Source organism: Amblyraja radiata, chromosome 5, assembly GCF_010909765.2.
Source record: "Amblyraja radiata isolate CabotCenter1 chromosome 5, sAmbRad1.1.pri, whole genome shotgun sequence".
Classification (NCBI taxonomy): Eukaryota; Metazoa; Chordata; class Chondrichthyes; order Rajiformes; family Rajidae; genus Amblyraja; species Amblyraja radiata.
Window position 1 is genome coordinate 102,077,715 of NC_045960.1, and position 121,826 is coordinate 102,199,540.

Genomic DNA, 121,826 nt, shown 5'->3' on the forward strand with positions numbered 1-121,826 from the left:
GAGCTCAAATTGGCCTATTACCCAAGTGACTTTCAGAATAGGGCAATAATTCTAGATGAAAAATAATCTTTCATAAATGCAAATATTTTGTTGTGGAAATTTCTATAACGTTTTGTGCAACTGTAACAATAGGCCTTTAAAATGTGCTTAAATACATCAGTCATAAAAGGAACCCAAATTTAACCAAGGTACAAAAACTTGGACTATTCACACCACATCCGGCATTCCAGTGCACCAACAAAGTCTGAATAAGGCTCCCACCAAAACTAAATATCCATGTTTTCCCAGAGATACTACCTTAATCGCTGATTTATTTCGGCACTTCATGTCCTTTCAGAAACCACAGAGTAGCCTCCTGAAGAAGCCACGATAAAGCCAATCTATCGGCCCAGGCGGTTTCCCTCTTTGCTCCATGGTAGAATTCTGAAGTTTTTCACTTATCCACATTAAACTGGTAATCAGCGCATCATTTAGTCTTAGAATAGAAGAATTAGGCTGGTGCCGAGGAACTTTTTCGTTCAAGTTTGTGACCCAACTCACGGAACTACCTGAATTTTGTACATATTGTGTAAAATTATATATAAATCATGCCTGAAACTCATCAAGATCAATCCCGCGCCTTTTTTTATGGTCGCTAGGCAGCGAGGGCCCTGGGATCATGGCTGCCTTCTCATTACATCAATAGCAATAGCAAGGTTTCCAAGGAATAAAGGTAATGCTAACCTTGCTGATAATTTTGTTTTTCAATTGATTTATCTTTATAAAGTTATGATGTGAACTGTTAAATAAAAATGATAAATAACAAATGTAGGATTAGGGTCAGGATCAGGGTCAGGGTCAGTCGATCGGTCTGTCAGTCGGTCAGTCTGTCTGTCGGTCGTGCTTGTCGGTAGTCCGAAGGATGATTTGGAGGATCGGTCGGGCTGTCGGTTGGCTGAAGGATGCTGTGGAGGATCTGTCGGGCCGCCCGTGGATGGTGAGAGTGGTTGGTCCGCCGGTGGGTGTTGCGACTGGTCGGACGGCCGGTGGGTGCTGCGAGGGGTCAGTCAGACTGTCGGACGGCCGGTGTTGCAGAGTGCGAGCGGGCGGTCTGATGGAGCCGGCGTTATAGTGGTGCTGAAGGCATCCCGGGTGGCGTGCAGGGCAGTGCTGCTCCCCACCATCATCACCAAGATGATCGAGAAGGGCATGTTGGCCGAGGTGGACGCACTGAGTGGCCACACTTACGGAGCCCGCAGCCTGACCCAAAGCGGCTCCAGCTCCTGCCATGGGCAGCTCTGGAAGGGGGGAGAGTTAAGGTTAGGCATTTTCCTGTCAGTGGAAGATGCCTTAGCCTTCCCCCAGCCTGGCACTGCCCCAGTCCCACTATGGCCGTGACCCCCACTCTGCACACTGGCAATCAGTGGCGTTCAGTAAACAGGGGAACCCACAGGAACTGCCCTCACCTATTAATTAGGCTGGTTCAGGAGCCGGACCTCTGCGGCAGTCTCATTCAAAATACACACAATTATATTAATTATATTATTTTTATATAATATAATTATACATAATTATATATGATTACAGTCATATTCACGTCATTTATTTATATATATATGTATGTGTGTGTATATACATATATATACATATATATATACAAATATATATATGGGTCACGAAAGTTGATTTCTAGACTCATTTTTGATGCTGGGCCCGCAGCCTAAATGGGTGACGATGCGGCCGGTCCCGCTGAGTTACTCCAGCATTTTGTGGCTATCTTCGATTTAAACCAGCTTCTGCAGTTCTTTCCTACACATTTAGTCTTAGACATCATTCTCCTTAATTAGTTTGCTAATTATTTTGTAGTCATTCAATCTCACTGTCTTGCGTTGTATTTCTAAACTAAACTAAACTAAATTAGGTAGCTGAAGTCCACATTTTGCGAAGGAGAAATTAAAGAGGAAGTATTGACTGCACTGTTGAATGGCATATTTCAAATCTTAGACAATGTTTCCCATTCTTTACTCACAGCAAGGTAAACAATTTCTAGGTGAGATACTTTGAAGTTTGATGCATGTTTTTAATACTGTATAAAATTATGTTGTTGTCATTCAATATCGCTGTCTCCATTGTACTTTACTGTCATTCTGCTGATTCCTTAAAATCTCTGATTACTTCACTAGGACATCAAAATTCCATTTGAAGAAATATCAAAATTTATAAGACAAGAGATTCACAGAATTTTTGAAGGTAAGGAAGTTGAAGATTGAAATTGAAAAGCAAGAAACTACAGCTAGAAGCTGTGTTAGCTTGCATGACCTTCTAATAGAACTAAGCAAAGTCACAAAAGAAGCATGTTTTAAGTTGCAGAAAATTTGGGGGTATGGGGTGGTGTTCAGAGAGGTCAAAGAGAAGTCTATAAGAAGTTTCAACCCAAAACGTCACCTATTCCTTCTCGTCATAGATGCTGCTTGTCCCGCTGAGTTACTCCAGCTTTTTGTGTCTATCTTCGGTCAAAGAGAATGTTGGTAATAAGGTAGAGATCATGTGTTTCTGATGTAAATGGGAGAGGAGAGGGGGGTGGGGGTGACTGACTCCTTGATTGGACCCAAAAGGTCTACAGCAGAGCCAATCTCAATGGTGACCAGCGTGAAACATACTAAATCTTGAAATATACTTCAATGGTTGTCAGTGTCCCCTGCAAGGCGCCATCCAATTCTGAAGCTATGGTTATGCTCTGCCTGCTCAGAAGAGCAGGCTATGTCATTTGCACGCCAACATTAGAGTCCATATAACATTTAATGTTTCCTGAGCTCTTTCACGGTAGGAGATCAACAAGTGCCCAGAGGAGATAGTGCATTCTGGGAACTAGTCGCGGCCTCAGTATGATCACCACAAATTTTTCAACACATTGAAAATTGGTCGCCATGGAGAAAATCAATAATCCTGTAGTCGTAGGTGCAGGTGTAGTGGGGTCACCATGTAGTTATGGGTAGTCGTAGGTAGTCTTAGTTAATCTCCTTTGCTGATCGGTCATTTTCATTGGCTCATTGGGGGGAAAAAACGTAAGCAGGAGTTTTCAGAACCAAGGATAACCGACCGGTAATGTTAAATGCCCGCCGAACTTCACAGCTGCGTATCTCTGGCTTATTAAAAGTTGTCTGGCTTCTTAAAAGTTGTCTCCACTCCTTCCCTCCCCTTCTAACCCCTCCTCCCCCCCCCCCCCCCGTTTAGAGGACTTACCGTACACTGTGCTAGCCGTCTTAATTATGGCACCAACCTTCCTGTTCATCGCGGTGTGTGTCTGTATCACCTTGGCTTTGCACGGTGTGAATTTCAGACAGCGCTTCCCCCCCCGCTTGCCCTGACCCCGTCTTTGCGATGTGTTTGTGTGTGTGTGTGTGCATCACTCTGACAGTTGCCGTTCCAGTTCCCAGATTTTCACGCGACTGCTGGTAACTTGACAGTCTACCGAAAAATCGCCTGTGTAATAGGCCCATAACTAGCCTGATTTTGATTGAAGCGCATCAACTTGAAATGTTACCTAGTTTCTCTCTCCAGAGTTGTTGTATCTCCAACATTCTCTGTTCTTGGTATTGTGGATTGGATTGGTGTTTGTTTCTCATTTCATCCGCCATATATGCTAATTCTCCTGCTTGTCAGCTGTCTCTCAAGAATTTGTTTATATTGTCAAAATCTGACCTCAACCTAGCCAAAGTCGGAGGACGAACGATAGTAGTCTTGGCCAGAAATAGTTCGTAAAAATGTAGTAACAAAAAACTGCAAATGCTGATTCACAACAAAATACACAAAGGGCTGGAGTAACTCAGCGGGTCAGGCAGCATCACTGGAGAGCATGGATAGGTGACTTTTTTGGTCGGGACCCTTCATCAGATTGTTTGTAGGGCAGAGATAGGAAGCTGGATGAGAAGAGGGGCAGGACAAAGCCTGGCAGTAGTAGGTGGATGCATGTGAGGGGAGGGGGCAGATGGTTGGACAAAGGCCAGAGATGAAAGACGGGAGATATAAGACAAAAGGGTTGAAGAGTTGCAAATTGTGGAGCTAGAGAAAGGAATGTAGAGAGAGGGAGAGGGAAGAAATAATCTAGGTGGGGCACAGGGGAGATGGGGGAGGGGGGAAGAAGGGGGTGAGGGGGATTTAAGTTACCTAAAATTAGAGAATTCAGTCTTCATACTGTTGGATTGTAAAATACCCAAGCGACATATGAGATGCGGTTCCTCCAGTTTGTATGTGGCCTCACTCTGGCTGTGGAGGAGGCTCCAGGGAGCAGTGCAACTAGGGAGAAGGTAGGATCACTCAAGGATAAAGGAGGGAATTTATACAAAGAGGATGTATGAAGGTACCAAATGGGTAACTGTGTTCACCAAGGAGAAGGAGGATGGTGAGATGAGTGTAGTGATTACAAAGATGCTACGCCATTTTGAGATCAAGAAGGAGATGGTGTTAGATCTCTTGAAAAGCATTAAGGTGGATAAATCCCCAGGGCTGATGGGATCTAACCCAGGTTATTGAGAGAGGCAAGAGAGAAGATTGCAGGGACTTTAGACATACAGCATGAAAACAGGCCCTTCAGCCCACTGGGTCTACACTGACCAGCGGTAACCTCGTACACTAGCACTATCCTATACACCAGGGACAAATAACCTATAAACTTGTATGACCTTGGAGTGTGGGAAGAAACCGGTAAACCCAGAGAAAATTAATGTGGTCATAAGGAGAACATACAAACTCTGTACAGAGAGCACCAATAGCCAGGATTGAACCAGGAGATCTGGCACTGTAATGGGCCTGTCTCACTTAGGCGACATTTTCGGCGACTGCAGGGGACTATGCAATCGCCACATGTTCGCGAGTGGTTGCCAGGGAGCCGCCTTCATGGTCGTGAGGAGTTCCCACATTATGGTCGCCAAGAATTTTTCAACATGTTGAAAAATTAGCGGCGACTGGAATGAAGCCGCCATGGAGAGTAGCGAAAATTCTCGAGCCGTAAGTGGGTCAGCAGGAGGTCCTAATGGGTTGCCAGGAGGTCGAAGGTTCTCGTAGGTTGGAGCCGGTGCTGACCGGTGAATTTCATTGGCTCATTGGGCAAAAAAAAAGGTAAGCAGTAGTTTTCAGAACCAAGGATAACCGACCGGTAATGTTAAATGTCCGCCGAGCTTCACAGCCGTGTTTCTCTGACTGCTTAAAAGTTGTCTCCACTCCTTCTCCCCCCTTCTCTCCCTCTCCTCCCCTCTTTTAAAGAACTTACTGTACACTGTGCTTTAGCCGTCTTTTTACAGCGCCAACCTTCCCGTTCAACAAGGTGTGTGTCTGTTTCACCTTGGCTTTGCACTGTGTGAATTTTTTAAACAGGGCAAGCGGGGGGTGCGCTATCTAAAAAATTCACACAGGCTGGTGAAGGAAGCGATGTGTTTGTGTGTGTGTGTTCCACTCGCCGTTCCAGTTGCCGGTTTTTCAGGCGACTGCCGGCCACTTGATAGTCGCCGGCAGTCTGCTGAGAAATCGCCAAGTGGGAGAGGCCCATTAGTCACCACAGGCAGCATCTCTGGAGAGAAGGAACGGGTGACGCTTTGTGTCAAGACCATTCTTCAGACTGAGAGTCGGGGAAAAGGGAAACGAGAAATATAGATGGTGATGTAGACAGATATAGAACAAATGAATGAAAGATATGCAAAGATACACTCTTATACATCGGCGAGACCAAACATAGACTGGGCGATCTTTTCGCTGAACACCTTCGCTCTGTCCGCCTGGACCTACCTGATCTCCTGGTGGCCAAACATTTTAATTCCCCTTCCATTCCCACACTGACCTTTCTGTCCTCGGTCTCCTCCATTGTCAGAGTGAGGCTAAACGCAAATTAGAGCAACAGCATCTCATATTTCGCTTGGGCAGCTTACAACTCAGTGGTATGATTTTGATTTCTCTATAACTTCAAGTAACCCCTGCATTCCCTCTCTCTCTCCATCCCTCCCCCACTCATGTCGCACCAGCTTCTCATTATCACCTAGCAAACAGTTAACAATGGCCTGTTTCCTTTATCCTTTTTTTGCATATCTTTCATTAATTTGTTCTATATCTCTCTACATCACTGTCTATATCTCTGGTTTCTTTGTCCCCTGACTCTCAGTCTGAAGAATGGTCTTGACCCGAAACGTCACCCATTCCTTCTTTCCAGAGATGCTGCCTGTCCCGCTAAGTTACTCCGGTTCTATCCTCGGTTTAAACCAGCATTTGCAGTTCCTTCCTACGCTGTAAGACAACAATTCTACCACTGCGCCAATGGGCCACCCAAACATATTTGTCACCTCTCTAGCCACAGGTGAGTTCCTTGAGGACTGGAGAGTAATCCATGCAGTTCCTTGCAATACTCCAGGTGTGGTCTCACCAGGGTCTTGGTGAGACCACACCTGGAGTATTGCGTACAGTTTTGGTCTCCAAATCTGAGGAAGGACATTATTGCCATAGAGGGAGTGCAGAGAAGGTTCACCAGACTGATTCCTGGGATGTCAGGACTGTCTTATGAAGAAAGACTGGATAGACTTGGTTTATACTCTCTAGAATTTAGGAGATTGAGAGGGGATCTTATAGAAACTTATAAAATTCTTAAGGGGTTGGACAGGTTAGATGCAGGAAGATTGCTCCCGATGTTGGGGAAGTCCAGGACAAGGGGTCACAGCTTAAGGATAAGGGGGAAATCCTTTAAAACCGAGATGAGAAGAACTTTTTTCACACAGAGAGTGGTGAATCTCTGGAACTCTCTGCCACAGAGGGTAGTCGAGGCCAGTTCATTGGCTATATTTAAGAGGGAGTTAGATGTGGCCCTTGTGGCTAAGGGGATCAGAGGGTATGGAGAGAAGGCAGGTACGGGATACTGAGTTGGATGATCAGCCATGATCATATTGAATGGCGGTGCAGGCTCGAAGGGCCGAATGGCCTACTCCTGCAGCTAATTTCTATGTTTCTATGTTTGTATAAAAAGGGAAGTAGAAATAATCCAGGATATTGCAGACTGTTGATCCTTACAATGGTGGTAGCGAAGCTATTAGGCAAGATTCTTTGGGAAAGAATTTACTCGCATTTAGAAGGGAATGTATTAATTAGTGATAGCATTTCCTACAGCAGATCATGTCTTGCTAACTTGATTGAGTTTTTATAGGAAATGACAAAAGTCTTCAATAAGGGCAGTAGATATTGTCTATATGGATTTTAGTGAGGCATTTGAAAAAGTTCCTCAGGGCAGGCTGATCCAGAAGATTAAGATGCATGGAATTCATGGTAACTTGGTATTTCCTATTCACGCCACTCTTGCTATTTGCTGCGCAGCAGTGGGATTTTCTGTTTCACTCTCCTAGGTGTTATTGTAAGATTATTTATTCCTTGTTGGGACATGGTGGACAAGAGTGGGTTGCTGTTCAGTGCACTGCCCCACAAGGCTGGAATTAAGGTGCCTCTACCTTATAGATTTCATAAAGCAACATTGCGAGATACTTTCATCACTAATTATGTTTGTGATTAAATGAGAAAACTAAAACAATAGGGAGAAATTTTTCTCAAATTTGCTGTTCCCTTTTGGTGAATTTATTTTAGGGAATTTGAAGGGCTTTGAATCTAACTAGAGAGAAGGATTCTTATTGATAGGAAACCATTTATCGACGTTGCTGCTCCTCCAGCGTTCTGCTGATCTTTATTTACAGTACTCTTTTACATGGTTAGAGTGTTTTTATTTCCTTGATGCTATAATTCTAATTGGGTTTTTTATATGGCATAAAACAATAGATTGCAACATCAGTTTCTTCCACACTAAATGTTGATCCATTTTTCAGGACAGTGGTGTTCAATATTATCTTTGCATGTTAAACTAATCAGATTGCTGATGCTTTGAAAAATGCATATTGAATGAAGTCTGAAAGGAGTAATCTAATCAAAGGGTTTGGATGGTTTACAAAGAACAGTGAATCCCCAGAGAGATTATGAGGCAGTAATCTAATCAAGGAATTTCAGTAGTTTATAATGGATTTATAACTCAAAATGATTCAAAGATGTTAATCCATTTTAGCTTTAATAAACTGCATTAACAGATCCTGCAATTGTTTTCCCTGAAGGATGATGGAAAATCAAAAATAATGTAAATACTGCAACTTTATTGAGGAAAATAAAACACGATTCACTTCAGTAAAAGGCAGTTTCCAATAACCATCATGTTAGTCAAACTTTCAACCACCCTTCAATCTCTCACAGTGGCTTGATTGCCATTTCTAAGTGTACTTTTCCATTTTGGCTCATAGATTGGCCTTCCTTCGTAGATTATCCTGAAATGTTCTACATGCTTCACTCAAGAGGTAATGGGAATCTCAGAACCTCTCTTTAAGTGAGGCTGACAACTTTTGACAGAAAAGGATACAAAAAAAGGAAGATTGGATATATTTAAACAGTTTGAACACAATTTAAAAGACCAGGCGAGGATCAAACTATGCAGATAAGTGGCAGTTTTGATTCAGTGGGGAATAATAGTTTTCTGTTCTCTTCTGTCTTTCCAGAAAAATTTGCGCACTACGAACTGAAGTTCCCTGCTGCAATGTTGGCTGCTCAAGTCAAATCAGGCCTTCAAGGGCCACCAGGAAATGATGGACTACTAGGACCTCAAGGAGAGACTGGACCAGATGGACCTAGAGGCAAGATTCATCTAAATCTAATAATAAGCATGAGATCATTGACACATTCATCTCATTCCTATTCTGAATGAGAACAACATTTATTATAGCAACAAAAAATACTTTTGGCATGCACAAGCTTCCATTGCAGACCATTTGAAATTGATTTCACAATCTGGCCAGCTTATTGCAGAGGGCACAGGTGTCTCAATGAAAGGGATGAGAACAGGTAGGAAGAATTTTACAGGAAATAATTAATAACTAATCAATTAAATTGCAGGAACAGTTTCATCACTCAACCTGTTCCATTTAGTCAGGTCTCATTATGCATACAATGTATAACCAACAAAAGGCAAAGTCTGATTTCAAAGCGGCACAGGAAACTCATGAGGAATGCTATGAAGGTCTTAGGATTGTAGTGAATGGATTGTGGAGAGTTCGTGGTTTTATATGGAGCATATGATGCAGTCATTTAAATATGAGAAAATTACATTTTCATATTATTCTAGATATAACCGAAGGGACTATATTGTCATACACATTTTATTCATGATTTCAAATTCATTATTTCAAAAGTACAAATCAACAATGAAAATAATCAAAGACACAGATGAGTGGATAATGATGGAGGACCACTTTTATGCCATGAAACATCAGGTTGTTGCGATAAATATTAGCAAGAAAATGCTAACAAAAGAGTTAATAGATAAAGGAGTTGATAAGTCACTTGAGACACCATATCACTCACCCGGGCTGTAGAGGGGCTTAGAGAGTTGTATGGGTGATGGAAATGAGATAGGAACACCCTGCAGGTTTGATAGAGACAAACCTGGTCCACTGGAGTCAAATGAGAAACAACAAGGAAGTCTATTATTTGCAAGAATGGATATTTAAGCAGGCTACTATAAGAATCTTATGATAAGAACAGTACATGTGAGGCAGGGGTGAGGAGGAATTGAAAGTGAGACTGCCAATCTAGAAACTAAACTGATCAGACATAAATTCAACACAATACCCAATTGAAACCAAAGCACCTTTTCTGCACTTGAAGAAAGCAAGAAGTGATGGCCCAGGGGCTTCAATGGATCCAACCTCTGGAAGATAAACTCAATTGTGAAACGTGTGAAATCTAGACAGGAGTAAAGAAAGTATGGTTGTTCCAAATTTGATATTATCCCGAAAAACAGCAGCATCTTCTTTCTGGATACTGCTGTTCAACGCAAAAAGAATGGAGAGTTAAAGCTCAAAGTCCAAATGGTAATAATAGCATTGGTATTGCAGAGCAATTTAGTGATTGGAGTTAATTGAAGGCAACACTATAAAGGTGTTGGTCGTCCTATTTGTATTTTGATTTCCAATTATCAATGAAATTTGTACATTACGAAAACTATGGTTATTGCTGATCTGAACCTTCATCTTCTCTTACCTCCCAAGCATCAAATAATAGTGCAAAAATATAACCCATCCACAGCAACTTTGAAAATAGATAAAGCAATTTCTCTGTATAATTCTAGTTCCCTTCTTCACAAGTTTTTAAATTAAACTTTGCATTGATGTTAGCTTTCTGTCTGCTCCTCTGCGCATGAAAAAACATTTTTATTTCAATTTCAGGAAAGAAAGGCAAAATGAAAAAGAAGAACGATGAGGCGTGTCCTTGACACGCTTTATATATTATGTCAGGGAACTGCTATAGTACAAAGTCGACCTTCCAATTCAATACTCCTGGAAATACAATTGTGCTCCTCTACCTGGACAACCCAAGACAGAAGAGCAGTATTCAAGACTCTTGATAACTGGCTGCATGATTTATTGATGTCTCAATTACAATTCTACCTCTTGGGATTTGTTTATCCCATATATTAAAAGAACCTGCTTTCCCCCTGGTGGGGAATCTCCATGCCACATATTTGGCATCCACACTACCTGATTGTTACACCAGAATATACCTCAAGAAGAGACTCTAAGAATTATTGCTAATGCTCTGGATATCTCAAGATAGTCAGTTTTACATAACGTCAGAAACTTTGCTGTATATTTTTGGATTTTTTTCTGTAGTAAATGGCATGAATTTTTCCACATTGGCTCTTTGTCCGTTTCTTATGGAGTCATTCAGCTCACATGTCTCCACAACCAACGATAGCTTCAAAATCAGGCAGGAGTTAACAATCCACTAGCATGACTGGATGATCAACTTGCCCATACATTCCCATGCAAAACCTTGTCTTGTTGACTTAAAGGTATTGTTTTACAAGATTTACAGAGCTAACTTCTCCCATGCATAAAAGTCGAAAACTATTTCATTCAACGGATCAACCTGGAATGCATGCATGAAATTATTATAGTTGGACAATATTTCACAAGTACTCTGCATAAAATCTGCTCAGTTCTCTTATGCAGTAAGGAGATTACCCTTCTGCTCACCATGCTCTTGCCAGCCATCATACCATCCATATGCTACTTGTAAACCACTTTGATGGCATTTAAACAGCAAGCCATTCCATTTTCTCATAAAGAAAAGTAGGAAAGTGTACAAGGTAACATGGAAGCATGACCTGCCTTGTATTCTAACCCACTGTAGCTTGGCAGTGAGTCATCACAGAAGGGCAAAGATATCAAGAGAGCTTAAATATCAAAAACTTAATAAAAAATAAGTTATAGCCAGGAGTGAAGGAAACAGTCCAGAATTCAACACAGTGAGGATATCAGAATGGGTTATTTATAAAAGAGATCCAAATCAGCAATGGTCATTTTAATTGCAGTAAAGGTTGAGTGAGAGCAGGGATTCTCAGACTGAGGAAAGGATAACCCATTAAGTGATAATTATATTGCTACACCGCAGACAATGGCTCCAGAAATGAGCCGGAACTCATCTTAAAACAATCTGATTGAATTCAGATTTCTTCAACTTTGCTTCTTTGCCAGTTACTTATGGAGTCATTCAACTCTCATTTCTCTGCAAACAAGAGTTGCTTCGAGATCAGGCAGGAATGAACAGTTCTCATCATCATCCGATGATTAACTTATCCATATATTCTTGTCCTAAATGTTTGACGGAGAATAGATTCACACAGCTAACTTTTCCGCTTCAGAAATTAGGGGTTATTGAGGACAACTAGTTTAGGAGGAAAAAAACTAGCCCAGGCATTTCCAGCAGTCACCCAGTAGTGTCTGTATTTGATTACTGGAACACCAACAAGAACTTGTCTTCTTCCATGGTATCCTAATGGAAATTCAGTCTACCATGCTAGCATGCTGCCACAAGCCTGCAATAGATTCATAAACAGCTATGATTTAATAGATCAATGCACGGGTGTTTACTGAACTCAAGCCGATCAACATTTGAATACGTATGAAGGGGAATACGTATGAATGCTTTTTACAATGTTTAAAGGGCTTTTGGATAGGTGCATAATTAGATCAGAAAGGAATAGAGGGTTACGGGCCTAATGTGGGCAAATGGGTTTAGCGTAGATAACTTACCACTGTCAGAATGGTGGGGCAATAGGACTTGTTACTGTGCCATATGCTATTGTGATTCTGTGATTCCAATTAAAGCTAAATACAGAATAAAGAGAAGCTAAGGATTATCCCTAAACTCCAAAGTAAATTTGCCTAGTCACGTGATTAATTATACATAGGGATGTACACAATCTATTGATCTTAAGTTCTGTGTTTATTCTGGACAGGTTACAGAGGTCAGAAAGGTGAAAGAGGCGAACCTGGTATCGAACTTCCTGGTGAGAGCGGTCCGCGTGGCCCCCCAGGTATACAGCAGCACTTTAAACCTTCCTTGGCTGTTATCTCTCTGCTCCTCCTAAAAGTGCTGACACTTACTCAGGGTGGTTATTTAAAGGACATTTTAGAACAGTGTTTCCACACATTAGGGTTAGGGTTACATTGTTACACAGTTACATTGTGCCATATGTTTAGTCTCTTATTTAAATGGAAAAATCAGGTTTCATTTCTTCCCTACTCCTGGTGAATAATGAATTGACATTTTGCAAAACGCTGGCTGCATGTTTCTAGACAAACCCATTCCAGAAAACAATCTATAAGCAAAGTACTGCAGATGTTAGAAAGCCAAAATAAAAGAGAAATGCCGCAAACACTCAGAAGATCAAGCAGCATCTGTGAAGAGAGAACTTTCTGTTTCAGGGCGATGACATAGCAGCTTGCTCCACGAACTGCCAAATGTGATTTTGTTGTCAAGAGAACCTCCCACATTCTAGTTCATCATTGACAATGAAACAGGAATGAACAGATCAATGTTTCAGTTTATTAATTAACCAGATGCATTACATACAGTGCCCTCCATAATGTTTGGGACAAAGACCCATCATTTATTTATTTGCCTCAGTACTCCACAATTTGAGATTTGTAATAGAAAAAAGATCACATGTGGTTAAAGTGCACATTGTCAGATTTTAATAAAGGCCATTTTTCTACATTTTGGTTTCACCATGTTGAAATTACAGCAGTGTTTGTACATAGTCCCCCCATTTCAGGGCACCATAATGTTTGAGACACAGCAATGTCATTTAAATGAAAGTAGTCATGTTTAGTATTTTGGTGTATATCCTTTGCATGCAATGACTGCTTGAAGTCTGCGATTCATGGACATCACCAGTTGCTGGGTGTCTTCTCTGGTGATGCTCTGCCATGCCTGTATTGCAGCCATCTTTAGCTTATGTTTGTTTTGGGGGCTAATCCCCTTCAGTTTTCTCTTCAGCGTATAAAAGGCATGCTCAATTGGGTTCAGATCAGGTGATTGACTTGGCCAATCAAGAATTTACCATTTTTTAGCTTTAAAAAACTCCTTTGTTGCTTTAGCAGTATGTTTGGGACCAGTGTCCTGCTGTAGGATGAACCGTCGGCCAATGAGTTTTGAGGTATTTGTTTGAACTTGAGCAGATAGGATGTGTCTATACACTTCAGAATTCATTATGCTACTACCATCAGCAGTTGTATCGTCAATGAAGATCAGTAAGCCAGTAACTTCAGCAGCCATACATGCCCAGGCCAGAACACCCGCACCACCGTGTTTCACAGATGAGGTGGTATGCTTTGGATCTTGGGCAGTTCCTTCTCTCCTCCATACTTTGCTCCTGCCATCACTCTGATATAAGTTCATCTTTGTCTCATCTTTCCACAAGACCTTTTTCCAGAACTGTGGTTGCTTGTTTAAGTACTTCTTGGCAAACTGTAACCTGGCCATCCTTTCTTTGCGGCTAACCAGTGGTTTGCATCTTGCAGTGTAGCCTCTGTATTTCTGTTCATGAAGTCTTCTGCGCCACTGTGATCATTGACAAATCCACACCTGACTCCTGAAGGGTGTTTCTGATCTGTCGGACACGTGTTTAAGGATTTATCTTTATTATAGAGAGAATTATTCTGTCATCAGCTGTGGAGGTCTTCCTTGGCCTGCCTGTCCCTTAGCGATTAGTAAACTCACCAATGCTCTTTTTCTTCTTCATGATGTTCCAAGCCGTTCATTTTGGTAAGCCTAAGGTTTGAATGATGTCTCTAACAGTTTTATTCTTGGTTCTCAGTCACATAATAGCTTCTTTGACTTTCATTGGCACAAGTTTGGTCCTTATGTTGATAAACAGCAATACAAGTTTCTAAAGGTGATGGAAAGATTGGAGGAAAGACTAGGTGCTGAGAGCTCTCTTGTACCTGCATTAAGGAGGCATTTAAACACACCTGAGCAATTACAAACACCCGCGAAGCCATGTGTCCCAAACATTATGGTGCCCTGAAATGGGGGGGACTATGTATAAACACTGCTGTAATTTCTACATGGTGAAACCAAAATGTTTAAAAATTGCCTTTAATAAAATCTGACAATGTGCACTTTAACCACATGTGATTTTTTTTCTATTACAAAACTCAAAGTGAGGAGTACAGAGGCAAATAAATAAATGATGGATCTTTGTCCCAAACATTATGGAGGGCACTGTACATAATAATGGGCAGAATACTATACCTCATGGGTGAGCCTATGCTAGGTATGCTGGACATTTGCCCATTTGGCAAAACATAGAGTACGATTAGAGATCTGCGGGTTACCGTGCCATGATTCCTTAAGTCAGGAGACATGGTGTGTTTTCTGGGGTTTATTGACTATCTGACCAAGTTCCTGCCCTGTCTGAGTGAGATGTGGTAAACCTTGGACATTTAGCCAAGGAGGATGTGGTGTGGTGTTGATTGTTGCTCATGAACAAGAGCTTGAACGCCTCAGGGAGACGGTCCCAGCAGACACCTTTGTGAGGTTCTCAAAAGGAACGGGAATTGAATCACTGGGCCACATGATTCCTTTCCCAATCTCTCTCCACAACTGAAGCCCTCCAATTCAGGCAATATTCTAATGGATCTCCTTTGCACTGTCTCTAGTGAACTAAATCCTTCCTATAAAGTGCCGACCAGAACTGCACATATTACTCCAAGAGTCCCCTAACCGGTGTTTTGTTAAGTTGCAGCATAACACCCTGATTTTTATATTCTCTGTCACGACCTATGTCACATGCCTTCTTCACCATCCTATCTACTTACATGGCTACTTTCAGGTAAGCATAGACTTGAACGATCCCTCTGATCACCGATATTCATTAACTGCATAACATTTACTGTATGTATCCTATACTGGTTTGTTTTCCAAAAATGCACCACCTTGTACTTGTTGGGTTAAATTTAATCTTTACACTCTGCCCAACTTTCCATGTGATCTGTATCCTGCCGTAGCCTTAGTTGATCTTCCTCACTATCCACAACTCCCCCAACTTCCATGTTATCTGCAAACTTACTAATCATACCTTCCACATTTTGACCTTTTCACCGTTTGACCTGTTTTTACAAAATGTTAAATGGTCAGCTCGACATAGATTACAAGACCTACACCAAACCCAAACCAATTAGGAACAGACGAGGGCATTCGATGCAATTTGTGATCCCAGCTACAAAGACAGATGTGTACAGCAATTTGTTCTTTACCCGCACAATTAAAGCATGGAATAATCTCCACCCTACTATAGTTACCCAACCAGATGCAACTAAATTTAAAGTAGCTCTTTCTTCCCAATAACCCTTTCTGGCTTATTCCAGTTTAAATTCCATTTGGAATATTTTGGAGGACCAAGAAACCAATAAACCACATCTGTGGAATTCTCTGCGGGTTACCGAGAATTCTCTGTGGGTTCTCTGGATACTTTCAAGAGAGGGCTAGATAGGGTTCTTAAAGATAGCAGAGTCGGGGAAATGGGGAGAAGGCAGGAACTGGGTACTGATTGGGGATGATCAGCCATGATCACATTGAATGGCGATGCTGGCTCGAAGGGCCGAATGGCCTACTCCTGCACCTATTGTCTATTGTCTAGTCACATCCAAGTTGTTAATATATATCACAAACAATAGGGATCCCAGTACCAAGCCCCGCAGCACAGCATTTGTCAGACTCCCAATCAGAAAAGCATCCTTCCACCACAAGCCTCTGCCTCTGTTACCAAATCCTGGATTCCATGTGCCTTGACTTTCTCAACCAGCTTACCATCCAGAATCTTGTCAAATGTCTTACTCAGGTGCTTACAGCCAATGTCAACAACCCTGCTTCCTTCAAACTTAGTTCCACCTTGGAAAAAGCCTGTCAAATTATTGAGGCAGTATTTCCCCCTCACAATGCCATCCTAATTATCTCTAATTAGACCAGCCTTTCTAAATATATAAAAATCCTATCCCTCAGGATTTTCTCCAATAATTTTCCTACTTTGATGTGAGATTCAAAGGCTTTTCATGACTATTGCATACTGGAAATGTGTTTGAATAAGGCCGGCAATGTCACAGCGGTAGAGTTACTGCCGTTCTGAGCCTGAGACCTGGGTTTGATTCGGATTACAGGTGCTGTCTGTATGGACTATGCATGTTTTCCCTGTGATGATTTGGGTTTTTACCGGGTGCTCTGTCTTCCTTTCACTCTCCAAAGATGTGTAGGTTTGTTAGTTTGTTACCTTCTATAAACTGTTCCTAGTGTGTAGGATTAAAACTAGTGTATGGGTGATCGCTTGTTGACGCAGAATCACTGGGCCAAAGGGCCTGTTTCCATGCTGTATCTCTAAACTAAACTAAACATTCACCAGCCTGGAGTTATCTAGCCCATCTCTGCTGCCCTTGAAAACAGAGGAACATTAATTATATTCAAATCTCTTGACACCTCATCAGTGGCAAACAAAGATACAAAAATAGGGTAAGATTTTTAATCCTATAATATCTAACACCTCTTCCTTCTTAATACTGAACTGCTCTAGATTATCCACATACCCCTTCCTGAACTCATTTTCTTGTCCTTCTCCTTGGCAACTATAGCTGAGAAGTATTCATTTAGAACCTTGCCCACATTGCCTGGCTCCACATATAGATTAACCCTTTAGTCCTAAAGGGGCCTACCCTTTCTCTGGCTACCCTCTTGATCCTGATACACATGTTGGGCTTCTCCTTAATCTTGTTTGTCAAGGATATTTCATAGCCTCCTATTGCCTACCTAATTTATTTCTTTAGTTCTCTCCTCGGCATTCCACAAGAGACTCCTTGATCCCAATTTCCTATATCTACCATGTTTTCTTTTTTCCCCAATTAAATCTCTAGTATCTCTGTCATCTAAGGTACGTTAATTGGCTTCATCCTTGCTGGTACATGCTGGTCCTCAACTCTTACTAACACTCTTAAGACTTTGATTTGTCAGCTGTCATTTTACCCACAAGCATCTGCTCCCAATCTACTTATGTCAGATGTTAAATATCAGTCTCACACTCAGTTCAAGACATTAGTTTGAGGACTGACCTTATCCATTTCCATAATTATCTAAAAACTTAGAGAATTATGGTCACTATTGCCCCCAATTACATTTCCACTGCCTGCCTGGTTTAATTTCCTAATAAATAAGGTTGAATACTGCTCAATCTGTAGTAGAACTCTCCACATATAGTCTAAAGATATATTCTTTGATATACTTAACAAATTCCACCTGATCTAAATCCCTTTGCAACCTAAAACAATCTGAGTCAATACTGGGAAAGTTAAAATCCCTCATTGCTATAACCCTATTGCTTTTATACCTTTGTGCAATTTATTTGCATATCTCTTCTTCTCATTCCTCTTACCATTGGTAAATGCAGAGGAGCTTTGATTCATCAGCTACGGGTGGGCGGATGGTGGGCAGTGGGAGGTTTTCTTGCTTGGGTTTGAGATGACATTGTAACGCTTGTCTGGAATCCAGATGATTCTCATTCTTACACCACTGTCTGTCATCTCTCCTGGTGCTGTCTTGTTAGAGGGTCAACCACATGGCTGTTGATTTGGAATCATATAAAGATTAGACCAGAATAAGGGTGGCACGTTCTCTTATCTGAACGATAATGGTGGACCAAATAGTCTTTACAACAATCTGTCAGTTTAATGGTCAATGAGTCTCACTTTTTTTCGAGCAGATTATTGAATAAATGGAATGAAAACTCCACAGTTGTGATGGTAAAAATTGAATAGCTTTAGATACTGATCCAGAGACAGTATCCCAATTATGTGGGTTCTTGAATAAAATCTGCCTGTTCACTGCAGAACATATAAAATCATAATGCAAGTCCTTTCCAGATAGTGATCATCTCAAGCACACGTTAATGATGACTTTTTATAAACATGACTTGTCCCATTTGTAATTTTACCATAAAAGTGGTCTTCCTCAAGGTGATCTTTCATGGTGTGGATATGCCTGATTAGTGACTTGCCCAGAGACCACTTTCATCATCAATGTCACTCCCCAAAAGACTTTTGACAAGGCCCCACATAGAAGGGCAGCCCAAAAGGTTAGAACATATGGGATCCTACAATAAACTTCCCAAAAGAGATGGAGACAATTTTGCTCATTAGTATATGCAACAGGTTTTTTTAAGTGAGGCAAATCAATAATTCACCAGTCACTTGCCTGGTTGAAAGCAGCACCTCCAGCGTTCAGGAAGCTCAGCACTCTCCAGGCCATTGCAGGCTCCCAGCCACCAACCCATTACCTGTAATATTTACTCCCTCGAGCTGGCAAAAAAGGTTTCAATGTGTATGTATTCAAGATGCCCTTCATCAACTTGCTAAGATTGACCGAATAATATCTCTCCAACTCACAACCTCTATCACTAAAGATAAGGGCTACAGCATGGGGACCACTTGCAGTTTTCACTCCACATCATATTACAATTTGGCTGTTCCTTCTTTGTCTTTGTAAACCTGGAACTCCATACCCAAAAGCCAAAAGGTCATAGGGTTCTGCTTCTCCGAAACCCAATTATCTTCTCTCATTGAAAGCAATGATAATTTCTACTCATTATCATATTCTTTTAATGTCTGCCTTTGCTGTTTTCAAATTGTAATCATTTTAACTTTAATTTTATGGTCAATCGAATGAAGAAGACTAGCCATTCGTTATCCTTACTTGCCCAAAGGAAAATTAGTGAATGGATAACAAGTAATTTTTTTAAATTGCAATAAATAAAATTAGAAAGACAGAAATTTCACATCTATAAGCCATTTTCAGTGTAGATTGATTATTTAGTTATAATTAAGATTTCCAGTAAGCATTTATATCTAAATGGAGGAGTTGTAGCATGCTTAGTTTGTTTCTTTTAGATTAATATCACACTTTCATACTCTGGGTGGCTAAGTGTCAGATCTCTCTGTGACTGGTTAGAGCAGATACTGGTTACAGCCACCTTCTAAAGGAATTCTAGAAAATTAAGTCTGAAAAAGGGTTTCAACCCGAAACGTTGCCTATTTCCTTCGCTCCATAGATGCTGCCTCACCCGCTGAGTTTCTCCAGCATTTTTGTCTACCTCTAGAAAATTTAATGTACACATAGCCATCCAGTCCATCATCTCAGTATCCTTGAGATACCACATATCCTGTTTGATTTCATCTTTCAGAATATGGTCACGGCTCCTCGTGTATACATCCAAGTACCTCTTATATAGCTTGGGGAAGAACACTCCTGATTTCCTCATTTAACTGTGGATGCCAGGTGTTACCATAGCCACCCTGCTATTATATTGCAAGGCCCATCTGCAGAAAGTCCCTCGTTCTTCCCAGCTGATCAGCAAAGAGATCCACAACTCCAACTGTTGAAGCTTCAAGTTATATTTTGAATCAGATGAGTCTGATTGGCAGACACTGAGGAAATGTGTGCCCATTGTGTGTTTCAGGTCTGCCAGGATTGGGAAACCAAGGTCCTCCAGGAACCCCAGGCCCACGGGGCATCACAGGCCCTGCAGGAAGTGAGGGAAGATGTGATCCTGCAGATTGCTTCTTTCCTGCAAGCTTTCCACAATCATCCACACACCGATAAAGTCCATCCTTAACCAGAAACAGTTTCAAGGGTGGCAGTCTTTGAACTGTTGGTTAACGCACTTTACAGTTTAACAAAGGAATCCAGTTTCTACCTTTGCAAGTTGCAAAGATGTATGGGTTGTCACCTGAATGCTGTTTGTGCCAATGCATCCACATTCAGTCAGAGTCGTGCTCTCGCAGCCTGGCGGCTGATGGTGGATTAGTGATTCAATTGAAAAGGTGTTATGTTGAGCATGAGACACACAGCTGCTCCAGGTTTTTTACATTTACAAATCTACAATTGTTCTCCAATTTACAAATCTACAGATAGAATTGTTCTCCAATTCTGTTTCATAGTCTTTGAACACATCGAATAGACAATTCCCACATAGTGTGGTGATTTAATTGGTAAATAACTTTTTCAAGTATTTTAGCTCTTTAAGCATATTTCAGTAAGAAATAAATGATTTAATATAGATGATAACTGCGATAGACATCTATCCCCATCCCATTCCACAAGCCTCCTCAGATTATTCAGATCCGGAGGAGACCTTTGGATCAGTGCGCCAGTCCCTGTGTTATGAAGGACTAAACAATCAGTCTCACACCCATAGCTCTAGAAAAAAAAAGGACTCGTTTATTACCAATTTGAAAGTTTTATTGAATCTGCTTGCATCCTCTATTAAATATTATTTTTCATTATTTATTATTAAAATATACCAATATTTCTAGCTGAAAGCTTCAATTAAGAATTTCAATTTACGAATCCATCTGATCAAAACATCAAACGTGTGATGTTAACACGTATTGCATTAAAGAGCAAACAATGCCTGCATGATTTTTTTCATTTATTTCCATGAATAACAATTCGTAATTTTAATGTGATCTGGTCAATAGACGTGTTGATGTTTTTTATCAATACACATTACATGGTGATCTTTGTGATTTTATTGCTGGTTGGATACATCGCATGACTATTGAATAGTGCCATCTCACGACCTTTATTTTGAAGGATAAGCCTCAATGAAGAGCCTCAAAAGGATAATAATGAAACCGTGTGGCAATGTAGGTAATTGTGTTTCTCCATTGTATTTTAATAGTATATAATTCAAATGGTAAAATAACAAGAAGCACTTATTTTTGACAAACATGGTAGTTTAACATTATTGTTAATCAGCTCACCGCATTTGTAATGTACTGGCACTATTAGGGCTAGGAAGTAGTGGTAACTTTTAGAATGAACTGTGTGGAACAAATACTATTCCAAACGGTGCTATGTGTATATTTTGAGTTTTTAATTTAACCATGGCAAAATTTAATTTTAAGCAACTTGTACTGCCAGCTTTTAAATACATATGTTGATTCAATTCAAATGTAATTAAAAATGGCAGATCTTATTTTTTATACATTGTAAAAGTGCTATTTTATTTTCATACACATTGTAAGTGTCATTTCCTGTCCGAGAGCTGAACTGTTTGGTGCGATGCATGCACGATGTACGCTACTGAGATTATTGATTCAAATTTATTTATGCTGGATATTTGACACTAAGTTTTTGTTTGTTTTATATTAACAATTTATTTGAACAAAATGTATATGTTGTAATTTAGAAAAAATATCTTCTGTGTTAGTTACGAAATGAACTTCACCTGCTGTTGTGCACTGGTCCCAGTATTTTTACGAATGGAACAGTGGCATATTTAATGTGTATTGTTACTAGAAGTACCTCATAAGAAGAGCATTCCATCCCAACTTAGTTTCTAAGCATAATTTTCCTTTTATTCTAAATAAAAGTGATGCACAGCAGGCCAAACATATTCATTTGTACAATCAAATTTGCCATGAAGGTAGAGCTGACCTAATGTATGTGCTAAATGTAAATCAAGAACACAAATATGTTTAAAGCAGTGCCTCAAATTACTGCACTTTGTCTTTCATACATAGGCCATACACTGGAACAGCTCTTTCAGAGAACTGTTACAGGGATCAAGTCGTCAAGTCAAGTTTATTTGTCACATACACATACGAGATGTGCAGTGAAATGAAAGTGGCAATGCTCGCGGACTTTTGTGCAAAAAGACAAACAACCAAACAAACTATAAACACAATCATAAACACACATATTCTTTTACATAATAAATAATGGAAGGAAAAATGTTCAGTAGAGTTTGTCCCTGGTGAGATAGGCGTTTACAGACCGAATGGCCTCTGGGATAAACTCCTTCTCAACCTCTCCATTCTCACCGCACATGGCAACGGAGGCGTTTGCCTGACCGTAGCAGCTGGAACAGTCCGTTGCAGGGGTGGTAGGGGTCTCTCAAATTGCACCTCCTGATGTATAGTTCCTGCAGGGGGGCAAGTGAAGTTCCCATAGTGCGTTCGGCCGAACGCACTACTCTCTGCAGAGCCTTCTTGTCCTTGGCAGAGCAATTCCCGGACAAGATGCTTTCCACCGCCGCTGTGTAGAAGCACTGGAGGATCCTCAGAGACACTCTGAATTTCACAATTGCCTGAGGTGGTAAAGGCGCTGCCTTGCCTTGCTCACGAGTGCTGAAGCGTGTGATGCCCATGTCATATCCTCGGAGATGTGGACTCCCAGATATTTAAAACAGTTCACCCTATCCACAGGATCCCCATTTATCCTCAATGGAGTGTATGTCCTCGGATGATGTGCCCTCCTAAAGTCCATGATCAGCTCCTTCGTTTTTTTGATGTTCAAGAGGAGGCTGTTATCCTGGCACCAGAGTGCTAGATCAGCCACCTCCTCCCGGTAGGCCTTCTCGTCGTTGTCTGAGATCAGGCCCACCACCACAGTGTCATCAGCAAACTTAATTATTGAGTTGGAGCTGAACCTAGCCACACAGTCATGTGTGTACAGGGAGTACAATAGGGGGCTGAGGACGCAACCCTGGGGCGATCCTATGCTCAGGGTGAGGGACTTCGATGTATTCCCAGGGTGAGGGCTATGCTTCTGTCCTGCAGTGTTCTTCAGCTAGAAAGATATATTTATACAATGTGGCTCTAGAACAAAAGGAAAAGTAACAGAATATAATAGTGGAAATTCCGTAATTTCCGGTTCTAATTTCTGTTTTCCTATTTAATATTTTCCTTATTTTTGATCTGAAAACCAAGGAAATTCGATGGTTGAATTGGAATCTGCAAAAATATAGTATTCATCATACCTTTCTTCCTCCCTCCCCATTCCAGGACATTCACTGTACAGCTCCAATCAATCTTTCTTCAGTATTTAGTTGAAATAAACATCGATTATTTCCTGCCAGTTAATTGGGTGTTGCCAAGAGCACCTTTCACTCGATTATGAGAGAAGGGCAGAAATGGTGTAATTTCAGATTGTCCTTTCATTATACACTAACTGTTGAAAAACAATGATTTAGCATTAAGGTTGGTAAATGCTCTTGTAAATGCATGCACAAATATTTTAGAATATGTACTAATAATGTTAACTTTTTTTGCTGCTGTTATGAACATGGCTCTATATCAGTCATTGGTCATAAAAACAGGACAAATTGTGATGATATACATCTGCTGAGAAACAAATGTACTAAATATGAACTTGCATTTAATTTCAAAGAACATAGACAAACCTCTTTGCTTCAATCTATCATAGCAAAGAGAAATTGGCATTGAACCGTTGTTTATACAGATGTAAAGGATTTCGGCATTAGTTAATGATCTTTGAAATCCTTCATAATTTGTTTGCAGTTGATCCTGTCACAAGACATCAACTGACTATAGGTGAATATTTTGATAGCAGATGGATGATCAGTTTTAATTTATGTATTTAGGTTGTATTAATTATTGGTGCCATTAATTAACTGATCATTTTCACATTTCAGATTTTACTTTTTTCCCACTTTTCCAGGAAATTATAACTTTTTTGTTTAATTCAGTTCAAACTCACTACCTTTTCTGTTTGCTTTCCAATCTTTTCACCACTCTTGTGCCAAAGATGTTGGGGTCTACAACAACAGTTGGTTGTTGAATCTCCAGTACCTGACCTGAAGAATTATCTTTGTATTTGACTCATGCTGTTTAACAAGAGGGGTACTGAGCCTGCCTCAACCTTGCCTTAAACATTCTGGTCTTGTTTGACTGAGGTTGCTAGAAAACAAGTAGAAGTGGGGAACTCAGATTAATTTTTTTCTGGTATAACACAGGAGTAGTGAAGACCTACATGATATCAGCAAGCTCAAAATCTGAGGTGGATTTAAACTGGAGACTGCTTGGTCCATCAGACAGTCCAGCAGTGGAGTAGAACTAATAGGGATGTTCACGAGTTAAATGTTATAATACTGTATGAAAATTAAGCCTCTGATGCAAATTAGTTGCTGATTCACTTTTTCACCTTGTCATTTTCTTAAATTTTTTTATTGAGATTTGATGGATATTTTCAGTGATCATATTCTTAACTAATTTTTAGTTTTTTATTTGTTTGAACTATTTGGAGTTTTGTACCACATTGTAGTAAGATGCTTTCTGCTCATTTCGTTAGAAAGAGTTTCTGTACCCATATCCACTTAAGGAGCAGGAGATAGAATGAAATCAAATTTTGAAATCAAATGCTCAGTCATTGAAATTGCTAATCCATTTAAGATGTTTATACTATTTTGTATGGCATTAGCCTGCCCATCAGTTATTGGAAAGATAAATACAGATATATCTTTTGATAGATCCTCACACTATTTGAATAATGCACCCTGTTCTGATTTTATGTCGCTGTGGACTCTATCAGGTATAGATGAATTAAAGCCAGAAAAATGTTTCATGTTCATACTTGTGCCAGTTTGAATTCAAATTGCTATTAAGACAATTGATGTGAACTAATGTTGGCTTATATACAGAGAAAAGTAAATAATGTTATTGCTTTATAATTCATGATTACATTGTGTACCGCTCATTTAAATAAACCGTCTACTGCTTTAGAACCTGGGTCTTAGTCGAATATATCAAATCACATCTAAGTTCACAGCATGAGAATAGGCCATGCATACCTTATCTCAAATTCTCAGTTTCCGCTGCAAGATGAGGCTTTCCACTCAAGGAAGATATCCTGCAGTTCTCATGCTCCCTCTCCTCCAGACATAACAAGGATAGAGTACCTTCCATCTCAGAGTGCCATACCTCTCCTTTATCCGTCCTCTTTCCTTCCCTACTGCCCTCTCATCCACATCCCTCCTTCCAGCCTTATATTTCATTCCTCCTCCTTCCTTATCTGACACTTTGTCTCCTTTTCACCTCTAGCCTTTGTCATCTCCTCCAATCTCCTTCCCTCACCTGTATCTACCTACCAGGCATTGCCCCGCCACAACCTCTCTTTCTTAGATTTCTCCCCCTTACTCCATCAGTCTGACGAAGGGTCCTTACCTGAAATATCAACTGTCTGTTTCCTCCACAGATGATGCCTGATCCGCTGAGTTCTTCCAGCACTTTTTCTTGCTCAAGATTGCAGCATCTGTGGTCTCTTCTGTCTCCATACCGATCTCAGTTGTTCTATCCCTCACTTCATTTCATTCTATCAAGGTATCTTCCTATCTTTTTGTAGCTTCTCCACAATTTAATCTATTATACTCAAGTTGAACACTGGCTTAGGTTGAAGCTGCACATTCAAGCAACAAACTCACATTTTTAAAGAGCTTTATCAAGGCCTTCTATTTTTTTTAGAAGATCTTCAGTCTGCTCGTTCACTGTATAAATTCTCACTTCTGGAATCGTGCTCGTAACTTTTTTATGCCTTCTCTCTGCAATTTGGAAAGTAGAAATGAACTCATAATCTAAGCGAGTTTCTATGAATGTGTAACATATCATACTTTCAAATTATTTATCTACAAAAATGAAACACAACGCATTTGAATGTGTCTGTTACCTCAGATTTAAAATGAGCATTTGTATATTTAGTTTCTGGTAAAATAATAGGAAGGTAAAATACACAGGAGCTTAAAACAAATCAGAACATTACTGCTACCCTATCTGCTGCAGCTAAATGCAGCACATGCAGTGTTCATTCCCAAGTGTTAAAGCTCATATTTATATGCTCTTACTTAGAAATATTTGTCTAATAAAAGTTGGCATTTCTGGCAACATTACTGTATGTTTTGGGAAGTACAGGTTTTTCTGCTATTCCCATTAGTTATAATGTGATTGATGGGAACATTATTTGCATTACGAGGGCAGCTTTTGATGTAGAGTAATCGCAATCAGAAAAGTTAAATTTGAGCTTTAATGGGATTTACAGCCTGTTCTGCTACAAATGACTTTCTATAATGTGAGGATTCTTAGGAATGTAACTATTGTGTTATAGCAGAACAACCTTTATCACTCTTTGCAATTATTTCTGCCACCACCTCCTATTGGTACTGCAAATGCACCTCCACTCTGAGGCAGTCCTTATCCTCTAGGATGACAATGTTCTAGTCAGAAAAACTCGACGGGGAGGGGAGGAGTGGGGTGGGGAGGAGTGGGGTGGGACACATGATGTCCTCTCTTCTGTCTCCATCTCTTACATTGCCGGGGAATGTTCCTTTAATGGGGCCTTTTCACGGGGCGAGTTGACGCAAGATGTCACCAGAGTGAAGAGGTCGTGGTCCAGCACGAGTCTCGCACGATATAACGGGGGGTAGATAAAGAGTTCCCACGGTACTCGGCATTTCTGTTATTTGTGCGAGTGACTTATCCGTTTCCCAAGCTTTCGCGTTAAATCTTGAATGAACATCGTGAACTACACGTGACACAAATGATGTAACTTTTTTTTTCACACACTATATATATCCTCCCTTGGTTGAATTGGCTCATTTGGAGACATATTTTACTGTGTATGTGGGAGACACAGATGGACTGAGCACAGTACCTCGATCTTACTGTGTGTGGGAGAGGGGGAGAAAGAGACGTACACTCACAGAGGCAGAGTCTCTCAGCCTGTGTAAGAGGGAGGGAGAGAGAGAGAGAGGCACACACAAGATGGATGTGAAATCTCACCTGCCTGTTTCAGTGACAGACACCCGCCGCCAGTAAATGAAGACACCCCCATCTGTCTCCCCCTCCTCTCCCTCGACTCCCCCACCTTTCCCTCCCAACTCCAGTCCCGTCCCGACCCCCTGGGAAACTGAATAGAGCAACAATATAGATATAGAAACTGAAACAATATAGAAACTGAATAGCGCAACATGGCAAAAACATCTCTGACACGCTTTACCCCCTTTCTTTGAGATTTTCTGGGAGCCATCTCTGCAAGTGTTCCTGTTAAAAAGATTATCCAACAATGACAATTAGGTGGGACGTCCTCGAAGGACACATGTTCCCTTGTCGATATTTTTACTCACCTTCTGTCCCCTCTGTCCAGCTTCCGGGTTTACCGTTCGCAGGAGTTCCCACGCGCTATATCTCTAAAATCTGAAGTTAGGTAATGTCTAAAGGAACTGCAGACGCTGGTTAATGCTGGTTAATACGCACAGAAGGACACAAAATGTTGGTGTAACTCAGCAGGTAAGTCAGATCTGGGAAGAAAAACATAAAAAGCTGGAGTAAGTCAGCGGGTCAGGCAGCATCTCTGGAGAAAAAGAATAGGTGACGATTCGAATCGGAGCCCTTCTTCAGACAGCCTAATCGGAATTGAGTCTGAAGATGTGTCTCGTCCCGAAACATCAGCTTTTTTTCTCCAGAGATGCTGCTTGACTCGCTGAGTTACTCCAGCTTTTTGTGTCTGTCTTCGGTTTAAACCAGCATGTGCAGTTCACTCCTTACACGGGTCTCTGTACAACATTGATTGGTAGCGTTCCGGAGCCCTGGACCCGAGGACTCCGACCTGTATCTCTCAAAGAAGTACATGTGAAAAATTTCTCACGGACCATAAAAATGCGTAACCTTTCAGTAAAGTCCCTTTTAAAGTCCCTTTTAAAGATTATAGTTATTTTCTTGAATCTCATTAACATAACTCATGAATAAGTTGATGTCCATATGCAGATGCAAATCTTTATTTTTATTTATTTTTTAAATTCAATCCCACAGAAGATAATTTTTACTCACCTGTCCCCTCTGTCCAGCTTCCGGGTTCACCGTTCGCAGGAGTTCCCACGGTACCCGCAAGAGTTATTACGGATATCGCACTGGCCACTACGTTCATATAATGTTGCAATACTCAACCACAAGTGTACAAGTCACTCTGGGAGAAATTCAAACTTTCTTGAATTTTCTCCCGAGTGACCAAGTTACACGATTACCTGCCGTTAGCGCTACGGTGGTCCACGAATGCCGTACTGTTATCGCACGAGGTTCCCACGATGTTAAACTCCGGTTAACTCTTGCGTCAAGTCGCCCCGTGAAAAGGCCGCTTAAAGGTTGCAACCCTGGCACCTGCACTAAATACAAAGTTATTTAGAAACATAGAAACATAGAAATTAGGTGCAGGAGTAGGCCATTCGGCCCTTCGAGCCTGCACCGCCATTCAATATGATCATGGCTGATCATCCAACTCAGTATCCCGTACCTGCCTTCTCTCCATACCCTCTGATCCCCTTAGCCACAAGGGCCACATCTAACTCCCTCTTAAATATAGCCAATGAACTGGCCTCGACTACCCTCTGTGGCAGGGAGTTCCAGAGATTCACCACTCTCTGTGTGAAAAAGGTTCTTCTCATCTCGGTTTTAAAGGATTTCCCCCTTATCCTTAAGCTGTGACCCCTTGTCCTGGACTTCCCCAACATCGGGAGCAATCTTCCTGCATCTAGCCTGTCCAACCCCTTAAGAATTTTGTAAGTTTCTATAAGATCCCCTCTCAATCTCCTAAATTCTAGAGAGTATAAACCAAGTCTATCCAGTCTTTCTTCATAAGACAGTCCTGACATCCCAGGAATCAGTCTGGTGAACCTTCTCTGCACTCCCTCTATGGCAATAATGTCCTTCCTCAGATTTGGAGACCAAAACTGTACGCAATACTCCAGGTGTGGTCTCACCAAGACCCTGTACAACTGCAGTAGAACCTCCCCTGCTCCTATACTCAAATCCTTTTGCTATGAAAGCTAACATACCATTCGCTTTCTTCACTGCCTGCTGCACCTGCATGCCCACTTTCAATGACTGGTGTACCATGACACCCAGGTCTCGATGCATCTCCCCTTTTCCTAGTCGGCCACCATTTAGATAATAGTCTGCTTTCCTGTTTTTGCCACCAAAATGGATAACCTCACATTTATCCACATTATACTGCATCTGCCAAACATTTGCCCACTCACCCAGCCTATCCAAGTCACCTTGCAGTCTCCTAGCATCCTCCTCACAGCTAACACTGCCCCCCAGCTTAGTGTCATCCGCAAACTTGGAGATATTGCCTTCAATTCCCTCATCCAGATCATTAATATATATTGTAAATAGCTGGGGTCCCAGCACTGAGCCTTGCGGTACCCCACTAGTCACTGCCTGCCATTGTGAAAAGGACCCGTTTACTCCTACTCTTTGCTTCCTGTTTGCCAGCCAGTTCTCTATCCACATCAATACTGAACCCCCAATGCCGTGTGCTTTAAGTTTGTAAACTAATCTCTTATGTGGGACCTTGTCGAAAGCCTTCTGGAAGTCCAGATACACCACATCCACTGGTTCTCCCCTATCCACGCTACTAGTTACATCCTCGAAAAATTCTATAAGATTCGTTAGACATGATTTACCTTTTGTAAATCCATGCTGACTTTGTCCAATGATTTCACCACTTTCCAAATGTGCTGCTATCCCATCTTTAATAACTGACTCTAGCAGTTTCCCCACTACCGATGTTAGACTAACTGGTCTGTAATTCCCCGTTTTCTCTCTCCCTCCCTTCTTAAAAAGTGGGGTTACGTTTGCTACCCGCCAATCCTCAGGAACTACTCCAGAATCTAAAGAGTTTTGAAAGATTATTACTAATGCATCCACTATTTCTGGAGCTACTTCCTTAAGTACTCTGGGATGCAGCCTATCTGGCCCTGGGGATTTATCGGCCTTTAATCCATTTAATTTACCCAACACCACTTCCCGGCTAACCTGGATTTCACTCAATTCTTCCAACTCCTTTGACCCGCGGTCCCCTGCTATTTCCGGCAGATTATTTATGTCTTCCTTAGTGAAGACGGAACCAAAGTAGTTATTCAATTGGTCCGCCATATCCTTGTTCCCCATGATCAACTCACCCGTTTCTGACTGCAAGGGACCTACATTTGTTTTAACTAATCTCTTTCTTTTCACATATCTATAAAAACTTTTGCAGTCAGTTTTTATGTTCCCTGCCAGTTTTCTTTCATAATCTATTTTTCCTTTCCTAATTAAGCCCTTTGTCCTCCTCTGCTGGTCTCTGAATTTCTCCCAGTCCTCCGGTATGCTGCTTTTTCTGGCTAATTTGTACGCATCATCCTTCGCTTTGATACTATCCCTGATTTCCCTTGTTATCCACGGATGCACTACCTTCCCTGATTTATTCTTTTGCCAAACTGGGATGAACAATTTTTGTAGTTCATCCATGCAGTCTTTAAATGTCTTCCATTGCATATCCACCGTCAACCCTTTTAGAATTAATTGCCAGTCAATCTTGGCCAATTCACGTCTCATACCCTCAAAGTTACCTTTCTTTAAGTTCAGAACCATTGTTTCTGAATTAACAATGTCACTCTCCATCCTAATGAAGAACTCAACCATATTATGGTCACTCTTGCCCAAGGGGGCACGTACAACAAGACTGCTAACTAACCCTTCCTCATTACTCAATACCCAGTCTAAAATAGCCTGCTCTCTCGTTGGTTCCTCTACATGTTGATTTAGATAACTATCCCGCATACATTCCAAAAAATCCTCTTCCTCAGCACCCCTGCCAATTTGATTCACCCAATCTATATGTAGATTGAAGTCACCCATTATAACGGTTTTGCCTTTGTCGCACGCATTTCTAATTTCCTGTTTGATACCATCTCCAACTTCACTACTACTGTTAGGTGGCCTGTACACAACACCCACCAGCGTTTTCTGCCCCTTAGTGTTTCGCAGCTCTACCCATACCGATTCCACATCCTGCAAACTAATGTCCTTCCTTTCCATTGCGTTAATCTCCTCTCTAATCAGTAACGCTACCCCACCTCCTTTTACTTTCTCTCTATCCCTCCTGAATATTGAATATCCCTGGATGTTCAGCTCCCAGCCTTGGTCACCCTGGAGCCATGTCTCCGTGATCCCAACTATATCATAGTCATTAATAGCTATCTGCACATTCAACTCATCCACCTTATTACGAATGCTCCTTGCATTGAGACACAAAGCCTTCAGGCTTGTTTTTACAACACTCTTACCCCTTATACAATTTTGTTGAAAAGTGGCCCTTTTTGATTTTTGCCCTGGATTTTCCGGCCTGCCACTTTTACTTTTCACCTTGCTACCTATTGCTTCTACCCTCATTTTACACCCCTCTGTCTCTACGCTCACACATTTAAGAAACCATTTCCCTTTAACTCCATCCTCCACTAGCCCATTCGACACCCCACCCCCCTTATTCAGTTTAAAACCACCCGTGTAGCAGTGGCAAACCTGCCTGCCAGAATGCTGGTCCCACACCTGTTAAGATGTAATCCGTCCCTTTTGTACAGTTCCCCCTTACCCCAAAACAGATCCCAGTGATCTAAGAATCTAAATCCCTGCCCCAGTGCACCAGTTCCTCAGCCACACGTTCAGGTCCCGTATCTCCCTGTTCCTGCTCTCGCCAGCACGAGGAACTGGAAGCAAACCGGAGATAACAACCCTGGAGGTCCTGCTTTTCAGCATTTTTCCGAGCTCTCTAAAGTCACGCTGCAGAATATTCATCCCCTTCTTTCCGACATCGTTTGTGCCGACATGCACTACCACTTCCGGATGTTCACCTTCGCCCTTGAGGATTTTCTGCACTCTGTCCGTGACATCCTGGATCCTGGCACCAGGAAGGCAGCACACCATCCTCGCATCCCGTCTGTTGCCGCAGAAACCCCTGTCCGTACCTCTCACAATGGAGTCTCCTACTACAATGGCGTTGCCTGCCTTAGGCCTTTTTGGTTTTGGCTCAACAGCCCTATTCGCATCACAAGCCAGTCCGCCGCCCAGTGTAAACACCTCTTCTGTCCCGACAGCTTCTAAGTGGGTGAACCTGTTCACAAGAGGTACAACCCCCGGGGACGTTGGCATTCCATGCTTCCCTCCCGTTCTCACTGTCTCCCACCTTCTCTGTTCCAGTACCTTAGGTGTAACAATCGTACTGTAGGACTTGTCAAGGAACGACTCCGTTTCTCGGACGAACCGGAGGTCATCCACTTGCTTCTCCAGTTCCCCAACACGGCCCTTCAGGAGCTCTACCTGGATGCACTTTTCGCATTTGTAGCAGCCAGAGGCACCAGCGGTGTCCTTGACCTCCCACATACTGCAAGCATCACACTGAATCAGCTTGCCTGACATCTCCTTCTTTCGTCTCTCCCTCTGCAGTGTTTTGCGTAGCCTCCTCTCCTCTCCTCAGCCTCCTCGCCGAAGACTCTCGAGCCAAAGACTCACACTTTTCTCACAGGGCACTTCACTCACAAGGCCGCTTTAATTTATTTGGAATTGATGTGGTTTCCCTTAGAAGGAGGGACTCCCAAATGAAAACGTGCCCATGCTAATAAATGGTGTGATACTGTTAATCAATAAATGCAATCTAAAACATGATTCTATTAAAGTGTATGAATCCACATGGGTGAAGTTGTGCCGCATTGTATTGGCACTCTGATTACAGCTGATTAATTTCTAAACACATTTCCGTTTTTTTCTGTTCTTTCCCAGTTTAAAAAATTGAGAACAAATAATACAAAAATATAGGTTAAACATAGAATAAAATATTTAAATTAGTCACTTATTGCAAATAAATGGTGTGATACTTTTAATCAATAATTTTTTTTTTTTTTACAAAGAACACAAGACATGTACACTGCAAATCTCTGGTCTAGGAAAAAAATCTGAGAATATCATGCAACAATTGCATAGTTGTGCTGACTGATTAGACTGTTAATTATTTGAACTGACCATTCATATAAAAGCATGCACTATTTGAAGAAATCTGCATTTATTATATTTTTCTGCAACAATAACAATATAATTTTAGAGTGAAAAATAAATAACAGGCCTTTAATGTATTAATTGTTCAGTTTCCATAAATGAAACTCTGGTTTGACAATGTTAAGTTGCTAAATTTAACCAAGGACCTTAAGCAGGATACAAGTAGAAATCAAAATACTTCATGTACACTAAACCAAAGTTGCTAGGATTAAATTTTCATCACTCATACTTGTTAAATAATGTGTACCAAGAAAATTTCCCTTGAATAATTCCAGAATCAGATGTTTACAGAGCACGCAGCAACCCTGTGTGGCATGCTTTTATATGAATGGTCTCTGACAATCATTTCTGTACAAAATGGAACTTGAGTTTTTGTTAATAGTTATAGTATACATTATCGTACAAACAGATCAGCAAAGCTTCATCAGTTGGCTTCCCTAATTCTGCTAAATTTTAAAATTTTACAAGATGAAATGGAAGATATTTTTTCTGAGGTAATAATTAACACAATCTTCTCTTTTAAGTTATTTATTGGAAAATAATGGGGACTCTGTAACACACCATGGAAGGGAAGTATCAGGAAATTATCGAAAGTACATTTTCTTTTGGTAATCTTTTAATTTCAATGTACATCCAATGGAGAATCATGGTCCAGTCACTTATGGAGCACCATTAGTTTCAATTAGATTGTCAAGTACAATATCTTTTTCAAATCAAAACATAAGTCAATTTCCCAGATTAAAGTTTATGTGGGTTTCAGTTCTTTTTCTTTTTCTGCAATCTGCTCCACATCCAAAGAGTTACACATCAATAGTTCATGGTCCTTTTACATTTTCTGGTGGTGGTGCCCGTAAAGCTTGTGTGCAGGCAGAGGACTCACAGTAGCCAGGAGGACCCGCACGGCCAGGAGAACCAGGAATACCCGACTGCCCTGCCTTTCCAGGTGGGCCTCTCTCACCATCACGGCCATCCCTGCCAAAGCTATTCTTGCCAGGCTCCCCTACATCAAAGCAAAGGTGTCATTAATGCCGATGACTGGTATGAAGTACAAACAGATTGATGCTCGCCACCGATCCTATTTAAATACTATGTCCCATTCTGCATTGTATTTCTGATAACTTAGCACGCAACAATAAGCTTTTCACTGTACCTCGGTACACGTGACAATAAACTTAAACTGAACAGGTATGTTTACTTCCTAAATGCTACTTAAATCACTTGATGGAGAAAGCAAGATCAAAGGAAACATGAAAATAGAATGAGAATATTTTGTTACGATACCTGGAAACGGAACAGAAACAAAACAAAAAAAGGATGGAATTCTTTCCTGAAAAGGCAGTGGATTTAGGGATAATTGGGCATTCAAGACTGAAATTGGTAGAGTATGAATAGGTTAGGCACTATTGTTAGCAAATTAGCCACAATGAATTACAAAGCAGATTTGAATATCTAAATAGTCAAATCATCATCCTATGATCCTCTGGTAAATGTATGGTTCCAGGAATGTGAGCAAGATGTCCACAGAGCCATCCCTATATCCACCATTCAATCTGGAGAATAGCAACATCCCATGGTAAATGATCAGCAAAAAATTTATCGTATTGTAAAATGCGAGAAAATGTAACCAAATCTGATCGTTCCTGTTTTTCCTGCTTCCTGCTTTTCTTCCTCATTTTGAAGATGAGCCCACATTCAAACTGCTGCTGGAAGGAACTGCAGATGTTGGGTTGCACCAAATATAGGCACAAATAGCTGGAGTAACTCAGCGGGACAGGCAGCATCTCTGGAGAGAAGGAATTGTGACATTTTGACTCAGTCTGAAGAAGGGTCTCCACTCAAAACGTCACCCATTCCTTCTCTCCAGAGATAGCATGGAACACCTCATCTTGGGCGCAGATGCGCATAGACGGAGGAATTGGGAGTAGGGGATAGAGTCTTTGCAGGAAGCAGGGTGGGAAGAAGTGGTTACAGATAAATGTGAGGTTATCCACTTTGCCGGCAAAAACAAGGGGGCAGATTATTAACTCAATGGGGTTAGGTTAGTTAAGGGGGAGGTGCAACGAGGCCTGGGCGTCCTTGTACACCGGTCACTGAAAGTTGGCTTACAAGTACAGCAGGCAGTGAAGAAAGCTAATGGAATGTTGGCCTTCATAACACGAGGATTTCAGTATAGGAGTAAAGAGGTTCTTCTGCAGTTGTATAAGGCTCTGGTGAGTCCACATCTGGAGTATCGTGTACAGTTTTGGCCACCTAATTTGAGGAAGGGCATCCTTGTGATTGAGGCAGTGCAGCGTAGGTTCACGAGATTGATCCCTGGGATGGCAGGACTGTCATATGAGGAACGATTGAAAAGACTAGGCTTGTATTCACTGGAGTTTAGAAGGATGAGGGGGATCTTATAGAAACATATAAAATTATAAAAGGACTGGACAGGCTAGATGCAGGAAAAATGTTCCCAATGTGGGGCGAGTCCAGAACCAGGGGCCACAGTCTTAGAATAAAGGGGAGGTCATTTAAGACGGAGGTGAGAAAAACGTTTTCACCCAGATAGTTGTGAATTTATGGAATTCCCTGCCACAGAGGGCAGTGGAAGCCAAATCACTGGATGGATTTAAGAGAGAGTTAAATAGAGCTCTGGGGGCTAGTGGAGTCAAGGGATATGGGGATAAGGCAGGCACGGGTTATTGATAGGGGACGACCAGCCATTATCACAATGAATGGCGGTGCTGGCTCGAAGGGCCGAATGGCCTCCTCCACCTATTTTCTATGTTTCTAAATAGTCAATAGTCTATTTCTTGTGATGGAGACTGTGAGATCAAGAAAGTGGAGGGAGGTGTCAGAGATGGTCCAAGTAAATTTGTGTGCAGGATTAAAATTGGTGGTGAAGTTGATTTAGTTCTATTGGGATCTATACTGGGATCTCTGTTGTGTGATATATATATATAAATAGCTTGGACGTAAACAAAGACAGGTTCGTTAGTAAGTTTGCAGATGACACCAAGATTATGGACTGTGAAGAAGGCTGCCTCGCCAACAACCTGTCTGTCCCTTTTTTTGTTGTTTGTTTGTATGTGTTAAATGTATGTATTTAGTGTTCTTTAGCTTGTTTTAAGTGGGGAGTTGGTGGAAACTTTTTCTAATCTCTTTCCTCGACAGAGATGCGATTTTTTACCGTATCATATCTCTGTCCGCACTGCGGACTAACATTGAGGAATTGGCGCCCTCTGCTGGAGACCGATTTCGAGAGCTCCACTGCGCGTGCCTGCAGACTATAACATCACGGAGCCCGCGATCCCTTTGCCAGGGATCGATCACTGAGCTCAACCGCGGGAGTCTGCGGTACTTTAACATCACAGAGCCCGCGGTCTTAGGTCAGAGACCAACTTCGGGAGCTCCAAGCCGCAGGAGCTTTGACCGCCCCGACGCGGGAGCTTCGATCGCCCCAACGCGGGAGCTTCGATCGCCCCAACGCGGGAGCTTCGATCGCCCCGATCTATACACAATACCTCATAGTAAAAAAGCAAAAACAGGCTTATAGAAATTTTTGCAAAGTAATTAAAAATAAATAACTGAAATATCACATTTACATAAGTAATCAGACCCTTTGCGATGACACTCAAAATTGAGCTTCGGTGCATCCTGCTTCCATTGATTATACTTGAGATGTTTCTACAACTTGATTGGAGTCCACATGTGATAAATTAAATTGATTGGACATGATTTGGAAAGGCACACACCTCTCTATATAAGGTCCCAGTTGACAGTGCATGTCAGAACAAAAACCAAGCCATGAAGATGAAGGAATTGTCCTTAGACCTCCGAGACAGGATTGTGTCGAGACAGACCTGGCGAAGGGTATAAAGCAATTTCTGCAGCATTGCAGGTCCAGAAGAGCACAGTGGCCGTCATTCTAAAATGGAAGAACTTTGGAACCACCAGGACTCTTCATAGAGCTGCCGTCCGGCCAAACTGAGCAATCGGGGGAGAAGGGCCTTGATCAGGGAGTTGACCAAGAACCCGTTGGTCACTCTGACAGAGATCCAGAGTTCCTCTGTGGAGATGGGAGAAACTTCCAGAAGGACAACTGTATCTGCAGCACTCCACCAAGCAGGCCTTTATGGTAGAATGGCCAGACAGAAGCCACTCCTCAGTAAAAGGCACATGACAGCCCGCTTGGAGTTTGCCAAAAGGCACCTAAACAAGATTCTCTGGTCTGATGAAACCAAGATTGAACTCTTTGGCCTGAATGCTAAGCTTCACGTCTGGAGGAAACTAGGCACCGCTCATCACCTGGCCAATACCATACCTACGGTGAAGCATGGTGGTGGCAGCATCATGCTGTGGGGATGTTTTTCAGCGGCTGGAACGAGGAGACTGTCAGGATCAAGGGAAAGATGAACGGAGCAAAATACAGAGAGACCCTTGATGAAAACCTGCTCCAGAGCATGCAGGACCTCAGACTGGGGCGGAGGTTCACCTTCCAACAGGACAATGACCCTAAGCACACAGCCAAGACAACGCAGGAGTGGCTTCGTGACAAGCCTGTGAATGTCTTGAGTGGTCCAGCCAGAGCCCGGACTTGAACTTGATCGAACATCTCTGGAGGGACCTGAAAATAGCTGTGAATCGATGCTCCCAATCCAACCTGACATAGCTTGAGAGGATCTGCAGAGAAGAATGGAAGAAATTACCCAAATACAGGTTCGCCAAGCTTGTAGCGACATACCCAAGAAGAGTTGAGGCTGTAATCGCTGCCAAAGGTGCCTCAACAAAGTAGTGAGATAAGGGTCTGAATACTTATGTAAATGTGATATTTCAGTTATTTATTTTTAATTACTTTGCAAAAATTTCTAAACACCTGTTTTCTCTTTTTGATTATGAGGTATTGTGTATAGATTGATGATAAAAAAATGTTTTGATCAATTTTAGAATATGGCTGTAACGTAACAAATGTGGAAAATGTGAAGAGGTCTGAATACTTTCTGAATGCACTGTAGCTTTAAGGTGAGAGGGGCAATGTTTAAAGGAGATGTGCAAAGCAAATGTGCAGATTTGGTTTATACCCAGAATGCGAAGTGTCTGGAACATGCTGTCCATGGTGATGGTGGAGACAGATACGATAGTGGCATTTGAGAGACTAATTGGATAGGCACATGGATATGCAGGGAATGGATGGAAATAGATTATGTTCAGACAGAGATGGGTTGTTCTTGCCATCTTGTTCGGCAGACATTGTCGGCAGAAGGGGCTTGTTCCTGTGTTGTACTGTTCCATTTCAATGTTTTAACTTGTCACTGACTCTACCAGTAATGTGTCTGTAATTATTTTCGATGAACTTTGCTGACTTTTATCAGTCAGTACCAAAGGGAACTGCCAGCCGTCTTTCATTCACACTCAACATTTCTCAGAATTAAGCACATAACCAAATACAGACAGGTGCCTTAGTTTAGTTTAGTTTAGTTTAGAAGAAGAGTGTGGAAACCACTTAACTTGCCTCACCATAACCTGCTGCCTTTATAGACCAGCTAGCCTAACACTAGCTAGCTTCAATTGATATTCCTGGAAGTAAATGGCATGGTGTGTAAATCTCTTGGACACATCGGGAAGAGATGTTTATTAGCTGGAACGCAGGATTGGAAGGTTCATGGAAAATGAGAGCAGAGCACGGGCAAGAGGGGGCAACCGAGTTGCAGATGCAGGTCTCCAAGCATTGACAGGCAATGTAAAGAAAAGGCAAGAAGTCTTCTTCCTATAAAGGCGTTGCAAACAGCCGTGTACATTGTCAATCATGAGGAGAAGAGTTAGCACTTGAGGTCAATGGCAGGAGTGAAGCATACAGGATTTGGAAAAATGTTGAAGGAACTTTTATAACTCAAACACAGGGTTAAGATCAATACATGGATCATCAAATCCCATTACTCAATCATTAGCATCAGACAGTGCTCCTTGGTGGACATATTCATCACTCACCCATCAACAATATCTATAAGTCAGCAATCACTTTGCCACTCACTACCCTCGTACTCCAATTGCATGGCTTCCAGATACTGCCCACTTTTCATCCAGACCAGACGTATTATCCAAGCACACTCTCACATATACATTTTGATCTTGATTGACTGTGCCACTGTAGACAGGGCAGCTGTCTCACTGCTCCAAATTTCCTGACTTCCAAGTGTTGTCTGTGTGGAGTTTGCACTTTCTCCCTGTGACTGTTGGTCCCCTCTGGGTTTTCCAATTTCCTCCCATATTCCCAATGTGTGCCAGTTGGTGGTTTAACTGCTGCTGTAAATTACTCTTCTATTTTGTGAAGAAATATAAAAGAAGAAACAGCAGAGCAGTAGGGAATAAACTCGTGTCCATCAATCAGTGGTTTGGAGTAGGGGTGTCATTCGGGGTGGTGCACATTATTAATGTGGCTGCCACAAAATCATTATAATTTGATGCTTAATAAAATAACATAATGTTTTTAAATGCATATAAACATAATGAATACATGATAACTAGCTTATTTAAAAAGACAAGAATATAATAATCAGAAAACGCCTTCTCAAAAGTTTGCAAAGGAAAAAAAAAAAGAAGGAAAATGAGGCCACGTGAAATCCGCCATGTTTGTTCATACCTTGTAGACCTTGTTGCCCGGGCAATCCCCTGGGTCCTCTTCCTGACAGTCCTTTGTCACCCCTATCACCTTGTTCACCTGCACAGAAATACATATTAGATATTGATATAGAATAATTAAGGAATTTACAATTAAAATTGATTTTTAATATTAATGTCAATATCATCGGTTCCCAAAGTTCAATTACCACCATTCAATTTCTGTTGCAATCAACAAAATTACAGTATGCTATCAAATTTGGAGAATTAATACAGAATAACCTAGGAATTCAAACTTCAAAAATTGATAGTTACGCGAGGGAAGAACATGACAGATGCAATGTAACGGTTTAAAAAATATTGCATACGAAAGGTTTGCCACTGACCTAGAACATGTCTATATGACATACAACATGTAATGATATCAAATTAGTTGATCCAAGATCGGCATTTATTCGTTAGGGCTCTTTCTGAATCCACAGCTTTGTGTCAATATGCATTATGTGTAAATACAATACGTGATGCATGTACCTCAAAGGAAGGTGTTTGGCTGCTGCATTGCTCTGCTTGACTATTACCTTTTGGTCCTTTGTAACCAATGATGCCAGGTGGACCTTTAAGGCCATTCAGCCCACGAACTCCTGATTGTCCTGGGAAGCCATTCTCTCCAGATGGGCCTGGAGTTCCAGGTAGTCCAGGACGTCCGGGCATACCCATGATGCCAGATTCAGGTCGCCTCAGGCTGGCGGCCAAGTGAGCCAGGTGTTCTATAAAGAAACACCAGATTAGCAAATTACACAATGTCAACAAAATACATAATCAAACTCTATGCTCGTCCCTATGCCATTGAATCCTGGGCTTCCTCATCGGCAGACCACAATCAGTATGAATTAGCAATAGCGCTTTCTTTACGATAACCAGGAGATTAAGGGGCACCTCAACGCTGCATACAGTCCCCTGCTCTACTCTCTCTATTCCCACCATTTAGCCAGAGACAGACTAACAGCATCTTTCAATTCACATACGGTATCATCGTGTTGGACAAATGATATGTGAAAAGAAAGAGATTAGTTAAAACAAATGTAGGTCCCTTGCAGTCAGAAACAGGTGAGTTGATCATGGGGAACAAGGATATGGCGGACCAATTGAATAACTACTTTGGTTCCGTCTTCACTAAGGAAGACATAAATAATCTGCCGGAAATAGCAGGGGACCGCGGGTCAAAGGAGTTGGAGGAATTGAGTGAAATCCAGGTTAGCCGGGAAGTGGTGTTGGGTAAATTAAATGGATTAAAGGCCGATAAATCCCCAGGGCCAGATAAGCTGCATCCCAGAGTACTTAAGGAAGTAGCTCCAGAAATAGTGGATGCATTAGTAATAACCTTTCAAAACTCTTTAGATTCTGGAGTAGTTCCTGAGGATTGGCGGGTAGCAAACGTAACCCCACTTTTTAAGAAGGGAGGGAGAGAGAAAACGGGGAATTACAGACCAGTTAGTCTAACGTCGGTAGTGGGGAAACTGCTAGAGTCAGTTATTAAAGATGGGATAGCAGCACATTTGGAAAGTGGTGAAATCATTGGACAAAGTCAGCATGGATTTACGAAAGGTAAATCATGTCTGACGAATCTTATAGAATTTTTCGACGATGTAACTAGTAGCGTGGATAGGGGAGAACCAGTGGATGTGGTGTATCTGGACTTCCAGAAGGCTTTCGACAAGGTCCAACATAAGAGATTAGCTTACAAACTTAAAGCACACGGCATTGGGGGTTCAGTATTGATGTGGATAGAGAACTGGCTGGCAGACAGGAAGCAAAGAGTAGGAGTAAACGGGTCCTTTTCACAATGGCAGGCAGTGACTAGTGGGGCACCGCAAGGCTCAGTGCTGGGACCCCAGCTATTTACAATATATATTAATGATCTGGATGAGGGAATTGAAGGCAATATCTCCAAGTTTGCGGATGACACTAAGCTGGGGGGCAGTGTTAGCTGTGAGGAGGATGCTAGGAGACTGCAAGGTGACTTGGATAGGCTGGGTGAGTGGGCAAATGTTTGGCAGATGCAGTATAATTTGGATAAATGTGAGGTTATCCATTTTGGTGGCAAAAACAGGAAAGCAGACTATTATCTAAATGGTGGCCGACTAGGAAAAGGGGAGATGCAGCGAGACCTGGGTGTCATGGTACACCAGTCATTGAAAGTGGGCATGCAGGTGCAGCAGGCAGTGAAGAAAGCGAATGGTATGTTAGCTTTCATAGCAAAAGGATTTGAGTATAGGAGCAGGGAGGTTCTACTGCAGTTGTACAGGGTCTTGGTGAGACCACATCTGGAGTATTGCGTACAGTTTTGGTCTCCAAATCTGAGGAAGGACATTATTGCCATAGAGGGAGTGCAGAGAAGGTTCACCAGACTGATTCCTGGGATGTCAGGACTGTCTTATGAAGAAAGACTGGATAGACTTGGTTTATACTCTCTAGAATTTAGGAGATTGAGAGGGGATCTTATAGAAACTTACAAAATTCTTAAGGGGTTGGACAGGCTAGATGCAGGAAGATTGCTCCCGATGTTGGGGAAGTCCAGGACAAGGGGTCACAGCTTAAGGATAAGGGGGAAATCCTTTAAAACCGAGATGAGAAGAACTTTTTTCACACAGAGAGTGGTGAATCTCTGGAACTCCCTGCCACAGAGGGTAGTCAAGGCCAGTTCATTGGCTATATTTAAGAGGGAGTTAGATGTGGCCCTTGTGGCTAAGGGGATCAGAGGGTATGGAGAGAAGGCAGGTACGGGATACTGAGTTGGATGATCAGCCATGATCATATTGAATGGCGGTGCAGGCTCGAAGGGCCGAATGGCCTACTCCTGCACCTAATTTCTATGTTTCTATGTTTCTATGAGTAAAGATGTCAGAGTACAGGAAGGAGATTGACAATCTGCTAGCCTAGAGCAACAATCTTGCTCTCAATGTTAGCAAGACAAAGGAGCTGATTGTTGACTTCAGGAAGGGAAAGACATTGCCCAGTGAACCCAAGTTCATCAACACCTCTACTCCCTTAGGAGATTTGGTATGTCACCAAATACAGGTGCATGGACGATGCGATCATCCTAGTCCTACACTCATCCCTGGATAAGAGAGCCACCTACGTCAGACTCTTATTCATAGACTACAGCTCTGCCTTTAATACCATTATACCATCCATACATATCACCAAACTCGCGGCATTTGGTGGCAGCACTCATCTCTGCAACAGGATCCTTAACTTCCTGTCCAACAAACCCCAATCAGTGAGGATAGTGGACATTATAACCATATAACCATATAACAATTTACAGCACGGAAACAGGCCATCTCGACCCTTCTAGTCCGTGCCGAACACGTATTCTCCCCTAGTCCCATATACCTGCGCTCAGACCATAACCCTCCATTCCTTTCCCGTCCATATAACTATCCAATTTATTTTTAAATGATAAAAACGAACCTGCCTCCACCACCTTCACTGGAAGCTCATTCCACACAGCCACCACTCTCTGAGTAAAGAAGTTCCCCCTCATGTTACCCCTAAACTTCTGTCCCTTAATTCTCAAGTCATGTCCCCTTGTTTGAATCTTCCCTACTCTCAGTGGGAAAAGCTTATCCACGTCAACTCTGTCTATCCCTCTCATCATTTTAAAGACCTCTATCAAGTCCCCCCTTAACCTTCTGCGCTCCAAAGAATAAAGCCCTAACTTGTTCAACCTTTCTCTGTAACTTAGTTGCTGAAACCCAGGCAACATTCTAGTAAATCTACGATAATCCTCAACATTGATGCTCTGCAAGGCTGCGTTCTCAGCCCCCTTCTTTACTCCTTGTACACCCATGACTGTGCAACCATATACAAATCTAATTACATTTTCAAATTCACAGACGACACCACCATTGCGGGCCAGATATCAAATAATCATGAGACGGAGTACAGGCAGGAGATTGAGAACCTTGTGTCCTGGTGTCGAGACAACAACCTTTCTCTCAACGTCAGCAAGACAAAGGAGATAGTGATCGACTTCAGGAAGCAAAGTGGCCCACGTACCCTAGTCTGCATTGACAACGCTGAAGTAGAGATGGTTGAAAACTTCAAATTACTAAGAGTCAATATCACCAACAACTTCTCCTAGACCACCCATATTGAAGCAACAACCAAGAAAGCACACAAACGCCTCTACTTCCTTAGAAGGCTTGTCCCCTACAACTCTCACCAACTTCGACAGGTGCACCACAGAAAGCATTTTGTCAGGATGTATCACAGCTTGGTTTGGGAACAGCTCCATCCAAGATCGCAAGAAATTGCAGCAAATTATGGATGTCAGTTTTCTAAATTTAATCTCTGTCTCTCTATCTCTAAATCTGTCTCGATGTAAACTACTGCGGGACCCGTCTTCTCCAGCAGGGCTGCGATGATGTCAGGTGGGGTGCGCTCAGGAGCTAAGGGAGAGGCCGAGGGTACCTCCACGCCCCCGGGTTGCAGCCGGTGCGGGGAGAAGCTGCGCTGGTTAGGTCCGGGAGCGGCAAGACACCGCGCCGGGTACCCTCGCCCACTCCCTCCCCCGGCTCCAGGAGGCTCGCTGCCGCAGGCACCCCCCCCCCCCACACAATAGTTGCCACCCTCTACAGGATACATTTCCATAATTCTATTGCACAAGTTCGGTTCGGAAGAAATATTTACATGCTATTTATTTTTTAAGCTCTTTTTTGACTTTCATCTTTTTTTTACTTCCATGATCAGTTAGTCACTGCACAATATATTATGACATTTCAACATGACTGAAGGTGTCAGTTTATTGCTACAGTTTGCTTGTGTAATGCAAACCAACAGGTATAATGCTAACCAACAGTGTCTCGGTGAGGGCGATGTTCAAATGAAATTAACTTGGCAATCATTAAACAATGTTCTATTTGACAAAATATCCTTTATCTCATTGAAAGGCCATAAAGCTCCAGGGAGCAGATAAAATACATTGCAGATTTGGTCTGATAAGATACAGTGAAAAACTTTGTTTCATGTGCTATTCAATCAAATAATAACATACAAAAGTATAATCAAGCCGTACAAGTTGTCTTTGATTAAGTTGTCTTCTTTTCTGAATGTCGTGGAGAGGGAGTATACAGTAGATGGAGTCAATGGGGGGAGGCTGGTTTGTGTGATGGACTGGGCTGCATCTACAACACTACAATTTCTTGCGGTCATGGGCAGAGCAGTTGCCAAACCAATTTGTGATGCACCCCAATAATATGCTTTCTATGGTGAATCATTAGAAATTAGTAAGCAAATGTATGTACATCTTATCCAAATATTTAGCCCTATTTGCATATGATAGCATAGTTTAGGTTAGGGGAGTATTGTGGTTAAGTCATTGCACTGAACTCCAGCACTTGTATTAAATGGTCTAAGAAATTATTGTGGAATTATTGTGGCAACTGGGAAATTCATATTTAATTCAATGAATCTGAAAATAAGATGTTTTGAGTAATGGTAGCCATAATACTGAAAGACTGCATGGTTTTATACGATTCACTAATAACCATCCAAAGATGCAATCTGCTAATGTTACACGGTCTGACCTACTTAACAAGTTACTGATCTTCAGGTGAAAACTAGAGGTGATCATTCCCATCTTAAATGAGGAGTGAAGGCAATCAGGACGAGATTCATCTGTATTTCCACTGAAAAATAATTGAACACCATTGGCTTTGTGTGACTGCTGACTCAGCTTTTAAGGGAAAGTGATAGGAGTTACGACAAGATGGAGAAGCATGGTGTTGATTCGACTACCCCACATGACCTAGTGCTTTCAGAACTTGAACAAAAATAATTGAAAGAAGGATGGCTTAACGCTTAAAACGCTTTCTACAATAATTGGAATTATACTCTAAAGTTCCTTAGCCTCTTACACAGAAACATAGGAAATAGGTGCAGGAGGAGGCCATTTGGCCCTTCGAGCCAGCACCGCCATTCATTGTGATCAACCACAATCAGTAACCCGTGCCTGCCTTCTCCCAATATCCCATGATTCCGCTAGCCCCTAGAGCTCTAACAAACTCTTTTAAATTCATCCAGTGAATTGGCCTCCGCTGCCTTCTGTGGCAGAGAATTCCACAAATTCTCAAATTTACAAAGCCTGCTCAGACTTCTTCAGCTTTTCTTTACTCTTAAACAATCGATTTTCATGTGATATTATGTGATTCCAAAATAAACCCAATTCCAGAGTCTAACAAAGGCACCAATATTTCCGGAATAACTGAGTAACTGCGACGCATTTTAAAAGAGTGATATTGTGGCTTTAGGTTTAGATCATAAGATCAAGTAGCATAAACATGTCTTGTAGTCCTAGTGTGGAAGATTGAGGAATGTTTTAAGCAAGTTTACTGCCCTTTTTTCAGTAGCTTAAATTCCTTCTCCCCACCCAATTCCTCTTTTTCACAAACCTGAACCTCCGAGTTAGACGTGTCTCTTTGGTGCAGGAACAGGTGACCAATGAAATAGGAATCAAATTGTCACATACTATTTTTTAATACTTAGTCATCTCCCTAATTTGTTCATTCCCATGTCAATTTACATGTTTATCTAATACCCCAGAAAATAATGTCTCCAATACAAAAATTGATTAATCTCAAATGGTATGTGCTCAATGACTGAGCATCTGCAGAACTTTAAACTTCCAAGATTCACAAGTTTTCAACTGAAGAAAATTTCACCAGTGCTAAGGGATATGCTGACATCTCACCTCCAAGTACAAGACACTACCGCAATTGGAAACATACTCTTGGCATCTACATTGACAATCACAGAATCTTAGTTATCCCCTCTAAGTATTAAATATGAATACTCAGACAGAGACACGCAGAAAGTGACATTTCTAAATTTCTAATCGCTTGGAAAATAAGCTAATAGGGATGATATAAATTAAATGGCAGAGTTGTAATGGGTGTGCAAGAGGTGTGGATTTGTAAGTAGAACCTTGAAAAACGCTGTGCATATCGTCAGTGTGATTAGTTTTGGCTATGATAGGAATTGGCTAGGATAGACTGACAAATGATACTTAAAGGGTTGACGGTGGATATGCAATGGCAGAGATTTAATGGCAGAATTCCAGAACCAGGGGCCACAGTTCCAGAACCAGGGGCCACAATCTTAGAATGAAGGGGAAGCCATTTAAGTCTGAGGTGAGAAAAAAAAAATTCACCCAGAGAGTTGTGAATTTGTGGAATTCCCTGCCACAGAGGGCAGTGAAGGCCAAGTCACTGGGTGGATTTAAGAGAAAGTTAGATAGAGCTCTAGGGGCTAGTGGAGTCAAGGGATATGGGGAGAAGGCAGGCACGGGTTATTGATTGGGGATGATCAGCCATGATCACAATGAATGGCCTCCTCCTGCACCTATTTTCTATATTTCGAAGTTTAAAGATCGTATGGATGAATTACAACAATTGTTCATCCCTGTCTGGTGTAAAAATAAAACAGGGAAGGCGGCTGTGATGTTTTTGAGGACAATGTGGGGTGGGAGGACCCGTTGCTCCTCCCATGCAGCAGGTGGCACTGCACAGGACAAAGGGAGATGTTTTGTATATAGTTAAAGGTAGATAAAAATGCTGGAGAAACTCAGTGGGTGAGGCAGCATCTATGGAGCGAAGGAATAGGTGATGTTTCGGGTCGAGACCCTTGTCCCAAGCTGGACAAGGAATTCTGCTCATTCCAGAATGCGAAAATGGAAATCTCCTCAAAGTATGGCATTCTGCTCTGCGATTGTCGAGTGATCATTCCGACGGAACTGCGATTGCAAATTCTGAAAATGTTGCACAAGACACACATTGGATTTGTGCAAATGAAGGCGCTCGCCCGCATACATGTGTGGTGGCCGAATATCGAGGCCGATATAGTCGACCACTGCAAGGACTGCACACTATGTGCAGAAACAGCGCCGAATCCGCCGGAAAAGACCTCTGGATGCCAATTCGAAATGGCCACATGTTATCCAAATGAATAAATATCTGACCACCAATACAACCATTTCTGCGCTCAAAGATGTGTTCTAACAATCATAAGCGACAATGGACCCCTATTTGCCTCGCAAATGTTCGATGACCAGTGTAAACATCACTCAATCGTGCATCTGACATCAGCACCTATTCATCAACCCTCAAATGGTGAGGCAGAGCAGCTCGTCGGCGTTTTCAAGCAGGCCATGAAATGTGATTTAAGAATTGAAAAGAAATCGAAACAATTGGCATTGCGCGATTTCTTACAACAATATCAAACCGTTCCAAACTGCACTACCGGTCGAACTCCAGTGGAGATGATGCTCGGACGTCAAGTGCACCCTACCCTGTCAGATTTGAGCATGATCCGTAACTCTTATATGGCGCTCACTCAACCAACAAAGTCGAACAAGTCCAAATTTGACATTGCCGACTACGTATATTACCGAGCAAAGCAAATGGTTTGCTGGCAGGATCATGGCTCACATTGGAACCAAGGGTATACAAAGAAGCGATGATTACTAGTGGTAGACCAGAGGACTGGGAGGTTTTTAGGATTTAGCAGCAAAAGACCAAATGACTCATAAGAAGTGAGAAAATTAACAAAGAGGAAACTTACATCGTTAAAGTTTTCATGGATATATAAATGGCAAGATAGTGGCTAAGGTAAATGCAGGACCTCCAGAAAATGAGAGCGGTGAATCAATAGCAGAAAATAAATAAATAGGTGATAGATTGAATAAATGACTTGCATTAGCCTTCCCCATGGAAGATATTGATAATATTTCTAAAATATCAGACAGGCTAATTTTAAATAACATGGTATAATTTACAAAAATCCCAATTACATGGGATAAAGTATTGGAGAAACTCAAGGAGCTAAAGATGGACAAGTTGCCAAGACCCATGTGGGGGTTTTAACGGAAGTGACTGCAGAGATAGTGGACCCATAGGCTGCCAATTTTCATAAATACACTCAACTCCAGGAGGGTGCCAGAACTTTGGAAAACACCCAATGTGACTCCTTTGTTTATCAAATGAGAAAGGCAGATAACTTTCGTCCAGTTAATTTAACAGCTATTATTGGCAAGATGCTAGAGTTAATAATCAAACTTAATCAACATGGTTTTACAAAAGGTAAGTTATGTTTGACAAAGTTACTCAAATTCTTTGATGATGTAACAGAAAGAATTGATAAAGGGGAACCTGTAAATGTAGTGTATTTAGATTTCTAAAAGACATCTGACAAAATGCCACACTGGAGAGTGCTGCATAAGTTAAAAGCTTGTGCTGTCAAAGTGTGTTAGAATGGATTGAAAACAGGCTGTCACATAAATAAAAGTCTTTTTCACACTGGAAGGAGGAAACTATTGGAATATTGTAGGGATCAATTCTTGCCCTTCATTTGTTCACCATTTACATGAATGACCTGATAGAAGGAACAGTATGTAAGTTTTCTAAATTTGGCAATTATATAAAAATGTGAATTTGCAATGGGATGAAGTGAGTCTTTCTTTAATAAATGTTGAACCCCGTCGAAACATCCAAATACATCAACATGAAGTTGCAAGTAGATTTGTTTACACGTGCTCCATTTTCTTTGCAATCAAGGCCAATATTCGACTTGCCCTGTGTAGAAAGGAACTGCAGATGCTGGTTTCTCAAGAGATTAACACAAAATGCTGGAGTAACTAGCGGGTCAGGTAGCATCTCTGGAGAAAAGGAATAGGTGACGTTTCGGGATGGAATCCTTCTTCAGACAGCTTCAGATTGCCCTCCTACTTTCTACTGACCTGACTACTTATATTCTTTGCAACACCAACCAAGAAAGGCAGATTCAAATGAAAATCAAAATTTTACTTTTTTTCCCTCGTTGAATAAAATCTCGTGTTTCTATTTTATGTGTATTTTTGAATATGAAACATAGAGTTTTGATGAGGAGCTGAGATAGATGTAGTCACATTTTATAACTTTATCCTCTACATGCTCATCACTTGATGCAGAACAGTAGATTATTTAAAATCATTTAGTCATTTAGAAAAGTACTCACCTTGCATTACTCTCATGCACACTGCTTTAATGTGCTGGTCAGTTGGTGCTTTACCCTAGGAATGTTAAGTAAAAAAGAGATTTTTTTAAATTACAATGTAAAACCCAAAACTCGGCAGACAACTGGAGGTCTTGGAGCATGAATAAGTAGAAAGGTGTACTCAGAATTGTATTCATACAGGTAGACCCTGCTTTCCAGGTAAGCCTGTAAATCCACGATATCCATGCAACCCTTGTGATCCCTTTGGTCCTTGTGATCCCTCTGTACCGTGCAGTCCACGGAAACCTTCTTTGCCATGGCTTCCAGCCAGACCCGCTTTACCAAGCTGGGAATTTAAAAGACAAAAAAAAAATCACAGAATAAGCAGAGCTTAAAGCTCGTGTAATTTTTACTCTAATCCAAAATCTTGTTACTTCACTTTATGTTTTCACACCATTGAAATTAAGACTTATTAATGCCTTATTGATGTCAATCTTTCCCAAAAGCACTAAAGTATGGGAGTACTTCAGGGCTTGTATATGTTTCTTTCTATCTACAATCTAAATGATTTTAAAACCTGGTGTTATTATGATCATGACATTTTAATTTGTTACTTCTCCTGAACAATAAAGATTTGGAATTGCAATATTGCACAATGTCAAAATTGAAATTCTCAGAAATTATTGCCTATTCATCTAACCTGGCTATAAATAAAATAGTGATGTGATGCAGCACTTCAGCAAGGCAGAGAGAGGCAGACAGACAGAGAGAGGGGGAGAGAGATACAACATGTAAACGGACAATTTGGCGCATCAAGTTTGCGTAAACAATCAATTGGAAGTTGCAACCTTTGTTTCCTTGGTTACGGCTACGAGTTTAGATGAGCCATTCATCTTAATTTTAAAGCACTAAGACAGCAAGTAAGAGAGAGAATATATTTTAAGTGATACATTTTCAAAAATAATGTTGAGCAGAGCATCAGTTGAGGAAAAGATAGTTGCCAATGCTAAATATTACTTCCAGTTTTTTATAATTCTCTGGCATGCCAGGATAGTTTCTGCATATCATATTTAAAAATAACACAGAACAAGGCCATTGCAGCTCCCAATAGAGCAATCTCTTTAGTCCCATTCCTTTTCTTTTACCCCACCACTGTGTAATTTACTCTTTCACACATGCCCATCAACTCCCTTTGATTCTTTATCCCATTCAGTAAGTCAAGGGGTGATTTACCATAGCCCTTAATCTGCTAAAAAAAAAAAAAAATTGATGCTGGTGGAAACTGGAGCACTCACAATATCCATCCAGTCATAATGAGAACATGCAAACTCAACACTGGCCACACACAGGTTCAGTATCAAACATGGGGCCTAGCACCACTGATTTCTGTGCGACCTCAAAATTTTCACTAGACTCCAATAATATTCCAATTCTATAAGAAACCATTCTGCAAAGAGAGACTGTATTCTGTACTCATTACTTTGTACTCAGTCTCTTGCCCAAGTTCATAAGTTATTGGAGCAGAATTATGAAGAACTTATGAAGTTGTGAGGAATACAGAAGCTATTGCACTCCACTCTTGAAAAACAATAGTTTATCATGAGACTTCTCCCTGTCCTTGAGATAATTTATTTCCGTATTGTTCTGCAAATCGATATAGACAACATCCAGTGTGTTCCCTTTTTCTCTGTTCCACAGCAGAAATTTCAATTGGGATAGAGAAACATGGTTGGCCTTTAACATATTCCTGCTGGCAATCCTTAATTTACAAACTTTTCAAACTACTTGTTTCTGAGTGAAACTGCGGTTAAACTGGTGAGAATGATTTCATAAATTATCAGCCCATGAAGTCTACTGTGCCATTCAATCATGGCTGATCTATCTTTCCCTCTGAACACGATCCTCCTGCCTTCTCCCCATAACACCCAACTCCCTTACTAATCAAGAATCTATCAAAGTACCTTAAAAAATACCTTAAAAAGTCTGAAGGGTCCGACCTGAAACATCACCTATTCCTTTTCTCCAGAGATGCTGTATGACCCACTGAGTTACTCCAGCGTTTTGTGTCCATTTTTGGTTTAAACCATCATCTGCATTTCCTTCCTACCCCTTAAAAATACCCAATTGCTTGGCCTCCACAGCTGTCTGTGGCAATAAATTCCACAGATTCACTGCCCTCATACTAAAGAAGATCCTCGTCATCTCCTTTCTAAAGGTCCGTCCTTTTATTCTGAGGCTGTGGCCTCTGCTCCTTGAAGGGCTGAAGGGCCTACTCCTGCACCTATTTTCTATGTTTTCTAGTCTCTCCAACTAGTGGATACATCCTCTCCATCCAGGCCTTTCACTATTCACAACTCTATCAGGACTTTTACTATTCTCACAGCCCTTTTAAAACAGGGATATCAAATTTGCCAATCTTCTGGCATCTCCTCTGCATCAAGAGAAGACTGAAAGATTATAGCAAGTCCTCCTGCAATTTTCGTTTGACATTCTCTCTGTGAGTTAGGATGTATTACACCTGGACAAGATGATTTATTTATATTTAACTTTGTTAGTCTTTCTAATATCACCTTCTCATCAATTTTCACCTTGCCATTATCCTGACTACATTTTGATTCTATCACAAGACAGTGTCTGTAAGTCAAGGATATGTTAATCATTTTCAATGTATTCTATGATGGCTGATGAGGTCAATATGAGACCCTCGGCCTCTGCCACAAGTGGAGCTTTGGGTGCTCGACTGGGTGAGCAGGTAGGTAGGTAGCTTAGGATATGATGCTCTCCTGTTGTTTCCATTGGATTTTTCTGAGCACAAAGGATTTAGGGATCCCAAGCCACCTTGAATATGTTTCTTCATTCTGTGTGGTCATAACCATCTTCAAGAGAAAAGGACTAATCTAAAAGCCCAAACGCTAACTTTTCCAGTGACAGATAGATTCCTCTATAACAGAGCTTGGAATAAAGTGTTTGCTTAAAAAAAGTCTAGTGAAGATATGGATAACAAAGTCTGCCATATGTTAATGACGCAATGTTGGAATGTTGTCTTGTTTGATACCCGAGTTTATTGTGACCTTGCTTCGGGAGTGGAGGCAACACGAGTTGAACAATTTCCCATTTTCCCTGTAAATATCACTAGTATTCCTCAGAATTATTTTCCAATAGCTTTCCCAACATTAAGTTTTCATGGCATAGATGGGGATCATTTGGCCAACTGAATCCTTGCTGACTCAGAGCATTCCCATAGCCCCCACTTATTTCTGTGACAACTTATTTCACAACCATACAAGAATCACTGTGCCATGCAGTCTGTACATATGAACTAAAAAAAACAGAATAAACAAAAAATACATACAAGACCATCCTTTCAATTGTGATGCAAATTTACAGTGTAGTCTTCGGTGCATCCACTGCCCAATCACTAGCCATTGAAAACTACTTGTCGTTATTTTCTCACCTGAATAGTATACTTTCCTTTTATTGTTTTTAATTTCTCCATCAAATTTGCTGACAAGCTATATTTCTGTAGCATTGAGGAAAACAAGTCACAAAATGATAACATTAAAAGAAACTTGCAAAATACTTACAGAACCCTTGGGACCTGGGCCTCCTATATCACCCTAAACATTAGCCACATGGGGTGCAAGTGGGGGGAAGGGAGAAAAGAAAAAACAAATGTCACATCCTCTTCAAAGACAAAGCTTAGCATATTAACAATACAAATCTTAAACTACATCATGGCTATGTTTCTAAACAAAACATCATAGCTTTAAATTTGCTTGTACTGTGAAGATCATAAAAATAAAATAAATAATAAAACATAATAGTATTTTTAAGTAACTATGCGGGGCAGGCAGCTTCTCTGGAGAGAAGAAATGGGCGACATTTTGGGTCGAGACCCTTCTTCAGACTTCTTTATTCTGACGAAGGGTCTAGATCAGAAACGTTGCCCACCTCTCCAGAGATGCTGCCTGTTCCACTGAGTTACTCCAGCATTTTGTGTCGATTTAAACCAGCATCTGCAGCTCTTTCCTACACATAATAGTATTCTGCCTTGACATAAAGCTTTGTTTTTTAAAACAAACATATTGATATGTAAAGATAAACCATGAAAAACAGTTTAAAAGAAGGAAATTAAACATTGGATGCAAAAAGTATATTGCAAGTCGATATTCCATTTTATATGGAGCATACAGCACAGAACAGGACTCAACAGGTCTGTGCCAACAGTTATGCTCCACATAATCATCTCCTTTCTCCTATCCCTCTTCATCTAACACCATTTTAATATCCTTTTTCTTTATTCTTCATATGCTTATTCCTCAAATGCATGTTTCGGTAAGAGGGAGGTACAGCGAGACCTGGGTGTCCTTGTACACCAGTCACTGAAAGTTGGCGTGCAGGTACAGCAGGCAGTGAAGAAAGCTAATGGAATGTTGGCCTTCATAACAAGAGGATTTCAGTATAGGAGTAAAGAGGTTCTTCTGCAGTTTTATAGGGCTCTGGTAAGACCACATCTGGAGTATTATGTACAGTTTTGGTCTCCTAATTTGAGGAAGGACATCCTTGTGATTGAGGCAGTGCAGCGTAGGTTCACGAGATTGATCCCTGGGATGGCGGGACTGTCATATGAGGAAAGATTGAAAAGACTAGACTTGTATTCACTGGAGTTTAGAAGGATGAGGGCGGGATCTTATAGAAACATAAAATTATTAAAGGACTGGACCAGCTAGATGCAGGAAAAGTGTTCCCAATGTTGTGCGAGTCCAGAACCAGGGGCCACAGTCTTAGAATAAAGGGGAGGTCATTTAAGACTGAGGTGAGAAAAAAACGTTTTCACCCAGAGAGTTGTGAATTTATGAGATTCCCTGCCACAGAGGGCAGTGGTGGCCAAGTCACTGGATGGATTTAAGAGAGAGTTAGATAATGCTCTGGGGGCTAGTGGAATCAAGGGATATGGGGAGAAGGCAGGCATGGGTTATTGATTTTCGACGATCAGCCATGATCGCAATGAATGGCGGTGCTGGCTTGATGGGCCGAATGGCCTCCTCCACCTATTTTCTATGTTTCTATTTCTATGCCTCACTCTTTTTGGTAACATTGTGGTGAAATGTTTTTTTCAAATATTTTAGTGCATTTGAAGTAATAAAGTAATGTTGATCAGATAAAGCAGGAAGGAGAACAAAACCACCATTGTACATTTTTGTACACGACAATTCAATATTAAAGATGTTCTTAATTTCCACTTCTCCATTAGGTTCATTAGACTGTTATAACTTTAATATGACAATTAAATCTAATTTAGTTTTGGTTTATATTTTTCTTTCTTACCTTATTTTACGAATACATTTTATTCCACAGATATTGAAATGCAAGGCACCATCAAAGAGAATGGTCTGAGGAGACGAAGGAGACTGTCTCCTTCAGAACAGTCTTAAATTGGTGTACTTAGAACATGAAGACAAAGTTGAATTTACTATATAAACCAGCAAGCTCAAACTGTGGGCCACCTGCATGAGTGCTGAGAATATCAACAATGACCCTTGAATATTCAGTGCTATACAGCATCAGCTACTTTGCTGATGTCCAACTCAATACTGTTATGTGATGGATCGCTGTAATTACTGTTTCCCTCCACAAAATCCAGTGAATTGAGAAAAATAAATGCTAATAAACCCAATTTCTTCTGCCAGCATTTGAAGTTACACAATTTCTCCTGGATCCATGCAGTATATCTTCACTAGGGCAATTACAACTCAATTAAAGCTCAAAAGGTCAAGATTAATAAACAAGAAATCACAAAAAAAGTACTTTGTGAATGCCTAGAAGCTATCTTGACTCCATCCTTTCTCCCTGGTCCAGTTCTCTCCCATACATCTACAACACTTCAGATGTCCTCCACTACTTCATTCCAATCATTTCTAATTCCCTGGTACCAAACAGTTCATCATTAATGTACAATTTCAATCCCACACCACGAAAGTCTGAAGGCTCACAACTTCCTCCTTCAATATAAGCCCCAACCAATGTTTAGCCAGACTAATGAATGTGTTGGTGAAGGGGCCTCTGATCAAGGAACAGACAGATGGCCCTCCCACCATCTTAATTTTCACAAATTAAACAATGTCCTTCCAATCACTTTCTCCAGATCAAATGTATAGCTAAAGGCACTCACTTGGGTCTCCACATGTTCTAGAGAGAATGTGCCTGACCTGCTGAGTTACTCCAGCAGCTTGTGTCTATTTTTGTAAACCAGCATCTGCAGTTACTTGTGTCTACAATAAGGTCTCCTCGACATAAGGGAAGCTGAATGCAGTTTGAGTTGCTGCTTTGCTGATCAATGTTTTTAGTCCACAGGGTTGGCCCTGAATTTGCTTGCCACTCTAATTCTCCATCCCACTCTCTCTCTGACCTATCAGTCAATGGCCTCCTGCAAGGAGGCCCTGTACAAACTTGAGGAGAATCACCACTTCTTTCGATAGGTATGTTGCCTTCTGGACTCAAAATTGAATTCTACAGCATCAAGTAATTTAATTTCTCTGTCTGTATCAGTCATCCTCTGTGATATTGTCTCAGTTTGGTGTTTTTTTGCCTTGTTTTTCTCTAGGAGTGGAGGAATTGGCCAGCCTGGCCATCCAGGAATGTCTTCTTGTACTACATTTCATAACACATATTCTTTTGTCAATGTTCTCACTCTCTAGCTGTCTCACGTATTGTCCAGATAACCTTGTTTACAGTTTACTCCCATTTCTGCCAAAGGGTCCTGGACCCAAAACCATAAACTGTATCGCCTTCCCACATGTGCTGCCTGTTTTGCTGACTGTTTCAAGCATTTTCAGCTTTTGAAACCAATAATTCCTCTATTGTTTGACTACAATTTATGAGGAACAGGCTATGGGCCACAGAACAACCCAATGTGAATTCCACAGCAATATACTCTGTGATATACAGTGTAGGAAGGAACTGCAGATGCTGGTTTAAACCGAAGATAGACACAAAAAGTTTAAATAAGCGACGATTCAGGTCGAGACCTTTCTTCAGACGGAGTGAGGAGAAAGGGAAACAAGAGATATAGACGGTGATGACCCAAAACACCTATTCCTTTTCTCCAGTGATGACCCACTGAGTTACTCCAGCTTTTTGTGTCTATCCTCTGATATGCTTATCTGAGCAACATGCAAATGTAACCCAATGGATAAGTCTCTAGAGTTAATATTTAACCGTACAGGAGAGAATTCTGTCCATGTTGAGCTAGAAGCCACACACAGCAACATGTGAGGCTAGACTGAAAACCTCTATATTAGCTTAATCTTATCCTAATTTCAGGCAGAGTAATTATTAGAATAACTATCAGTTCATAGGAACAATGTACATTGACTAGGTATTGCTTGCTGGCATCCTCACAGTCTTATTAGAAAGAATAGTCTGCAAAGGACATAGTAGGTTATTCAGACAAATATAGCTTTACTCTGAAAAATGATCAACATCTCTTACCATCACACCCTTCTGGCCATCAATACCCTCTCCACCAGCAGGACCCTGAAGGACAATTGTTTGAAAACATATTTAAAACCAGAATAATCCGATGATAGCCCTTTGTGCGAATATTTAAAATAATTTAATTTCATTTTAGTGCAATTGTAAATTTAAGACTTACATGTTCACCTTTTGGTCCTGTAAAGCCGACCGAACCCTGAAAACAAATGCATAAAATAAAAACATATTTAAGTATTTTCATCTCCAGGAAGCTGAACATGAGAGAAATAAATAGCTTGACAGCAAAAAAATAGTCAAGCCTATAAATAGAGGAAAACCAAATAGATGACTTTAGACTTACATGCAGATATAAACATAAATTAACAAGATCTGTCACACAGTTTAGGCAGACAGATGGGGTACCAGAAGATTGGAGGGTGGCTAATGTAGCACTTTTATTTAAGAGGGCTGCATGGACAATCTAGGGAACTGCAGGCCGATCAACCTAACATCAGTGGTGGGAAAGTTACTGAAAAAGATTCTGAGACAGAATTTTGAAAGGCAATGACTGGTTAAGCATGCATGGGAAATCATGTAGTTCAAATTTGATTGAGTCTTTTGAAAAGATGACAAATATTTAATTATTCAAATTAGAATCATAAGCCCAGTGTTGTGCTGCATGGATTGGTACTGGGTCCACTGTTGTTTGTCATTTACTTTAACAGTTTGGATGACAATGTTATCAACATGTTTAAGAAGGAACTGCAGATGCTGGTAAAATCGAAGGGAGATAAAAATGCTGGAGAAACTCAGCAGGTGAGGCAGCATCTATGGAGCGAAGGAATAGGTGACGTTTCGGGTCGAGACCCTTCTTCAGACTGATGTGGGGGTGGTGGGGGCGGGAAGTAGAAAGGAAGAGGCGGAGACAGTGGGCTGTGGGAGAGCTAGGGAAGGGAAAGAGGGAGAAAGCAAGGACTAGCTGAAATTGGAGGTCAATGTTCATACCACTGGGGTGTAAACTACCCAAGCAAAATATGAACTGCTGTTTCTCCAATTTACAGTGGTCCTCACTATAGCCATGGAGGAGGCCCAGGACAGAAAGGTCGGACTCGGAACGGGAGGGGGAGTTGAAGTGCTGAGCCACCGGGAGATCAGGTTGGTTATTGCGAACTGTGCGAAGGTGTTGGGCGAAGCGATCGCCAAGCCTGCGCTTGGTCTCACTGATGTAGAGCAACTGACACCTAGAGCAGCGGATGCAATACATGAGGTTGGAGGAGGTGCAGGTGAACCTCTGCCGTACCAGGAAAGATTGCTTGGGTCCTTGGATGGAGTCAAGCGGGGAGGTAAAGCGACAAGTGTAGCATTTCCTGCAGTTGCAAGGGAAAGTACCAGGGGTGGTTTGGGTGGGAAGGGACAAATTGACGAGGGAGTTACGGAGGGAACGGTCTCTGTGAAAAGCAGACAGGGGAGGAGATGGGTAGATGTGGCGAAAATGTCGGAGGATTATTTGTTGTATGTGACGGCTGGTATGGTGTAAGGTGTGGACAAGGGGAACTCTGCCCTTGTTACGAGTGGGGGGATGGGGAGTAAAAGCAGAGTTACGGGCTATAGAAGAGACCCTGGTGAGAGCCTCATCTATAGTCGAAGAGGGGAACCTCCGCTCCCTAAAGAATAAGAACATCTCCGATGCACGGGTGTGGAACACCTCATCCTGGGTGCAGATGCGGCGTAGAGGGAAGATTTGAGAGTAGGGGATAGAGTCCTTACAGGATGCAGGTTGGAAAGGAGTAGTCCAGATAGCCATGGGAGTCAGTGGGCTTATAATAGATGTTGGTCAGAAGTTTGTTACTTGCGATGGAGATAGTGAGGTCTAGAAAAGGTAGGGAGATGTCGGAAATGGTCCAGGTGTATTTGAGTGCCGGATGGAAGTTAGTGGTGAAATGGATGAAGTCAGTGAGATCTGCATGGCTGCAGGAGGTAACACCAATGCAGTCGTCAATGTAGCGGAGGTAGAGTTCGGGGATAGGGCCACGGTACACCTCGAACAAAGATTGTTCGACATCCCCTACAAAGAGGCAGGCATAGCTGGCGCCCATGCGCGTGCCCATAGCTGCACCATGGATTTGGAAAATCAACATGTTTAGTAAGTTTGTAAATTACACTAAAATTAGTGATATAATGGACAGTGAAAAGTATCTAAGAGTGCAACAGGATCTCGATGAACAGATGCGAGTCAAGGAATGGCAGATGGAAAACTCAGACATGTGCAAGTTGTGTATTTCGCTTAGTTAAACCAGGGCAGGACCAACACAGTAAATGGCAGAGCCTTGGTGTGTTGTAGAACAGAGAGACCGAGGGCTACAGGTACATAGTTCACTGAAACAAGAATTGTGCTGCTCCTAGTTCCCCAGCACTTCATCTCCAAAGTAAAATATGATGCCTTGGCTTATCATAAAGCAATGAACTTTGAGATTCATTGCTACGTATTTTATTGATCATATAATGTGTATCATAGGACTAATATGAGAAGCCCTGGTGCTTATTCTTAATGGATACTCAGACGAGTAGAAGGAGAGGTGAAAGAAGGTTACATTGGTCTCAGAAGACCAGCAGCTCTCAGCAAGTGACAACTCCTGAATTCAATGGAACAGTTAAAATTACAACAACAATTAAAACTAATTTAATCTAGCACTCTCAAGATTTTGATATTGCTGGACTATAAAAAAAATTCTGGACTATTGTAGGTTATTCCTATTAATACTCCAACAATTTTTAAATTCACTTTTTCGGGTGTTACACGGTAATAACATGATTTTCAAATGGATCCAGTAAACTTAAAGGGAGCAGACGAAACAGTGCCCTGGTGATTTTAAAGGGAATTTGTGAAACAGAACCATGATAAATTTCAAGAAATTATGGAAAACAGGGCTCCGGTGATTTTCAAAGGAGGAAACAAAATGGTTCCCCAGATGGGTTCAAGGGATCGTGGGACTAAGGATCCTGGTGAATTTCAAGTGGACAGAGTACGTTTCACAGAATCACGGGACATGGGCCCACACGGGAGCAATGGGAAAAGGGCCGATGAATTTAATGGAGTGTTGGTAACGGGAACCTGTGAGTTTAAAGGGGGATAGACCAGATCAGGTGAGTTTAAAATGAGTGCTAGAAACAAGTTTCCTGGTGGTTTAAAGAGAGTGCAGGAAACATCACACGATGAACGAGATGCAGAACCATCAACATTTCATATTGTAGATTATCAGAATCTTACTTACCCGACTTTAGGCACCAGAACACATTTAAAAGTTAACAGTTAAAGCCAGCAGCACTCTGAGTTTTTGTGGACTTGGAATTATTAGATGGATAGTGAAAACCGGCGAGTTTGCACTTAACGTTTTTTTTATAGAGGTAACAAAAGTTCTTTATCGTCCTTTAGAAATTATATATAGGAATCACAGAATAAACAGAAATATATTGAATGGATAATAGCAGCACAAATGGCCTGAATTCAGATAGCCTGCATTCACCAAGTATGGTAGGTTTACTTCAAGTAATTACAATGATGGTGCAATAAATAATGAAGCATGCAAGTAAAGGGAGAGTAATTGAGTCAAAGTCATACAACACAGAAACAGGGCCATCGGCCCAACTCATCCATGCTGCCCATCTAAGCTGATTTTGTTTTCCCTCCTTTGGCTCATGTCCCTCAAAATATTTCATATCCATGTATATGTCTAAATGTCCATTAAATCTTGTTATTATACCTACCTCAACTACTTCCTCTGGCAGTTTATTCCAAATACCCACATGTGTGAAAAGGTTGCCCTTCAGGTTCCTAATAAATATTTTCATTCTCACCTTAAACCTCTGCCCTCTAATTCTTGCTTCACCTCTCCTGGGGAAAAAGACTGCATTCATCCGATCTATTCCCCATATGATTGTATACACCTCTATAAGATCGCCCCTCAGCCTCCTACGCTCCAATAAATAAAGCCCTGGCATGCTCAACTTTTCCCGATAGCTTGGTCCCTCAAGTCCTGCCAACATCCTTGTAAATCTTCTCGGCATAATGGCCTCTTTCCTGTAGCAGGGTGGCCAACACTAAACATAATACTTCATCTACAGCCTAACTATCAACGCATTCAACTGTGACATAACATCCTAACTTTTATACTTAATTCCCAAAAGCTTTCTTCACCACCCGATCTACCAACATTGCCACATTCAAGGGAACTATGTACTTTTAAAGCAGCAGCCATTAACAGGCAGAACAGATGATACAGGGCTATGACAGAAAAGCAATGGTGTGGCATTAACTTTGGGTTGTTCTGACCAATAATCCTTGCCAGCTTTACAGAGATATCACAATTTATCAATCACAATTGCCACGTAAAATTTACTGCATTTGAGCACAAGCTTCAGTTTTGTTTTTTTTAATTTGTTACAGAACTCTGGTACAAAGATATTTTTCTTACCCGGTCACCTTTAGCACCAAGCAACCCATTGGGACCTGGAAGACCAGGATAACCAATATCACCAGTGGAGCCCTGTAACATTCAAAAAGAGGAAAATAAGTCATGAAGTAAAATATTTCAACTGGACATATCACTTAACATTTAGAATTAGATATGTCTTGACTGCAATGCTTATTATTTCTCATGCATTCTCATTTTCAAATGCCTCAAATGAACAAAGGACTCTTGTAGTAATTGCATCCTCCTTTTAAAAACCTTATTGAATTGTCAATGATTAATTTGAAATGCATTTGCACATTATTTGGATATACTCTGGAAGAGAAGCAGTTTTTCTGACCTGGTCTCCTTCAGTATGACATTTTTTTTGTGGTTTGAATTCCTCAGTAACAGTGAACGCTTTCAGCTCAGTCTACAGTGCTGCCATTCTATGTTCCTGTGTAAACAGTGGCTAGCGAGGACTAAATAGAGGCATTGATGGGACAACCTTTACCTTCCAGGAGCAACACGCAACATACTATCTTCCTTTCTTTTAGCACTGTGGGCAATATTTTCACAGCTCCATTATAATTTGAAGTCTTGATTAATACTAATACAATTCTTCTTTACAGTATTATGGTCTCTGTGCTGACATCTACGTGCAAAGTAGGGCAATGCATTTTAGGCCAGAGCTGAGAATTCAAATACAACAGATGGTGCTGCAAAACTACCCTGTGCAGCAAACTCACAGTTAAAACATTACTGGCCAATCAACTGAAAACAGACATTTTCTTTAAACATCAGCAGAAGAAATGAAAAAAATACAACTTGAAACCTCTCATGGCTCAGGACTGTTAATTAAATATCTTTCAAGTGTAGTCATGGTTATAATGTAGGAAATACACTTGCTAATTTCTGCACAGCAAGGTCCCACAAATAAAAATGTGATCATTCTCAGATAGCCTGAGGTTGGCAGAATTTAGTCAGACGCTGGGGAGAATTCTCCTTCTTTTCAGTTTGGTGTCAAAAATTTGTGTTATCGGAGGGAAGGCATGGCCTCGAAGTATATTACCCAAAGTCTGATATCTCTGACAATGCAGTGCTCTGGCATTTCTCTGCTGAAGCTAGAATTGAACGGCCAATGTCAATTGTTCATCCCTTGGATGGAACTAGTATCCATTATGATAATGTTCATTAATTACCTTCATACCTACAGATGACCAATATTATTCACAAATGCCCCTAATGCTAAACCAATAACTGCAAATAAGGGACTACAATGGGGCTTAAAATAATACTCTGATCATTAGCAGGACAGTTTTACTTAGGATCTTATTTGGTCAATATAAAATGTGTCAACTGTAACATATTCATTTCAAATGCATTTCCCATTCATTATTAGCATCAGTCACTTACTCATTTTAAACATATAAATATTTTATCAATGTAGTGTTATATTACATGCATGTACGTTTATCAGTATATTTGTCATTATTACCGGAAAGAAAAACATTAAATCAGTTGAGACAATTTTACATTGAAGAGCATACATACATTCGCAAAGATCATGCCCAGAAGGAGTATATAAGATGTTGAAAAAAAAAAGTGCTTACTCGTGGGCCATGTGGACCTGGAGGACCAAGGGAACCAGCTGGGCCTCTACCACCCTTTGTAAATCAAAAGCAAAGAAACATAGATTGTAAATGGACTGCAGCATAAGAGAAGAGTTCACCGAGTCTGTCACATTGTGGATTATGTCGACTTTCTTAGGGTCATCTAACACCGTACTTTCTACAGAGCAGGCCAAAATGTATTCAGATAATAAAAGAAAAAGCTGGAATTACTCAGCAGGTCAGGCACAATATCTTGCATCTTCAACTGAAACACTAATACTGTTTCTGTTTATACCAATGCTGCCTGAACGATTGCATTTTTATTTCAGATTCCCGACGTCTGCAGTTTTCTTTGATTTTCAAAATACAATCACTGCTCTTTCAGTAACTTCTCATGTATATGTGAAAGACTATTTCCTAAACCCCTTGAAGAGCTCCACATTGAGCTGTTCCATGTTCTACTGAGTATTTGAATATCTCCTAACATTAAGATAATGTTAGCTATCATTGCTAACATTAAGGTGCCCTGAAATTCCATCATTTACTTGCTCAGCCATTCAATGAAATACCACCGTTGCCTTTTCCAGTGCTTCAAACCAATGGCGTTGCAGGAACTACATTACGGTTCATTTCGTGGAGTTCTAGCCAGTGACATCTATCTTTGTGTTTTGTTTTAAAAACAAAATACTTGATCCATTTACCTGTGTGAAACTCTCACTCAGATAACTTTTGTTGCTGCTACACCCGATGCATGTTGGCTAATAATGTTGAGGGAACTCCAAATTTTGCCATGGGATATTAACATCTACATGAACTGTGAGCAGGCTCAGCAGGTTATTGGTTTAATATTTTAACTTTTACCTGTGAAGACAAATACTCTGAAAAGTATTGAAAAGAATATCAGCTGCTGCAACATAGGGTCTTGCTGGATTGATGATTTAACATGAATCAAGTGTTTTCCTCATCCATAATTAATTTGTATTTGACCACAGGCTATGTCTTGGGTATTTAGTCTTGGCTATTTAAAGAACACACTTTCTTAACTTTCTATGTGAAATACAGTGTTGCCTTGAAATGTTTAAGATTCAGAACAAAGCCATACGGAGGAAATCATCCTAATGCTTCCAATACTACTCTGTCCCCAAATATGCTATTTCTCAGCACAAGCTTCTCAGATTCACTAGCCAGGAAACTCTAGTGCACCCGATGATCTCCAATACAAATAAACCTATGCTCAAGGACTGTACTGTGATTAGGGTATTGGAGAATGAGGAAGAGGGAAGGATAGATCTGAGCTCTGATGATAGGATGGAAAGACATCAGGGCACATGCTGTGATGATCAATGGCAGTGTAGAACTACTGGAATATTTGCCCTGATGATGGAATTATTGGGGAGGAGTTATGTTGAAGAGGTCTTTGCAGTGATGATTAGATGAGGTAGAGAAATATCAGGGATCTTTGATGTGAAAGCCTGGAGTAACAGCTAAGTTGTGAGGGGTAGCGGGTAGAATTCTCATTGTGATGAGAATCGTGCTGTGGAGTGAAGGTTAGTTGGAGATCAACATCCCCGTTGAGGATTTCATTGGATCTCAGGGGTGTGGAAGAGTGATAGGGAAATGGAGGAGGAGATCAGATTTTGTGACCTAGGCCTGGAAAAAGAGATTGAGAGATCAGGTCCTGTGCCATGGGATATCACAGGATCACAGGGATTAGTACAGTGCCAGAGTGGCATGGTATTGAAAAGGAGTCCATACAGATACCATATTGTAACTGCAATGGTCACCCAGAATATAATCTAATCTAAATGTCCCAATGCTTATTCAATAGCAATGTTGAGCTGGGTATGACATCAGGCCTTGTGCAATAAATCACAATAGTGGCACAAAGATCAATTTTTCATAATGACATGATGACCCAGAAATTATCTTTAGCACATTTCACACTAGAAAAGAAAATCAATTATCCAATGCATAATGCAAAAAAATGTTTTATTCAATTGATTTCTAATAATGTTGAAGGTTCTTGATCATCAGAAAAATCTAAGCATGTCTAACTTAGAGGCAGTTTTTCAAATTTGATGTTACCATGTGGAATAACAGATGCTATCAAATATTGTCTAAAAACATTTACCTGGATATTTGTGTTCGTATGGTGTATGTATATATAGTAATTTAGATTGCAAATATGATGATTGTTTATAAGAGCATATGGGACCCTCATCTTTAAAACCAAAACAGATATCAGTGCTTCAAGACCAAGAGATATCCAAGAGTCTTTATAATTAATTAAATTAGTTAAACTCAAATGATTTAACTACTGCATAAAATTTTCTGTAAATTCCAATTGGTACTCATTTGTGAAATTCCACCAGCATAATGCTAATCCAGTTATGTCAACGCTTTTAATTTAATTCCGTGGTCAACTGAATAACTAGTCATGTCACTCACAATATTCCTTCTTTAGTTCAAAAGCCCTGTGGCAACAGAACATGTTCCAAGTTTACTCATTATGAATCAAAAAACTCCATCTGTGAAATCCCCATTGAGTTTTAAAAAAAACGAAGTCCTGATCTACTGATTCTGTATGGAATTCTCACACGGAGCAGAAGCTGCATTACTTTGTTTTGGAATGTCTAATATTTTCTTTAAATGACAGTATTGGTAATTACATTAATGGATCAATTCACAGTTACTGACTAAAAAAAATACATAAGACTAATCCTTGAGTTTAAACCTTGGAGGATTACATGCATATTTTGGAGAATTATTTAGCTTCCCTGCATTCACACTCTGGGAAACTGAAGTTTTAATCTCCAGGCAATTTCAGAACATTACAAAATGTAACAACACCCATGTCACTTGCGACGGAAAAGTTTGCTGAAAGAGCTACCAATTAACCCAAGCACTGGATCAGAAGCCCAACAAATTGTTTTACTCTTTATCCAAATTTAAGATGTTTCTGCAGTCCTTCTTCGAGATGGTAACATTTAGCTGAATAAAACAAATTATCACCTTCCTCGCATTCTTTGACCGGTTCAATGATCTGGGATTTCTGCCGTTGGAGGCAATTATTTCCTCATCTACTTTCAACTTTTCGTCATTTTGAACCTCCATTCTTCTTCACATTATGCAAGATTCTCCTCTCTATCCATAATTTATAACTATGAATTTGTAATTCACATCTTTAGTTTGAAAGACAAGGATCCCATGTAATCTTTTAAACAGTTTCCCTTATGATTTAATAAAGTATCTCTGGTACAGCACATCTTTAACATTTAAATACTTAGTATATTACATTTCATTCTTCCAAATAAATTGCATTATTCCATGCAACTGTTATGTGTTTGACATTCTTTCCCATTTCACTAATCTATCTATGTTCCCCTCAACTCCGAAAATAATTGGTATAATGATTATTAACGACAAGGTGAAAGGTATAATTGTAAGTTGTAAGGATGAAACCAAGGAGATATAGTCAGTTTAAGTGAAAAATAGTATATGTAATATAATGAAGGGAAATATGATATAATCTGCTTTGGAAAGAAAAATTCATAAGAAGAGTACTATTTGAAACCTCCAGTCTGATGAAGGTGGACACAAAATGCTGGAGTAACTCAGTGGGACAGGCAGCATCTCTGGAGAGAAGGAATGGGTAACGTTTTGGGTCGAGAACCTTCTTCACACTGATGTCAGGGGATTGGACGGTACATAGATAAGGAAGTATACTGATAAGGAAGTGTGAGGTGTGAAAACAGGACACAGGGAATGAGGTTCAAGGAAAATGTTAGTTGGGAGAAAGGGACAACATAGCAAACAGAGATAAAATGTAGTCAGAGACAGTAAGACTGGTTTGAGAACTGGGAAGGGGGAGAGAATGGAGAGAGAGGGAAGTTAGAGTAGTCAATGTTCATACTGCTGGGGTGTAAGCTGCCCAAGCGAAATATGAGCTGCTGTTCCTCCAATTTGCACGAGCCTCACTCTGACAATGGAGGAGGCCCAGGACAGAAATGTCAGTGTGGGAATGGAAGGGGGAGTTAAAGTGTTGAGCAACCTGGAGATCAGGTATGTTTAGGAGGACCTAGCGGAGATGTTCAGCGAAACAATCGCCGAGCCTGCGCTTGGTCTTGCCGATATACAGGAGTCCATACCTGGAACAGCGGATACAGTAGATGAGGTTAGAGGAGGTGCAAGTGGACCTCTGCCTCACCTGAAAAGACTATCAGAGGCCTTGATCGGAGTCGTGGGGGGGGAGGTATAGGGGCAGGTGATGCATCTCCTGCGGATGCAGGAGGAAGTACCTGGGGAGGGGGTGGTTTGGGTGGGAAGGGACGAGTTGACCAGGGAGTTGCGGAGGGAACGGTCTTTGCAGAAAGTGGAAAGGGGTGGAGATGGGAAGATGTGGCTAGTAGTGGGATCCCGTTGGAGGTGAAGAAAACGTTGGAGGATTATATGCTGTATGCGATGGCTGATGGCGTGGACAAGGGGGATTCTGTCCCTGTTGCAAATGGGGGGGGGGAGTGGGAGCAAGAGCGGAGGTGCAGATTATCGAGGAGACCCTAGTGAGGGCCTCATCTATAATGAAAGAGGGGAACCCCCATTCCCTAAAGAATGAAGACATGTGATGAAGGGTCTCATTACTGTAACCTAAACAGTTTCTCTTTCTGCATACGCTGCCTGACCTGCTGAGTGTTTTCAACATTTTCTGTTATTTATTTAATTTGTCTGCATAGAAACATGCTGAAACCAACAGCACTAGTTCTTGTATAATGCTTCATCCTATTACACTGCAAACTGTTAGAGCTCTCAGCATACCGCACAGTTGATGAGATATTTGTAGACTGAAGGAATGAATCATAATGCAAGCAATGCTCTTCAACTCCTGGTAAATGTTACTGAATGAATGATTGCTTTAATGATGGGGGTAGGATGGGACAATACTCCAAAGTATAGGTGGGTGGGGTGTAAATAGACAGGGTTGTGGAGAAATGTGTTGAGGACACATTTCTTTCTAAATAGGGACTGTGGAGACCCTCCTGGGCTACAGTTAGTCGCTCTAGGAAGAATGTTGGCAAGGAAATCTCTGTACGACATGTGTACACAGTCTTTGAATCATGACAGTTTGGGTAAAACCTACAATAATAATAATAATAATGGATGGGATTTATATAGCACCTTTCTAGAATACAATGCAGATAGATAGATGCATGTCCACAAGGGACTGAAGGTAACCTCAGACTTATAAGGTCAGAGTACAAAACTAACATAATTCTCAGATTTACCACAAGGATCAGATAAAGTAAAAGTAATTTTCCAAAATATCTTTACTATTTGGCAGTTAGGTCTTCTTTGTTGTTCAATACATCTCTGCCTTGCATACCCGAGCACGGTCAGAGAATTCAAGATAGCATGGGAGATGAGGTGCCTGCTCTGCCCCTAACAAAGTCCTAACATGGAGCACTTAGGATGTGGATGTATTTTGCGTTCAGTCTCTTAACCTTAGGCCAGGGGTCGGCAACCTACGGCCCCCGGGCCGAATGCGGCCCGTAACCCGAAATCATCAGGCCCGCAGGCAGATTTTATTTCGCTGTAATCATCCAGCCCGCTGGGCACCCCGTGCAGAGGCCGGGCGCCCCCATGCAGAGGCCGAGCTCTGCCTGTACCGCATCCTGCACAAAGCTGCCGGCACGGCCGCACACCTTCTGTGAACACATTTAAGAAAGAACTGCAGATGCTGGAAAAATTGAAGGTAGACAAAAATGCTGGAGAAACTCAGCGGGTGAGACATGCAATGAGGCTGCCTCACCCGCTGAGTTTCTCCAGCATTTTTGTCTTTCTCCAGCATTTTTGTCTGACTCTGGGAGCACGTGATTTGATGCCTGCCATCCGGGGCGGGATCCATGTGTACACGTGATAGATGTGGCCCACCATCCGCTCACAGACATGAGTCCCGGCCCCTATGCAGAACAAGGTTGCCGACCCCTGCCTTAGGCTGATGTGTATGTAGCTATGCATGTATAAATATGGATTAACAATCTGGATGGAAAAACGCTGGTGACGGTAAGCTTAGTTTATTGTTCTTTAATTTAATTAAGGTTTTAAACTAACTTATGATAAATGTATTTAAAATAAATGTATCTTAAAATAGTTTTTACAATTTCTTTAAATTATTTAAATATATTTTGAAATACGTCTGAAAATCAGATTTACAAACAGTTAAAAAGCCTTTAACAGCATGAGCAGTGGGAAAGACGTCATGTCAGCCTATGGCAAGGCATCAGAATCCACCATTTGAGGCCTTGTTGCTGCTAACAAAATGTACGAACTCATGCAAGAGCCATAGCAGCAAGGCAGCAGGAATTTGCATAGAAGAAGAATGTGTGGGACAATCAGGTAGGGCACAATCCAATCCCAATACAAAGCCTTCCTACATTGTGCAGATCTTTAGTTCCTTTAATACAATTGAGGAGCCAAGAATGAAGGACTAAACAAAACAGACTAAATGAAAGTGAAGTATAACATATTATAAGGGAAATTTACTTAAAAGTGAGTTATTAACAAGTAAAATTTGATTCCAATATGATTGGTAGAATCAGAAACCTGGAATATTCAAGATTAAATAGACAGGTTTTGAATGAAAGTGACTGAACTGATATATCAGAAATGTGTTTGCAGTATCAATATCAATTCTGGTTGGTTGGGCCAAATGGCCTGTTTTTATTCTGTAAATTCTAATTTATACTTGATACTCAAATAAAAAGTTAAATATATATTTTTATGTATCTGTAACCTAGCCAGTGAATGTGCTCCTCATTTTTGTGAACTAGTATTTTTCATTTCATTTTGGCAAGTTCTTTGTGGTATCCACAGACCCTGCTAATGGAATGGCAGCAGGTACTAGATAGGTAGGCGTAGAGTGGTGGGTAGGTTAGGAGGTGTCGGGCTCCTCCTTTCAATTTTGCTTCCCTATCGTGCTTCTGAAGAGATTTGAGATTCTCAGTGCCATTCCACATATTCCTTTAAGGGCCTGTCCCACTAACGCGACCTTTCAGCGACTGACTTCGACCTTCAAGCTCGAGGGCACTCGCCTGAAAAAGCTCGAGCTGGATCGATCGTCAGCGATGAAACCGCGAGCTGATTGACCGTCAGCACACACACAAACACATCGCAAAGGCGGGGACCAGGGAAAGTGGGGGAGTGCTGTCTGAAATTCCCACCCGCGGTGAACAGGAAGATAAAAGACGGCTGGCACAGTGTACGGTAAGTCCTTTAAAGAGCGAGGGGGGGGGACAAGGAGTGGAGACACTTTTAAGAAGTCAGACAACTTTTAAGAAAGTTTAGCGGGCATTTAACATTACCAGTCGGTTTTCCTTGGTTCTGAAAACTCCAATGAGCCAATTAAAATGCCCGGTCAGCAAAGGAGATTGCCTATGGCTGCCTCGACTACCAATAACTACATGGCGACCCCACTCCACAGCACTACGAGTTCAAAAGAACCATGCAGACCAATTTTTCCTCAACCAAACGAGTATGCGGGAACTTCCCTCGAGCATGAAGGAGAGTTACAGTGACCTCCTAGGACCTCCTAGGACCACGTGTCGACCATGCTGTGAGTTTGAGTCGAGGGCAAACTCTTCTAAACTCGCAAATTAGGTCCCCGCAGTGGGACAGGCCCTTTACCAAATGGATTGATCATGGGGCAGGGATTTAAATGAGTTGATAAAGGAGTTACATATTTTCAAGGAACATTTATTACCAGTTACATGGATATAAATATGCTATTAAATCACTTTTATGTAATAAGTTCGTTTAAAGTCTGAATCAATCTTAACTGCAAATAGTTTTTTTGTGATTACCAACAACATTTATCATACCAACAATGAACAAATATAAGAAAAGCACCATTAAATTAAATTGGTTCTGACAGACTGGTTGAAATGTAAAGGCAGTTAAATAGTGACTACTTACCGGAGAACCGACAAGGCCAGGTTCCCCTAGATCACCTCGAGGTCCCTGAGCACCCTGCCATAATCAAAGCAAAGAGAAAGAGAGCTTGAATTTCAGATCAAAAACAAAATGGTTTGGACTACAACAAAAGGGGCTTGCCACTGTTGGTCACAATTCAAATCGGATGAGAGTTGAATCCTACGCAGAGTGGGCGCGACTCTCGTCAGCAGCAAACTAGTGGGCGGCGCGACTCTCGTCAGCAGCGGCCTCTGCAGTCCGTCTGTGTTTTTATTATTTTTTGTCTTGTTTTTATGTAGTTTTTGTTATTTTTTTTTGTCGGGGTATGTGTGTGGGGGGGTGGGGGGGAGGGGGTAACTTTAAAATCTTTCCCCTGCACGGGAGACCCGACCTTTTCTTTGTCGGGTCTCCGTTGTCGTTGGGGCTGCAACGTGGAGCGGCCTCCAGCAGGAATGACCTGGGGCTCCAGTTGTGGAGCTGCCGACTACTCACCGTCACGGGGCTGGCCGAGTCCGGAGCGGGTGGAGCTGTGGCGGACGCTGCTGTGACCCGACACCCGGAGATTCGGAGGCTGCAACTGCGGGTTTGGCGGACGGCGGCACCGGGAGCCCGCGGTCCCTGCTGGGAGACCGCTTTTCGGGGCTTCCGCAACGGCGACTCTCCCGCCCGAGTTGCGGGGTTGAAGAGCACCTGAGCGGGGCCTTACACCATCGCCCCGCGCGGCTTGGAATGGCCGCGGGACTTTGTGAGCGCCCGCCGGGGCTCCAACACCAAGACCCGGTGCGTGGCCTTGCATCACCCGGCGTGGCTTTAATGGCTGCGGGACATTTTACATCACCCGCCGGGGGCTTTGACTTTGACTCTGACATGGGGGGGGAGAGTGCAGTGGAGAGATAAGTTTTTTTTGCCTTCCATCACAGTGATGTGATGGATGTTTGTGTAAACTGTGTCGTGTCTCGGGTCTTTTTGTTTTGTAATGTATGGCTGCAGAAACGACATTTCGTTTGGACCTCAAGGGGTCCAAATGACAAATAAATTGAATTGTAATTGTATTGTATTGTATTTTCACCTCTGGCATTATTCTCAAACCTAACCCAATGCTGTTCAATGTTGTTTTTATTGTCACGTGTGTGAAGTACAAATGCACAGTGAAATTCCTTTCTTACAAACAGTCCAGTCTAGTACTGCCTTACCTAAGCATATCACCGATTAGCAAAGTGTACAGAAATAGTCTACTGATCCCGCTTGCAAGAGGCGCCATGTTTTTGCACCATTTTCAAAGTACAGTCCATGCTCTAGTTGTTATATTGAGATGAATAAGGTTTCCATTTTCCAATGGTATAGATCACCATTCTGAAATGAATTTAAACCTGATAGCTTTAGCACCTTTCTGGAACGATTTGAAGAACGTAAAATAGGTGAGAGGAAGTAGATTAATATTGTGACAACTAAGAGAAATAACAAGAAGAGGAGAGTACTCATGTGGATGATAAATGCCAATACATAATAATTGTCAGGTTTTGTTTTACAGTGATAAAGCCTGAGTGAGGTTCATGTTGTTTCAATATGGGTCTACCATGGGAATATTTTTTTATAAATCAACTCTGTTGATGTCGGTTCATGCCTTCAAGTATCTTTTCCAAATTGCATTTCTTCAAATGTAAGTCTGCAAAATGAAAGCAACTTGAGGCATCACAGTTTAGTCAATGTTCTTTCCACCTTTTCTCTGATATCCAAATTCTAGGGTAATAGCATATATTGGAAGCAGAGTTTCACCACGCAGATTGGGGGTCCAACTAATGACTGACTAATGACTGTCCACTGATTAAAAATCTCAGAATATGTTTGTTTGGATATGGTTTGCCTTCCCTGCCACAGGCACTGTGTAATGAAAGAAAATTACCAATGGAAGTTGGGCGAGTTTGAGCAAACTGAAGCATTTATACAGCTATTCAATTCAAATCATCATCACCTTACAAATTATCTTACAAATTTCACCAATGAATGTCAGAGTAAGTCACCAGTCTAATGGCCTTCAAACCTACTATCAGGCATGTGACCATGTGAACAGCAGCTGGGCATTCACATTCACGATGCTTTGAAATACATATGCTAGATGCAGGAAGATTGCTCCCGATGTTGGGGAAGTCCAGGACAAGGGGTCACAGCTTAAGGATAAGGGGGAAATCCTTTAAAACCGAGATGAGAAGAACTTTTTTCACACAGAGAGTGGTGAATCTCTGGAACTCCCTGCCACAGAGGGTAGTCGAGGCCAGTTCATTGGCTATATTTAAGAGGGAGTTAGATGTGGCCCTTGTGGCTAAGGGGATCAGAGGGTATGGAGAGAAGGCAGGTACGGGATACTGAGTTGGATGATCAGCCATGATCATATTGAATGGCGGTGCAGGCTCGAAGGGCCGAATGGCCTACTCCTGCACCTAATTTCTATGTTTCTATGTTTCTATATCATTCACGTGTGGCAACTCTACTGAATTGATAAATCTAGCCTTATCAATTATTTGAGAGAAGTGATAAACTAGTGTAAACCCTTCAATTTTTTGAAAATGATAATTCTGTAACTGAAACATCACTTAAAAGCACACCTATGTCGATATTATTTTAGATGAACTGAATGATCTGATTTTTCCATGAATATGCACACAGTTTGGAAAAAAATATTCTTGTGACATGTTGTTAGTGCAGGACAGCTATTTATTACACATTTCTCCTTATCCTCAAAAGGTAATTTAAAATTCTGATAAGAATGATAAGAAATTAAGGATATTAAAATAAAGAAAAAATCAAGAACATAATGAGATAATATGTGCCACCCCCATTCTCCAAATCTATCCAAAAAAACATGTTCTGAGACGACATGTTCATAAATGAAACAAGATATTTGAAAGAAACAGAACATTAAAAAGTACAGCACAATAATAGGCCCTTCAACCTGCAACATCCGTGCATTATGAATTTTATACATTATTGTTTAAGAAAATATCATATTACTGTCCTATAGTTCAAGATTAACTCACAGGTCTGCCAGGGAATCCCATTGTACCAATCAATCCAGAGGGACCTTGTTTTCCCTGTTACAAAACAAGCATAACAAAAACAAGAACTGAGAATTTTTTTTTATTATAAAGCATACAATCGCGATGATAAAAATGTTTTAATATCGACAAGATTTTAATGTAGAAGAAATTAGCAATCTGTAAAGTTGAAAAATTATCTCCAGCATTTCTTCAATGAATTTGAAATTCCAAGTATATTTCTTTAACAGATCTTTGAGACTTTATACTCTAACTTCTTTCAGAGTAAAGTAAATAGGAAAGAAAAAAATATTATATGCTCAATACAGATCTGTCTCTAACTCGTACACTCATACTCCCTGCAAGTCACTGCTTCCACAGAACTTTCACAAGCCCACTTAATATCCTGAAGAAAGGGACTGAAAAGTATTTTTCTTTATATAAAAACAAATCATGGAAAATTCCAGATTGTTATAAACTTGCAGCTATTATACACATCTTAGATACTTTTTTGACGCTCATTGATTAGGAACCACCCTGTTTCAATTTCTCCATCTATATTTATCCGTTAAGCCACCCACTCATTCTATCAAGATTACAATCTCTTCACTAAATCTATAAATCACATGTGTATTCCAACACTTGAATTAATTTGCCCTCTCCTCAAAATGAAAAGACATAAATAATGTTGTCTTTCAAAAAGCTATAAAAAGCAATAAAGAGGCAATAAATAAAGGAGACTGAATTGGTCTTGTGCTGTGTAGCCCATTCTCTTACTCATGCCCTCTCCAAACATATCAAATAATAAGAATGCATAATCAGTGGATTTATCCCAAATTTTGAAATCAAATTTTAAAATCATGTGGCTGAGAATTTTCCATACAACTCTTCTCTACTCTCCTGTTGCCAAAAATAGTTATTGGAACCTTTTAAAAAAAAAAAGGTAATTAATAAATGGAATAAGCAGTTCATTGAGAATTTAAATTATTACAGCATTGCAAAGATGTTCTGAAATACAACCATTTCATAATCTCATACCTTTGTTCCAATTGTACCGGGAAGTCCTGGCATTCCAGGCAAACCCTAGAGAATAAAGACAGGTTTAACAAATAAGTTTATTTTCCTTAATTGTCAGGACACATTATTGATTTGGATTAAATGAAGATCAATGCATGGTTGCTTCCCCTCTCCAGCGCGTCCAGTTCTGCAGATCCGACAATGATTATCCATTACAGCGGGGGGGGGGGGGGGGGGGGAGGAAAGTCTTCACCCTCATCAATGAATCGATCTATGACCTTATGTAATCAATGTCCATTCTTCTCAGTTGATTCTTCCCACTCCCCACTCTAACTTTGGAGGCTGAGTTTCCAAGTACCCATGCTACTTCTACATACACATTATAGTCTCCTCCAGATATATTTTACAGGCACTTCTAGTGATTTCCTTATCAATATCCTGACTGATTTGACCACTTTTCTAAATGTGAAGCATTCGCAATCATTTTGCTAACAGTGTCAGCTCTGATTGTACTGAGCACAACCAAAGCAATGCAAATAAGGAAATAAAAATCCTCAAGATATCACGGCTCATTTCTCTTCAACCCACAGTATTAACAGCATATAAAATGTATACATACAGGCAAACCACGAAGTCCTGCTTCACCTTGTGTACCCGGCTTGCCAGCTTCACCCTAAAACGATCATAAACAGAAAGGTTAATCACACACGTATCTTATAAAAATTCAATTGCCACATGAAACAAAGCATTAGAAAAGGAATGAGATTTACCACTGATCCAGGCATTCCAGGGATACCATCACGCGAATCAACACCAGGTAAACCCTAGTGCACAAAAGAAAAGTCTCTTCAGGGAAAGTAACCACAGACGCCACTTTTCAATTTTTTTAAATAAAGTGCAGTAGGTTGAGAAATACAACTAAATGAATACATGGGTTACACATTGTTTGGGTTCAGGCAATAGAGAAAATGCCATTTGCATTAATAACAAGAACAGAAATTGTTGGGATCACTCAGCAGTTTACTCTACATTTGTGGAGAGAGTTTAATCTCATGGTTCTGGTAGCTCTGGTATAAAGTTAACGATAGACCATCTCTCCGTAGTTGCCACTGTCCAGCCTTGAAATTATGTAATTGCTGCTTTTATTTAAGGTTGCTCCATCAGCATTTTATTGTTAAAACTTCCAGTTCCAGAATATTCTTAATACAATTGTTTATATTTTACTTTTGTGGCAAAACAAATGTAATTAACTTACATGGTTTAGCTTATATTTCATGGCAACTAGATAATAAAACTGACAAAATAAATACTCACAGATTCTCCCTTTGATCCAGGAGTGCCTGAATTTCCCCTGGGGCCAGGGCGACCCTGAACATAACACACAGAGGGACAAGAGATTAAGTCATGTATAATTTTATAAATCAGGTACATCATATTATATTTGTCAGTATGCCTCGTGGCATTTCCCATTAGGTAGATATGGTTAGCTTCAGTATTCATATTTGCGGAATTGACTTCATAAAATTCCTCCGCTAATTGTAAAATATTTAAGACATTCAGACACTAAAAATAAAGTTTTAAGTATAATATCGGGGATATTGAGCATACTCACTCATGTTTTTCATCCTCTCAATATTGAATTGTAAAATATTGCAGCATGCTCAGAGTCCATTTGGTCTATATTGGCTATGTCATCTCTTTGAAAGAGCTATCCAAATTGTTCCCATTGTTATCCATTCCTATAGACCTGGCAATTTTCCCCCCACAAATATTTGACCAACATCCTTTTGCAAGTTGCTATGGGATCTACACATGGCGCACTTTCAGGTAGTGAGTTGCAAGCTAGTAACAAAACACGAAGCAATTTTTCTCCCCATCTTTTTTCTGTTTTTTTTATGATTACAAAGGTCCATATAAATTCCTTAATAAATACTCATTAATCAAAAAAGAGTTACTAAACAAATATCCAAAGCTTACACATTAGCACCCAAAAATAAAAAGGGTAACATGATATTACTTACCAGATCACCCTTGGGGCCAGGCTCACCCAGTGGACCTTGCTCTCCTATGTCTCCCTGAAGAAGAAAAAAATTATCACACCACACTGAAAAATATTACAATGAGATGCAAATATATTTAACCTTGCAGCATATATCCCTTGACAAACATCAAAACCATTGACAAAAATAATTCTGTTTCAGCTTTTGACTGATCACTATGAAGTACTGCTAGGTTTCTAAAATCCCAAACCAAATGGAACTAGCAGTGGCAACCTATTGATGTAGAGCCACTCGTGTTAATCAGTGCTTTGTACAGGGAACCAGCATCCACGAGTTTAACTGAATATTACATAATTTGATCCAGATTTTTCATCAATGATTTAGTTCTATTGAACTCTTTTGCTTTATACAGCAATCACGCCTCAGGAAAGCAAAATTCATTCAGTTATTTAATTTCCTTTAAACCATAAACCATTGTTTAACTCAAACATGTTTGCACAAACACTAAATTAATTGCATTTTCCTAGTGTATTTCCCTTAGTCACGGCCCATAGTAAAGATAACACTTAGTACTTAGCACATAACTGAGAAGATATCATTTTTCAGATGAGAAGTTAATGCAAGGCCTAATTTTCTACATCAGATAATATGGAAGCTAGAAAAGTGAATGCAGAAATCAAAGTGCTTGATTAACCAGTGCCAGTTTGGCCCTGTGCAGGATACAATAATCTTTGCTGCCTAAATTGGTTCATTTCTATACAAAGGAAAAGTGAGGTAAACAAAGCCGGAGCAATAGAGCTATAAATATGAATGATTTCACAAGAATAATTCAACTGAGAATTAGGTAAAATGTATTAGGTTGATTGGGTAGGTGATCTGGAAAATAAGGTTGGTAAACAGGGAATATGAGAATTGAAATGCAATTAACAGAGAGGAAGAGAAGACTCTTCTAGGGGCATATAAATAGTGAATAGGTAGTAAGAGTAGGCATGGGGCCAATTAGTAATAAAGAAAATAATCTATATATGGTGATAGGGGGCATGGCTGAAATAATTGATTAGGAAGAGTATACTGACTAAATATCAGTAAAAGCTAAGTATTAGAGATACTGGCTGGGTGATAATTGAAAAATGGGAGACTTTAGAAAGGCTAGATATGCTTTAAGTAAACATGTCACCATGTCCAGGTGGGGGGGGGGGGAGAGAGGGGGGGGGGAGAGAGAGGGGGGGGGGGAGAGAGGGGGGGGGGAGAGAGGGGGGGGGGGAGAGAGAGGGGGGGAGAGAGGGGGGGGGGAGAGGGGGGGGGGGAGAGGAGGAGAGGAGGGGGGGGGGGGAGGAGAGAGGGGGGGAGAGGGGGGGGGGGAGAGAGGGGGGGGAGAGAGAGGGGGGGGGAGAGGGGGGAGAGAGAGGGGGGGAGAGAGAGAGAGGGGGAGGGGGAGGGAGAGAGGGGGGGGGGGAGAGGGGGGGAGGGGGAGGGGGGGGGAGAGGGGGGGGGGGGGGGGGAGAGGGGGAGAGGGGGGGAGGGGGAGAGAGAGGAGGGGGGGGGAAGGGGGGGGGGGAGAGGGAGGGGGGGGAAGAGGGGGGGGGGGGGGGAGGGAGAGGGGGGGGGGGGGAGGGGGGGGGGAGAGAGGGGGGGGGAGAGAGGGGGGGGGGAGGAGGGGGGAGAGAGGGGGGGGAGAGAGGGGGGGGGGGGGGGGGGGGGGAGAGGGGGGGGGAGAGAGGAGGGGGGGGGGAGAGGAGGGGGGGGGAGAGGGGGGGGAAAGAGAGGGGGGGGGGGGGGGGGGGGGGGAGAGAGGGAGGGGGGGGGGAGAGAGGGGGGGGGGGGAAGAGGGGGGGGGAGAAGAGGGGGGGGGGGGAGAGGGGGGGGGGGGGAGGGGGGGAGGGGAGGGGGGGGAAAAAGAGGGGGGGGGAAGAGGGGGGGGGAAAGAGGGGGGGGGGGGAAGAGGGGGGGGGGAAGAGGGGGGGGGGGAAGAGGGGGGGGGGAAGAGGGGGGGGAAGGGGGGGGGAAAGAGGGGGGGGGGGAGAGGGGGGGGGGGGGGGAAGAGGGGGGGGGGGGAAGAGGGGGGGGGGGGGGAGGGGGGGGGGGAAAAGAGGGGGGGGGGAGGGGGGGGGGGGAAGAGGGGGGGGGGAAGAGGGGGGGGGGGCAAGAGGGGGGGGGGGGGGGAAGGAGGGGGGGGGGGGGAGAGGGGGGGGGAAGCGGGGGGGGGGGGGGCAGAGGGGGGGGGGAAGAGGGGGGGGGAAGAGAGGGGGGGGAAGGAAGAGGGGGGGGGGAAGAGGGGGGGGGGGAAGGGGGGGGGAAGAGGGGGGGGGGAAGGGGGGGGGGGAAGGGGGGGGGGGGAAGAGGGGGGGGAAGAGGGGGGGGGGGAAGAGGGGGGGGGAAGAGGGGGGGGGGAAGAGGGGGTGGGAAGGAGGGGGGGGGGGAAGAGGGGGGGGGGGAAGAGGGGGGGGGGAAGAGGGGGGGGGGGGATGGGGGGGGGGGGAAAGAGGGGGGGGGGAAAGAGGGGGGGGGGAAAGAGGGGGGGGGGAAGAGGGGGGGGGAGAGGGGGGGGGAGAGGGGGGGGGGAGAGAGGGGGGGGAGAGAGGGGGGGGAGAGAGGGGGGGGGAGAGAGGGGGGGGGAGAGAGGGGGGGGGAGAGGGGGGGGGAGAGAGGGGGGGGGAGAGAGGGGGGGGAGAGAGGGGGGGGGAGAGAGGGGGGGGGGAGAGAGGGGGGGGGGGAGAGGGGGGGGGGAGAGAGGGGGGGGGAGAGAGGGGGGGGGAGAGAGGGGGGGGGGGAGAGGGGGGGGGGAGAGGGGGGGGAGAGAGGGGGGGGAGAGAGGGGGGGGGAGAGAGGGGGGGGAGAGAGGGGGGGGAGAGAGGGGGGGGGAGAGAGGGGGGGGGAGAGAGTAGGAAGTGGAGAAAGGGAGTGGGGAGTGGGGAGCAGGGTGTGGCCAGCGGGGGAGCGGGCGGGCGTTAACCAAAGGACTGCATGTTCAGTGGCTTCAATCCAGATCCTGGGGGGGGAGGGGTCGTCACACAGGAGGGCTGGTTCCCGAACGCAATACTCCCTCGCTCCCGGCTCCAGGCTCCAGGGCCCGAGCATGGGTGGGGGGGGGGGGGGGGAGGGGAGTGGTCGGGGGGGCGACATCACTCGCAGCGCGTGGAACGTAGCGCAGGCCACGTGATGCAGACCCATTGTGACATCACGTCTTCAGCCAAAGCAAGGCGGGTTTTTTTCTAACTTCTTTGAGATTATTGAACATTTTGATTAATAACTCGAGTAATAAAGCATTAATTTTTCAGGCAAGACGATTTCGGAATCCACGGGATAAATCTCTACCAGAATATGTTAAAAAAATCACAGTTCGAGTGTCGTTTTTTCGAGCAGATGGGATTACACACACACACACACCAAGATCAGAGTTTTATATTGATAGAGATGGATGGCTTGACCTAAGAAAGCAAGCAATGCCATATACCTTCTTCACCACCTAATTAATTTGTGTTTCCACTTTCAGGGAACTATGGACTTGAACACCAAGGTCTCTCCATTCAACAACATTCCTTGGTGCCTTAACATTTACTGTACATGTCCCACCCCAACTTGACTTGCCAAAATACATCACCTTGTACTTGACACGATTAAGTTGTATCTGCTAACTCTCTATCCAACTTTCCATAGCGTCTAAAATGTTGCGATAAGTTTGCAGGTGATAACCATATAATATAACTGTCCCAAACTGTCACGGGAGGTAAACAGATTGGTGATATTGTTAATAGTGAGAGGGGTAGTCTAGTAAGGGTGGTAGCTACATAATTGAGTTTGGGTGGGGAGGACAATGGTAGTTATAATATCATCCTAATAATTGTGAGATGATGCATTTCAGAACATCTAATAACAGTAGAACATATATAATGACTGGGAAGGCCTCGGGAGTATTGAGGTACAAAGGACTCTTAGGGAACAAATCCAAAGATCCCTGAAGTTGGCAGCACAGGTGGATAAGTTGGTAAAAAGGCTTATGAGATGCTTGCCTTGAGTAGCCAGGACATAAAGCGTAACAGCAAGAAGGTCCTGCTACAACTTTATAAAACATTGGTTAGGCTACAGACGGAATATTATGTGTAGTTCTGGTTATCAGGCTATAGGAAGGAAGGAATTGCACTGAAGAGAATACAGAGGAGATTTGCCAGGATGTTGTCAGAGATGGAATATTTCAGTAATAATAAGAGACTTTACAGGCTGGACTTCTATTACTTGGATCAGAGGAGGCTAATGGGCGACCTACACAATAAGAGTATAGATAAATTAGATAGTAAGAAAAGTTTCGCTAATGCAGAGGTGTCAAGGACTAGAGGAGCTTAGTTTAAGGTGAAGAGTAAGAGGAATCGAGGATGATCTTTTTTTTTTTTTCACCCAGTGAGCGGTTACAATCTGGAAGCAATGCCTGAGAATTTGTTGGAGGCTGGTACTCTCACAGCATTGAAGAAGCATCTGGACAAGTGGTTGCATTGCCAAGCCAAAGCAGGTTACGGGCAAAGTGCAGCTAAATGGCATTTGCATAAACTGGCATGCCTTAGCAGGCTTTCGGCAAAGTAATGTTATTTGCATGAAGGTGCCTTATGATTAGCATGAACAGTGGGCCGAAGGGTCTGTTTCAATACCATACAACTCTAAAAGGAAGAGGTATTAGATGCACCGGTGGACTTAAAGATGAACATTTCCAAGAGCATGAGCTGTATCCCAAACTGTCACGGGAGGTAAACAGGAAGATTGTTGCAACTCACACATGATTTGGGGGAAGGACAGAAAATGTTCAAGAAAGGCATCAGAGATAAACCATTTAATTACAGACCAGTCAATTTTCCCTCAGTGATAGGGAAATTACCTGAAAATATTCAGATGGGCAGGATTAATCTGAATTTGGAGAGATAGGGACTATGTACCATCCAGTGATCATTGTGATGTACTAGACACAATCTGAGCAGCTAGTTATTAAGGGACTAAAGTTCCTTCCATTCATACAACATCTCAATATTCAACTTTGGAACTCAAATGCAGGTATTGGGACTTAAGAAATACCATTGTCCTGGGAAATCCACACCCCCTGCTTTAACAAGAGACAAAACGATGAATTCTGACCTGATTCAAAACAGTTATATTCAGCCTCTACTCTCTGAATAAAAATTAAAGGAAAGAAAATGTGAAGTCAAAATCTACTCACAATTGAGCCAAAAGGACCGATGCCACCAGGTTCACCGACCCCTCCACGACCTCCCTGCAGGCATAAGACCAAAGAGTTTTAGAAGAGCAGAAAAAAAAACAATCTTCTCAGAGCAGGATGAACATTAAGTTACAAAGTTGAAAGCGTTAGAAGTTTTATTCAGATTCAGATTCAACTTTAATTGTCATTGTCAGTGTACAGTACAGAGACAACGAAATGTAGTTAGCATCTCCCTGGAGAGCGACATAACATATTCGCAACTTGGCCATGAAAATTGGATAATTACAGGAGCCCCAGCTAAAACTTGTCACAGTTTGAAATGAATGGACAGCAAGTTGTAGCAACATGGCCAACTATTTCCCAAACTGGAACTATTGGGCAGAACTGCCAATCTGGTGGCTGCATTCATAAATCAGCTCTCCTTTGGCCAAGCAAGGCTGTTTTGGGGTTCTGAAAAAATAATATTCAAAGGATGTATCATGAACTTCAGAAAAGATATTACTAAGAACTGTCAACTTTTTTTTGCATTATAAAATCTCGTTGGCATCCCTGACCCACAAATGGACTTTCCTTTTCCCATGGCCAAACTTACATTTTTAAACTACATGTGGGCCTGGTTCCACAGTAGCTCTGTGAAGTGGAGTGATCCACAGGCAGCAACTGAACCTCAGGCTTGATCAGCCTGATAGTTAAAGATAACTCAGTGCTGCCAATTGCCTCATTGACAAATCCATTAAAATCCATTATAACCAGAGGTATTTAAAACTGTTCAAACCGATTTAAGCAATTAACAAATTATAAAATGCATTTACTAAAAATATATTAAACTGCCATAAAATCATGAAGATTAAATAAAATGTGGGCATGTAGTCACTTGCCTACATTTATCTTTGCAATCAAGATCAGTGACTGCATTCAAATGAATTGGGTTACACTACTCACACAGTGGCTGGATGCAAGGTACAATCAGTCCTTCTGCACAGGATGCATGTGGTCTGTCTCTAGACACAGCATTGAGTCCAGCCAAGGATCAGAAGACCTCTCACATATTTCTGATTCATAATTCAAGACCCAGATACTGAAGTCAGACAAACTGACTCACAAGAAGAACATTGCAGGTGTTTCTCTACAGTAGGCCCAATTACTATTTGTGGTATACATCGTAACCCACATGAACATACTGTAACTAGCCAAGGTCATTCAGTGTCAATAATTCAGCACTTCAATTACTTTTTTGCCCTTAATTCTGTACACTTTACCAACTACAGTAGAAATCAGATTGAACAAAACATACAATACTTTCAAGCTTTATGTATTTCTCACAGTTATAACATAGATTGTGTCACAAAAATGGTCTATATTATCTATGATATTCTGCATTGTACAATGCTAGAGTTTGTTCTTCAGTGCATTAAACAAATCCAATCTCTGGCACTGCCTATGTCATTGCCCCCAAGTTGGATGTTGTGGTACAATAGATTTCTGAACCCAATAACAATGCAGAGGTCGATTTGGTGAAATATGTCCTGAAGTTGCATTGCAAGGCCTCCAGGCAGTGAAATTCTGATGTGCTTGACAGCCCACATTAAAAAAGGGACAACAAGCACAAACGCCTTTTATCCACAGCTTCCAACCTGTGCATTAAGTGTACATTGGGGGAAGTGATCAGCAGTGGAGTAGGGAAATAGCGTAAATAATCAGGGAATGGAGCCTAGTTTGAGGTTATTGTCTCAGAAAAGATTAGGAGAGTGATTACATAATATTAAAGAAGGAACCAACTAAAGGAAGTTTAGCTCAGTTCGGCAACCTGGTCCATAAGGGCCAGTTGAGTTGAATGACACATTTCCATGCAGTATAGTTCTGTGACTAATACAAGAGCAAACCAAACCTCCATTCGAGCTAAGACCTGTTCAAGGCCTGCACCAATGCAAATGCACATCATATGATCTGGGCCTCATTCAAAAATCTATTGATGTACATGGGTTTTTGGTAAAAAAATTATCTCTGCCACATATTTATTTATTCAGTTTATTTATTCAATTCCCAATCAATTATTTTCTGTATTTTCACTGCATGGCACACCAGTAACATTTCCATTGCCCCCCTCCCCCTACAAAAACGAATGTATAAACTTTAAAACATCAGAAATAAAGAACTCATCGAACAGAGCACTACTGCAAAAAGGGAGGCCAAATGTCCTATCATAGTTATGATGTCCATCCCACAGACCTTTTCCCAATAGTTCAGTATTAATCCAACTTCCTTCCAAAAATATACAGTGCGTCTAATCGTTAGGAGATTATGTAAAACGATATAATTAACCATGCCAAAGAATGGATCATTTTAAAACAGAATAACAGGGCATGAAAGTTCCCTAATTTCATTGGAAGGGATTTCAAACTTCAAAATGCTTTAGGTATCTGTTTAGCAGCTTTCTGCAACATTGTCACCCACTGTAGATAGCAGAAGACTTGCTACGGAAAGGTGCATATTCTAGTTAATTTAGGCCACCGACAAACTTATCTTTATTGCATCAATTCAACTTACCCTATCACCCTTTTGTCCTTCCATGCCACTAAATCCTCTTGTGCCTTGTGGTCCCTAAGGTCGATAAGAAAAACTCTTGTTAAACATACTATTGTTAGAGAAAATAATGTGTGATAAATATGATGCATGTTTTATACTTTTCCATTGCAAGCCATACCACTTGATTAGATTTTTTAATTCTCTAATCTTTACATGTATCTTTGCAATAATACAGATACTTTTCCTGCACAGTACCTTGTCACAACGCTTTACCTGCATGAGGATAAGAACCACCGGCTGATACTAAATTTCTGTTGTGGTTTGAACATTAACAAATGTTGTACAGCCCGTTCAGTTGACAGATACCATTCAGGAAAAAGCAATTAACAGAAAACAACATTTATTTTAATTATATTTGAGATGAAAAGTACTTTACCGGAGGGCCTTGAGAACCCAGTTCTCCAGGTTCTCCCGATTTACCCTCTTCTCCCTAAAAGATAAAGCAAGCATTTTTGAAATGAGAAATATGACACACTTATTTTCTGACATAATAAACCAGAGCATAGCTGGTACTTGCATTTGCAAAAACCATAACTAAATAATGTGCATGGTACTGCACATCTGCAACCTCACTATGTACAGAAGCAAGAATTATTTAACTAGTTACAATAATGCAAATAATTATTTTCATCTATATACAGGATGTAGCTAATGGAGAAACCTGAGCAATTGAGTCTTCTTCTTCTCCTAATCTGAGGAAGGACATTCTTGCCATCGGGGGAGTACAGAGAAGGTTCACCAGACTGATTCCTGGGATGTCAGGACTTTCATATGAAGAAAGACTGGATAGACTCGGCTTGTACTCGCTAGAATTTAGAAGATTGAGGGGGATCTTATAGAAACTTACAAAATTCTTAAGGGGTTGGACGGGCTAGATGCAGGAAGATTGTTCCCGATGTTGTGGAAGTCCAGAACAAGGGGTCACAGTTTAAGGATAAGGGGGAAATCCTTTAGGACCGAGATAAGAAAAACATTTTTCACACAGAGTGGTGAATATCTGGAATTCTCTGCCACAGATGGTAGTTGAGGCCAGTTCATTGGCTATATTTAAGAGGGAGTTAGATGTGGCCCTTGTGGCTAAAGGTATCAGAGGGTATGGAGAGAAGGCAGGTACAGGATACTGAGTTGAATGATCAGCCATGATCACATTGAATGGCGGTGCAGGCTCGAAAGGCCGAATGGCCTACTCCTGCACCTATTTTCTATGTTTCTTGCGTATGGCGTGCACAGCCTAAAATTGTAGGATAACGTACTACTTGATCTTATTTGATTGTGCACGCCGGGTTGATTGCATTCGTTGAAACAGGGCGGACCACGTGAAGGTTGCATAGTAATTGAGTAATTTCCAGAGACAATTGTAGTTCTAGGAGTTTGGGCATTTAAACCCAGTGAGGAATGTTGATTATAATTCCAACTTGAAAAATGGTAGTATTTCTATGTGCCTGTCATGGGTGGTAGAGGTTGAGGGCTTCGATTTCTTCTGTCCTTGTATTCTTTCTAGTAGATTCAACAGTAGGCTTAAACACACAAGTAAAATAGCAGAGAGAAGACAGCCTTGCTTAACTTCAGATTTGATCAGGAAGCTTTCTTTTTTCCATTCATTGATTTGGTCTGCGCTACTGACAGCTGTATCCATTTCTGCATCCTGTTCGCGAAGCTCATTTGGGGAAACACTTTCATTATACAATGGATGTCAAAGGTCTTCTTCGGGTCAAATCTGACTCGGCAAGGGTCCACCTCCTTGTCCCACATGTAAGTGATAAGCACAGGGTTGTTGGAGATCTTCTTGTCATTTGCTTTAGAGATCCGGTCCAGATGGATCAACAGCCTAGTGCAGACTTGATTCAATTGTAATCTACATTAAGCAGTCTGATGGATCTCAACGTTACGATTCTTCACCTCTTCCCTATCAACTTGCAGATGAAGGTACTGATTATCTTCCTCATACTGCCTGTTTAAGGCACTGCAGTGTACACTGCCAACAGGTACAGACAATCCAGTCTCACAAATTCAGGTTGCACATATCCAGTAAAAAATTACTGACAGGAGCTTTATTTGCTTCAGGCAAAGGCAATCAACAGACCTTGTCAGCACCAGAGTGCTTCATTATCACAGGAGTTGCAAATAAAACAGAACATTTGCTATCATTATCATTCCCACAAGAGACTCGTGCACCAATGCACGGGCTGCATACTACTGACTATGAGCAATTGCAGCCATCTTCCTTTGTGGCTCCAGCCAGTGGAGAAATGTCCTACTAATTTCCCATTATAGAGGGAATTAAATGAAAATAAAAGGCCCTTCAGCCCACTGAGCCCATGCCAACCACTGATCACCCATTTACACTAGTTCTACATTATTCCACTTTTTTTTAATCCATTCCTTACACACTAGGGGAAATTTATAGAGGCCAATGAACCTACAAACTGGCTCGTCCTTGGGATGTGGGAGGAAACCGGAACACCCAGAAGGAACCCGCGCGGAGAATGTGCAAACTCCACATAGACAGCGCCCAAGGTCCGGATCAAACCGTATCTCTGCCACTGAGGGCAGCAGGTCTACCAGCTGTGCCACCAATACATTGAATTTTGGAACTGTTGTGCGAACAAATGAAATAAAATATAAATTAATGGCTTGCATGACACGAGGAAAATAATTGTCATTTTTATCTGACATTTAAATTAATAAAACAGATTTGTTAATTGACCCACAAAGGAACATGTTCCCAGAAAACACAATCTAACACAGAGGCTACGTTAGCATTACGAAGTTGATTGGGCAAGTTTTGTGTCTTACCTTATGTCCTTGTTTGCCTGGTTCACCAGATTCACCTTTCGCACCTTTATGACCCTAAGCATCAAAGGGATGAATTAAATGAAAACACTTGTTCTTCATATTTCTTGATGTATTTATTTTTTGTATTAGTCATAATAAACTGGAGACCTACCTTCATTCCCGGAAGACCAGTGTAGCCTTGAAGGGCTGGAGGGCATGCATTAGGGCACTGCAAACAAACAGGCATCCTATTCAATAATTAATATGGAATATGTCACAGTGGAGAAAATGAATCAATACTCCTGAAATCTTACCAGAGCTTCACCACTGCCTTCAGCGCGCGTTACTGCTGGAAGTCCCTACAGTAAAAGAAAAGAAAAATATTGATATGTTTAACTAGCAGGTAACTATAATGATCTGAAATGCATGGCTGAGCAGCTGGAGGAAGGAGATTCAAAAACTCTTTTGAAAGGCTTCAGCAGAGTTGGATTAATGCACAACCTGCATCACTCTTGCAAGGGCCTCCTTTGTCAAGTTATTCAATGATTCTGTGTTTCTAATTCATGCATACTTGAATGGATGAAAGCTCTACTGAGCATGAACCAAGAAGTGCTCATGACCTTGCCTTTACTTTTCACCTCTTCTCATGCAATAACTCATATGTTATCGTTTAATATAAAATCTTAGATGGGGCACAGAGGAAGGAAAGATGTGTTTGCAATCGTCATTGGTCAGGCTGTACCCGTTCGGTCATCTGACACCATTAAGCAGCAAGGCACACATGTGTAGAAAAGACGTATTACAATAGAAAGTTGCTTTAAAACAGTGGATTGTTTCACAACATCGTCAGGAAATGAGGGCAAAGTATCAAACCAATAAAATACTTTGAAAATCAAAATTATTTAAGAGGTCAGCAGCAAGAAAATAGTTAATTACAGGGCTGCGAGTCTAACATCAGTGGTAGGAAAAGTACTGCTAAATAATCTATACAACAGGATTAATCTACACTTGCAAAAAGTAACAAAGTGCATTGATGCAGACAGTGCAATAGAGAAAGGCTACACAGACTCCAGTAGAACCCTACAAGGTCCAACATGGGAGGCTGGTCTGAAAGATTAGAGCACAGTAACCTTGTTGTTATGTATATGAATAATTTGGATAAGAATGTTTGAGGTCTTATTATTTATTATAAATTCACATAAGTGTTTAAAATCCAGCAGGCATAAATTGAAGGTAAGAGGTAATAGTTTAGTGGGGATCTGTGGAAGATTTATTTCACCCAGAGCACGGTTGGAATCTGGAAAATGCAGTCTGGGATGGATGTTGGAGATTCTGACTACATTTACGATGTATTCTTGATGAGATCTTGAATCTCCAAGGCCGATGAGCCCGAGCCCATGAATACGCTCAGTGTTAAGATGGGCAAATTGTTAAGAGATTGTAGAATGTTAAAAGAATCGTACAATATGAGGAAATGGTCACCAATGATGTTTTTGAATGGGAGAGGAAACAAAAGGTCAGATGTCCTATGCCTGTTCCTACCATGCCTATAGTTTCATGGTCTTTAAAGAAATTGTCAAACTGGATAGCAGAACAATCAAAAAATGGTTTACTGGGAAGAGAAATTTAGGAATAAATTTTGATTTTCATGTTGCTGTCATCTGCTTTCATAAAACTAAAATCCAGGAAATAAGAATTAAAGAACATCACTGTCAAGCGAGATATTTTTTCAGAAACCAAAACAAAACAATGGAGGTGAAAATGGTCTTCACCAGAATGGTTCAACAAGAATTGGGATCCCATTGTAAACCACATTCATATCTGCATGACTGATATTTACAAATCTTGCCCTTGGATGGATATTAAATGTCTTTATCAATATCTCACAATGACCAACACAAGCATAAACTATTCTTTCCTTGATGGGCTCCTGCTGCGTGCAAAGCAGCAGCTTTGTGTTATAACATGACAACAGCTACAGAATGCAGTTCGTATATTTTGTTCCAGATTCTGCAGTCTCTTTCAAGGATTCAAGGATTTACAGTATTTTTTTTTTACACAGATTTGGTGTTACTTTCACCAAATGCTTAAAAACTAAATAACCCTCAACAACTAAAGTTACCATTCCCTGAAAGAAAGTGCCTCACTCCTGATAAATCCATCTTCAGTTTATAGTGGATTGTAGGAGAAAATGTTTTATTTACTTTTACATATGTGTTGTCCATCACAATTCCGAAGTTACAATAAAAAATCAATTCTTCTTATGCCTCAGTTACTTTTGGATTAAAAATGCTAATGAATGGTGGCTATGGTAGACTGCTGTTACGCCAGTTAAATAAGTGATTGTTTCAATAGTATATAATGAACCACCATTAACAAACTGGAAGCAGAAACAATCATATTATGTGTGCTGGATAATGAATATAAATATATCAATATTGTAGTAAAATTATAAATGACCTACTTTGGGTCCAGGAGGCCCTGGTGGTCCAGGTAGTCCCAGAGGTCCTCGATCACCCTGGGATTAAAATTAAAATATGGTTCATACAAAATAATGATTGAAAATAACTGTTTATCAGGCATCAGATTGAAAACTAAATTCACAATACATTTCAGTAAACCCATGAATCCAACCCCTCTCCCACACAACTCTGGTTACAAATCTTGCCATGCTCCCCAATTGCTTGTATTTGCTGAATTACATCTCTACCCATGCTCCAAATACCAATGGTCAGAGATGTGCACCCCACTTACCACTGCACTACAGCCCTTCCGTTCCATTGATTACTGACGCTACTGCCTACCAATCCCTGAATAGTGCTATTCCTTAACCCCATTCTCAATCTTAATCCTACCCCAGGTTCACCCCATTTCCTTCACACATTGCATATAGTTGGAACACGTAAAGAAATGCAGGCCTTGTTTTGTAAGGCCTGTTTGGCTACCCACAAAGCTTTGGGCATTCTCCTCATACATTGTTTGTAAAACATACTCAACATTGTAAGGGAGCAAAACAACCGGGTATAAGGCCTCTCCCATATCCCAAGCCATCTCCTAGCAAAACTGGCAGGAAATAATTTCCTTTCTATTTTCCTTCCCTACCTTCCATCCCTCAGATGAAACACTCTGAGGCATTTATTTGATACACAATGGGAATAAAAACAAGAGCAGACCTTGCAGGAGTCTAGAGGCTTGAATATGTGAAAGAACAACTCATTGACATGACAGTGGAGAGAATGAATAAAGGCAGAGGTTCTTGACTAAAATCATTAAGATTGGCAGAAAATAAGTGTTAGGTAACCTGTTGTTTATTTAGAAATTCACAAAGGACCAGATATGGGAAAGTACTCCAATGCTTTGACTCAAACTTCATACATAGGAAAAATGATTTGATTGTCAGAAGTAAATTCCAGCCCAATGACATCAATGCAGGAGTTCCTCAGGGAACCCTCTTTAGCTGCTTCACCAACGACATTCCTTTGGATACAAGGTCAGAAGTGACGAAGATTACACAATGCTCAATTTTATTTGCAGCTCCTCAGCAATGGAAGCAGTCCATGCCTACGGGCGACTAGATCTAGACAAACATTCAGACGCAGGCCATCTCCTACCTTTGCAATTGAATGGCATCACTATCATCAACCCCCACCATTGATATAGATCGTCATTCATATAAATACTGTGGCTACAAAGTTGAGCAGAGGTTGGGTATCTTGGGATGACTCACCTCAAAGCCTTTCCCCACCTTCAAAGTACAAACCAGGAGTGTGGTGGAACACTGCCCGCTTGCCTGGATGAGTCCAGGGCAGTGACGCTCAAGAAACTCAACACCAGACAGGATAAAGTTGATTGGAAGCCCATCCACCACTATAAATATCATTCCCTCCAGTTCCATGAGGATGAATACTCGATCTTACAATTTACTTTTCTGCAGCACTTGTACATTTTATATTTGTATCTCTCTCTTTCCATAACACAATATTCTGAGTTCTCTTTTGCTTTTCTTTTTTGCACTACTTAATGTACTCAAAGTATGGTTTGATTTGTCTGGATACACGTGACTGGTACAATTGGTACAATACACCTCACTGTACCAATTGGTGCATGTGATAATAAAGGTCTCTCTTTCTTGACAATAATGAACCGATACCAATGCACAGTGCTATAGTGAGTAACATCTACAAAATGCACTGCAGTTACTCACTTATACTACACTGACAGTTCTAACACCAAGAAGGATAAGAGCAGCAGACACAATGTAATACCACCACCTGTATATTCCTTTGCAACCTATGGAGGAGTAAAAGACAACAACTTACATTGTTATCAGAAGCATTTCCTCCATCAGAGGTAATGGCAGATTTAGAGATAAAATTAGTCATTAACAAGTCGCTATTGTAAGAAATAGGCACGATTGAACTTGCTCCATGCAGGAGCAATTTGGCAGGAGGAGGTGAGAGAGTAATATGGAGATGGAATTAAATAAGTACATCGCTGGTATCACTAGAACAAGCAGAAGGATAAACACAGCAAGTAGATCGGACAACAACATAAATGATTTTTAATATAATATTCTGATTGACAAAATTATATGAGATTAACACCCACTCAGCCTAGTATTCATATGAATACTTTAAAACATTGTTGGTCTAATTTTATGGGCATCTGCACCTACAAATTAGTTCATTTTTATATCTATAATAATCACCAAAATGAAATATATGTCACTTTTACTAATCAGAAGGTAGACATCAGAATGTCCAAGACAATCTAATTGGTTACACAATGTGAGGGTCTTTGGTCAGAAACAGATGCGAAAAAGTAGTTAGATGATGTCAGCAATGACAAGGTACAGGACTGCGACTTGCCTGGGGAAACATGGCACATGGTGGAAGAGTGCGGGATCCAGGATTTTCAGAGACTATAATGGATGCCTTGGTGGGGGAGGCAGACAAAGAGATGTCCTCTATCCACAAGGGGGCAGGTGGAGCCATCCAGCCACATGCTCAAAAGGCTGTGGGACGAGACAGCTGTGAAAGTGAATGGCAGCAATCAGGTCCTGAAAAGTGATGTAGCGCCATAAGTTACAAGGTAGAGACAAACTGTATAGGATCCAAAAGTGGCTGCAAGAACTGGGATGCCTGATTACCTCATGCTGACTTGATTTGGTTGAAGCAGTACACAACAATCATACTGTCTATGTATTATCATGATTTCAGTTATTCCATTGACAAGGAACCCAATTCTATAAGTGATCACAATCAGTTTAAGGCAAGCTCCAGAAGTTAAATCCACTCTGCATCTCATAGAAGTCATGGTGGAACTGATTATAACACGCTGGAAGATCCATGACACAATTTAGTGGTGGAGAATTAACCTCCGTCCAGAAGGGGACAGAGTTCTCCAGACCCTGCTGACAAAACAAATTAATAAGATGGGCATGGAGATGCATAGCAGCCACCAAGCCCCCAAAATGGATGCACTGTACCTCAAGATGGCAAAGACCATTAAATCAGAAAAGGCATGTTGAATACCATTGCTACAAGCTGCTCCTTTCGATTTACATAATGCGCTAAACCAGCAGGCATACAAAAGCCTCCCTTCGCCAAGTGTAAGTCCTAACATGCATAAGTTCCCCCATATTAGACTACTATAAATCTTACCCCCAGTTCACATCAGAATATCACACCAGCATTTTAAGGAACCATCTGTCAACGTAACTTTCAGAATCACCAACTCAAATATTGATCCTCCAGACACTGTAGGGCTTTGCTTGCAAGTGCAATTCCAACGTGCAAGTCCTCAAGCAAATGTGCAACCAGGCAGGGAAGAGGAGAGCAGTGACGTCATCCATAAAACAGACATCCTCAGCGGCATAGGATCCAAATGAGATTGGATTAGACAACGAGCAGATGGCTAATCGGCAATGGCATTCAACGTAATACAAAGATTGGTGCATTGAAAGAGCTTACTGCAGTGATATATTGAGTAGGAGCATGTTAGAACTGAAAATCAATGTATAGAACGTTTTCCAAAGCCTGGATTCCATTCATACCAGAAAGCAACTGATGGACAAACCCATTAGCAAGTTGACAAAAGTGAAAAACTGCAAATTCTGAAATAAAAACATAAAACAGTGGAAATACACAGCAGGATTTGGAGACGGGAACAATTGGTAATGCAGGTCGAGGTCCTACAATCAAACTGTAAAATGGGAAAACAGATGTGTTTCACTTTGAAGGTGGGAGGGGAGGGATAAGGATGGATGGAGGAACGAACAGAAAGAGTGCATGTGTTAGCGTGAAGACCAAGACTATAAAATCATAGAAACATAGAAAATAGGTGCAGGTGGAGGCCATTTGGCCCTTCGAGCCAGCACCGTCATTCATTGTGATCATAGCTGATCGTCCCCAATAAATAACCCGTGCCTGCCTTCTCCCCATATCCATTGACTGCACTAGCCCCTAGAGCTCTATCTAACTCTCTCTTAAATCCATCCAGTGACTTGGCCTCCACTGCCCTCTGTGGTAGGGAATTCCACAAATTCACAACTCTCTGGGTGAAAAAGTTTTTTCTCACCTCAGTCTTAAATGGCTTCCCCTTTATTCTAAGATTGTGGCCCCTGGTTCTGGACTCTCCCAACATTGGGAACATTTTTCCTGCATCTAGCTTGTCCAGTCCTTTTATAATTTTATATGTTTCTATAAGAATCCCCTCATCCTTCTAAACTCCAGTGAATACAGTCTTTTCAATCTTTCCTCATGACAGTCCCGCCATCCCAGGGATCAATCTCGTGAACCTACGCTGCACTGCCTCAATCACAAGGATGTCCTTCCTCAAATTAGGAGACCAAAATTGGACACAATACTCCAGATGTGGTCTCACCAGAGCCCTATACAACTGCAGAAGAACCTCTTTACTCCTATACTGAAATCCTCTTGTTATGAAGGCCAACACTCCATTAGCTTTCTTCACTGCCTGCTGTACCTGCACGCCAACTTTCAGAGACTGGTTTACAAGGACGCCCAGTTTTCGCTGCACCTCCCCCTTGCCTAACCTAACCCCATTGAGATAATAATCTGCCCCCTTGTTTTTTCCGCCAAAATGGATAACCTCACATTTATCTATATTATACTGCATCTGCCACGCATCTGCCCACTCACTCAACCTGTCCAGGTCAACCTGCAACCTCCTAACATCCTCTTCACAGTTCACACTGCCACCCAGCTTTGTGTCATCCGCAAACCTGCTAGTGTTGCTCCTAATAGATAGGGTGAATGAACAGAATCTTTTCCATGGGATAGGGGAATCAAAAACAAGAGAAGATCTGTTTAAGTTGAGGGGACAAGATTTAATACAAACCCGAGGGGAAAATTCTTTCCTGTAAAGTTGTACTAAAGCATTCTTATTTTTATATTCCATGCCCAACAGTCCATCAGCCTTCATAAAAACACATTGTACTGCAAACACTCTGTCGGTCAGCACAGTCAACGACCGAGAAGTTTACTCTTTCTTTTTTCTCAGATGCTGCCTAACCTGCTGAGTGGTTCTACAATTTTCTGTGATTATTTCGATTTCTAGCATCTGTAGTCTAGTGTTTTTCATTAGCCTTCCTGATTACCTACTCTACTTGCCTGCCAACCCTTTGTGCTTTATGTACTAGGAACATGGAACCCATTGCATTGAAATATTATGTCACCTCGCTCTGTTTAAATAATGTTTCGCTTTTTCATTCCTCCTTCCAAAGTAGATAATCTCACATTTTCTCACAGTATTCCAACTGCCATCTGAGTTGAGTCCCATCAATGTGTTTTTGTCTCTACTATCCACAATCTTCTCCCACAGTTTATACTATTTCATACAAATCAGCTATGATTAACAAGCACTCACCACCTCTCTGACCACACCAACAGCACTTGTATCATATCAGCAATCCTCATCTGAATTCTATCACAGATATTCGCTTTGTTTCCCCAACTTTGCAACTTGAAATTCACATTTCCAGTTCCAACAAAAGATCGTCGACATAAAACGTTAACTCTGTTTCTCTTTCTACATATGCTGTCGAACCTGTTGAGTGTGTCCAGCAATTTAGCCACAAGGGCCACATCTAACTCCTTCTTAAATATAGCCAATGAACTGGCCTCAACTACCTTCTGTGGCAGAGAGTTCCAGAGATTCACCACTCTCTGTGTGAAAAGCGTTTTTCTCATCTCGGTCCTTTATCCTTAAACTGTGACCCCTTGTTCTGGACTTCCCCAACATCGGGAACAATCTTCCTGCATCTAGCCTGTCCAACCTCTTAAGAATTTTGTAAGTTTCTATAAGATTCCCCCTCAATCTTCTAAATTCTAGCGAGTACAAGCCAAGTCGATCCAGTCTTTCTTCACATGAAAGTCCTGACATCCCAGGAATCAGTTTGGTGAACCTTCTCTGTACTCCCTCTATGGCAAGAATGTCTTTCCTCATAATTGGAGACCAAAACTGTACGCAATACTCCAGGTGTGGTCTCACCAAGACCCTGTACAACTGCAGTAAAACCTCCCTGCTCCTATACTCAAATCCTTTTGCTATGAATGCTAACATACCATTCGTTTTCTTTACTGCCTGCTGCACCTGCATGCCCACTTTCAATGACTGGTGTACCATGACACCGAGGTCTTGTTGCATCTCCCCTTTTCCTAATCGGCCACCATTTAGATAATTTAGATAACCATTTACTCTATTAGCATGATTACAGCCTCAACAATTAAGTAACAGTTGATTTCTCAACTACTATTACAGAACAGAGAGCAGAATCTAGGTTGTCTGCGTGCTTTTTCTGGGCATTAGTTGCACAGGTATGTGGATCTCTAGAAAGCAGCTTGCGCCACTTGTACCACGCATGCACACATAGAATAAATAGTCATGCATAAGCATTCATGTGCAGACAGTAGATGAGACATCCATACAATATGTTTTAGGGCTAGAAAAATAAAAAATAAAATTCTAACTGGCCTCAAGAGTTTCCAAGACTATTAGAGAAGTAGACCTTGGACTTTGACCCAGCTACAAAACACATTGATATAGGTTCATCTCAGGATAATGTGCAACTTGTAGGAGTACAGCAGTGTTTTCGTGTGCCTATTGGTTTAGAGATCAGGGCCATTGGAGTACCCTGGATGAGTAACTAGAGTGCAGTTTGTGGATGGCAGCCACTGTGTGCCAATAGTGGCAAAACAATAATACTTTTGGTGGTAAATGGTGTCCCATCAAGTGGATTACTTTGTGTATGACACTGGATCTATCCAGGAGCTCAAGTGAGATGGTCATGTCGAAGGTACAAATAGCAAATAGTTAGGGTACCACCAGGAAAGTCAAAGGGGATAGGAGGGGAGCGCAGGATTTCTTGTGGTTATTCAGGTTCTTGGACCATTAGGAATTTGATGGAGCAAAGGTGACCTGTACAAGAGGGACAGATAGCATATACATGAGGCACTGCCATCTGGCAGGAGGTCCAGAAGCCTGAAGTCTTACACCACCAGGTTCAGCTACAGCAACTTTCCTACATCAGCTTCTTTAACTAACCTAACAACCATAACCTTACTGCAACAGCGGAACACATACGTATGCCCCAACTCTTACACTACTGTGGACTTGTTTTCTGCTAATGTTTTTGCACAGTCTTCTTTATTTTACAATTTTTTGTGTTGTGTATGATTTGTGGTTTTTACGTGTTTGGCTGAGTCTATGTGCCTATGATGCTGCAGCAAGCAAGATTTTACTTTGTACCTGTGCCTCACCATGCTTGTGCATATATAACAATAAACCAGAACTTGAACTGAAGGACCAATATATTGGCAGGTGGATTTGCTAGAGCTACTCAAGAGGGTTATAATTAGTCTGGCAAGAGAGTTGAACTCAATGTGGCAGTAAAGAAAAAAAATCAACTGTCAGGTCCTGTGGAAAAAAATGGACAAATGACGTTTTTGATCAGGATAGATCAGAAAGTTGAGGTAAATACAGAAGGTATGTTAAGCATGTCCAGTAGGCAAGACAGGAAGTGAAGAAGGTATGATGGGATTATAGACTAAACTGCATGGATTGTCAAGTTAGAGCTGTGCAAGATGTTAGGTCACGGATGGAGTACTGCGCGCAGTTCAGGTTGCTATGCTATAGGACGAAATAGAGCAGTAAAGATTCACAAGGATATTGCTGGGACTGAAGGGTTTAAGTTATAAGGTGAGACTGGGTAGACTGTGATTGTTTTCCCTGGGGGAAAGAATGCTGAGGAGCGATCTTACAGAGGTTTATAAAATCATGAGGCTCACAGATAAGGTGAATATACACACCAGCCTCTGTGAGGAAAAACTTGCCTCTTTTAAATCTCTCCCCCTCACCTTAAACCTGTGTTTAAGTGTTACTCCAGCATTTTGTGAGTTTTTTTGTAGTTACTCCAGCATTTAGATTTGTTAAATTTAGCTTTGTTTTTTTTATTTGTAAACCGGCAGTACCTTGTATCTCTTTGCCAATTTATTGCTAAAAATGCCATAATAATTTGTCACTATAACATTCACTCTTTGGTGTTCATTTTCACATATTACATAAATATAGTCCTCTATTTTAATTCTATTTTTATTTAAGCATATCAGCAATAAACAATGTAAAGAAAAGACCAAATACTCACGGGAAACCCAACACGACCAAGTTCACCGGGAAGTCCAGATGGACCAGCAGACCCCTGCACCAAAGAAATGTAGTTTGTTAATGAGATATTACCAATTGTTACCAAACACATCAAGGTAGGATTAACTAAATATAATAAAGAAAACAGAAGCAGCTAAATAATCAACAGGGCAAGTGAGGTGTTTGAATACCCCTCACTCATGTTCTGCTCAGCAGCAGGTAACGGACATCTGGCAGAAATGGAAGCATGGCCAGAAATGCAACCGTCTTCCGCTAACACCAGTGGCTGAGATGCGAAGACCGGGCAATTGCAATTATTTAATTCTACAGCCATCACTGGCAAAATTCACTGTGGTTTCAGTAATCTGGTCCATGCACCATTGGTATAACATATTTCACAACCGTGTTTAGTTCAGTTTCACTTATGATAAGCACATAGCAAAACAGGGCCAAAATGGGTAGGTTTGTTTTCTGATCTGTTGGGTCAGGCTCTGTAACTTGCCTTGGAGTCCCTGACTGAGAAAATGAGTGAAATTCAGCTAGCATGCTACAATTCACTTATTCCCCCCAAAAATATATAAGTGAATACAAGTGGTACAAGCAGTTTTGGAGTCAGATGTGCTGCCAAAATCTTCAAACTATCTTTCAGCATTCTATGCAATGCTCACGTTTGAAAAAATACCTCTTGGACAAGTTAAAAGGCCACTGCGTAATCAGTCTGTGAGAGTCACTCCCATTAGGACAGATGGTTAGAAAGAATAAAAGGCAAACAAGACAATTTATACACTGCAAGCGTAAACTGATAGCACTGCTCAGTGGAGCTCTAAATCCATTCCACAAAAATACACACAGAAGTTACAACACAGAGGTGAGCCACTGGGCTTCATCAGTCTGGAGTGACCGTTACTCTCACATAAAGGCATTGCCCAGGTACCTTTCCCTTCATGCATTTTTGCTATTCAATTCAATCCTGAATACCGATACGGATTCTGCTTTAATCACCAATCGTGGGAGCGAATTATCAAGAGGATGTTTCCCTTATCTTTTGTCCACAGTCTCTTAAACCTAAACATTTTAAAATGGCCCCTCATTCTAAATCCCAGAACTACCGGCTCAGATCTGCTTCCATCTACTCTTCCTAATTCTTTGTAATTAAACACTTCTATTTTCTTCCCCATAAACCATGTTATAAAGGAGAGAAGGTCTCCAAAAACCTCATATCTTTATTTTCACCAGGCAGTAAGCAGGTGAATCTACACTGTACACACTTAAATCATCGACGTTCTTCCTGTAGTGCACAGAATATAATACTGTCACTTTCTAAAGGTTCTTTATCGGGTCAACATTACCTCCTCACTTTTAGGTTGCATGACTCTTGAGGAGAAAAAACACTGTGTCTGTATCAATAATTACCACAGGATGAGTATATGAAAATAATAATGTCACAGTATTGCAAAGAAGTGCTTGGTGGGAGTCTCAGTATGCAAAAGTATTAGCAGCAGATTGGAATCTGGGAGATGCTGTGAGAAATGGGGAATTCTTCCAAAGCAAAGTAAGGAGAAAATATTTAAGTAAATCTATAAACAGAAAAATGGAAATGTCCTTCATAAAACAAAATAAGGACAATTTTAATGAGTGGAAAATGCTCACATTTCAATAATTAACCAATCATTTTCCAAATCAATAGCAGTCTCTACTTACACTCTGCCCCGGTTCTGCCTCACCCTGTAAATAAAGAACATCAAATACTTCAATGTAGCAAATTATTTAAATTATTCTTTTACAAAGAATACATCTCCTATTTCTCTGAATTACAAAAAAAAAGCAAAAGCAAACTGAAAGCAGCAAACCCCCCCCAAAAACCCCACATGTTTATCCAGCTGAAATGAATCACTCATTCTTCATTATCTGAAGCTACAACTTAATTTTTAATTTAACTTTTAATTGAACATATGACATATAGCTCCATGCCCATTTTATCCACCAACATTTTGGTTTGGTTCTCATCAACCCACAATACTCCTCAAAACCCCAGAATGAGACAACTTTGGCCATTGTCACTGCAACATTGTTTGAAAGCAGAACTTTTCTTCTTCGGGCTATCTTAGAACTTCAGTATTGTTGGCCACGCAATTCTCTCCATACTCTCTTCTACCACTGTAGGCCAACTATGCGCCTATGTCATTCTACAATTGCAGTCCAACTGGTTAGGAAGAGCCAAATAATCTACCAAAACACCCAATTCTTCCTCATTCCTAAAATCCTAAACTACATTTTTATGACTTCTTAGCTCAACTGTTCTGATCTCTCTGCAATGGTCACCCAAGCCTCCCCGGCAACCATTCCAGAATTCCTCTCATAATCCTCAAGTGTTTCAATCACCCTATCCTCACTCATGCTCTACTTAGTTCACGTTTCTTCTCATTTACCAACCTATCCTTCAACTCACTACATACTTACTCCAGAACAATCCCCAAGCTTGTATGGCTTCACTTGCACTCTTACCATACACCAGTCATCTACGACAGAACTACTCGTCAACCCTTCAGTGTTATTTTTGTCCTAATCCCTGTGTATGGTTCCTTTTCTCTTCATATTGTACAACGACTTAATAGACAACATCACCTTTTAATTTCCTTGTTTATGTTCAATGCTATTTAACCTTGCAGCATCCATCAACCACCCACATTACAAATAGCCCACTTCACAAAGTGCCCATATCTAAATTTAAGAATTTTGTAAAAGTAACTTTGCTATCAAAATGTATATTATTGTGATATTTCAACATTATATTAAATAATCTGCTGTCTCAAATACAAAACTCATGTCTTACTAAATATGATTATTTTCCCAAGCTCTTTTTTTAATGAAATACAGAATTCAATTTATTATTCTTGACAGAATTTTGCTGAACAATTTAGATTCAACCCTTTTCGTGATTGCAAATATCTTGACTTACGGGAGCTCCAGACGATCCAATTGCTCCAGGTTCACCCTATGAAACAAAATCAAAATTATCGTATTTTTTAGTAACGCAGAGTTAATGATGCAACTTTAATTATGATTGGATCAAATCATCATATTAAAAAGACAGCACTAATTTTACTCCTGCTGATATTGTAGTTCGTTTTTTAACTGCACCTTAAACAAAGGGAATAAGGAGTCCCCGGCATAAAAGAAATGGAAGGGAAGATAAAATTTCATGCAATGATTCTATGAACAATTTTGATTTTGTTGGAAATTTCTAATGAATGCCCATCAAATCAAAGAACGATATGCTGAACCACAGATAGGCAACTGATCATCCTGGACAGAAAGTAAATTGGAGTTCCGGAAATGAGCCTTTATGCCCCTGTCCCACTTAGGAAACCTGAACGGAAACCTCTGGAGACTTTGCGCCCCACCCAAGGTTTCCGTGTGGTTCCCGGAGGTTGCAGGTGGTTGCCGGAGGTTGCAGGTAGTGGAAGCAGGTAGGGAGACTGACAAAAACCTCCGGGAACCTCACGGAAACCTTGGGTGGGGTGCAAAGTCTCCAGAGGTTTCCGTTCAGGTTTCCAAAGTGGGACAGGGGCATTAGGCCCTAAGCCATTCAACTCTGAAATCATAGGATGAGAGGGACAGGCAGCATAAATGCAAGGCATACGTATCTGAACAGACACCATAAATTTGCTGACAGTATGCTTCCCTGCTGAACACAGCAAGGAATCCAATGGCTGGAGCATACACTTGCCAAGATTACAGTGTGAAATAATGCAGCGGGAAATAAAACAAGGCAAGGCATGATCGATTAGACCATTCATCCCAATGGAGATTTTATGTCTCTAATTTAACTACACATAAATTTAAATTATGTTTAATCATACAAGACAGATGGTTGGTGAGTTTAAAAAAAAATATTTATCTATTTCAGATTCATTTTGAGTCTGATACATCAGGGCCAATCAGGCACACTGATAAAGTCTTGGCAAAAGTGGAGGCAGTGTTATAATTTTTCTGGTTAATGATTGTGCTTATACAATTATGTGCAATTTTTATTAATTATAAATGCTGTTGCACAATCAATTACTTTGAATCATATTTTCTTAAGGATACAAATGGAAATCTAGTAAACATATTAATTACCCAAGACCTGTTATTTTTCAAGAACAGTTGGAAAAATGAATAACATATAAACGTTATGAACTATTTAATATGAAACTACGGTCCTTCCTTTTAGCTACTGGACATTCATACTGAAAATTCTGGCCCAATATAATGGTTTTACCTTCTACCTCACCTAACAAGGATCTGTGACCTAAACCGCTGATCCATCATGATGTGCACTGGCACCTCACTTCATGTTCAGGATGTACTCCCAGGATTAAAATTACTGATGGAATCAGTGCTATACGATATCACTATAACATTGTACAGTATATAGAGAGAGCTGTATCACTGACAGTACTGACAGACCAGGAACTTGTCTCAAACTCCTGACCTCCACATGCTGCTGTGCTGGCAACCTGATACAAATCCTGTGTAGGAAAGAACTGCAGATGCTGGTTGAAACCGAAGATAGGCACAAAAAGCTGTAGTAACTCAGCGTGACGTTTCGGGACGAGAACCTTCTTCCGACGTATGAAGAAGGATCTCGACCCGAAACGTCACCCATTCCTTCTCTCCAGAGATGCTGCCTGTCCTGTCTGGGTAACATCCTTGCCCAACAGAAACCTGTCAACCTGTCGTAAAGTCTTCAAGTAGTGGCCTTTCAGGAGGGTGTATGATACATTACCACTTGTGTGAAAAATAGCATCCTTATTTCACTTGTACGCATTTTAGTTCTAATCTTGTGATGACTAGGGTGGAGAGTGCGCAGAAGAGATTCAACAAGATTTCGCCTAGATTGGAGGTCTTTAGTTATGGAGAAAGATTAGATAGGTTGGTTGTGTTGAGGGGTGAACAGTTGGAGATACAATGATGACAGGCATAAATAGAGCAGATAGTCAGAATCTTTTTCCCATGCTTGGAAAAAGGAAGAGGGCCAAGTTTAAGCTAAGAGGAAGGAGTTTTAAAGAGTATCTTCAGGGTAAGTTTTTTTTGCACAGTTGTTCAGATCTGGAGGACGCTGGCAGACTGGGCAAGGATGATACCCAGACAGGACAGGCAGCATCTCTGGAGAGAAGGAATGGGTGGCGTTTTGGAACGACAACCTTCTTCTGACGTATGAAGAAGGTGGTCGATTCACATACAATCACTACATTTTAAAAGACAATTAGACAGGCACTTGAATAGGGAAGGCACAAAATGATATGAACCTTATGGAGGAAATAGAATTGGTGTAAATGGGCAAACAGGTCAGATGGACATGGTGAGCTGAAGGATCTGACTCTGCGTTGTACGTCTCTATGAATGTGAATTGAATTGAAAAATGCAGCATGGAGACAGGCATGTTGATCCACTGAGTTCACACCGACCATCAATCACCCGGTCACACTAGTTATATGTCATCCCACATTTGCATCTATTCACACTAGGGACAATTTACAGAGCCCCATTAACTTACAAACTCTTTGGGACATGGGAGGAAAACGGAGCACCCTGGGGAAACCCACACGGTATCAGGGAGAACGTGCAAACAAACACACAGGATCGAACCCGGGTCTTTGGCGCTATGAGGCAGCAGATCTACCATCTGTGCCACTTTCCCACTTTTTCAACAGAGAAGTATTCCATATTCGACTAAATCTCCTACCTTATAGAGTCAGAGAGTCGTACAGTGTTGAAACAAGCCCTTTGTCCACTTTTCCCATGATGACCATTGCACCAATCTCTATACAAATCCCATTTACCTTCATTAATTCTATAGCCTTCTATGCCTTAGCAGTTCAGGTGCTTGTCTGAATGCTTTGTAAATGTTGAGAGTATCTGCCTCCACCAACTCTTCAGGCAGTGTATTACAGACTAAGCACCCTGTGTAAAGAAACTTCCCCCTGAGATCGCACTAAACCACCCACCTCTCACCTTATATCTATGCTCTCCTGTATTAGAATTCCCCAACATAGGGATAAAAGTTTTTACTTTCTACCCTATCTATCTGCGAACTTAAAGCCCTGTCCCACTGTACGAGTTCATTCAAGAGCTCCCCCAGTTTAAAAAAAAAAATCAAACTTGTGGAAGCACTTAGAATGTACGTAGCGGGTACGTCAGAGCTCGGGACGTCTCTTAGCGGCTCGTAACGCTAACGGTAGGTACTCGGGAAACGCGGTAAGCTCGGGAAGACTTTTCAACATGTTGAAAAATGTCCACGAGGGCCCGGAGTACCTACGAGCGGCCATTACCGTAAATCTTCGAGTTCGAATCAGGGCAAACTCGGGAGAACTCTTGAATGAACTCGTACAGTGGGAGAGGGCTTTTACTCTGTCAGTGGCACTCATTTGTCACTTCGGGGACTTTCCATCTAGTGTTTCTCATTTGGAGTTTATCCATACATTTATTTTGGCCTCAGAACAGTCTGAGTATTTGGCCCTACATTTGTGCTTTAGGACCTTAGTTATTACTGGCTTAATAAATGAGTTGGTTACTCATATCTGTTTCTACGTACTGCTTAGAATTATGTGAGAGTCTATTGCAAACCAAAGGTTTGATATTTAATGGTGAGTGTTGCAGATCTCACCTTTGATCCAGGTTGCCCAGATAGCCCCGAAACCCCCTGTTGTCCTGTTGGTCCCTGTATAAAAACATCAAAGTAAAGTGTTAGTATGTGCCATTTGAAATTTACTCGTAAGTACTGTAACTGAAGTTTTGATGTTATTACCTCAGTAGTTATTCTTTATTGCAAGTAGTACAAAACTATTAATATCTCAAGATTGAACAATCTATATACTTGCCTTCTCCTGCAATGTTACCAAACATGGTTAAAACCTGTGGCCCAATTGTCCAGCCTAATTTTAGTGTTAAAAGTCTTAACTGTGCTTTCAAATCCCTCCATGGTCTTACTCCTTACTATTTCTATAATTTAGTTTAGTTTAGTTTAGAGATACAACACAGAAACAGGCCCTTCAGCCCACCGAGTCCGCGCCGACCAGCGATCCCCCCTATTCTACACACTAGGGACAATTTACATTTATACCAAGCGAAATAACCTACAAACCTGTATGTGTTTGGGTGTACAGGACTACTTACAGGACTTTAAGAATTATAAAACACTGTGTTCCTCCTGTTTTGAATTGCTCATCATATTTTTTGTTTTTAAATCAGTTTCCTTATTCATCAATAGTGATATGTGCACAGTTTTGTGAGGGTTTTCTTGAGAATGGACAGCATGCATCTGAATGTTTGTGAACTGTGAGAAGCCCTAATCTGCTGTCTGTATATTTCTGCAGAGGCCGCTAATTATTATATACTTTGCGACAGTTTTTTATCTCAAATCCAGGTATACCAAATCCTGCCGGATAACTATGTCCCTTGATTATTGCTGTGGCTGTGATCTGCTACATCCAACACCAGAATATTGCTTCGTACAGGCCAATCATTCAGCACACAGCATATAGACCCAATGCAATGACTCAAACTACCAAAACACAACAAACATTTATCCCATTTACCCCACTCCTGGAACCCCAGCTATTTACAATATATATTAATGATTTGGACGAGGGAATTGGAAACAGGAAAGTAGACTATTATCTGAATGGTGGCCGATTAGGAAAAGGGGAGATGCAACGAGACCTGGGTGTCATGGTACACCAGTCATTGAAAGTAGGCATGCAGGTGCAGCAGGCAGTGAAGAAAGCGAATGGTATGTTAGCATTCATAGCAAAAGGATTTGAGTATAGGAGCAGGGAGGTTCTACTGCAGTTGTACAGGGTCTTGGTGAGACCGCACCTGGAGTATTGCGTACAGTTTTGGTCTCCTAATCTGAGGAAAGACATTCTTGCCATAGAGGGAGTACAGAGAAGGTTCACCATACTGATTCCTGGGATGTCAGGACTTTCATATGAAGAAAGACTGGATAGACTCGGCTTGTACTCGCTAGAATTTAGAAGATTGAGGGGGATCTTATAGAAACTTACAAAACTTACACAGTTGTTATATTTGTTTCAGACTATTCCTTTTTTTCTTCCGAAAACTTTTTTTTTTTAAATTGATAATATTGTTAATAGTTTTATTTGGGATTATAAAAATCACAGAATAAATAAAAAACATCTATGCAAAGCTAAGATAAATGGAGGATTAGCACTTCCAAACTTTTTATATTATTTTTGGGCTGTTCAGATTAAGAATATGAATTTCTGGTGGGTAAATATGGATCATGAACCGACATGGTTAAATATAGAAAAGGAAGACTGTCTACCTTTCAATGTAGGTTCGATCATTTTTGCACCAACGGAAGTACAAAAAAAAAATTATAAAGACAACTTAATAATATATAATAATAGACGTATTTGGAAACAAATAGTTAAGACTCTACATTTGGATAATCTCTCATTTAGATTACCAATTATGAATAACCCATTGTTTAAACCTGCTATATTAGATGGGGGGTTTAAACAATGGGATGATTTAGGAATTACAAGGATAGAACACCTTTATAGAAAAGGAAAATTTATTTTATTCCAGGAGTTACAAGATATTTATGGATTGTCTCCACAACATTTGTTTAGGTATTTACAAATTAGAGATTATATTAAATCCAATACACAAGATTATAAAAATAAAGAAGCAGGACTGTTAGACGAACTGTTTAATTTATATCCAAATACAGAAAAATTAATAGCCTATATATATAACATCATTTTGGATAAGGAGAATCCAATAACGGAAATATATCGTCAAGCATGGGAAAATGAAATGGGATTGGCTATAACAAAAGAAAACTGGGAAGAAAGTCTACAACGAATACACCGGTGTTCATTAAACGCCAGACATATATTGATACAATTTAAAGTATTATATAGGTTACATTATTCGAAAACTAAATTAAATAGTATTTTTCCGAATCTCTCCGCTATTTGTGATAAGTGCAAGAAAGCAGAGGCAAATTTAATACATAGTTTCGTTACATGTCCTAAATTGAATTATTACTGGACAGAAATTTTTTAAGTTATTTCTGAAGTCATCAAAGTTAAATTGGACCCTAACCCAAAGCTAATAATATTTGGAATTCCGGATTTACATCTATCACTTACAGTAAATCAAAGAAATTTCTTTGATTACTGTTTGATAATTGGGAAAAAAATCATATTGAAATTTTGGAAGGGAACATTATCCCCCACAACCAAAATGTGGGCAGCAGAGATGATGGAGACGTTACATCTGGAAAGAATTAGATTTGTCCTATTGGACAAGTATAATTCTTTTGAACAGATATGGTCTCCATATATACAGTATTTAGAGAAGTAGCTGTTCTTGGCAACACAGCTCGGCGTGCACCCTGCGGGATTTGGTGAGAATAATTCATTTTTATATTGGAATTAACATATATGTCTTTATTGATACTATCACTTGTAGCAGTGTTATTAACAATACATATTGTGGTTTTTCATTTTTTTTTTTTTTTTTTTTTTTCTTTTTTTTTTTCGTTTCTCTTTTCTTTCTTATATATAATCAAATTATTATTTAATCACTCTCTTAATGATTTATAACTGTTCTATTCTTTTTCTATCATTATTTCTAAAAAAAAATAGTAGATAAGTATTAATAGTGTTTTACTTAATGCAAATTGAATTAATTTGATATAAAGTTGTTTGAAGCATTGTAATTGATTACCTTTAATAAAAAAAGATATTACAAGAAACTTACAAAATTCTTAAGGGGTTGGACAGGCTAGATGCAGGAAGATTGTTCCCGATGTTGGGGAAGTCTAGAACAAGGGATCACAGTTTAAGGATAAGGGGGAAATCTTTTAGGACCGAGATGAGAAAAACATTTTTCACACAGAGAGTGGTGAATCTCTGGAATTCTCTGCCACAGAAGGTAGTTGAGGCCAGTTCATTGGCTATATTTAAGAGGGAGTTAGATATGGCCCTTGTGGCTAAAGGGATCAGGGGGTATGGAGAGAAGGCAGGTACAGGATACCGAGTTGGATGGTCAGCCATGATCATATTGAATGGTGGTGCAGGCTCGAAGGGCCAAATGGCCTACTCCAGCACCTATTTTCTATGTTTCCTTCTTACCCCATCATCAACTGGAAATGACTGGAAGATGCAGAAAAAAGATGAGGAAATGGATGTGGGATTTACATGGATCTGTGGGATTTACATGGATCTGTGGGATTTACAATGTAGAGCAAAATAAGAATCCCTATAGAAAGAGGAATTTCGCTTTAGACTTTCTAATTAATCTTTATGTGATGGGTGGTTGCTTGCGCTGTCATTTCAGTTTATTGAAGTTGGTCGGTTTCTTGGAGATAAGGCAGAAAGGTCAGTGTTTAGCTGCTTCAGGGAGGTGCTGTGAGGCACTGTCAGAGACATCAGTTGAAAACATTAGGATTCCACAGTGACAGATAGTCACACATGGAAGGTTAGACAATAGGTGCAGGAGTAGGCCATTCGTCCTTTCGAGCCAACACCGCCATTACATGTGATCATGGCTGATGATCCCCAATCAGTACCCCGTTCCTGCCTTCTCCCCATATCCTCTGACTCCGCTATCTTTAAGAGCCCTCTCAAGCTCTCTCTTCAAAGTATCCAGAGAACCGGCCTCCACCGCCCTCTGAGGCAGAGAATTTGACAGACTCACAACTCTCTGTGTGAAAAAGTGTTTCCTCATCTCCGTTCTAAATGGCTTACCCCTTATTCTTAAACTGTGGCCCCTGGTTCTGGACTCCCCCAACATTGGAAACATGTTTCCTGCCTCTAGCGTGTTCAAACCCTTAATCATCTTATATGTTTCAATAAGATGCCCTCTCATCCTTCTAAATTCCAGAGTATACAAGCCCAGCCGTTCCATTAGGAGAATGTGCCATAGCTATGGGATAAATGCATGTTTAAGATCTGGTTTCATTACAGGGTAGAGGGAATTGATAGCCCATGAGATGAGTAACTAGCCTTCCTGTCAGATGTCCCCATTCAGCACCATTCTGAGATGCAGTTCTAGGGAACGTTCTGAAGAGAACTGACAATATAAACCTACAACGCATCTCTGCTTTTGTTACGTTATTGTTATTTCAAAATCATGGTAAAAGTTATGAGATAAGATCTATTTCCTCTACACCTTCCCAGCAGCTGAAAGAAGACACAATACCATTTTCCTATTTCCCAGGCCCAAGTCATCAATTTAATCTAAGTAAGTAAGATGGGTGCTATATGATGGAGTTAACAGGTCATCCAAGGGCTCTATACAATTATTTGTGAAGCCATTCACAATGTTGTGAGAGATTTTCCTCTCATAACATTTGAAGATGCTACATAAAGATGCTACATCACAGGGAGTGCAACAGAGTCATGGCAATAATAAAATGTGATCTTGTTTTGTACAGGACCAATGGGCCCAATCTCACATAATGCAAATAGTGAGGTGATTTATTAGGTACACTCTATGGTCATTAGCCACAATCTGCCCCCATTCATAACTTTGCCACCAATGATACGATCCAGTGTTTAAGAAAGAACTGCAGATGCTGGAAAAATCAAAGGTAGACAAAAATGCTGGAGAAATTAGTGAGGCAGCATTTATGGAGCGAAGGAATAGGTGACGTTTTGGGTCGAGACACTTCTTCAGACTGACCCCCCCCCCCCCCCCCCTCCCCACCCCCACATCAGTCTGAATAAGGGTCTCGACCCGAAACGTCACCTATTCCTTCGCTCCATAGATGCTGCCTCATCCGCTGAGTTTCTCCAGCATTTTTGTCTACCTAATGATATGATGCAGAATCTTTTCATCCCAAAGAGGAAGAAACACACTAAGGGGAGAATGAGGCAACTGTGGCTGACAATGAGCAAGGCAAAATAAAGGAAATTATAGGCTGAATAATCTGACTTCAGTGGTTGGTAAGATTTTAGAGTCATCATTAAGGATGAGGTTATTGGGGGAAACACGTGATAAAATAGGCTGAAGAAAGCAGGGTTTTGTTAAGAGGAGATTTTGCCTGACAAATCTGTTGTGTACTTGGATTTTCAGAAGACCTCTGATAAGGCGCCATATATGAGGCTGCTAAACAAGATAGGAGACAAGGTACTAGCACAGATAGATTGACTTACTGGGATTAAAGGACGCCTTTTCTAGTTGGCTATCAGAGAATAATGGTATTCCGCAGGGGTCGGTGATGGGTCAACTACTTTTCAGGTTGTATGTTAATGATCTGGATGATAGAATTGATGGCTTTGTGAATACAAAAATAGGTGGAGGGGTAGGTAGTGTTGAGGAAGCATTAGGACTTGGAAAGGTTGAGAGAGTGTCAAAGAAGTGGCAAATGAAATACAGCATAGCAAATGTACAGTCATGCACTTTGGTAGAAGGAATGTGGACTATTTTCTAAATGGGAAGGGGATTCAGAAATCAGAGGTGCAAAGGGACTGGGGAGTGTTGGTACAAAAGGTCAATATCTATGTTGAGTCAGTAGCAAGGAAGGCAAACACAATGTTACCATTCATTTTGAGAGGACTAGAATGTAAAAGCGAGGATATAATGCTGAGGCTTTTTAAGATGCTGGACAGGCCACATTTTGTATATTGTGAGCCCGTTTTGGGCCCCATATCCGAGGAAGGATTTGCTGGCATTAGAGAGGGTTCAGTGGAGGTTTATGAAAAAAATCCTAGGGATGATTGGTTTATCTAACATCTAAGGAGCATATCTGGTACTGGGCCTGTACTCACTGGAGTTTAGATCGAAGATAGACGCAAAATACTGGAGTAACTCAGCAGGACAGGCGGCATCTCTGGAGAGAAGGAATGGGTGACATTTTGGGTCGAGACCCTTCATCAGACCTGAAATGTCACCCCTTCCTTCTCTCCAGAGATGCTGCCTGTCCCGCTGAGTTACTCCAGCATTTTGTGTCAATCTTCGATTTAAACCAGCATCTGCAGTTCTTTCTGACACTCATTGGAGTTTAGAAGGATAAGGAAGAATCTCATTGAAACCTAATGAATGGTGAAAGGCCTAGATAGAGTGGATGTGGAGAGGATGCTCGCAGTAGTGGCAGAGTTGGGACCAGAGGGTACAGCTTCAGAATAAAAGGAAGTACCTTTAGAAAGGAGATAAGGGGGGATTTCTTTACCCGGAGGGTGGTGAATCTGTGCAATTCATTGCCATAGGTGACTGTGGAGGCCAAGTCATTGTGTATTATTAAAGCAGAGATTGATAGGTTCTGGATTAGTAAGAACGTCAAAGGTTATGGGGAGAAGGCAAGAGAATGGGGTTGAAAGGGAAAAATAGATCAGCTGTGATCGAATGGCTGACAATTCAATTCAATAGACCAAATGCCCTAATTCTGCCCCTCTGTCTGATCATCATAAATATTGTGATAGATTTAGGGAGTGACAGGGATAGGTTGTGCAAGCTAGGACTTTCTTCCGTGGAGCACAGGAGATTCAGGGGTGATCTTATTAAGATGTTAAAATCATGTGGGGATTAGAGTGGGCCAATTCACAAAGGGTATGGGAATTAAGAACTCATGGCATGGGTTTAAGATGAGAGGGGAAATATTTTTTAAAAAAAAGTCAAAGAAAAAAGTTGGAATCTCAGTGGGTCAGGCAGCATCTCTGGAGAATATGGATAGGTGATGTTTCGGGTCGGGACCCATCTTCAGATGAATTGCGGTGGGTTGTAGGGAGAAGCTGGAAGAGAGGTGAGGGCAAGTCAAAGCCTGGCAAGTGATAGATGGATACAGGTGAGTGGGGGGCTGTGATAGATAGACAGTTGGACAAAAGCCAGTGATGAAGAGGCAAAAGGGTGAGATAAGGATATGGTATGAGGTAAGATATGAAATGTGAAGCCAGAAAAAAGAATCTTGTTGTTAAGGTATGAATTGTAAAGCCAGAGAAAGGAATATAAGTGGAAAGGGAAAATGAGGGGAGGGGGAAGGAGATAGCCGTGTGGGAGGGGGAGGGGGGGCAGGTTTGTCATACTGTATGTAGATTAGTTACCTGCAATTGGAAAATTCAATGTTCATACTGTTAGCCTGTAAGCTACCCAAGCAGAATACGAGATGCTGTTCCGTCAGTTTCCACGTGGCCGCACTCCGGCAATGGAGGAGGCACACGACAGAAAGGTCAGTATGGGAGTGGAGAGAGGAGTTAAAATGGTTAGCAACTGGGAGATCCAGCAGGACTTGGCAGATGGAGTGCAAATGCTTGGTGAAATGGTCAACTACTCTATGCTTGGTCGATTTGAAGGAGGCTCTATCAAGAACACCAAATGCAGTAGGTGAGGCTAGAGAAGGTGCATGTGAACTTTTGTCTCACCTGGAAGGACTGCTGAGTCCTTGGGTGGATTTGAGGAAAGAGGCATAGGGACAGGTGTCACAAATGGTTTAGAGGGATATGGACCAAGTCTGGGCAAATGGGACTAGCTTGGATGGGGCAGCATAGTTGGCACGGAGAGGTTGGGCCAATGGGTTTGTTTGCATGCTATATGACTATACGTTACCCCAACGTAGACGTAACATCCAATACCAGACATCCTCTCCTTATGTTAGTGATCCTGTTCACTTCCTTCCCTATCCTCTCCCCCCCCCCCATCACCACCATCCAGATTGCCCCTACTGAAAAACCTTAGCCATTTTCCTTCCCCACTCCCCACTGACTCCACATATAGTCTCAGCCTTATTTAATTATAATAATCAATCAATCAATCAACCTTTATTGTCATCTTGCAAGCAACAGTTGTACAGTGCACAATGAAAAGACGTTTCCCAGGGAATAGCGGAGCATCGCACATAAGACAACTTTACTCATACTCAAATCCTATTGCAATAAAGGCCAACTATAATTTGCCTCAACAACTGCCTGCTGCACTTGCATGTTATTTTTCAGTTACTTATATACAAGAACACCTACGTCCCTTTAAGCATCAGATACTGTATTTCCACACACTCACCAGTTAAAATTTACTATACATTCCTGACTTTTTAACTCTGTCAATAATGGTTTGATAACTCTCAACATTCACTGCAGCACTACTGACATTCAACTGCTATAGTGGAAGTTCAGACTGCTGCCAAAGGATTTTAGTCCTAGTGTGGGCAAGGGGCTGTCAGGGTGTCACAGCAGTTCAATAATGTGTCTTTCAATGGTTCACTCACAATGTTGATGTACGCACCTTGGAGAAGAGGGAGTGGAGTCTGAATCTGCCCTCTCTCTCTCTCTCTCTAGATGACAGCAATTGTAATCCCAACAATGCCCATCATCCAGCTAGCCCAGATTATTGGTAAAATGGTGACATTTGAAACCAGACCATACAGGACCAGAAAGATCCTGTACTGCAACTATCCAAAACTTGGCTGCAGTCACTGAGTGTGTACTATGACACTGTAGTAGGACAGATCAAGACATGCTGAAGACAAAAGCTGAAATATCCACAAAGATAAAGATTTTTGCCGTGTAGTATATCATTTGGTATCTTCATGGTTTTCTGATTTGCAGTGGACAGTCGCAACAAAGGATTATTAAAATGGCAACTTTCTCACCATGAGGATCAGATTTTCCTAATTTCCAATCAGGGGCTAAGTGAGCAGAGGAGTGAGGTCAGTATTTATTGATAACCCCTTTAATGCACAGAAGGTGGCAAGAAGCCATCCTCTTGATTTACTGCAGTGCTGTGGACAGTTCCAACACACCAAATGAGCAACTACATGGGCTTGGGGATTGATGTTCCCTAATTAGAGTGTACTGTGACTTGGACTCAATATTGCAGATATTAGAGACCAAATAATTGCTACCTTTGATTTTCTCCATGATTGAGGTTGAGCTGTTTTGTCAACTCCTGAAGGATCACCCCATCTTGCAGATGGAGCACACAGGCGCAATACACTTCAATGTATGTTCAGAGCCATTGATGAAGCTGGGAATGCTCTGTGCTTAAAGCTATTCCTTTAAAAACGTGCTCATGGAGGCAATTCCTTAATAGCCTTGATGTTTCTTCTGGATGGTGGAAGATTTTAATTAAATGAATGGTTCCACACTTGACCAATGTACAAGAACAGGTGGCCTCTTGCCAGAGAAGATCTTTACCAGGCACTTGTAATTGCAACAGGCCATGGCACCTCCAAAATGCCACACAATTCTGTCTGGGCAAAGTCTTGATTAATTTAATTCTGCAAATAAGCTAATAATGTGAATAATGTAATCCTATCGATGCTGGGCAACCTGTTGAGTGTTTACAGTATTTTTATTTTATTTCAGATTTCTGGCATCTGCAGTCACCTGAATCTCATTCTGAGAACTGTCGTCAGTCTTCATAATGTTCCATCTGACAGAGTGATTGAGATATGGCCAGCACAACCAACAAACTCAGAATTAATCATCTGTGTTTCCGACTGCATAGTATTACCTATGAAAATCTCTGGCAAATCTGTAGTGATAAGCTTAGGGTTCACATCAGGAGCTTTCATGCCACATCTTATATTTTCATCAACCTCTGAAAGCTTGCAATTTGTGTAACTATGCCATTGATGATCCCAGCTGAAAGAGGAAATGAATTCCCCAATTCATTAAAAGGGAGTTTCCATCACATCACTATGTGATATGCCACAAACTGTAAACCATAACAAAAATCAATTGTCACTTAGAGTAAAGCCTATACGAGCAGTTGCAGTAGGCAGAGTGGACCAGGTACCAAAACACAGTTAGATCTCGGACTTTAGTGTCAGGACAGCTTCTTTGGAAAACATTATCCTTCAGTTATATTGACCCTGGGACTGTTAAATAGGAACATCACTTCCAGAATATATTTTTAACCATTGTACTGCACCCCCTCTCAGGCCAACTCATAATGTATAATTGATCTATTTAAAAAACATTTATGTCTTTGATCTTTTTTGTATTTTTGTGTTGGTAACACTTCAATCTATATTACTAAAAGTCTGATGTTCTGTATACTGATTTTAGAAAAAATGCTGCCACTTACGGCTGTGATTTTTGGCCATTTTACTCAGAGTCCCCTCCGCTGCGCAGGACAAGAGGATTTTTCCCATCGATGAAAAATAAAAGAGTTATTAGTGTTTAAAAAATGTTGAGATTATCTCTCCTGAAGGCCAAGTCCTTCCGGACGGACTATTAAACCCTGAAATGTTGAGTGCCTCAGTCAGTCTCTGCAAGATGGGGGAGCGAGAGGGTCACGTCTCCCAGTCTGAACTGTGAATAACACTGAACACATGTCTACTAAACTGTGAGGGCCCTTAATGTGGTTTGAAAATGCAAAAGTTGCCTTTGGTTTGAGAATGCTAAAGTTGCCTTGCCTAATTGAAAAGTTGGTCTGAGAATGCCAAAGTTGTCTTGCCTAATTAAAGTTGCCTTGCCTAATTAAAGTTGCCTTGCCTAATTAAAGTTGCAAGGGTTTCGGCCCGAAACGTCGCCTATTTCCTTCGCTCCATAGATGCTGCTGCACCCGCTGAGTTTCCCCAGCAATTGTGTGTACCCTAATTAAAGTTGCCTTGCCTAATTAAAGTTGCCTTGCCTTTCTATATAATTAAAAGTCTAATCTTGACCACTTCCTGTTTGCGCTTTTTATTGATTTTAGAAAAAATGCTACCACATACTGCTGTGATTTTTGCCATTTTACTCAGAGTACCCCTCTGCTCATCAGGTGTTGAGGATTTTTCCCATCGATGAAAAATGAAAGAGTTATTAGTTTAAAAAATGTTGATATTCTCTCTCCTGTCAACCACGCCATGAAGGTCACGCTCCTTCTGGTGGGAGGGGGGAGGGACTATAAAACCCAGAGGTGTGGGCGTGGCTCAGTCTCTGCAAGATAGAGGAGGGAGAGGTCACGACTCGCTGTCTTTAGTGGCCTTGCACGCTGCTTGAAATGGTATGAAACTGCACTTGAATTTGGTGGCCTTGCACCCTGCTTGAAATGGAATTTCAAGGAATAGCCGTGAGTCAACTGCCAGCCCACCAGCCATGAGTGAGTGAGCTGCCAGCACAACAGGTTTGAGTGACTGAGCCGCCAGCCCAAGTATCCATTCGGCCCACAATGTCCACACTATCCCTCTGGAAACCAGTCCCTTCAGCCCACAACACCCATACTAGCCCTCCAGAAAGCCCCCACCCCCACCCACCCCCACCCCACCACCCCACTGGCCACCAATATTGGTATTGGTGGAGAGGTGGAATATTGCATTGGAGGACCAGCCCTCCAATGTGATGCTGGGACCTAACTGGTCCCACTTAGTCTGGTGTGTCCTATTTTTTCATCTAGATAATTTTCCAAAGGTTGAAAAACTTTATTTTGCCATCAAAAAATTGTGTTTTACATTTCTCTTAAGGAAAAAGACAATCTTTAAGGTATTATTTATCTCAATGTCAGCTCTTGATGGGTCATCGTTAGTCCTGAATTATCAATGGAATCTCCAGAATCAAAGATTAATATTCAAAATACTGATTGAATAATCCAGGAGGAATAAAAAGTTTGCAAACCGAAGTTGTGTTCTTCTCATTCTTTGAACACATTTGAAATATTGGAAAAGAGGAAAGGATTGTGTCCAATATGAGGAGACTGGGTCATATGACAAATTAAACATCCAATAGGAGGCCAATGATTAGATATTCTTTCAATCCCTACTTACTCCTCATTCACAATTCCTGGCAAGAATCTAGGGGTGTTTTATCACAACTTTGTATTTTTAATTCGACTCCAATTTAATGTTAAAGTACACAATTTGATATTGAAGGCCTTTAAACACCAAGGTCGAAATTTGCCTTGGTTAGTGGGTCAAAATGGGCAGTTTGGGAATAGCCACTTAGCCCATTAGTTGCAACTGAATTAAGTTGTCAGACTACAGAGACAACAGGCAGAGACGAACCTCCACCCTATTATGACATGGGTCTCAAATTAATTGGGCACATTTCCCCTGAAGTTCATCTCCTACTTCTTGTCCCTCCACACTCAGTGACCGCCCACCGACATCCCCGCTTTGCCACAAGCAACTGTCACCCACACGGACATGCTGGCTGATGCCCGAGTTGCGGTGAAACACCTGTACATCCCCTTGTCCAATATAGGAACTAGCAGATATATCTGATTAGTGCGGACTTTAAAACATGTTATTATTTTACTAAACCCGCGTTTTTTTCTCAAGGATTGGCAGTTTTGTCCTGATTTTTAATTGCGGACAGTGCAGAGAATCCCCATGAGCGAAGGCAGTTCTTATCCCCAAGAGAGACTTTAACCGGGGAAGTCTGAACCCCCACCTCCCCCTCCTTGATCTCAGGGACTAGCTGACTTAACCCGAGGACCCCCTCGTAGGACTGGGTAGATTCTCAAGCGCATTCTGAAGACAGAGTTAAATATATAATTTAAAAGCACGCCATCTATTTGCAGCGAGGACTTTGCATATTTGTTCCGTCTACATGGCTCAAGCCCTTTCATACCTGTGCACAATAACGGTCTTGTTTAAAGCGGAAGACCTGGAATTCGCCACTCTCACCCCCGCTGTTGGATTTTTGCAGCGAAGTCGCCGAGTCATTTCACCAATTTAAGGCTGCATTAGACACGACGAAGATACAGACTGACGGTGATATTTGTTCATTTGCACTTTTGATTCACGGCACATGACTTTCTTAAAGTTAATTTCCTACTTACATCTTCTCCTGCCTTTCCCACCGACCCGATCACGCCATTCAGACCTGGATCACCTTTCGGACCCTGGACAGAATTCGTATTGAAAATGAGGATCATATATAATAGATAATAATGTTTTTAATATATAAATGATACAATGCAAAAGAAAGGGGGGGCACTCACCGGCGGACCCGGGGGGCCATCCGGACCTCGAGGGCCCTGTAGGTAAATCAGAATAAATGAACCAATGTCATTACAACAAATTAAAATATTCGAATATCATGGCTAAAAGCTGGTGCGGGAGTGAGCGAGCGAATGAATGATGTGTGTTGTTTGAACAGGGCGAAGGCATCATGTTGATGTTGGAGGCAGAGTCCCCGATACTCTGACCCAGCCGCGTTCACGTCCACCACATTGCAAACGCCTAGTATTGTATGGTCTGCATGCGTCCTTCATCAAAGGTACCGGCTTTCGGTTGCATTGTGTAATGCTGTTGGTTGCGGTAAAGCGGATTTCAATGGGTTGGAGTAGATGGAAGGGGGAAGAGGGCGTGGAGGAAAGAGAAGAGAGGGAGCAGAGACAGGTCACCGTTGCGATCCAATGACTTACGTCGATCCCATCCACTCCCGGGACTCCAGCCGGACCTGGGAGACCTAGATCATCTGGTACATCCTATGGTGAAAACCATTAAAAATCAAATTAAATATTAACTTGAAAGTGTGCTCACATCGCCATTTAAGACATTTCTATTCGTCTAAATACAATATATTTACTGATTTATAAATACTTTAATTTAAAAAAGGGTTCTTTATCACGCTTTGCGAATGACAATATTGTAGTTATGGAACAGTCACCAACGAACGGTACCCAATCTAGATTTCATTACTACAAAATGTCGTTGCCTCCAAAACAAATTGGCACGCCTCTAATATGTTAACTGTACCGTTTCAGGACTTAATGTAGACCTAATTATTGTAAAACTAGATTAAACGCCAATTTAGATTAAGCATTTCCCCCTTCGCAAAAAAATTACACCTTGAATAGCAAAATATGACACAGGCTTCCTAAAGCTACGGAGATGTACAAAATTAAATGGTACGATAAATAGGTATGCCAAGTAACAAACTTCAACTACCAAAGCACCAAAAAAAAAATGCTCATGTCTTGTCCTTCATCTTCCGCCTACCCAACGTTCCTAGACAATACAGTCACAGTAATCCACTGACAGGACAAAGATCACCAACATCTCCGTCCGTTCAGCCTATTCATCGTATCTCTTAATGGTCACATCAGAAAAGTCGGATGTGGGGAAACGGGTTTTTTTCTCGACATAAGCTTCACTTTCCCTTTTCTTAAAGTAAAACGTTGTAGCTATAAATGTGAAGTTCTCAGTGGAGTTAGCTATAAATGCTTACTGCTCAGCAGTTTTCCTGTAGCGATGATTATTAATTGGCCTGTTGTGTATGTCGGAGATCTTACAGGTCGAAGAGGAATGCAGCGATTCGTGTAATTTGAAACAAGGCACGCTAATAACCGAGTGGAGCCCAGCGACCACGGTATTAAATATTCTTGCTCAACCAATGCAACGGTCCAAAACAACGGGTGTGAAAGTACCAACGCGGTAGCGGCAGTAAAGTTTAGCTACTTTCAGAAGAATAAAGAGGCAAGGTTCAAATGAATACGCACTTACTTGAGTTAAACCAGGTCGCACTATTTGTAGAAAAATCACCAGTAGCAAGAATCCCGAGTGCCTGCCAGTGCTCGCCATAGTAACCCAATAACCAGGTAGATTGCCTCTATCCTCTCCCTCCTCGGCTGAATATTAGGCCCCCAGGAAAAATTCTCCTCGCCGATCCCCGACTAAGATATGTGCATAGCAATGAGTTTTCATGTTTATTAATATTTCGCGGTCGGGCCGTGTGATTGGAGGAGCTGACAGTCTTTGGGCGGAGTCTCGGAGTATCATCCACAAGCTACCTTTGCAAAAATGGTATAGATCCGTTTCCAATTTTGTAACTTTGTTTTTTTAAGGGTCAATTTTATTTCAAAAATAAGATGGTAATAATTTTATTACCAATATAAAGTTGTATCATTCGGGAGGGAAAAAAAATAAAGTTTTAGAATTATACAGCGCTTTCTTACTGAATTTCCGATGGGAAGTTCGGAGCGAGATTCGGGTTGCGCTCTTTAAGGATGCTGGTGTGAGGTCATCCACTGAACATTGAACAATCTTTGGCTAAAGAAATACATCGTTAATCGAATATATAGATTACCAACAATATAAATTAACTGATACATAAGATGTACATGGATATCTCAATTGCTTTTCATCCTATTTGCTGTATGCACGTGCGTTGACTTCCCTGTTAAAACATAAGTATTTTACCTATCAATATAAAGGAATAATATCACACACAGTAAGGTACAGTCATATTTGTGCTTTGTGATCGACGTTAAAATATTTCACTGTAAATAAAATTGGGTCTTCAATATTATTTAATGATAATTATGTTTGTAATATTATCATGAACTTTCGGTTCAATATTTTCTATACCAGTTCATAAGTGATAGGAACAGGATGAGGCCATTCAGCCCATCAAGTCTACTCATCCATTCAATTATGACAGACCTATCTCTGCCTCCTAACCCCATTCTCCTGCTTTCTCCCCCAAACCCCTGACACCCATACTAATCAAAATATCAATTGACAGCCTACACAGCATTCTGTGGCAATGAATTCCACAAATTTGCCAACCTCTGATTAAAGAAATTCCTAAAGGAACGTTCTTTAATTCTGACGCTATGACCTCTGGTCCTAGACTCTCCCACTAGTGGAAACATCCTATTCACATCCACTCTATCCAGGCCAATATATTCGAAACTGGATGATGTTGAATTTTATACAAGGACCTCTATTGTGATAGCACTTAAAATACTACATTCAGAAGAATGAAGTCGTAAATCTCACATCGCATTTGTACCGCAAACAGCAATTCAAATTATGTGAAGTAATCAATGATACAGTCCATTGCATGGTCCCTTGTTCCTCTCAAGGTGCCGTGAACAGGCTAATTAAACCCTTTGCTCTTTCCACACATCTGTAATTTTTTCCCCAGGCTCATACCCAATTCTTACCTGCTTTCCAAAATTAAACATTAGAATTGAAATGATTATAATGCCTGAATATTAGCATGTAATTTATGATTTAATCAAACAAAACTTTACCCTGCAGCAAAGGAATTTCAATAATCTGGATCATGTAAATACAAGATGTTTTAATTAATGCATCTTGTGTACCTGCGAGATTTCACACCACTTTGAAGGAAAATAATTGGAAAGGTTCTAGGTTCTTGATCCTCCAAAATATTCCAATGGAATTTAAACTACCTGTCTTTAACATAGATATTATTGCTTCATTCATATACTATAGTTAGATAAATGGATATCACTAAGTTTAGTGGACAGGAATAAAATAGCTATGCTTGCTTGACAGAAGAAGGCTGCTGAATGAACCATCTCCAAGATGTTCAGAGATTCATATTAGCTTAACATTAGCTTTGGGGTCAAAGAAAAAGTGTTCACGTCGTGGCCGTTTCCACCAATCTTTCCACCACCACTCACAAGAAGCAACAAGACAGA

At 41.3% G+C, this 121,826-nt stretch overlaps 1 protein-coding gene across 1 annotated transcript; it reads right to left on the reverse strand.

Annotated features, from left to right (window-relative positions):
• Positions 1-32,886: 32,886 nt before the first annotated feature.
• On the reverse strand, positions 32,887-120,060 carry col9a1 (collagen type IX alpha 1 chain). The gene is made up of 32 exons (XM_033021895.1): positions 119,878-120,060; positions 118,797-118,859; positions 118,371-118,406; positions 118,209-118,271; positions 105,142-105,195; positions 101,449-101,484; positions 100,191-100,214; positions 98,491-98,544; positions 90,289-90,342; positions 88,139-88,183; positions 87,997-88,053; positions 87,846-87,899; positions 85,426-85,479; positions 85,011-85,064; positions 82,464-82,517; positions 77,285-77,338; positions 76,578-76,631; positions 76,034-76,087; positions 75,883-75,936; positions 75,285-75,329; positions 74,250-74,303; positions 71,218-71,271; positions 63,253-63,306; positions 61,664-61,735; positions 57,373-57,408; positions 57,210-57,254; positions 53,303-53,335; positions 49,918-50,064; positions 49,740-49,794; positions 40,265-40,453; positions 39,709-39,786; positions 32,887-34,086 (listed from the first exon to the last, which is right to left on the reverse strand). Exons 1-32 carry the CDS (start codon positions 119,953-119,955, stop codon positions 33,902-33,904), a joined length of 2,043 nt encoding a protein of 680 aa, XP_032877786.1. The 5' UTR covers positions 119,956-120,060; the 3' UTR covers positions 32,887-33,901.
• Positions 120,061-121,826: the final 1,766 nt, after the last annotated feature.

Excerpts from the sequence above, each read along its gene's own strand:
- col9a1 (XM_033021895.1), bottom strand. The coding sequence starts at position 119,955 with ATGGCGAGCACTGGCAGGCACTCGGGATTCTTGCTACTGGTGATTTTT. Across the intron at positions 118,407-118,796 it reads CGGGAGTGGATGGGATCGAC|GGCCCTCGAGGTCCGGATGG; the intron begins GTAAGTCATTGG and ends ATTTACCTACAG. Across the intron at positions 98,545-100,190 it reads AGGCAGAACCGGGGCAGAGT|GGGTCTGCTGGTCCATCTGG; the intron begins GTAAGTAGAGAC and ends TCTTTGGTGCAG.